Genomic DNA, 144,179 nt, shown 5'->3' on the forward strand with positions numbered 1-144,179 from the left:
AACAGGTGTGGTCCGCTGACAGTAGCTACGTCTCCCTTTCCTTAACGAAACCACAGTGGGTAACGGAATCCCTGGCACTTCCGTCCGTGTTGGAGGAAGTAATGGCAGTCATTGCGCACCATCAATACGGATCCTTGTGTGAGAAAAAAGTTAAAATATTCAGCAAAGAATGTTACAATAATGGCGCATATTTTCTCTCTTTCACTAGCGAGAAAAACGCAAACATTTTGGCTGAGGTGTGTGCTATATCAAAACTCTCTCAAAGCAGGCCTCCAGACCCATGGAGTGTGAAATTACCCATGATAGATGCGACTTGTCCCCTGACAAGGGGAACTGAGGGGAAGTGGGGTGGGAAGGGAAGATATGACCCCACCAGCTACTCGAAATACTCTTCAGTTAGCCACTGAACGGTAGACAGTACACACACACCCCTTTGCATACTTTGAAAAACTATTAAGGCTAATGGACCACATCTGTCCTGGTGCAGCTCCCAACACAACCCGGTCTGACACCTAGAAAAATAATGACCCCACTGTCAAAACACAAAATCGCAAACAGCTGTTCCCTCCTCATCTTAAGTCCCTTGCTCTCTCCTACCCCTCAGGACCCTCTCAGGTCGAGGGGAAGCCCCCTCCCTCTCCCCTCAACATACCCGCCTATGTTGGGACTCTCCCCCCTCCACCCCCTCTTCATAGCCTTACTTAGCCTCATTTAATAATTTAACTATTTATCTCTACACACTGGATTGACTCTATGGCAAACACACATACATATTCATCTACTCTTATCCACGATTCCCCCTCCTTCTCCCCTCCCGCCGGTCTCCTACCCTCTCAGGTATTGGGGCTCCCCCACTCCCTCCACAACATAACCTACATACTCCTCCTCCTCCCTACATGACCGCATACCAACCACATAGCTCCCAACCCCTACCCAACATGACACTCTCGCAAGTAACGCCCACATACTTATCCTCCCCTCCCCTCTTACCTACATGACCCACAACGTCCCATATTTTACCCTCTGTGACCCACAATGCCCCCCTTGACGCAACCCATCCCATTCTACGGACTCCCACACCACTTTTGACTATGACTGAGTTCAATCCCTGAGGTTCTCCTCAGGTTTGGGACGGTCGTAGTCACATATTTCACTACTTACCTTTCGTCTTCTTGACATAAAGCTCGCCTTTCGACAAACTAACACACTTCGTAGCAATCTAGTTCACACTGTTCCTCCTGCTTCTAATGCTGCTGGTGTCTACTCTATTTCCTGTTCGTCTTGTCCTCTCCAATACTTTGGCGAAACTGGCCGTACACTTAATGACAGACTTAAAGAACACAAGAGAAGTGTTAAGTCTGCAGACACTAATAATGCTCTCTTCTGTCATGTGAGGGATTCTAATCATCCTATTGATTGGTCTACCTCCAAAATAATCTTTCCTGTCTCTACTCTACACAGACGCAGTCTTGTTGAATCGGCTCTTAATACACAACGTTCCCAACATGAACTTGAGTCCTGGCTTTGTTGCTGTTGACTCTTCCCTTTCACAGTATATACTCAAATGCTCTAATCTTTCTAACAAACATGACCTAACATAAGCTTACCCTTCCATTTACCTTTCCTTCTCTTTCCTTTTCTTTTCTTTTTTCTGTTCATTGTTTTCTCTTACGTTCCCTTGCTATCCTCTTCTTATTCCTATTACTATCCCCCTTCTCATTCGATGGTTATAATAGGAGCTGCCTCGTATGGGCCAATGGACCTTCTGCAGTTCTTATTCCTACTACTATCCCCTCTACTACACCTTACCGTTCGTACCTTTTGCCTTGCTACTCACCTCTCTCTAGCCTCTTTATTGACTTCATCACCTCCCTCATCACAATCGATTTGAGAATTGTCCAGGATGGACCGAAACGTCGTCATCCCTTCACCTTCTAGTGTGTGTGGTCTGGTCAACATACTTCAGCCACGTTATTGTGACTCATCGCCTGCGTAAGCTAACTTTATACAGTTCAACACACTAAACTGTTGTTCTGTTTCATGTCATTCCTCACATCAAGTAGAGTTCGCATCTACCTCACTCCAATGTGCGCATCTTCTGTCTAACCAATCCTACTATATTATTCAACTTCACCTTCCAACGCAACTAATTTAAACTTCAGGTTTTGTGTTTACTCTCCAATATGCAGTAGTTAAAATTTCCCCATCCCCATCTTTTATTAAGTTAAGCTTTTACCAAGACCTTCACTCCCATACGATTTAAGCCATACTTTTAACAGTTCCTACACATCAATACATCTTCTGTTTCGGATCATAACTCACACCAGATGGACTTAGTTTTTTGCAGAGTGACTTAGTTTTTTTTCAGGGTACCTTAGTTTTCAGAATGACAAGTTTTTGTTGTTATTGTTTCTTCCATTCCGTAACTAGTTCATTGTTACATATTATCAATAGCATTACTGTTTGTAAACAAATTAATTTTTAGTTCAAATTACATATTTTAGTTACAAAGTATTTTATTTATCCATTCACTGATATTTAATTATGAGACTACATCACTATTTCTGCTTATCAACTCATTATTTCTTACCATCAATGTTCTTAAACAAATGAACGCTTTATGCAGTTACGTATTTACTAAGACAATCTTTTCTCAATGTTTCTTAACTAACATTTCACTTCTCTCTACTGAAAATAGTTAAGTAAATCATCTATGAATAATTTCTTAACTAAAATATCTCTCTGAATCATCTATGCACATCGAATGTTACTCTCATGTCATCTTTATTCTCAATTGACACGCTCAAAGACGTCAAAATGCTATTCATGTTATCAAAAGTTATTCTCATAGTCATTAGGAATACACACAAAGTCAACAAAAATACTATTCACTCCATCAAAACCAATTCTCAGAGTCATAAGATAATTTTAAAGACCAAGAAGCCTCTCACTGTGTTGTATTTACTTATGAAAGTTACTCTCTATCATCTTCGTGCATTTAATGTTTATCTCTAAGACAGCAATAACAAGTTTCAAGATCCTTTAATTAACATTTGTACTTTCTAAGTCATCTTTATGCTTCAAATGTTTCTCACATCTCATCTTCATGCATTTATTGAAGCCCTCCAAGACAATAATAATATTTTCTAATGTAATTTAATTTGTACACTAAATATTCTCTCACTGTAACAAACGTAGTTCATCATTCAATAAATGAAAGTCAATTATACATTTTTTCATATTTTAAACTTATCATTGTTTTATGTAGTAATAAAAATGACTAAGACAGGCCATTACCTAGTCACAATCCACTTAAAGTGTTATATAAAACTAAACACGTATAACTTTATGTAGTAATAAACTTATGCATGATGTATACATGAGTAGAAACTTTTTATCAACTCAATACAAGGATGCTAAATCCCGCCTGTTATCAGTGTTTTACTATGTTTCACACCTCTGTTCATAATCTATCTTTCACAAAACCATATATTTTTATGTGTATATTACCCACATAGCATTTTATGTACATCTTAGCTTATGACACCACACGCACATACTCAACCTTTACTTATTTTGTATTTCCTCATTCTTTTTCGGTAATTTAGAGGAAAGTATATTTTACAATATTTAGTATTTACACACTTTCTTTTTACATTTAACATCTAATCATATGCATATACAGTATATGTTTTCTTCAAGTCGTTTATGTTTATCCATCTGTGTTTCGTATTCATTTTCCTTCATTTTCAATGGATAATTGTTATATAGGGATGTTTATACATTTCAAGGGGTATTTGTTTAAGATAGGGTATTTAAGCATTGTCAAGGAATAATTGTTAAATATGCGTATTTATCATTTCAAGGGTTAATTGACCAAATGGGTGCTTATGCATTTCATGGGGAATTATTTAAGAAAGGTGTTATGCATTTTCAAGGGATATTTGTAAAATATGGGTATATGTGTATGTCCAGTGGTCTGACAGCTGAGTGGACAGAACTAGGGATTCGTAGTCCTAAGGTGCCGGGTTCGATCCCCGGTGGAGACGGAAACAATTTGGCAGAGTTTCTTTCACCCTGATGCCGTGTTCACCTAACAGTAAATAGGTACCTGGGAGTTAGACAGCTGCTACAGGCTACTTCCTGGGGATGTGTAACAAAAAGGAGGCCTGGTCAAGGACTGGGCCGCGGGGACGCTAAGCCCCGAAATCCTCTCAAGATAACCCCAAGGTAGATGTTAAATATTGAGTATTTAAGCTTTATCTAGGGATATTTTGTTAAATATTGGTATTTATTCACGTCAATGGTTAACTGCTCATATAGGCGTTAACAATTTTCAAGGGATATTGTTTAAAAGAGGTGTTTGTGCATTTCAACTGGTATTCTTCTTAAGATGAGGTGTTTAACCATTTCAAAGGAATTTGTTAATGATGGAGTATTTAACTATTATCAAGGGATCTTTGTTAAATATGGGTATTTATTAATTTCAAAGGAATACTTGCTCAAATGGATGTTTATGTATTTAAAGAGGTAATGTTTAGAAATAGTAATTATGCATTTCAAGGGGTATATGTTTCAGATTAGGCATTTGTTTACGATAGGGTAGTTAACTATTCAAAGGAATTGATACAGAGGTGCTTGGTTATTTCAAGGGTTAAATTACTGAAATGGGTATTTTTTTTTTTTTTATACATTTCAAGGATATTCATTTAAGATCGGATATTAAAACATTTCAAACGTCTTGTTACGTATTTAGGCGTTTGTTCAGTTCATGGAAAATTTGTTAGAGATGCAAGTTTATGCACTTTGTACATTTTTACATCAATTCTCTGATAAGATGAATTTATCATGTTTGATGTAATTGTTCTTATACAACGCCCATTAACCTATCCTCTTTCTGTCCGGTCGCGGGTACGGTTAGGGCTTCTGGGCCCGATTCATTATTTTTCTGAGTATCTATGATCAACCTGTTCTCACACTTGCTTATAGTCAATATTGGCTTATTTAATAAGTGCATATGTGACATACTAATTGATTGTAAATATTTTAGATTACCTTGAAAAGCTTCATAGAAAACACCAACCTCACCTAACCTTCTTAGTATGCTAAGATAAGCATCTTATTGCTTAACCTATGCCATTGATAGGTTAAGTAATAATTGTAAAAAAGAAGCAATAAGATGCTTAACATACTAAGAAGGTTAGGTGAGGTCGGTATTTTCTATGAAGCTTTTCAAGGTAAACTAAAATATTTACAATCAATTAGTATGTCACATATGCACTTATTATATAAGCCAATATTGACTGTAAGCAAGTGCGAGAACGGGTTGCTATGATGCAATGTTGCAGATCAACTGCAACACAATGTTAACTTTCCCAACACTTACAGTGTTGGCAACACTGTGGTTCCCAGCACATACAGTGATGGCAACACTGTGGTTCCCAGCACATACAGTGATGGCAACACTGTGGTTCCCAGCACATACAGTGATGGCAACACTGTGGTTCCCAGCACATACAGTGATGGCAACACTGTGGTTCCCAGCACATACAGTGATGGCAACACTGTGGTTCCCAGCACATACAGTGATGGCAACACTGTGGTTCCCAGCACATACAGTGATGGCAACACTGTGGTTCCCAGCACATACAGTGATGGCAACACTGTGGTTCCCAGCACATACAGTGATGGCAACACTGTGGTTCCCAGCACATACAGTGATGGCAACACTGTGGTTCCCAGCACATACAGTGATGGCAACACTGTGGTTCCCAGCACATACAGTGATGGCAACACTGTGGTTCCCAGCACATACAGTGATGGCAACACTGTGGTTCCCAGCACATACAGTGATGGCAACACTGTGGTTCCCAGCACATACAGTGATGGCAACACTGTGGTTCCCAGCACATACAGTGATGGCAACACTGTGGTTCCCAGCACATACAGTGATGGCAACACTGTGGTTCCCAGCACATACAGTGATGGCAACACTGTGGTTCCCAGCACATACAGTGATGGCAACACTGTGGTTCCCAGCACATACAGTGATGGCAACACTGTGGTTCCCAGCACATACAGTGATGGCAACACTGTGGTTCCCAGCACATACAGTGATGGCAACACTGTGGTTCCCAGCACATACAGTGATGGCAACACTGTGGTTCCCAGCACATACAGTGATGGCAACACTGTGGTTCCCAGCACATACAGTGATGGCAACACTGTGGTTCCCAGCACATACAGTGATGGCAACACTGTGGTTCCCAGCACATACAGTGATGGCAACACTGTGGTTCCCAGCACATACAGTGATGGCAACACTGTGGTTCCCAGCACATACAGTGATGACAACACTGTGGTTCCCAGCACATACAGTGATGGCAACACTGTGGTTCCCAGCACATACAGTGATGGCAACACTGTGGTTCCCAGCACATACAGTGATGGCAACACTGTGGTTCCCAGCACATACAGTGATGGCAACACTGTGGTTCCCAGCACATACAGTGATGGCAACACTGTGGTTCCCAGCACATACAGTGATGGCAACACTGTGGTTCCCAGCACATACAGTGATGGCAACACTGTGGTTCCCAGCACATACAGTGATGGCAACACTGTGGTTCCCAGCACATACAGTGATGGCAACACTGTGGTTCCCAGCACATACAGTGATGGCAACACTGTGGTTCCCAGCACATACAGTGATGGCAACACTGTGGTTCCCAGCACATACAGTGATGGCAACACTGTGGTTCCCAGCACATACAGTGATGGCAACACTGTGGTTCCCAGCACATACAGTGATGGCAACACTGTGGTTCCCAGCACATACAGTGATGACAACACTGTGGTTCCCAGCACATACAGTGATGGCAACACTGTGGTTCCCAGCACATACAGTGATGACAACACTGTGGTTCCCAGCACATACAGTGATGGCAACACTGTGGTTCCCAGCACATACAGTGATGGCAACACTGTGGTTCCCAGCACATACAGTGATGGCAACACTGTGGTTCCCAGCACATACAGTGATGGCAACACTGTGGTTCCCAGCACATACAGTGATGGCAACACTGTGGTTCCCAGCACATACAGTGATGGCAACACTGTGGTTCCCAGCACATACAGTGATGGCAACACTGTGGTTCCCAGCACATACAGTGATGGCAACACTGTGGTTCCCAGCACATACAGTGATGGCAACACTGTGGTTCCCAGCACATACAGTGATGGCAACACTGTGGTTCCCAGCACATACAGTGATGAGAACATTTATTCTGTATATAATAGGTTAATAATACACAATAGTTTGATTATATGTAATGTATACTTATACTCTTACAGTATACCTACATTGTTACAGTATACCAACACTGTTACAGTATACCAACACTGTTACAGTATACCAACACTGTTACAGTATACCAACACTGTTACAGTATACCTACACTGTTACAGTATACCAACACTGTTACAGTATACCAACACTGTTACAGTATACCAACACTGTTACAGTATACCAACACTGTTACAGTATACCAACACTGTTACAGTATACCAACACTGTTACAGTATACCAACACTGTTACAGTATACCTACACTGTTACAGTATACCAACACTGTTACAGTATACCAACACTGTTACAGTATACCAACACTGTTACAGTATACCAACACTGTTACAGTATACCAACACTGTTACAGTATACCAACACTGTTACAGTATACCAACACTGTTACAGTATACCAACACTGTTACAGTATACCAACACTGTTACAGTATACCAACACTGTTACAGTATACCAACACTGTTACAGTATACCTACACTGTTACAGTATACCTACACTGTTACAGTATACCTACACTTCTACAGTGTACCAACACTGTTACAGTATACCAACACTGTTACAGTATACCAACACTGTTACAGTATACCAACACTGTTACAGTATACCTACACTGTTACAGTATACCTACACTTCTACAGTATACCAACACTGGTGCAAACCATCAACACCAGGGAGGAGGACAGCAAGCCATCAACACCAGGAAGGAGGGCAGCAAGCCATCAACACCAGGGAGGAGGGCAGCAAGCCATCAACACCAGGGAGGTGGGCAGGAAGCCATCAACACCAGGAAGGAGGGCAGGAAGCCATCAACACCAGGAAGGAGGGCAGCAAGCCATCAACACCAGGGAGGAGGGCAGCAAGCCATCAACACCAGGGAGGTGGGCAGGAAGCCATCAACACCAGGAAGGAGGGCAGCAAGCCATCAACACCAGGAAGAAGGGCAGCAAGCCATCAACACCAGGGAGGTGGGCAGCAAGCCATCAACACCAGGGAGGTGGGCAGCAAGCCATCAACACCAGGGAGGAGGGCAGCAAGCCATCAACACCAGGGAGGTGGGCAGCAAGCCATCAACACCAGGGAGGAAGGCAGCAATCCATCAACACCAGGAAGGAGGGCAGTATGCCATCAACACCAGGGAGGAGGGCAGCAAGCCATCAACACCAGGAAGGAGGGCAGCAAGCCATCAACACCAGGGAGGAGGGCAGCAAGCCATCAACACCAGGAAGGAGGGCAGAAAGCCATCAACACCAGGAAGGAGGGCAGCAAGCCATCAACACCAGGGAGGTGGGCAGCAAGCCATCAACACCAGGGAGGAGGGCAGGAAGCCATCAACACCAGGGAGGAGGGCAGGAAGCCATCAACACCAGGGAGGAGGGCAGCAAGCCATCAACACCAGGGTGGAGGGGAGAAAGCCATCAACACCAGGGAGGAGGGCAGCAAGCCATCAACACCAGGGAGGAGGGCAGCAAGCCATCAACACCAGGGAGGAGGGCAGCAAGCCATCACCACCAGGGAGGAGGGCAGCAATCCATCAACACCAAGGAGGAGGGCAGCAAGCCATCAATACCAAGGAGGAGGGCAGCAAACCATCAACACCAGGAAGGAGGGCAGCAAGCCATCAACACCAGGAAGGAGGGCAGCAAGCCATCAACACCAGGGAGGAGGGCAGCAAGCCATCAACACCAGGAAGGAGGGCAGGAAGCCATCAACACCAGGGAGGAGGGCAGCAAACCATCAACACCAGGAAGGAGGGCAGCAAGCCATTAACACCAGGAAGGAGGGCAGAAAGCCATCAACACCAGGGAGGAGGACAGCAAGCCATCAACACCAGGGAGGAGGGCAGCAAGCCATCAACACCAGGGAGGAGGGCAGCAAGCCATCAACACCAGGGTGGAGGGGAGAAAGCCATCAACACCAGGGAGGAGGGCAGCAAGCCATCAACACCAGGGTGGAGGGGAGAAAGCCATCAACACCAGGGAGGAGGGCAGCAAACCATCAACACCAGGAAGGAGGGCAGCAAGCCATCAACATCAGGGAGGAGGGCAGCAAGCCATCAACACCAGGGAGGAGGGCAGCAAGCCATCAACACCAGTAAGGAGGGCAGCAAGCCATCAACACCAGGGAGGAGGGCAGCAAGCCATCAACACCAGGAAGGAGGGCAGCAAGCCATCAACACCAGGAAGGAGGGCAGAAAGCCATCAACACCAGGGAGGAGGGCAGCAAGCCATCAACACCAGGGAGGAGGGCAGCAAGCCATCAACACCAGGAAGGAGGGCAGCAAGCCATCAACACCAGGGAGGAGGGCAGCAAGCCATTAACACCAGGAAGGAGGGCAGCAAGCCATCAACACCAGGGAGGAGGGCAGCAAGCCATCAACACCAGGGAGGAGGGCAGCAAGCCGTCAACAGAAGGGAGGAGGGCAGCAAGCCGTCAACAGGACGAAGGAGGGCAGCAAGCCATCAACAGGACGGAGGAGGGCAGCAAGCCATCAACACCAGGGAGGAGTGCAGCAAGCCATCAACAGAAGGGAGGAGGGCAGCAAGCCGTCAACAGGACGAAGGAGGGCAGCAAGCCATCAATACCAGGGAGGAGAGCAGGAAGCCATCAACACCAGGGAGGAGGGCAGCAAGCCATTAACACCAGGGAGGAGGGCAGCAAGCCATCAACACCAGGAAGAAGGGTAGCAAGCCATCAACACCAGGAAGAAGGGCAGCAAGCCATCAACACCAGGGAGGAGGGCAGCAAGCCATCAACACCAGGAAAAAGGGCAGCAAGCCATCAACACCAGGAAGGAGGGCAGCAAGCCATCAACACCAGGAAGGAGGGCAGCAAGTTATCAACACCAGGAAGGAGAACAGCAAGCCATAAACACCAGGGAGGAGGGCAGCAATCCATCAACACCAGGGAGGAAAGCAACAAGCCATCAACACCAGGAAGGAGGGCAGCAAGCCATCAACACCAGGAAGGAGGGCAGCAAGCCATCAACACCAGGGAGGAAAGCAACAAGCCATCAACACCAGGAAGGAGGGCAGCAAGCCATTAACACCAGAAAGGAGGGCAGCAAGCCATCAACACCAGGAAGGAAAGCAACAAGCCATCAACACCAGGAAGGAGGGCAGCAAGCCATCAACACCAGGAAGGAGGGCAGCAAGCCATCAACACCAGGGAGGAGGGCAGCAAGCCGTCAACACCAGGAAGGAAAGCAACAAGCCATCAACACCAGGAAGGAGGGCAGCAAGCCATCAACACCAGGAAGGAGGGCAGCAAGCCATCAACACCAGGAAGGAGGGCAGCAAGCCATGAACACCAGGAAGGAGGGCAGCAAGCCATCAACACCAGGGAGGAAAGCAACAAGCCATCAACACCAGGAAGGAGGGCAGCAAGCCGTCAACACCTCCCCGAGGAAGGCGACAGGAGCAACAATTAAGCCAAGGAGCAGTAACAAGAATGGGCCCTGGAGGTGTGTGAGGGAGAGAGGCTGGAGGCCGCCAGAAGACTCCTCCTCCAACACCAGCATCCAATCCTTCACATCTTCCTTCATCTCCATCTTTCCCTCCTTGCTTCTTCTCTTCCTCCTGGCCTCCTCCATACGCCTGGCTCGGTCCCGCTGGCGGGCGTCCTCCAACACTACTTGGCTCCACCGTTGGATCAAGCCAGCCTGCGGATGGTGGTCACATACATCAAGGTAAAATCTGCTTGGACATGAGGTCATATACATGGAAGTCAGCCATATCAGAAGTCCTGTACACAGGCGCCAAGCCATGTACGACAAAAAAGCGTGGACTACGATCGCCCCCCCCCCTAATTAGGTGTTGGTCATAGTCGACTTTTTATTTTCATTTTAATTTGGCAGCAGTCGGTCGTAGTCAACGTTTTTATTTTCAGCAAATCTTGGCAAGGGTCCGTCTTAGTCTTCCCTAATTTTTCCGAGAAACTGGGCAGGTCCCACAGTCTTACTAGTTAATCTCCTGTATGCACTGACATGTCATCTTATATATTTTCACCCATATCAGGTTAGCCGTTTTTTTAGCAAACTCACATGTTTCAATTTTTTTTAAATAAACACAAGTTAAGGAAATAATTTATCATACAAACCCCTCAATTATACAGACACACATAGCACTTACACTCACAATTACACATTCCATCTCTCTCTCAACTCACATACAATACATGCACATATACACCCCTATTCAAAATTGTATTTTCCTAAGCTAAATCCAACTAAATTTATCCGAATTTATCCCAATAAAAGCTAAAATACAAAATTTTTTAAACGAATTTACCTATCCTACCCAAATTTAACCCAATTTATCCTTACAAAACCTAAACTTAACTAAATCTAGCTAAATTTAACTTACCCTATCCAAATTTATACTAACAGAAGCTAACCATAGATAAGTTTAACCTATCCTAAGCGAAATTCAACTAACTTTATCAAAATTTAACCTCTCATTCCATTTTAATAAGTTTTATCCCAACAGAACCTACAATGTTTAATTGAAAACCTATGATATCCTATCCTAACCTAAAGTAGAACATCTTATCTCAATTTTTCCAATAAAAACTAAAACTAACTATAAGTAAATTGATCCAACCCAAGCTATATTTATCGCAATTTATCCAAGCTCAATTTTACCCATCCCAATTGAATTTAGCCCATCATAATCTATATTAACTCATCCAACCTGTGATATCTTATCTATGCCTAACTTACTCTGTCCAACCTGATGGTAACCTAATCCATCTTAACAGAACCCTATCCTGCCCAGATTTATCCAATCCTAAACTATAATTTGGTAAACTTATCCACATTTAACCTAAACTAACCCATAAAACCTATCCTAACCTATAATAACCTACCCTAATCCATGATGTCACATCCGAACCTATGATACCGTATCGAAACCTAAGGTAATCAATGCTGTCATGTTCATAGCAAACGGCATCATCCGTTTGTATGCGCTGCGTTTCATACACCAGAGAGTATGTAAACAACAGAGCGAGCAGGACGCCCTCTCTTGTTAACTTAACAAGTCCATCATGCATGGTGATTGATTTCACAAGTCTATCATGTATGGTGATGGACTTCACAAGTCTATCATGCATGGTGATTGACTTCACAAGTCCATCATGCATGGTGATTGACTTCATAAGTCTATCATGCATGGTGATTGACTTCACAAGCCCATCATGCATGGTGATTGACTTCACAAGTCCATCATGCATGGTGATTGACTTCACAAGTTCATCATGCATGGTGATTGACGTCACAAGTCCATCATGCATGGTGATTGACTTCACAAGTCCATCATGCATGGTGATTGACTTCACAAGTCCATCATGCACGGTGATTGACTTCACAAGTCCATCATGCATGGTGATTGACTTCACAAGTCCATCATGCATGGTGATTGACTTCACAAGTCTATCATGCATGGTGATTAATTTCACAAGTCTATCATGTATGGTGATTGACTTCACAAGTCCATCATGCATGGTGATTGACTTCACAAGTCCATCATGCATGGTGATTGACTTCACAAGTCCATCATGCATGGTGATTGACTTCACAAGTCCATCATGCATGGTGATTGACTTCACAAGTCCATCATGCATGGTGATTGACTTCACAAGTCCATCATGCATGGTGATTGACTTCACAAGTCCATCATGCATGGTGATTGACTTCACAAGTCCATTATGCATGGTGATTGACTTCACAAGTCCATCATGCATGGTGATTGACTTCACAAGTCCATCATGCATGGTGATTGACTTCACAAGTCCATCATGCACGGTGATTGACTTCACAAGTCCATCATGCACGGTGATTGACTTCACAAGTCCATCATGCATGGTGATTGACTTCACAAGTCCATCATGCATGGTGATTGACTTCACAAGTCTATCATGCATGGTGATTAATTTCACAAGTCTATCATGTATGGTGATTGACTTCACAAGTCCATCATGCATGGTGATTGACTTCACAAGTCCATCATGCATGGTGATTGACTTCACAAGTCCATCATGCATGGTGATTGACTTCACAAGTCCATCATGCATGGTGATTGACTTCACAAGTCCATCATGCATGGTGATTGACTTCACAAGTCCATCATGCATGGTGATTGACTTCACAAGTCCATCATGCACGGTGATTGACTTCACAAGTCCATCATGCACGGTGATTGACTTCACAAGTCCATCATGCACGGTGATTGACTTCACAAGTCCATCATGCACGGTGATTGACTTCACAAGTCCATCATGCACGGTGATTGACTTCACAAGTCCATCATGCATGATGATTGACTTCACAAGTCCATCATGTATGGTGATTGACTTCACAAGTCCATCATGCATTGTGATTGACTTCACAAGTCCATCATGCTTGGTGATTGACTTCACAAGTCCATCATACATGGTGATTGACTTCACAAGTCCATCATGCACGGTGATTGACTTCACAAGTCCATCATGCACGGTGATTGACTTCACAAGTCCATCATGCATGGTGATTGACTTCACAAGTCCATCATGCATGGTGATTGACTTCATAAGTCTATCATGCATGGTGATTGACTTCACAAGTCCATCATGCATGGTGATTGACTTCACAAGTCCATCATGCATGGTGATTGACTTCACAAGTCCATCATGCATGGTGATTGACTTCATAAGTCTATCATGCATGGTGATTGACTTCACAAGTCCATCATGCATGGTGATTGACTTCACAAGTCCATCATGCATGGTGATTGACTTCACAAGTCCATCATGCATGGTGATTGACTTCACAAGTCTATCATGCATGGTGATTAATTTCACAAGTCTATCATGCATGGTGATTGACTTCACAAGTCCATCATGCATGGTGATTGACTTCACAAGTCCATCATGCACGGTGATTGACTTCACAAGTCCATCATGCATGGTGATTGACTTCACAAGTCCATCATGCATGGTGATTGACTTCACAAGTCTATCATGCATGGTGATTAATTTCACAAGTCTATCATGTATGGTGATTGACTTCACAAGTCCATCATGCATGGTGATTGACTTCACAAGTCCATCATGCATGGTGATTGACTTCACAAGTCCATCATGCATGGTGATTGACTTCACAAGTCTATCATGCATGGTGATTAATTTCACAAGTCTATCATGTATGGTGATTGACTTCACAAGTCCATCATGCATGGTGATTGACTTCACAAGTCCATCATGCATGGTGATTGACTTCACAAGTCCATCATGCATGGTGATTGACTTCACAAGTCTATCATGCATGGTGATTAATTTCACAAGTCTATCATGTATGGTGATTGACTTCACAAGTCCATCATGCATGGTGATTGACTTCACAAGTCCATCATGCATGGTGATTGACTTCACAAGTCCATCATGCACGGTGATTGACTTCACAAGTCCATCATGCACGGTGATTGACTTCACAAGTCCATCATGCACGGTGATTGACTTCACAAGTCCATCATGCATGGTGATTGACTGCACAAGTCCATCATGCATGGTGATTGACTTCACAAGTCCATCATGCATGGTGATTGACTTCACAAGTCCATCATGCATGGTGATTGACTTCACAAGTCCATCATACATGGTGATTGACTTCACAAGTCCATCATGCTTGGTGATTGACTTCACAAATCCATCATGCATGGTGATTGACTTCACAAGTCCATCATGCATGGTGATTGACTTCACAAGTCCATCATGCATGGTGATTGACTTCACAAGTCCATCATGCATGGTGATTGACTTCACAAGTCCATCATGCATGGTGATTGACTTCACAAGTCCATCATGCATGGTGATTGACTTCACAAGTCCATCATACATGGTGATTGACTTCACAAGTCCATCATGCTTGGTGATTGACTTCACAAGTCCATCATACATGGTGATTGACTTCACAAGTCCATCATACATGGTGATTGACTTCACAAGTCCATCATGCTTGGTGATTGACTTCACAAGTCCATCATGCTTGGTGATTGACTTCACAAATCCATCATGCATGGTGATTGACTTCACAAGTCCATCATGCATGGTGATTGACTTCACAAGTCCATCATGCATGGTGATTGACTTCACAAGTCCATCATGCATGGTGATTGACTTCACAAGTCCATCATGCATGGTTATCAATGCAAAGAAGGTGAAAAAAGATTTATTCCTCCGTTAAGGGATAAAGGAGCCAATAGATAAAATTGTTATTGGTTTAATAGACAAGGCTTAGAGGCAGAAAAGAGAAGTAAAAGAAAAAAATACAGAACAGATGAAAATCACAACATATAAGCAAGAGAGAGGAATGATTACACTGGAATTCTGTGAGCAGCAGAGAAGTCATACGATAATGGTATAGCATCCAAAGCCAATGTAACAGTTTATCTGTTAACAGTGGAGGTTATATACATCTGCTATTAAAAAGATTATGCCAAAAAACTGTCTTGTTAAATGTGGGATACGCAGTGAGTGAGAAGCACTCAGGTTTTAGCTGTGAGAGGGAACTCTGACCTGAGTTCTAACCAAAAAAAGATCACTCCCAAGGATTAGCGCTTGTATGATTAATTAGTCAAGATTGCCACATCCCCCTCTGAGTTTAATTCATTAATTTAGAGAAATCCCTGATACAATTCAATATTGTATTAATAATTAACCTAGTTCAAAGTACTTATGTAATTTAACATCATTTGAGAATAAAGATTCAGTCAATTTAAGTTGTCAAGTGAATATCAATTAGCTATGGTAGTGAACGGTGGCAATCAAGTGAGGCTAGCACAACAGGCTGGGTCAGCTTGCCTGGACCCAGGACAAATTAAGAGCTGTGTGGTCTTAGCGACAAGTGGAGGAGGTAGACTCTCCCAAGGAGGTCAGAACAGGGGCTGGGAGCTTGTAGATATTCTAAGGTAGAATCGCTATAAGAGTTTGGTACAGTTCTTTGTGTATAAATTTCAGATCATTGCCTCTAGGAAATCATTAAGCTAGGAAGTGCAGTAACATAGTAGTAGGCATCCATCAGTCTCAGGAGACTTTGGAGTTATGCTCTGGTTGTCGGTCTGAATGGCCTCTGCATGGTGCAAAGCCAGGATAGGTTGATATGGAGGAGAAGCTGTTACCTAACATATATGTGTGTAAATTAAACGATTTTAATCATTCTATGGTGTTTAGCCAAGGTTCAGTCCTTCATTATTTATTTATGATTTCTAAGATCTTGTATTATAAATTGTGTTTGATGAAAGTCTCATGTGGTTCCCGCCAAGCAACCATCATCTATTTAACAAATGGACTGCTCTAAAAGAGGAAGTTGTGGAAACTACCTCCATCCACACTTTTAAGGCCTAATTCGACAAATAATTTGAAAGTCAAAGTAGTTAAATTATAACGCAACTGGACTGGTAGGCGGGGCATGAAGAGCTAGACCTCACTTCCCCGCAATCACTGATAGGTAACTACTTGTGGGCACCTGAAGCTTAGACTGGAGGTAAACTATTCCTCCTCACAAGCTGTATTGGTGTGAATGGAAAGAAGATCTCTACAGTTTCATTAACAAAAGTTCTAAAATAGCTTCCAAAGTTCAGTAAAGGTTCGGGAGAACTTTGCACTATCATCTCCTCGATGATTGAACGTATAAGTTTCCTGGCTCTCATACCTCATCTTTCTTCCTTTATAAGCACTTGCAAATTAATATTTATTATTATATTTGTGAATGCTTTTGAGATCAAAATGATACCTACACACAAAATATTCTCACATATTAGTATCCCTCAACGCAGCCAGTGTTGATGCCTTAAGATCTGCTGCTAGCTAGCTAATTAAGGGAAAGATCTGAAGTTTTAGTCGCTGTTTTGATTTAGGTAACACCTCGAACAAACTAAATAAGAGACACTTCTTGTACAATTACCAATGTCTGTGCGTGTAACTAGACACGAAACACAACTATGGTTGCTACGAACATTACCATCTCTCCCTCGCTTGTCTCCTGCACCTTCCCTGACCACAGTTCCTCCCATACTCAACACACTCACCCCATGGAAGGCCAGGAGGCAGTGGTCGATGATGTGGGTGTTGGGCACGTCTGTAGGACCGAACCATACCCGACACACTCACCCCATGGAAGGTCAGGAAGCAGCGGTCAATGATAATGGTGTAGGGCACATCTCTGGGAGCTTACCATACCTGACACACTCACCCCATGGAAGGCCAGGAGGCAGTGGTTGATGATGTGGGTGTAGGGCGCGTCTTTGGGAGCGTACCATACCCGACACACTCACCCCATGGAAGGCCAGGAGGCAGCAGTCGATGATGTGGGTGTAGGGCGCATCTCTGGGAGCGTACCATACCCGACACACTCACCCCATGGAAGGCCAGGAGACAGCGGTCGATGATGTGGGTATAGGGCGCGTCTTTTGGGGCGTACCAGACCGCGTACCCGGGCTGGATGGGGCGTCTGGCCACGTAGAGCGGCGACCAGCCGTCGTCTCTCGTGTAGTTCTCGGCCACCAGCACTCTCAGCAGGAGGCCCTCGTAGACGTACACGATGCTGGCAGGAAAGGGAAGTTGATCACATGAAGGGAACGTTGATTGGAAGATGGGAAAGTTGAAGGGATAAATAACGATGATTGGAGAAAGGAGAGTTGATGTAAGGGAAGAATATTTGAGAAAGTCGGGAGAAACAGGTCACTTCCTTACTAATCATCAATTTCAGACACGAAAGAAACTTGAGAAACTGATTTTCACGACAAATTACAGCTCCCTTTGCTATCTAAAGTATAACAATTTGGGAAATTAAAACAACAAAAAACACATCATCCTAGGAAGTGACTACAACATTGACCTCGGTTACAAATAAACTGCAAACCAGCAATAAGGAACCTCATAAATGTACTTCACAATATAAACTGGGAATCTGAACTCAACAAAACACAGAATATAAATTCATTAACCGACATCTTTCTCTCCAAAACCCTAAGCCTCTACAACACACACTGTCCCCTCCTCACTAAGCAAGTAACTACCAAAGGATTTTTTTTTTTTTTTTTTTTTTTTTTTTTTTTTTTTTTTGAGATATATACAAGAGTTGTTACATTCTTGTACAGCCACTAGTACGCGTAGCGTTTCGGGCAAGTCCTTAACCCTATGGTTTATATTCCCCATATTAGGGGAATATAAACCTGGATATGCGTATGGAAATGTCAAGACACACAAGCCTAGAAACCCACTTCGGCCAATCATTAGCCAGATACCCACACCCACGTACAGACTAGCGAAGCGACTCAACGGCCTGCTGACTCCTTATGTCCCTTGCGCCTTCAGCCTGAAGTCTCCAAAGGAATTTGTTGACTTACTGCGGGGCACACGGGCCACAGGAATAAGAGCCTCGTTGGACGTAGAATCGCTGTTCACTAACGTACCAGTGGACGAGACAATTGGGATGATAGCCGACAGAGTGTATCGTGATCCAGCCTGTACTCCTCTTGACATACCAGAAAATATCCTAAGGAAACTACTCCAAGCTTGTACTAAAGAGGCACCCTTCTTGAGCCCGGATGGGCACATGTATAAGCAAGTAGATGGGGTCGCCATGGGTTCTCCCCAAAGTGTCCTGTTTGCAAACTTCTACATGGGTACCATCGAGCAAAAAGTCTTAGTCGACATGAACATGAAACCGGCCATATACTGCAGGTATGTTGACGACATTTTTACACAGGTAACTGATGTCAGACATCTGCAGGAGTTGAAGGAGGCATTTGAGCGGAGTTCCGTGCTGCGTTTCACTTACGAGATGGAAAAGGATGGGAAGCTGCCCTTTCTAGATGTAACAGTCATGGAAAAGAGCGGAGGTTTCCACACTGCAGTCTACACTAAGGAAACGAACATAGGAATGTGCCTAAATGCCAAAAGCGACTGCCCAGATAGGTACAAGAGGAGTGTTGTTAACGCATATGTCGACTGTGCTCTCAGCCACAGCTCAGAATGGAAGCAAGTCGACGAAGAACTTTGTAGGGTAAGGCAGGTCCTAGTCAACAACGGCTTCTCCAATGGTTTCGTCGAAGACATCATAAGAAGGAAAGTGAAACGCCATGCAACCTCTGAAGAGACAACCAACACAACACCTATACCCCCTATTAGACTATTTTACAGGAACTTCTTTTCCACAGCTCATAAAACGGAGGAAAGGGTCCTGAAAGATATTGTTAATAGAAACGTTATCCCTACAGACAAAAATCAGAGGATACAACTGACGATTTACTATAAAACCAGAAAAACGGCCAGCCTACTCATGAGAAACTCTCCAGACACAAAACAGAACGCTTTAAAAAAGAGACTAACGTCGTCTATGCCTTCAAATGCCCTCTTAAGGACTGTAAGCTCCAAAAAACCCAGTATATAGGCAAGACAACAACATCTCTTTCTAGGCGTTTAACGATGCATAAGCAACAGGGTTCCATTAAGGAACATATAATCTCTTCCCACAACCAAACCATCGCCAGAGAAATCCTAGTAAACAACACAGAAATCATCGATAGATACAGCGATAGCAGGCGGCTTGACGTTTGCGAGGCATTACACATCAAGAAGTCAACACCAGCAATCAACAGCCAATTATTGCACAACTATATTCTACCCACCTCAAGACTCCGCTCCAATATAGAAGCATCAAGAGATATGGACCAATAGGCTTTCTACAATCACTTCTATTCAATACACATTGTTTCATGTTCTGGCTTGTGTTGATGAAATTAATACCTTATTAAAATACCACCTCACCCCATCCACCTCACTCAAATGTAGATATAAACAAAATCGGAGATGTGTAAGTTCTATTCAGTTGTGTATGTGTTAACTAAAGTCTTTGAAAATGTAATAAGTTTTACGAAACGCGCTCAAGTGGCGCGTCAGCCTAGAAATAAAAATGAATTTTGGAGAATTGATTTTTGAATTACCACCAACAGTGAAAAGAAATGTACGAAAGATTGAGAAAATTCGTGTTAGAATTATTAATCTTACTTTTTCGGTCATATTTAATAACATATATATATATATATATATATATATATATATATATATATATATATATATATATATATATATATATATATATATATATATATATATATATATATATATATATATATTATTAAATATGACCGAAAAAGTAAGATTAATAATTCTAACACGAATTTTCTCAATCTTTCGTACATTACGCTTCACTGTTGGAGGTAAATCAAAAATCACTTCTCCAAAATTCATTTTTATTTCTAGTCTGACGCGACACGGGCGCGTTTCGTAAAACTTATTACATTTTCAAAGACTTCACAAATACACAACTGATTAGAACTAACGTATCTCTGCTATTATATCTACATTTGAGTGAGGTGGGAGGGATGATGTGGCATATAATGATGTGGCATTAGGGGATATTAATAGGGTATTAAAAGTATCAACACAAGACAGAACAGAAACAATGGGTATTGAATAGAAGTGTTTGTAGAAAGCCTATTGGTCCATATTTCTTGATGCTTCTATATTGGAGCGGAGTCTTGAGGTGGGTAGAATATAGTTGTGCAATAATTGGCTGTTGATTGCTGGTGTTGACTTCTTGATGTGTAGTGCCTTGCAAACGTCAAGCCGCCTGCTATCGCTGTATCTATCGATGATTTCTGTGTTGTTTACTAGGATTTCTCTGGCGATGGTTTGGTTATGGGAAGAGATTATATGTTCCTTAATGGAGCCCTGTTGCTTATGCATCGTTAAACGCCTAGAAAGAGATGTTGTTGTCTTGCCTATATACTGGGTTTTTTTGAGCTTACAGTCCCCAAGTGGGCATTTGAAGGCATAGACGACGTTAGTCTCTTTTAAAGCGTTCTGTTTTGTGTCTGGAGAGTTTCTCATGAGTAGGCTGGCCGTTTTTCTGGTTTTATAGTAAATCGTCAGTTGTATCCTCTGATTTTTGTCTGTAGGGAAAACGTTTCTATTAACAATATCTTTCAGGACCCTTTCCTCCGTTTTATGAGCTGTGGAAAAGAAGGAAAATTTCTGAGGAAACTACTCCAAGCTTGTACTAAAGAGGCACCCTTCTTGAGCCCGGATGGGCACATGTATAAGCAAGTAGATGGGGTCGCCATGGGTTCTCCCCTAGGTGTCCTGTTTGCAAACTTCTACATGGGTACCATCGAGCAAAAAGTCTTAGTCGACATGAACTTGAAACCGGCCATATACTGCAGGTATGTTGACGACATTTTTACACAGGTACCTGATGTCAGACATCTGCAGGAGCTGAAGGAGGCATTTGAGCAGAGTTCCGTGCTGCGTTTCACTTACGAGACGGAAAAGGATGGGAAGCTGCCTTTTCTAGATGTAACAGTCATGGAAAAGGGCGGAGGTTTCCACACTGCAGTCTACACTAAGGAAACAAACATAGGAATGTGCCTAAATGCCAACAGCGACTGCCCTGACAGGTACAAGAGGAGTGTTGTTAACGCATACGTCGACCGTGCTCTCAGCCACAGCTCAGAATGGAAGCAAGTCGACGAAGAACTCTGTAGGGTAAGGCAGGTTCTAGTCAATAACGGCTTCTCCAATGGTTTCATCGAAGACATCATAAGAAGGAAAGTGAAAAGCCATGCAACCTCTGAAGAGACAACTAACACAACACCTATACCCCCTATTAGACTATTTTACAGGAACTTCTTTTCCACAGCTCATAAAACGGAGGAAAGGGTCCTGAAAGATATTGTTAATAGAAACGTTTTCCCTACAGACAAAAATCAGAGGATACAACTGACGATTTACTATAAAACCAGAAAAACGGCCAGCCTACTCATGAGAAACTCTCCAGACACAAAACAGAACGCTTTAAAAGAGACTAACGTCGTCTATGCCTTCAAATGCCCACTTGGGGACTGTAAGCTCCAAAAAACCCAGTATATAGGCAAGACAACAACATCTCTTTCTAGGCGTTTAACGATGCATAAGCAACAGGGCTCCATTAAGGAACATATAATCTCTTCCCATAACCAAACCATCGCCAGAGAAATCCTAGTAAACAACACAGAAATCATCGATAGATACAGCGATAGCAGGCGGCTTGACGTTTGCGAGGCACTACACATCAAGAAGTCAACACCAGCAATCAACAGCCAATTATTGCACAACTATATTCTACCCACCTCAAGACTCCGCTCCAATATAGAAGCATCAAGAAATATGGACCAATAGGCTTTCTACAAACACTTCTATTCAATACCCATTGTTTCTGTTCTGTCTTGTGTTGATACTTTTAATACCCTATTAATATCCCCTAATGCCACATCATTATATGCCACATCATCCCTCCCACCTCACTCAAATGTAGATATAATAGCAGAGATACGTTAGTTCTAATCAGTTGTGTATTTGTGAAGTCTTTGAAAATGTAATAAGTTTTACGAAACGCGCCCGTGTCGCGTCAGACTAGAAATAAAAATGAATTTTGGAGAAGTGATTTTTGATTTACCTCCAACAGTGAAGCGTAATGTACGAAAGATTGAGAAAATTCGTGTTAGAATTATTAATCTTACTTTTTCGGTCATATTTAATAATATATGTCTACAGGAAAGACTGCTACCAAAATATACTAATATATATATATATATATATATGTTTCATTGAATATGACCGCATATTCTGTATTTATTATTTTCTAGTTTAGGGCTTCTATCCCTCTAACTATTTTCTTAGCATCAGGGCTTAATTGAAATAGGAGTTCTCCAAAACTCATTTTCGTACTTTTAAGGTGAAGAAAAGAAGTGATTTACTATAGAGTGTATTACACTTATTTGTATAATTTGCACGACGTTTCGAACCTCCATGGTTCATTCTCAAGTGAACAGATCTTACAATACTAGTTGATTTTATACCCGCATTAGGTCAGGTGATAATACAATGAAGGTGAAAACATGGGGGGATACATAAGGGATAAACATAGGGGCTGCAGAAGGCTTATTGGCCCATACGAGGCATCTCCTATCTAAACACAAAGATTAATCCAGTGTAATTGGCCTGTTATGTTGGACATTGTCTTCTGTGTTGGCATCGATATGTTCTTGTCTTGTCCTTACTCTCATGGTGGGTAGAGTTTCACCTGACCTAATGCGGGTATAAAATCAACTAGTATTGTAAGATCTGTTCACTTGAGAATGAACCATGGAGGTTCGAAACGTCGTGCAAATTATACAAATAAGTGTAATACACTCTATAGTAAATCACTTCTTTTCTTCACCTTAAAAGTACGAAAATGAGTTTTGGAGAACTCCTATTTCAATTAAGCCCTGATGCTAAGAAAATAGTTAGAGGGATAGAAGCCCTAAACCAGAAAATAATAAATACAGAATATGCGGTCATATTCAATGAAACATGTTTGAAAGAAAACCTGCTGCCAGTATACACCAATATATATATATATATATATATATATATATATATATATATATATATATATATATATATATATATATATATATGTATATATATATATATATATATATATATATATATATATATATATATATATATATATATATATATATATATGTATATGTATGTAAGTGTGTATGTATGTGTATGTGTGAGAATATGTAGGTATATATGTGTATATATGAACAACTCGATAAATAATAATAATAAAATAAAGAGCCTTAAACAGAACATGTGTGGAAGCATCGGAGTGTGTATATATGAATGCTACACAGTATTCATCTATGGACATCCATATATGGTGAAACACGTGTGAAGAACCTCTCACACATTCATGTGTGTGTGAACTGTGTCATGTTCCCCATATGTTCACTGTGTTCACCGTATTCTCTTACATGTTCTTTAAAATTAAATGTACCAAGACATTCTTTTCTTAACGTTCCTTAACTGAAATCATTCGCCAATCAATTAAAAATAGTCAGGATTAACCTCGTTCAACACTGTTCTTAACTAAAATAACCTTTTTTCTCTTAGCTAAAAATAGTCAAAGGAAACGTTCCAACACTGTTCATAACTAACTTTATCCATCGTCATTCAACTAAAAACTTTTAACTTCCTGGGGATTGTTCGGCATTTCCTAACTAAATAACACTTCTCTCTACTGAAAATAGACACATTCATCATGTTTTCTTGTCGTTTTTTAGCTAAAATATTCGCCAATTAACTAAAAATAGTCAAGCTTAACTTTTTTCAATACTTTCTTGACTAAAAATTATTTTTCCCCTCATCTGAAAATAGTTAAATGTAACTTCTTTCAGCACTTTCGTAACTAACAGTATATTTCATGGAGTAAGAAGAATAGTCATTGACACTTTTCGAGTCATCAATGACTCAATCAAAGACACTCTTCGAGACATCAAGGTCACACCCAGAGACATCAATAACACACGAAAAGACGTCAAAAATACTACTCATGTCCTCAAAAGTTATTCTCATAGTCATCAAAAGTTAATCTCACTCATCAATTTCATTCTGTTAGTCAATTTCGTGCATAAAAGCTATTCTCTAACTCACGTTCGTTCATCAATGTTGTTCTCTAACTCTCCTTCGTTCATCAAAGTTGTTATCTAGGACATCAATGTTGTTCTCAAAGACATCTTCAGGCAATAAATAACACTCCCAAATGTAACTAGTTCAGCTTTCCATATCAAACCTTCATTACTGTTACAGAACACAGTGAACATGTAAAAGAAGGTGATGAACTTGTGAAGAACATGCTGAGAACATTATGAGAACATGACAAAGAATGCAGAAAACATGTAAGAAAAGCTGATGAACACAGTGAACATGTGGGGGAAAATGAACTTGCAAAAAACATGAAAACATGACAAAGAACAGAGATTGTGAAGAATGAACTTGAAGAATATGCTACAAACATAGTGAATATGACAAAGAACATGGAGAATATAACAAAGAAAAAATATGGCAGAGAATGCAAAGAACACAGTGAACTTGTGGGGAACATGAATAATGAGTATAAAAAGTTGTACAGAGAATATGAGATGCACATGAAAACATGATAAAGAACACAGTAAACATGGAAGAGAGGTGACAAATATGAACTGAGCGTGCATAAAACATGAATACTGAGTATAAAAGTTGTACAGAGAACATGCGATGAACATTTGCAGAACATGGAATGAACACAGAAAACATGGAAGAGAATGCCAAGAACACAGTGAATATGGAGATAATATACAAGTACACTAGAACTATTGAAGGGTTGGATAAGTTGGGGAATGGACGAGATGAAGTGGGAGTTGGGGGGGTGAAGGGGGAGTAGGGGGGGGTGAGGGCGAGATGAAGGGGGAGTTGGGGGGGTGAGGGCGAGATGAAGGGGGAGTAGGGGGTGAGGGCGAGATGAAGGGGGAGTAGGGGGGGGGGGGTGAGGGCGAGATGAAGGGGGAGTTGGGGGGGGTGAGGGCGAGATGAAGGGGGAGTTGGGGGGGTGAGGGCGAGATGAAGGGGGAGTTGGGGGGGTGAGGGCGAGATGAAGGGGGAGTTGGGGGGGTGAGGGCGAGATGAAGGGGGAGTTGGGGGGGTGAGGGCGAGATGAAGGGGGAGTAGGGGGGGGGGGTGAGGGCGAGATGAAGGGGGAGTTGGGGGGTGAGGGCAAGATGAAGGGGGAGTTGGGGGGGTGAGGGCGAGATGAAGGGGGAGTTGGGGGGGGGGTGAGGGCGAGATGAAGGGGGAGTAGGGGATGAGGGCGAGATGAAGGGGGAGTAGGGGGTGAGGGCGAGATGAAGGGGGAGTAGGGGGGGTGAGTGTGAGATGAAGGGGGAGTTGGGGGGGTGAGGGCGAGATGAAGGGGGAGTTGGGGGGGTGAGTGTGAGATGAAGGGGGAGTTGGGGGGTGAGGGCAAGATGAAGGGGGAGTTGGGGGGGCGAGGGCGAGATGAAGGGGGAGTTGGGGGGGGGTGAGGGCGAGATGAAGGGGGAGTAGGGGATGAGGGCGAGATGAAGGGGGAGTTGGGGGGGTGAGGGCGAGATGAAGGGGGAGTTGGGGGGGTGAGGGCGAGATGAAGGGGGAGTTGGGGGGGTGAGGGCGAGATGAAGGGGGAGTTGGGGGGGTGAGGGCGAGATGAAGGGGGAGTTGGGGGGGTGAGGGCGAGATGAAGGGGGAGTAGGGGGGGTGAGGGCGAGATGAAGGGGGAGTTGGGGGGTGAGGGCAAGATGAAGGGGGAGTTGGGGGGGTGAGAGCGAGATGAAGGGGGAGTTGGGGGGGGGTGAGGGCGAGATGAAGGGGGAGTAGGGGATGAGGGCGAGATGAAGGGGGAGTAGGGGGTGAGGGCGAGATGAAGGGGGAGTAGGGGGGGTGAGTGTGAGATGAAGGGGGAGTTGGGGGGGTGAGGGCGAGATGAAGGGGGAGTTGGGGGGGTGAGTGTGAGATGAAGGGGGAGTTGGGGGGTGAGGGCAAGATGAAGGGAGAGTTGGGGGGGTGAGGGCGAGATGAAGGGGGAGTTGGGGGGGGTGAGGGCGAGATGAAGGGGGAGTAGGGGATGAGGGCGAGATGAAGGGAGAGTAGGGGGTGAGGGCGAGATGAAGGGGGAGTAGGGGGGGGTGAGTGTGAGATGAAGGGGGAGTTGGGGGGGTGAGGGCGAGATGAAGGGGGAGTTGGGGGGGTGAGTGTGAGATGAAGGGGGAGTTGGGGGGATGAGGGCGAGATGAAGGGGGAGTTGGGGGGGTGAGGGCGAGATGAAGGGGGAGTTGGGGGGGGGGGTGAGGGCGAGATGAAGGGGGAGTAGGGGGTGAGGGCGAGATGAAGGGGGGGTAGGGGGAGTGAGTGTGAGATGAAGGGGGAGTTGGGGGGGTGAGGGCGAGATGAAGGGGGAGTTGGGGGGGTGAGTGTGAGATGAAGGGGGAGTTGGGGGGATGAGGGCGAGATGAAGGGGGAGTTGGGGGGGTGAGGGCGAGATGAAGGGGGAGTTGGGGGAGTGAGTGTGAGATGAAGGGGGAGTAGGGGGAGTGAGTGTGAGATGAAGGGGGAGTAGGGGGTGAGGGCGAGATGAAGGGGGAGTAGGGGGAGTGAGTGTGAGATGAAGGGGGAGTAGGGGGTGAGGGCGAGATGAAGGGGGAGTACGGGGGAGTGAGTGTGAGATGAAGGGGGGAGAGGGCGAGATGAAGGGTGAGTACAGGGGGGAGTGAGTGTGAGATGAAGGGGGGAGAGGGCGAGATGAAGGGCGAAAGGGTGTTGGGGTGGTAAGGGGGGGAGGTAAGGGATGGGAAGGTAAGGGGGAGGTAAAGGGTGTGGGGAAGGTAAGGTGCGATCTGACTGTGTGATTTTTATTACCATGTGAACAAGCATATTGAAGGAGAGGATATGTACACTTTTGATAAAGGTGACAGACTGGAGAGCGTCTTGATCTGAAATAATTAGGTTTGACGAACTAAGGCGGCGGATGGGTATTGAAGCTCGGTTAATGTCGGGATTTATTTATTTTACAGAGTCTGAAATGTATTAAGTTTTTAAATCTCAGGGGATTTGGTCTGATCCCTGTAAACACAAACCGTAACTGTCTCTATTTTCAGTTTGTTAAAACTTGTAATAAAGTTGTTATATCTTGGCTTAGCGTTTTTATGACGCATTAGAACGTTGTTACAACGTGCTATATTGGTTGTTATAACTGGTTAGGAGGTGTTAAAATTTGTTCGAACGTTGTAGCAACGTCGTAGTTTCGGTGTGTGTTTGGTGGGATAGAAGTGAATTTACAGGAGCGAACTAAGGCAGGGAACAAGAACTAGAATTCGGTAACTCTATTTTTCTTTACTTGTCAGTTAGAAGCTTGTCTGCTTTAAATTTCGGGAAAATTGTTCAGGTATTAACGAAGATATATGAGAGGGGGTTAAGTTGGGGGACAAGAGCTGGAGCACAGCAGCTCCATTATTATATTTTACTACGTTTGAAATATGACTTTTTAAAATTTTATGGAAATTGTTCAGGTATTAACGAAGATACGAGAGAGGGGTTCAGGCGGGGACAGGAGCTAGAGTTCGGTAAATTGCTTTAATCTATTTTACTATGTATAAAATATAGTGGTCTTAAATTTCAGGGGGATTGAACTGTTAGTATTGAATCTACGACAGGGGACTAAGACGGGAACACATGAGTTAGAGGTCGGTAATTGTTTAGAGTTATTGTACTACGTTTAAAATATGACTGTTTAAAATTTTAGGGAAATTATTCAGGTATTAAAAAAGATACGAGAGGGGGTTAAGGTGGGGGACAGAAGCTATAGTTTGGTAAAGTTTGGATTTATTTTACTACATACGAAATAGAGGTGTGCTATATTTCAGGGGGATTGGACTGTTAGTATTGAATCTACATCAGGGAAGTAGAATGGGGACATGATGTAATGATCTGGTGCTCAGATCATGGATCTCCCTTCTCCCCTCCCCTTGCCCGTCATTCGTCTCCCCTCTCTTCCCTACCCCCTTTTATGGCCTAATTGTCAAGGGTCAAGAGGCTGACCTGAGGGGGGTCTTGCTAGCTGGCCCTCTCGGTGCCTAAGCCCCCCCACTCCATTCCCTCTCCATCCACCTCTCAATTCCCTCTGACCGGTTCCTTCCCCATACCAGGGGAGTCAAATGTCCCTACTTTTTTATCTTGGAGGAGACAGAGTTGAACATAATTTATCAGTTTTGTAAACATTGCTCGGAGGTACACTAGGCTCGGGTAGTCTACAATAGAGGCGCCTGTGTCCCCTTCGATAGCTGGAGAGAGCTGACTCAACCTTCAAAAATTTCATGTATCCTTCCACTGCTGATCATGGTAGGTGATTGGCGGTAGATAAGTGCCAAGTCCTTATTGGCCCTGGAGAGCCAGACCTCAGGCCTAGTTTTAAATGGTTGGTCATAGCCAAATAATGGGTGGAGCCCTGGGGGCTGTACTAGATGGTGGGAGGAGCAATCCTTTCCACCGGTAAGCTGGTGAAACAAAATTTCAGCAGTGTTCTGGGAGTGTATGGGGAATAGGGACTCGGGCCCACATCAAAGGGGCTGAGGGCAGCCATCGACATCTTGGCCATAGTGCGGTTTAAGGTATTGTGCACTTGAGTATTCATGTCCTCAGTAGATATCCACTTTGCCTCTTAAGGGAAATAGAGTAGGGTATATGTTCAGTTGATTTCAATATATGTGTTAAGTTTATTTAATTTAAATAAAGTATTAAATTGGTCTTTGATTGTTTAGTAATCTTGGTCCCTTATGTTATTAAAGTTTTGCAGTTATTAATTTCTGACACTGGAAAAACTTATGTCATAACCACTGAGGCACACCTCACTTCTTTCCTGCTTGACTGTGGGATTTTTTTTTTTTTTTTTTTTTTTTTTTTTTTTTTTTTATTATTTTCTACCACAGACGTGGCCACACATTTACAATGCTAACCAGCATATATACATTTTCTTCTGTCCTCCATGGACAGGGTTAGAGAAGTGTTAAACATACAGTTCAAGGGTTTATTGAACACTCAACCACAGAAGGTGATTCGGTGCTTTTAAAATGCTAAGCTAACCTACATACGTAAATACAAAGATACACAGATTTACGTACGCCCTACATAAAGTATTAGATGTGTCTTTTACATAGTGTCATTAATGTACATTCACAAAGGTGAAATGTAATTCTGATCAGCTTCCATATTTGCTTTATACCCATACATATACATACACACACACACACATACACATACATATATACACACATACATGCATTCACATACATTTGTCTCATTTACCCTGACAGGGTGAGGTAGCTGATAAAGAAACTAGTGTGCAATTAAGCACTTAATCACTGAAGGTGATGAAGGTGCTTTTACAAGCTCAGGTTATATAGTTACATCACATACATACATTGTATGATTGATACATTACATGGTCAATTTTGGATACAAGTCCAATATATCATCAAGTGTTCCAGTACTCATATAGTAACTACAGAGTTCAGCATACCTTAGCCCAGGAGGGCGAAAGTCAGTCAGTATGGGACATTCTACAATATAATGTTCAAGAGAGTGCATGTTTTCTCTTTCACAAAGTTGACACATTGTGTACTCGACATTTGGGTTTTGAGAAAGCTGCCAGATACGTCTATATCCCAGGCGTATTCTGGCCACTATAACATCACATTGCCGGGTTCTTGTTCTATTAGTCCCATATGTGAATGTCTCCTCACGATATCTATCATAATATTTAATGCTACAACTTTCAGGTCTTTGAGAATTTGTTAGGTCGGTGAGATTTTCATTAGATATTTGTTTAAGTATTCTCTTTGTCACTGCTAATGAAACACCCATATCAATTTCTACCACTGGTTTTCTGCAAGCTGACTTAGCAAGCATATCAACAGTGTCATGCCTTGAGATGCCAACATGTGATGGTATCCATAGGAATTTAATCTCAAATCTGTTTTCTTTGGCAGCTAAAACATTCATTCGAATATCACTGACTATTTTCTGGGTGTCACTACTATGTGCGTTCAATGCCAGGAGTGCACTCTGCGAGTCACAGTATATAAGTCCACTGCCTTTGTCTTTTAAAAATTCAGTGGCAAGGTATATGCCTGCAAGTTCGGTTTGAGTTGTACTTGCCCAGTCATTGACGCGCTTCATTGCTGTATGTACGAGAGAAGATTGTTCAAATATGTTACATGCACATCCGGTACATCGTCCACCTTCTTCTACAGAGCCGTCGGTATAGCACTGATAAACATCGTTACCCATACTCTGAGTACTTTCAGTGATGCTTTTCAGTGTTAACTGTTTTAATAATGTAGTGTGCACACTATCTTTCTTGGGCGCATTTACAAAATCAACTGATAGATCCCAGTTATCCCATGGAGTAATTGGCTGATTAATCATTAGTCGAGTTGGGTACATATTTAATATTTTGATGGAGTTGGCTACCTTGTAGAACCAATATACATAATCAGATTTCGTTCTTCTTCTATAGACCTCAGGTGAGTGTAGCATATTAGAAAGTTTAGCTTGAAACTTCATGTGTTGTCTAGATCTACTCAATGCCTTCACGCCGAAAACTGTGCTAATAGACAAGATTCTCTCACTTATGGTAGGTAATTTTAACTCTGCTCTCATGTTAACTATTCTCGTGGACTTTGGAGCCCCAAGGATGAGACGCATAGCTTCATTTTGCAAGGTTTCAAGAGATTTCAGCTCTTTGTCAGTATACAGTGTGAGATGTAGAGCATTGTAGTCAATCACAGAGCGTATAAATGATACATAAAACATTCTAGCAAGTCTCACGTTAAGCCCATGATTGACACCAACAAGGACCCGCAAGGGCTTTAATCTCTCCCAAAGTCTCCTCTTGAGAGAAGAAAGGTACCCAGGGTCGTTAATGGGGACACCAAGGTATCTGTAAGACTCGCAGTTCTCAAGTGCTCGCCCATCTATATGATAATTGGGTGGTGGAATACCACATGGAATGAGGGCACGAGTTTTCTGTACAGAGATAAGGAGGCCACATTCCTCAGCTCTAGTAGCAAAAGCGTCGAGCAGAACTTGCATTCTAGGCTCGGTGGCAGCCTGTAAACATATATCATCAGCATAACAAATGACAGTGTCTTCATTATTAGTTGGAAGATCTTTAATAAGTTTATGCATCAGAACGTTGAACAATAAGGGACTGAGGACCCCTCCTTGTGGAGTTCCCAGTTCAAAGTGTTTGCTCTCTGTGCTTTTAACACCATTAAACAAAACATATGCTGTTCGATTAGACAAATAGCCCTTTATCCATTTCAGTAATTTTCCTTGTATTCCCAGCTCGGCAAGCTGTTCCAGTATGATTCCTCTGTTTGCTGTATCAAAAGCTGCTGCTAGGTCGATGAAGACTGTTTGGGGGGAAGCTTCAATATGTGCGAAGTACTCAGCAAAACAGTGTTGTGTACTGAGCCCAGGCATAAATCCAAACAGTTGGGGTGACAGGTGCCCCTGTATACGATACATGAGTCGGTTAAGAACAATACGTTCAAGCACTTTACAAACACACGATGTTAAAGATATGGGTCTATAATTATCTGAGTGTGGTTTGGGGATAGGAACAATGACACTCTTTGTCCAAGCATCAGGTAATACTCCTTCACGTAAACTCATTCTGTACAACACTAATAGTGGATTACCTGGTACGTGTGAGACTAATCTCAGTAGACTGTAAGTAATACCATCCTCTCCAGGAGCAGTTGATTTTCCCATCTTTAGTGCATGATTTAATTCCCATTCAGTTACATCATTAAGGTCCGACACGTCGATAGCTGTACAGGCAAGATTGATGGTTCGTTGTCTGTTGGGGCGTGTGTCATCAAGTTTGTGCTGTATGTTAATTGGGAGTGAGGTGTAGCTTGATGTTATTGCCCATTGATCAAGGAGGATGTTTGCTTGTTCTAGTGGGCTGTGGTGCAGCGGTTTGGTTGGGCTGCTTCTAGAGATTTTCCGTATCTTTTCCCAAACTTCAACAAGTGTTGTTTGCTCATTTATACTTTGTAGGAACTCTTCCCAATGTTTATTACGTATGACGTTGCTCATGTCTCTCACCTCTCTATTTGCAACTAGAAATGCATGCAGGTCACCTTGTGCTTTGGTTCGTTTGTACGTATCTCCAAGTTGCTTTACTCGTTCATGTTCTTTAACAAATACGGGGTCAAGGACCCACTTGGGTGGTGGCAGGTGTTGCCCACTTCTGCTAGGCTTACGACCTGTTCCCCAACACACCCATGTGTCGTAGTAGGTAGTAATCGTATCAACGAGATCTCTGGAGAAGGCTTGTACATTCGTTATTGTGTAATCTTGATACCATTTTGATATACAATTAATAAAGTGGTCATGCAAGCCATATGGAATATTCATTTTCCGTCTCTGATGCCTATTAGGTACATCACACTGTACCTCATAGGAAGCAGAAACTGCATAGTGATCACTAACTAAGTGATTTACCAACGAACATTCCATCCTATCTTGCACAAGGTTTCTACCCATTACATAATCAAGTCTGCCTCCCAATAAATGAGTTTGGGTATCCGTAGTATACACGGTTAATCTGTTGTCATAAACATATTTGATAAATTTGCATCCATTATCGTTGTTAGTACTGTCTCCCAGCGTAATATGTCTAGCATTAAAATCTCCCATGTATATTGTCCCATGATTGTCTAGATCTGGGAACAATGTTACATTGAGTTTCTGGCTTCTGGCATATACGTTGAGGAATGAAAAGTGGCCTGCTGTAGTTTGTACATGAAAGTGATGGTACTGTGTGTGTACATTGTGTGACGTGCTCACAAGAATGTGCGGTAAATCACTTCTGACGTAAGTTAATAGGCCTGTGGCGTTACTGTTATTATAGGATGCATACCCTCTGATCTTTGGTGGGGTTTTGTTTATCATATTGGACGTGTAGGGCTCCTGTAAAGCAATTATATCTATGTTGTTACAGGTAACATATGCAATTAGGTCATTCAGTCTTTTGTTGATGCTACGAATGTTCCAACTGAGAAACCTAATGGTCCTCGTGTCAACAGCAGCCATCGTCTTGGTGTTGTTCCTCCCTGGGACTGGTGGTCCCATTGTTGTCCTCGTCCCACTTACACAATGCGTCAATAAGTGACTGTACTACGTAAAGAGCCACACCAACCTGGCGTTTGGTGTCGTCAGGAACATCTGGTGACATCATTAGATTCTTGATCACTGAGGAACTCGGGATGGTCCGCGAGTGAATGCTCTCTGTAAGTCGTATGGCATAATTACTGTCACGCAGAATATTATCCTTTTCATTCTCGTACTTGGCTTGAGCGCGTTCATTAAGGTCATGAATCATTTTAAAATATTCTGATGCAGGTCGAATTCCTTTTTCAGTTAATGTTTCTGTGTCACTATCACTGTTGTCATCCCTGAGTTGACTGACGACGTCGCTGCCACCGCCTCCGTTGTCGCCGCTGCTGTCGCCGCTGCCGCTGCTGCTGCCGCCGCCGCCGCCGCCGCCGCCGGCGCTGCTGCTGCTGCTGCTGCTGCTGCTGCTGCTGCCGCCGCCGCCGCCGCCGCCGCCGCCGCCGCCGCCGCTGCTGCTGCCGCCGCCGCCGCCACCACCACCACAGGAACCTTTACCAGCGCGGGCCACGGCTGTGACACAGCTGCATAGAGGCTGCTGTATCTCTTGTGAAGGAGCCTGACGTAGCGCCTGTATAATTTCAGTCAGTTCAGCTACCTGTGCTTGCAAGGTTGCCAACTGTTCTTTAACTGTTGTATCAGGCTGTTGTGTGTTGTCAGGGGCGTTGCTTGTACTGTCACCACTATGGGATGGGTCAACAGTACTAGAGCCGGCATCAGTAGGCACTTGTTGTGTCTCGGGCACTTGCCTCCTTGTGCCAAGGGAGGCTGGCCGTTTGGTACAGTCTGAGTGCCAGATGGTGACTCCCTCCATACCACATCTGAAACACTTCAGCGGCGGTTTAGACGGAGCCACAGATTCAGGATGTTGTCCTGCTTCTGTTGCAGTGTTCTGTTGCTCCTGTTCCTGCTTTCTTTGGTCTCTGGTCTTCTTATACTGACAGTCCTTCAGTGGATGAGGACCGGAACAGAGAGCACACTTGGGTGTGGGGCAGAAGCAGTACTTAGCTATGTGGCCACTGCCACAGCACTCGTAACACTCCACAGGGTTCGGCTCCCACACCCTGAACGTGCTGGGGGGCGCATACAACCCACCAAACCAATACTGGTCAGGTGGCGGATCAGGCTTTTTCCAGACTATGATTATTTGATCAGTAGGCTTACCATTCTTGGTCAATCTTCGTGCTCTGTGTACCCCGTCTAATTCATAGGCCCACTCTAGTGGATACCTGTGACTGTACCTGTAGACTAGGTATTCATCCATCTTCTTGTTCCGTGTTGGATTATCTAGAGGGGAGAGCTTTACATCACCTATTTTCCCTTGTAGAAGAGCCTCCACAACCTGCTGCTTCTCTCTTGAAACATACACATATGGAGAGTTGACATGTGGACGAAGCACGCCTGCAGAGCCAGGTGGGTACACCACGCTCAGTTTCTTACTCCACACAATCCTGTCAGCCACACTCGTGCCTTTAGGGAAGGTCAGACGTGTGTACTCGCTCCTTGGTGCTATCGGACGCCTTCCACCCTGTTGTTCACCAGGCTTCTGTTTCCCTTGTTTCCTTCTCTGGCTCTTACTTAGCACCTCCACAAACCCATCACTGGGTGGTGGGGTGACAGTGTCACTGGTCATGGTAGGGGAGAGCCCTGAGGGTCCAGCAGCTACCTCCTCCATACCTGCTTCTTCAGGCGGCATGAATTGTTGCTCTAACCTCGTCCGATACCTGGTTAATACCATTTATAACCATGTGCTGATGAATAACATGACAAATGGCAGGGCAAGCAGCAAGCCTTACCAGTCATCAGCACCAACAGTCATAAACCTGCTCTGAGGGGAAGAGCACTCTCAGTGGGTTGGAGAGTGCTCAGACGACTTGGATAAACACTTGGATATTCCACTTGGTTGGTTGGGACTCGCAGAGGGTAGCCCTCAGTGACTTGTTCTCCTATGTGTGGACAGAATGTCCCCTAAGACAGCCTAACCCTGCTACAAGGGTGAACAGATGCCCAAGTCAAGTGGCCCCCCAGATTTTACAGGTAACCGCATGGGCCACTGGACCGTTCCACTTGACCTGTTGAAATGGCGAAATGAGAAGAATAAGAGAAAGTGGGGAAGATAAGTCTTATAACTAGGAGTGTACAGGTGCTCTGTACAAAGCTGGCATCATTGTAGTGTTGGCGGGTGTCAACCTCCCGCCAGGGAAGGGATAGGGGGGACCGTTGGGTCAGCGCTCTAACCGCAATGGTCAGAGGTCCGTGGGGGACAGATTACGATCCCACAACTCTCCTTGCTGTTTGTTGCCTGACGCTGTAGATGCCCTGTGGTTCTTGCTAGAGTCTTACAGTGAGTCCCAGGTACACTGTACAGGTGATGCTGTGTTATTAGCACCAGCAATGCTGCATCAAACTAATGTTTGGTAGGCTTCCCCTAAGGGAGCGGAGGGGGCAGGCTGGCCTGCCTTCGACCTCAGGCGCCACTCACTAGTTCACTCTAGGGTTCCCTTGATACTAGTGACTTATGCAACAGTGTTGAAACACTTAGCAGCACAGTAGTATTGTGACGATACCGCCCTGGCTATCACAACACAAGGTTGGGGACGAGGGACTTGACCCAAAGAGGGAGAGGAGGCGCGCACATCCTCTCAGTCCAAGGCCTGGCCAGCGAATGTGACTGTGGGATAACAGCTGAATTACCAGAACATAATTTGTAGTCTCACATACAACCAAAGTGTACTTAAGCTCTGCCTTTCCTTTCCAAAGGTTTTTTATTTTTATTCTTATTTTTTCTTTGTCATCTTTGCCTGTGTTTTACTCTTAATTATTTGGTCTTAGTTAATCCCCTTGTTACTAAACCTCGGGCTTTTTATTACCGTTACTTAAAGTAACTTGGTATTTGTTTCTTGTAATCATTTATTGCACTTAATTAATAGTATAATTGTTTATATAAGCATCTACCTCAGTATCATAGTAAAATCATTCCACATGAATATACTCTCACCCTGTTTATTTTTACACTTAGATTTATATTAGAGTAAATTTCAAGATTTAATTAGATTTAAATGTCATCTCTTTTTCTTTTTTTTCTCTCTCGGAATTATATATTTGAGCTCACTTTGTTTTCTTGGGTTCATACCAATTATAGGATTTTAATTAACCATTACTAAGCTAATTATCTTCAAGATCATTTTACTTTATGATTATTATTTTTCTTATTATTTTTTTATTTTACATTTATATTGTCAGTCTCTACTGATTTTTTTGTTTTTTATTTTATGTAACTTCTGTGTCCTCCCTGGCTATCTATTGGATCTTTATTTTACTTCTAAATTGTTACTATTTTATTGTATTTGCTTCTATTCTTGTGTTTTGCTTTATCGTGTATCTTGTATCGTGATCCCTCTGCATCTCTATGCACACTGATATTGATCCTGATCAAAATCTTCTGTCTCATATCTACACCAACCAGCACATTGATCATCATTATTGCAAGTATTTCACAGCACACCAGGCTAAAGACAAACTCCAAAATAGCACCTGTCTATCAGTTTACAACCAAAACGTTAGATCACTTGGTAAACATTTTGACGATTTAAATGCATTACTAACAGCACTAGGTACTAACTTATCGTTCATTATTTAAACAGAAACTTGGCTAAATAAAGACTATACCCAACTCTACAACTTAGCTGGTTATAAAGCCATTCATAACTGTAGGCCTAATAAAAAAGGTGGTGGCACAGCTATATATTACCGTGATACATTTATCTGCAACAGTGTTATTAGTGACAGAGATGACTACTGTGAATATACTTTTGCTCAGTTTACAATTAAATCCCTTAAATCCTCTTTGACTATTGGAGCCATCTATAGATTTCCCAATACTAACATAGCTTCTTTCTCAGACAACCTAAGGAATCTTATTATAAACAACAATCTCAACAAAAACCACATCATTCTGGGAGGAGACTTTAATATTGACCTGGGTCAACAAAATTGCTCTCAAGTTGACTATTTCCTTAACAGCATGAACTCCTGTATGCTAATCCCCACAATCACCAAACCTACCCGAGTCACTCAAACATCAGCCACTACCTTGGACCACATATGGACAAACATAACAGCTCCCCTTGTATCTGGTATAATCTACGACAGAACAACTGACCACTATCCTACCTTTCTCATAGCAAACATGGACATAACACCACCAAAAAGCAAGAAACTTTCATTTAGGCTACACAGTGAATCAGCTTCAGGCAATCTTACAGATGCACTTCACAATATTAACTGGGATTCTGAATTCAATAATACCCATGATATAAATTCATTAGCTAACCTCTTCCTCTCCAAAACTCTAAGCCTCTACAACCTTCATTGTCCCCTTCTTACCAAGCAAGTAACTGACAAAAGATTAAACAATCCATGGCTCACGAGTGGCATTCTCAACTCAATCAACAAGAAACATGAATATGAAAAGAAACTTAGGATTGGCCTAGTTTCAAAGGAAGTAGCTAAAAGGTACTCATCAATGCTTACCAGTATCATAAGAAAGGCAAAACTTGCATATTATGTGAATAGATTCAATGAAGCAAAAGGCAACATGAAAAGCATTTGGAAAATAATCTCTAGTATCCTAGGAACTAAACAACACTCACATAACCAAATAAAGCTCTACAAGGATGGGGATATACCGTCAACTGATTTAGAAATGGCAAATGAATTTAATAGTTTCTTTTCATCGGTTGGTGCTAATCTTGCCAGTAAAATCCCACAAATTCAGACACATATTAACACATATCTCTCAGGCAGCTATCCAAACTCTTCTCCTTTCACCAATCAGCCCGGCAGATGTGTCCATCATACACTCTCTGAAAACCAAGGCAGGGAACACCAGTGAAATTCCGTCCATTGTATACAAGAGAGCCTCCCATGCCCTTGCCCCACCCATAGCCCTACTGTTCAACAAATCTATAGAGTGTCACACCTTCCCTGATATCCTTAAAAAAGCAAGAGTAACGCCAGTCCATAAAGGAGGGAATCCGGCGGACATAAACAATTATAGGCCAATATCAAATCTACCCATTCTATCAAAAATATTTGAAAAAATTATTTACAAACAGCTCTATTCCTACCTCGTAAAATTCGACATACTCAGCCCCTGCCAGTTTGGCTTCCGGTCCCAAAAGAGCACCAACGATGCAATCATTAGTCTCTTTGACGTATCTACTCAGACCTTGACAAAAATGAGTTTCCGATTGGACTCTTCATTGACCTAAGAAAAGCCTTTGATACTGTTAATCACAACTACCTCTTACTTAAACTCCAGCATTATGGAATCCGAGGCCTTGCCCTTGACTACATCCGATCCTATCTTAGTGACAGACACCAATATGTAACCATCAATGATACAACTACTTCCACTCTACCAATTACCGTTGGAGTGCCACAGGGCAGTATCTAAGGACCTCTTCTATTTCCTATATATATAAACGATCTGCCTAATGTCTCTAATATTCTCAAACCTATATTGTCTGCTGACGATACTACCCTTATCTATTCAGACCTCAACCCACATACACTAAATAATGTTGTGAATAATAAATTAAAAAAAGTCCACTTATGGATGTCAACGAACAAACTAACATTAAACATCGAAAAGACTTACTACATCTTATTTGGAAGCAAATCATCAAATCCAATTCAGCTACAGATAGACAACATTAACATCAGTAATAAAAATGATGGCAAGTTTCTTGGCCTATTCCTAGACTCAACTTCAGCACCCACATTCAACACATAACCAAGAAAGTCTCTAAGACAGTTGGTATACTCTCCAAAATCAGATATTATGTTCCTAACTCTGCTCTCCTATCACTATATTATGCACTTATCTACCCCTATCTTAATTATGGTATCTGTGCATGGGGGTCTACCACTGCAAACCACCTTAAGCCCATCATCACGCAGCAAAAATCTGCTATCAGAATAATAACTACTCTGCTTTCAGACAACACTCAGCTCCCTTGTTTAAATCTCTAAACTTGCTAAATATTAACTCCCTCCACACATTCTCCTGTGTCAACTACATTTACAAAACCCTGTTCTTAAATGCAAACCATGCTCGGAAACTCTTCCTGGACAGATGTAATAGGACCCATTATCACCACACCAGAAATAAATATCTCTTTGATATCCCCAGGGTCAAACTTAATCTGTGTAAACACTATGCAAATTAAGGGACCTAGTCTATGGAACTCACTCCCTAATGAATTGAAAAACTGTAAAACTTTTGCCTTATTTAAAAGCAAAACCAAAAAGTACCTAATTTCATCTTCTTAGTTTCCTACATTGAGCTTTAAATTTGCTCTGTACCTAGTGTTACCCAATCTCCTAATTTTTATGTATTTAACCCAAACAACCTTATCATTGTGTTCATTGCTGTCTTCTTTTATGTGCTAGCCATATGCTGTATTGTGCCTACCAATTTTTTTCAACTACCATTCAAGCCGTCATTGCAATCAATCTTAGCTACCTATGTGCTTTAATATACTGTACCTACAATTTTCTCTATTTTTTTTTCTTCTTGCCATGTAACTGTTATAATTTTTTTTATAAATTTTGCAAGTATTTACCTACTTAAAATTTTCTTAGATTAAGGACCTGACCGAAACGCTGCATGTACTAGTGGCTTTACAAGACTGTAATCATCATTTTATGTATCCTCACATTCCCAATGTACCTTCTTGTATATGCATAACTAAATAAATAAATAAATAAATTGCGGTATATATATGTGTGGTATTTGGAAACCCCCATGTTCTCCTCCACTTAATGGATATTACAGTTGCCCTTGGATTTAAATAAGCAAAGTAAATTATACAAACTAATTCCCAAGATTTATTACTGAAGTTCCTACGACCCGGGAGTTCCATGATTACTGATTCCTTGCCTTTCTGGGGGATCGGTGATAGACACAATCATTAATGAGTTATTAATTATTAGTTATAAATTAATAACCCCTATTCTTGCTGTGCCCTCCTCATTTAATATTCAGTTTATATTCGCGGCAGTTCAGTGAGGGGGGTCATACTGAACTGTTGCAGTGTTAAGCTGGGGTTTTGAGCGAAGAAGTAGGAGGGTAGGAAAGATTCATTAAACGTAAGATTCAGTCCCATTACAATGAGCTAGAGTTTGGTAATTGTTTTGATTTATTGTACTACGTCTGAAATATGACTGTTTAAAATTGGGCTATTGGTAACGAAACTATACTAATAAACGCGGTTTCTGACAAATTTTGGTCTTAATGGACTCCATCATAATTTTGGACTTCTACTGGACTCTGTTAAATTCCGGTCTTACAGCTGATCTCTGATAAATTTGTTTTTTTTTTTTACTAGACTCTGACTAATATTTGGTCTTACAGCTGAACTCTGTCTCGTTTCGGTCCACAACTGGACTCTGACAAATTTTGATCCTAAAACGGACTCTGAATATTTTTTGGGTTGAAAATGGTCTCTGTCATATTTCGGTCTTCAACTGGATTCTGATGAAAATTGGTCTGAAAATGATATCTGATGAAATTTGGTCTTCTACTGGTGTCTGTTAAATTTCGGCCTTTTTTCTGGACTCTTACTCATTTTGGTCTTTAACTGGACTCTGACAATATTTGAATTTCCTCCATAAGAACTCTTTAAGAGTGCAGGTGCAAGTAAAACTCTGAAATATTTTGGTCGTAAATGGACTCTGACTATTTTTTGGTCTCTGATGAAAATCGGTCTTAAAACTGACTCTGATTAATTTCGGTCTTCAACTGGTTTCTGACTAATTTTCGGTCTTTTACTGGACTCTGATGAAAATCGGTCTGAAAATGGTCTCTAATAAAATTCGGTCTCCAAATGGTCTCTCAATAATTTGGGTCTTTTACAGGTGAAATCGCAGTATATGACTATAAAAACTAAAACTTACTGCTAAGATGTCTATTTTCCTTAACAAAACTTCTATGACAATATTATCTGAAAATGGTCTTTGTGAATTATTTTGGTCTTAAACTCGTAAATAAACTTCTATGATCTTATGAACTATTTTCCTAAAACTGAACTCGGAAAAAGTTTGAATTTCTCCCATAAGAACTCTTTAAGAACGTATGAGTGAATTTTGGTCTGAATTTTCCCCATAAGAATCCTTTAAGAACATATGAGTGATTTTGCAAAAAAGCAATAATTGAACGTAGAGTATATTTTTAAAAAAGATGAGAGCGGACTTTGCCCCTGAATTTTTCTATAAGATTTTCTTAACAAACTTCTATGAACTCTAAAACTATTTTCAATTTCCCTCATAAGAACCCTTTAAGAACTCAAGTACGATTTTTGCCTTGAATTTTCCCCATAAGAAATCCTTAAGACCTCAGGTACGATTTAAAAAAAAATCGTCGCTGCGCCGCCATCCCTACTACTCGCAACACATATACAGAGTGTGAGTGAACACCGGAACACATATATACAATGTGAGTGAACATCGGAACCCATATACAAAGTGTGAGTGAACACTGGAACACATATACAAAGTGTGAGTGAACACTGGAACACATATATACAATGTGAGTGAACATCGGAACCCATATACAAAATGTGAGTGAACACCGGAACACATATACAAAGTGTGAGTGAACACCGGAACACATATACAGAGTGTGAGTGAACACTAGAACACACACATATAAAGTGTTAGTGAACACTGGAACACATATAAAGTGTGAGTGAACACTGGAACACATATACAAAGTGTGAGTGAACACTAGAACACACACATATAAAGTGTTAGTGAACACTGGAACACATATAAAGTGTGAGTGAACACTGGAACACATATACAAAGTGTGAGTGAACACTGGAACACATATACAAAGTGTGAGTGAACACTGGAACACATATACAAAGTGTGAGTGAACACTGGAACACATATACAAAGTGTGAGTGAACACCAGAACACATATACAAAGTGTGAGTGAACACCTGAACACATATACAGAGTGTGAGTGAACACTAGAACACACACATATAAAGTGTTAGTGAACACCGGAACACATATACAGAGTGTGAGTGAACACTAGAACACACACATATAAAGTGTTAGTGAACACCGGAAGACATATACAGAGTGTGAGTGAATGAAAGCATCGCGTGCTAACAAATATTGAAACATACTTTTCCTTGATGGCTTGTTGGAGTCCGTCGGCGTGGGAGGCGGCAACGTAGGTGCGGGCAGCCACGGCCCTGAACAAGGTAGAGTTGGACTGCTTGTAGAAGTTATAGAAGTAGAGGTAGATGTCGGGATGCATCGCCACCCTGTCAAGACAAAATGAACTCTTATTACGAGTTTGTGATCAAGAAAGTGAAATTTTGTCTACACAAAGTTTAAAATGTGGTGAGATCTTCATTTTCTTATCAAGAGATATGGTATTATTTGTCAACTAAATCAGGTATTATTCATTGATTATTTGTCGGAAAAACGGACTTCATTTACTTGCATTTATTATAATAGGCAGTTAATATTACTGCCGTTTTATTATAAGCAAATTCGATCATGGAACACGTGGCACAGTGGAAATTTCCTCTCATAGAAAACGAGATATCATTGCCACATGATGTTATTAAATTCACCAGCCAAATAATGGGAAACATCATTGATACATCAGTCTTTGGACTGTAAACATCGGAAAGGCATTTCCCTTGAATCAACTTAATTACTAGTACCAAACTAGAGTAAATGTAGGCCCTCTTTTCACCACTTCTTGACCTCTGGACAAAACAACCAAGGCATCAGTGGGAGGAGGATCACAGTGAGTCACCACTTAATTTAATAACAAGTCACGCTGGGGTAAATCAAGCTCCGATAATTCTCCCTTGGACAACTGTGTTATGGAAAGTAAAGTGCTCCCGATATCAACACAACTTCATCAACTATCAAGGGAGGTGTCTTTTCTGATTCCTATACTATCTAGCTTATTACTGGCCTTTAATGTTTCCATTTAGGAATGCCGGTTAGCACACGAAACTAAACACAAAACAAGGCAAATATTCCTTGGATTTATAATAAATCATTACAATATTTCCTCTGATATAGCTGTCATATTATGATTGCCGTTATTATTTGTGAGTGTCCTTTGACAGTTGTAATTGAAGAGGAAGCAGAATTAACACTAGTTACCTAGTACACCAATACAGGTGTTGATGACAGCCTCAACAACGAGGATTATTTGGTGTGATCATCCTTGTTGACAACTGGTGAGCTAGGCCCACTATGTAGAGGTAAGGCCTCCTGTTACGAACCCGGATCCAGCGTCCGAGCACGGAGCAGTAACGACCACGCCATCTGTGGGTCAGCTCCCGAAACCCCCGCCAAACGGACGACGACACCTGGTGAGGACAAGGTGTACCAGCCACAAGGGCCAGTTTCCAGTCCTGTGCAGCTCACAACACAGCCGCTCCTGACCTCTGGTGAGGTGGTACTCCGACGACAGCGCCATCTATGGACTGGATACGTCAGGTGTTTGTGCCCGAGCCCGTAAGTGAGGTGTTTTAGTGTCCCAGTTATTGATGACGTGTCTGCTTACAGAGCCGACCTGGGACTGCTGTGATGGAAGTGGAGTCAGTCTACCCGAGGCAGCCAGTCTCCATACCTTGAACTTTGCTGCAGCTGTAGTGACGTCGTCCCCCCGGAAGAACACTGTGGTGTGTTAGCCTGCCAGTGGAGTGGCAGTAAAAGGATTTACCCGGGACCGACTGTTGGAGACGATCATCCACTGGGGTACTGAAGACAGGAGAGTGATTTGTGGTGTCACACGAGGCTCCTGTCTAGGGCGTTCCCCTTTTATCGTTCGTGGAGTGGCCGTACCAGCCTTGTTGGCTCAGAACCTGCCAGCAGACCAACTGGACGTGTGGTTGACGGCCTCCACGGCGGTGCCCCCAGTGGACCTGTGTTTTGGCTGACCTGTGGCCAGGGTAGGCTCAACTTCTTTGGAGAATTCGTTGTGAGGCCACGAAGAAAGCACCAAGGACTCGGCACCGAGAGTTATGGCACCAGCGTCTTCAGCAGAAGACATCGATTGTGGATTAATCCCCTTGTAAAGTGTTAATACCCCTCCCCCTTGTGCACTCTTTTATTTTATATATTTAATCGGTGATGGTGTTAATTATAATATTAAGTTCTTAACTTTCTTTCCCTACTCCCTTTTAAGTTACTTGCGTCACGGATCTCATCCCTTGATAGCCACTACTGGCTTGGGAACGGATACATATATCTTCCTCTAACAACATCAGATTAAGAACCCCGATGCGTCCCGAGAGGGCCGTAACACCTCCCCACTTAGTTAAAAATATATGTAGTGTAATATTGTAGTGAATGTCTAGTAACCAATAATTTATATTGATGACTACATAAATAAACCATAAACCCCCCAGAATGTGTAAAGAAAGGGATTTGTGAGAATATAAAATCATACAGTCCAATTTAAACATCAAACAGTTTGCTATTGAAAAATATAAATTATTGTAAAATATAAATGACTATATACATTAATATAACTTAATAAATATATAATGGTCAAAAATATATAAATGGTCAAAAGATTGGACGATGCAGATTAATGCTGACAAATGTAAGGTTTTGATGCTAGGCAATGGTAATAGTTACAAGATACAAGCTAGATGGTTTTGAGATTGCGAAGTCGGTCTGCATCCTTCCAAATGGATTACCAAAACCGCCATTGTACTCAGAATGTATAATATTCAACACCACTACCTAGAGAGGCAACAACGACACTTTCCTGCCCCATGGGAGATCACTCCTTTTCAAATTACTGTCCACCTTTCCCACCCAAGAAGCTGATTAAAAAACAACTACTGTTGTTCTTTAATCAATGGAACAACCCCCATTGTACTTTGCTTCGTCCAGAAGCAAAGTACAATGCCTTAAGCCAAATTGATGCTTTAGTCAGAGAGCGCTTCCTTTTCCAAATTATTTACACTGATGGCTCCTTACCCCAGTCTATGGTGCAGCTGGGAAGTACGGTTGTTGTGACAGAGATGGTTCCTTCTCCCATGAGTGTGGAGCACGTATTAATAACTGGACCTCCACTCTTCAAACAGAATTGGTTGCCATAATCCTTGCACTCGAGCGCGTATATGAATCTAAAGTTGAGACGCTAATTGTAAGTGACTCTTTGTCATCCTTAAGTGCCCTCAGCTCCACAAGGCATAACTGTGATGTCCTTGTGTCTGAAGCTAGACACAGATATAATGAAATAATCAATGATGGAGTCAGAGTTTGTCTCCTGTGGATTCCTTCCCATATTGGTCTCCGAATGCACGATAGAACTGATGAGTTGGCCAAGACTTTTGTTCGTAAAGAGGGAATTGATTACCATCTTGGACTGCCTTTGAGCAGCCTGAGGGCAGTAATATTCCGGGAACATCAACAAAATCTCGTAGACGTGAGGCAAAGAGAAATTCACACCAATTGCTCCATCTATCATCATTCTATTATGCAGGAAGAACTGCACGTCTATGGTTCATCCAGTAATGTTAGCAGACTTCTAGATGCTATCACTGCTAGGCTTAGGCTCGGCTACAAGTACCTCCGGGAGTTTATAACATCTGTTGATATAGATATGACTAAATGTAAACTGTCAGCAGCACTATTCGCATACTTTGCCTCATTATGTAATGGAATGTGAAAAAATCGCGGAATTGAGAGATAACACCATCAATGGAGTCTAAGAAATGTGTAAATAATTCATTCATAATGATGTACTGTCAGAATTCTAAGCGAAGTATCCAAAATTTGCTTACTGTAAAGCTGCCGCCAAATTGAGTGGGTGTGGGGCAAGACTGGTAACTGTGTGACTCAACATAAATGTAAAGTGCCTAGTATAGTGACTGTTGTGGCCTTTTCTTCAATCACTTGTGATATAAAAAGATTATTGATATGTATATGTAGTTGTGTAAATGATTGTATATATATGTACATGTGTATATAGCATTAACAATTGTGTAACTAGTTTCGAAAGATTGTCACTTGCTTAGCTAAATGAACTATGGGGTTCAGTTCCTGAACCCGTTATGTGCCTCTGTAACCCTTTCAACCACCACCACCCACGGGATGGGTATAGGGTGCATAATAAGGAAAGCAATTAAATTATAAGTTAGTGTTAAGAGACATCAGTCAACAGTGTAAAGATTACTTGGATGATATTGTAATATATCACAATAACTGTTAAGACCATATAGAAGGTTAAGCTAAACTATTGAAATGCTTAAAGGAGTCTAATCTAACTGTAAATGTGCACAAATGTGTTATTTATGATATGAAGTTGGAAACGGGAAGGAGTTACCACTTAAGAATTAAATACATATTATAAATTGGCCTCTATTACCTAGCAAGAAAGAGATACAAAGATATCTGGGGATGTGTGCATGACATTATGATGTGTGCATAAAATAGGAAGTTTTGTACAAAATTTTGCAGTGATTGCAGCTTCTCTGACAAACTTGTTAGGTAAGAATGTAACGTTTAAATTGTCTCAGGAATGTCAGGATGCATTTACTAAACTGACAGGAATGATGTCATCAGGTCCAGTTATAGCTAGTCCTGACTACCCTAAACCCTTTAAACTGAATATATAGGTGCTTCAGACTGGGATACTGATGTAGGAATGTGATGGTAGTATTGATCATCCATTACATTGCTATTCTAAGAAATTTACTAAACAATTATTCAACAGTGGAGAAAGAGGCTTTATCATTATTATTGGCAGTAAAGAAATTTAACCTTTATGTATCAGCCAATACTGTTGACGTTTTCACAGACCACAATCCCTTAACGTTTATTTCTTATATGAAAAAGTCAAATCAGAGAATATTAAAATGGTCATTATTATTGCAAGATTATAAGGTAGTCATCAAAAATGTTCTAGGTAAATTTAACACATTAGCAGATGATCTTTCTTGATTTCAAACCTCTGGGTTGATTATGTTATACATTTGCACACAGTTGTATATATTGTTGTACATATGCTGCTTATTACTTTAATATACAACTTGGGTAAACTTATTATTGAAATCTTTTTTTAGTTGGTAAAAATATGATAACAAAAAAAGGTGAAATTGACTTTCAGAAAATTTCAATTTTTTCCCATTGTTTCAGAGGAATGTTACGAACCTTGTCTCCTGTATAAATATTTTGGTAGAAACAGCTAGGTTACATAACGATATAGCTAAAAGAGAGAAAGCTACATAAAAGTCGATATATGTTTCCTGGCGGTATCAGTCACAGCTGGCTGCTGTGTGGTCGTGTGTCACTGATAACACTCAGCCCATGAAATGAGTACCGAGAGTTAGAGGTTTATTTTGGAGTATATGTTTATTGTATGTAAATCTTTTGCAAAGGAAAAATAAATTTATTTATATAACTCCCAATTAGAGTACTGGTAAATGGAATATATTGAGAGTGGTCAGAAATGATGAGAGATCTTGTATCAAGAGGCTGGTGACGTGGGAAAACTAGGCAGACGCCGACGAGATTTGACGAAGAGAGGATGTGCTAACTGAGGGCCTTGATTTTAGAGGGTTACATTTTGCCAGATATGCCACAATTTTGTATTTAATCAAGCTGCATGAGATCCTAGAGTAGTCTGAGGTACTACTAAGTGGGATAAATAGCGAGAGTGTCCAGGTGTATTAATATATTTATATGTGTATGGTTAAAATAATGGTATGTGTGGTTGCTCAAGAAACTTACGATTATTGGGTCAGAGTATTGTATTTAGGTTTACTATATTGCTTGTGATCTTTGAGAAAGGTAAACCATATTGGTGATTGACGATTACTGTACATGTGTGAAGTTCATTAGGATATGAGGAGTTTTCTACTAAATATTTTACCAATTAGAGGAATTTACTTTTAGTAAATATATATTTATTTTTGTTACTCTATTCAAAGGTTTCTATGCTCCTGTTGGAATTTTCCTTGGTTTAACTAGATGGCTAACGTCAATCCTACATCCCTAGACGAACAAGTAAATTAAGTGTAACTATATGACAGGAATAATAGCCTAGGGGGACTGTCGGAAAATCCGACACCAATTACTAATATCAATGCAATTGCAGATAATATTGCTGCATTGTATACACAAGTTAACCCAAAGAAAATGTAGTTTGTAGTGGAATTTTCCATCTATAGAAAACAGGATATCATTGCCACATACTATTATAAATTCACCAGTTATTCTGCTGGGAATTATTCTTACATACATTAATCTTTGGACTTTTACCATCATAAAACATCTCGTTTGAATTAATTTAATTATCAGAATCAAAATAAAGTAAATGTTACCCTTCTATCAGTTACTGACATCTCTACAAAGTGAGGGAGGCGTCAGTGGTGAGGGAGTGGTCAGCCATTGTTGTTAGACCTGAGGCGCAGGGAGCAAATTCGGCTCCTGTTAATTTCTCTTGGACAAAGTGTTATGGAAACCAAAGGTTTTCCGTCATCAACACGCTGTCAACATAATCAAGGAAAGTGTTCTGCCAAAACCCGTTTATCGAATCATTTTTGGCCATTAATGTCGGTAGATAGGGCGAACCAGTTAGAATGTGAACAGTCTCTTAAAAAAAGGTAATTAAGCCTTGGTCTTTATGATTCATTATACAGTGTTTTCTCTGATATAGCTGTCATATATTAGGATTCTGGCTCTACAGCTGTGCCTTTGACAGGTTAAGAAGAGGAAGCAAACTTTGTGTATCAGTTACTGGGTGACGGAAGCTGCCTCACACGTGGAAATTTAGTATCTACATCCTAGTTATATCTGGTGGACTAAGCTTGCTGTGTAATAAGATAAGGAACCTCCTCAATGTATACTAATATATGTAGTTTAATACTGTAGTTTGATTGGCTGCATATATATAAATTCAATATAAACCCCCCTCTAATGTGTAGTGGATCTATTTGTGAGATTATTGCAGAAATACAGTCCACTTAACATCATACAAATTGCTATCGAAAAATATAAATTAACGTAAATAAAAATTCTATATAAATTCATATAAATTAAATAAATATAAATCTCACAGGTCGGTTCCCACATTATATGGTCCTTCGAATCGCATTATTTGGTCCTTTGAACTGAGATTATTGGTCATCTTCGAGTCGGATGACAGATTATTTGGTCATCTTAGTACCGGATGAACCAGTTAACCAGTGGATTCATTAAATATACTAGTGCAGTGTGATTTATACAAAGCCAGTCAAAGACGGCGGCGTTGCCTCGAGCTAGCCCACGACCCCCCTCAGTTCAGTCCAGCCTCATCAGCGGTTTCAGGGTCACCCCACAGATATTTGGTGGAGTGTTATTCCGTGAAGTGACAGCGCTTATATTGAAGCCAGCCAAATTAGTGGCTGTGTCCTCCCGAGATTGTTCACGGATTTCGTGGTGTTAATTTCGCGAGAGATTATCCACAAATTTTGTGGAGTTAATTTTGCGAGGTCACTAATAATATTTAATACTTCTTGATAATATTAGAAGTTTCATAGAGGCAATTAAGAGGCTATCATCAATAATTGTGTATATTATTTCTCCAAAAGAGAAAATTATTTAATATATATTGCACTAGTGTTCTCAATATAATATTTACCAATTGCCAACCCACAACAGGGTAGGATATTACCATTGACTAGTTGAACTATTTATTATTCATCCTAGACCCATTATTACCATAGTCTAGTTGTACTATATTGAACAACCTAGCACCATTAATGAATGGTGCAGACCCTATTTTGGGTGTAATTTTTAACACCTCGAGTTGAGTTGTATATATAATAATTTACTTATCATCATTACACCTTTGAGTGATTAATTAGTGTCTATACCATCCTAGGGTGATATAGAAGAGCTAACCTAAAGGTACTTCCAGTGACACTGGTTTATCACTCAAATCATTAGTGTGTATGATTGTATATATATAATGTGTATTAAATTTAAGTGCTAACCTCTAGTAGAGGTAGGATTACAGCCTAGTGAGTGCAGAATTTTACCCTAGGCTACCATCAGTACTTGTTCAGTATTATGGGCAGCCCAAGTACAAGCCCCACAAGGCTTATCAACTAGCCAATATAGATAATGCAGGGAGAATGAAAAGAACCCTTGCAGGTCTTAAAGGACACTTAACAAGACAGATCAAGAAATGTGAAGATTTGTCACAACAGTCTCCAGTTGATTATGCTGACCTGGAAAGCTAATAACAAGCAGCTGCAGGTAAATTTGAGCAAATCAAATGCCAAATATCTCTCCTTGTGGAGACAGACTACTACCATCGATTCATCGGTAGCCCTACTAAATATCAGGGCATAACCATGCCTGATTATATTTCTCCAGTAGCATTATACTAAGGAGATTACAGCTGACTATAGCAACAGAGGTTGATGTTAATATCATCATTTAAAGCTGAAGATGAGTTCATGATGCCTCAGTGGCAAATCAGTGAACAGTAGCCTAAACCAGCTACAAGTCACTGCGACCAATGTCACTGAACCCACTGCAGTCTCAGAACCATACTTTACTTTAATGATGAGCTATTCAATCTTCTGAATCAATTAACTAAATTTAACCCCAATAAATCTGACGACTGATTTGATACATTTATTATTTAATCAAGATGTATTCCATGGGCCTCAGTGTTTATATATCAGTGACCAGTTACCTGAACAAGCTTCAAGTTATATCTAAAGTCACTGATCTCACTGCAGTCCCTAAATCATACTAGACTGTAGTACTTGATCACATTCAGTCTTCTGGGTTAAATAATATGTATTTAGGCTTGAATTTTAGCCTTTCAGGAGTAAAGAAGGAAATGAAATCGCATTAGACTTCTAACCGCTACAACTCTAGTACGGGACATCCGTCCTGTATGAACAGACACACAAATGTGTGATTACTAACTACTAACAACAAATTAATCTAATAATTCGAAGGAGGAGTATCGGTGTTCGTCTGTTCTAAATAGGACTTCGACCCGTGAGCAGCCCCCGGGGAATTATGTCGGAAAATCCGACACCAATTACTAATATCAATGCAATTGCAGATAATATTGCTGCATTGTATACAGAAGTTAACCCATAGAAAATGTAGCTTGTAGTGGAATTTTTCGTCTATAGAAAACGGGATATCATTGCCTCATACTATTATAAATTCACCAGCTATTCTGCTGGGAATTATTCTTACATACATTAGTCTTTGGACTTTTACCATCATAAAACATCTCGTTTGAATTAATTTAATTATCAGAATCAAAATAAAGTAAATGTTACCCTTCTATCAGTTACTGACATCTCTACAAAGTGAGGGAGGCGTCAGTGGTGAGGGAGTGGTCAGCCATTGTTGTTAGATCTGAGGCGCAGGGAGCAAATTCGACTCCTGTTAATTTCTCTTGTGCTATGGAAGTGCTATGGAAACCAAAGGTCTTCCATCATCAACACGCTGTCAACCTAATCAAGGAAAATGTTTTGCCGAAACCCGTTTATCTAATCATTTTTGGCCATTAATGTCAGTAGATAGGGCGAACAGGTTTGAATGCGAACAGCCTCTTAAAAAAAGGTAATTAAGGTCTTGGTCTTTATGATTCATTATACAGTGTTTTCTCTGATACAGCTGTCATATATTAGGATTCTGGCTTTACAGCTAGTGCCTTTGACAGGTCAAGAAGAGGAAGCAAACTTTGTGTATCAGTTACTGGGTGACGGAAGCTGCCTCACACGAGGAAATATGGTGTCTACATCCTAGTTATATCTGGTGGACTACGCTTGCTGTGTAATAAGATAAGGAACCTCCTCAATGTATACTAATATATGTAGTTTAATACTGTAGTTTGATTGGCTGCATATATATAAATTCAATATAAACCCCCCCCCCTAATGTGTAGTGGATCGATTTGTGAGATTATTGCAGAAATACAGTCTACTTAACATCATACAAATTGCTATCGAAAAATATAAATTAACGTAAAGATAAATTCTATATAAATTCATATAAAATAAATAAATATAAATCTCACAGGTCGGTTCCCACAGGGACACAGCCAAACTTATGACTGGATATTAAGGGCCAGACCGTGACAGAGAGTAAAACATCAGCAACAAAATACAAAAGGCTGTAACACAGACACCGGTAATCGAACATAACATATGTCATAACTAATATATAAGACATGATGGAATCTCCAAAGCAGCAATAAGCGTGTTAGCTCAGATCTGGGCCAGCACCCACCTTGCATCTGTCTGTATGAGCTGCTCGAGGTTCTCTGGTCTGGGCGGGTACTTGAGCACAGTGAGGAAGGCAGTAAGGTTGCCCCGGTAAGCCGTGCCCACGATGAAGGCCAACACCAGCCACGCTCCCACCACAATCTGTGTGGAGCTCCTGCTGGGGAGGCGTCTAGTGAAATCCTGCCCCAGAAGCGTCCCCACCACGTCCTGCGTCACCAGCAAGGGTCCTGGGGGACTCCGTCCTTCTCCTTCCTTTGGGGTGATGGTCGCCTCCGAGCGAGCAACCTGAGAGTCAACAACAGTGAGTGAGAGACTGACGTGCAAACAACTTGGCGGGGCTCTTCCCACCAAACATTTTAATATTCATTGCGAGAGACATTGGTTCCTATTCATATATGACAGGATATGAATAGTCAATCAATCGTGAAGTTAAATTCTTCAGGTTTACTCCCACACACTAGGAGGAAACCGTCTAGCACCAAACATATGTAACATCATAACTATATTCTTCCATACTATAAACACTCAATTACTGCATAATTGTTAGTATACTGGTATTCCTCTGTTGGGTATGGGAAACCTGGTAGGCATACTGATGTGCCCCTAGTCACAGGTCAGACTACCTGTACGGTCATCCAACCAATACTGGCCTTAACCTGACTGACCAATTAACGTGTAAATCTTTCGCTAAACAACATAAGCACACTGCAACACCGGCAAACCTCTACATCACTGGAAATATTTATTATGCACGCTCACCTACATCACAACCACTCCAGAGCCATTATGTAGATGCTTGACAATAATTCACATATAGAGGAGTCTGAGGTAGTTGGCATTGCTATGTTCTCCTACACCACAAATAAAATGACTTTTTCAGGCAGGACTCTGAGCTTTACCAAATTCAACATGAACTATACCATAACATCCAACACGAACATTAGCACAACGTCTAACACAAACGTTAGCACAACATCCAAAGCTAACATTAGCACAACATCCAACACAGACATCAGCACATCACCCAACACGAATGTTAGAACAATGTTCAACACAAACATTGGCACAACGTCCAACATGAACGTTAGCATAACGTCCAACATGAACAATATCACAATGTCTAACATGGACGTTAGCTCAACGTCCAATACGAATATTAGCACAACGTTCAACAAGAACATTTGTACAACATTCAACACAAACATAAGTACAGCGTCCACCACAAACGTTAGCACAGCATCCAACACAAAGATTATCACAACATCCACCACGAACATTAACACAACATCCAACACGAGCATTTGTAGCATGTGCTACATGAACATTAGCTCAATGTCCAATATATACATTAGCACAACGTCTAATGTGATCACTGGCAACACGTCCAACAAGTTCACTATCACTAAGGAGGCATTATAATCAGATTTTCCCAAAAATTAATTAAATGAAAACTGGTTCGATTTCAATCAAACTTTTTTGACGAGTTGTACATGAAAAGAGTTTCATCTGGCCCAAGTCTCAGCATCGTAGCACAAATAGGAAGGGAGAAAAAAATATTGAAGTAGGTGTCAAAGTTATTCCAAAATGGTCAACAACGATTATCAAACACAAGTGTCAACTGAAATCATATTTATGACTTTCAGCTATCACAATAGCATATATTAAAAAAATATTATAATTAGTTTCATTAGAAAAAAAATTAAGTTAAAAAAAAATGTTTTTTTTTTGCTTTTGTTTTGTATTTTTTTTTTGTTTTTTTATTGGACGATTTACATGAAACTTATACACCAGACTGCACATAAGCCTATCTGTAAGGATGCCAATTTTGGAGAAAACTGGTTGATGTCAACCTCAGCCACAGATGGCAGCACCTTAGACTTTATTATTTTCATATTTATTTTCAAGTAACATAAATGTTCAAATAACTTTTTCAATTTTTATTCAATTTACATGAAACTTACACCTTGCATGTAAAGTCTATGTCTCTAAAATCGGTAGTTAGCTTTTTTCCCTAAGTTAATTTATTGATTTTATAATAGCAATAAACATAATATATTTGCATAATTTTTGGGGGGGAACTAAAAATTTCTATTAGGGAAAACTAAAAATGTTTTGGAAAATATCTAACTACCGATCCTTTATTATATGCTAATGTGTCAGAAAAGTGTCATAGAATAATTATATCTGAAAGGTGGTTTTTTTATTATTTACACTTGAAAATGTGTAAAATTCGTTGAAAAACAAAAAAACAAAAAAAATCTCCCTTTCTATTTACGCTACAGTACTGAAACTTGGAAGAATTGCAGCTCTTTTCATATACAACCAGTCAAAAACATTGGTTGACATTGAACAACTTTGAGTAAACAATCTAATGCCCTCTAAGCGCAACATGACCATTAGCACCACGTCCAACAATAACTTAAATTCAAGGTCCAACACAATCATTAGCACTATATATATCTATCATATGCTGTAGCAAAACTGATTGATTGATTGATTGATAAAGATTAAGCCACCCAAGAGGTGGCACGGGCATGAATAGCCCGTAAGTGGCGTAGCAAGACGTCCAACTCAAACACTAACACCACGTCCAACTCAAATATTAGTATCACGTTAGTATCAAAAAGAACATAGCATAAAAAAGAAGATTAGCAATATGTCCAACAATAACATTAGCACCACGTCCAACATTACCATTAGCACTATGCCTAATATTAACACCACGTCCAACATCATTAGCACCACTTCCAACATTAACATTAGCACCACGTCCAACATTAACATTAGCACCACGTCCAACATTACCATTAGCACTATGCCTAATATTAACACCACGTCCAACATCATTAGCACCACTTCCAACATTAACATTAGCACTACGTCCAACATTAACATTAGTACCACGTCCAACACAAACATTAGTACAACGTCCAACATGAACATTAATACCACATCAAAAATTAACATTAGCACAACGTTTAACATGAACAGTTAGTGCCATGTCCAACATGGACCCTAGCCCCAAGTCCAAAATGAACAATAACACCACGTCGAAAATAAACATTAACACTACGTCGAAAATTTGCATTATTGCCACGTCCAACATTAACATGAGATCTACGTCCAACATTACCATCAGCACCACGTCCTACAATAATATTAGTAACACGTCCAACATTACCATTTGTACCACGTCCAACACGAGCATTATAACAACGTCAACACGAGCATTATAACAACGTCAACACGAGCATCACGTCCAATACGAGCATTAGCACCACGTCCAACAGGAACAATAAGACCAGGTCCAACACGAGCATCACGTCCAACAGGAACAGTAAGACCAAGTCCAACACGAGCACCACGTCCAACAGGAACAATAAGACCAGGTCCAACACGAGCACCACGTCCAACAGGATCAATAAAACCAGGTCCAACACGAGCACCACGTCCAACAGGAACAATAAGACCAAGTCCAACACGAGCACCACGTCCAACAGGAACAGTAAGACCAAGTCCAACACGAGCACCACGTCCAACAGGAACAGTAAGACCAAGTCCAACACGAGCACCACGTCCAACAGGAACAGTAAGACCAAGTCCAACACGAGCACCACGTCCAACAGGAACAGTAACGTGGTCACACGTTGATGGTCAGGTGTGCCACTTGTGTGGCGCACCTGTGTGTGTTCCCTCTAAGAATGTCACCAAACACGCTCTGTGAGGCCTTGCATTTCTTGCCATAATGTCTGACATATTGCTAATTCTCAGTATCACTCCTGAGCCCAACTTGGCTCACAGTGTCAGTCCTGAGCCCAGCTTGGCTCACAGTGTCAGTCCTGAGCCCAGCTTGGCTCACAGTGTCACTCCTGAGCCCAGCTTGGCTCACAGTGTCACTCCTGAGCCCAGCTTGGCTCACAGTGTCAGTCCTGAGCCCAGCTTGGCTCACAGTGTCACTCCTGAACCCAGCTTGGCTCACAGTGTCACTCCTGAGCCCAGCTTGGCTCACAGTGTCAGTCCTGAGCCCAGCTTGGCTCACAGTGTCAGTCCTGAGCCCAGCTTGGCTCACAGTGTCACTCCTGAGCCCAGCTTGGCTCACAGTGTCAGTCCTGAGCCCAGCTTGGCTCACAGTGTCACTCCTGAGCCCAGCTTGGCTCACAGTGTCAGTCCTGAGCCCAGCTTTGAGCACAGTGTCAGTCCTGAGTCCAGCTTGGCTCACAGTGTCAGTCCTGAGCCCAGCTTGGCTCACAGTGTCAGTCCTGAGCCCAGTTTGGCTCACAGTGTCAGTCCTGAGCCCAGCTTGGCTCACAGTGTCAGTCCTGAGCCCAGCTTGGCTCACAGTGTCACTGCTGAGCCCAGCTTGGCTCACAGTGTCAGTCCTGAGCCCAGCTTGGAGCACAGTGTCACTCCTGAGCCCAGCTTGGCTCACAGTGTCACTCCTGAGCCCAGCTTGGCTCACAGTGTCAGTCCTGAGCCCAGCTTGGCTCACAGTGTCACTCCTGAGCCCAGCTTGGCTCACAGTGTCACTCCTGAGCCCAGCTTGGCTCACAGTGTCACTCCTGAGCCCAGCTTGGCTCACCGTGTCACTCCTGAGCCCAGCTTGGCTCACAGTGTCAGTCCTGAGCCCAGCTTGGCTCACAGTGTCAGTCCTGAGCCCAGCTTGGCTCACAGTGTCAGTCCTGAGCCCAGCTTGGCTCACAGTGTCACTCCTGAGCCCAGCTTGGCTCACAGTGTCAGTCCTGAGCCCAGCTTGGCTCACAGTGTCAGTCCTGAGCCCAGCTTCGCTCATAAGTATACTGTCTAGAGAACATTGTCTTTAAGCTGCAGAATTTCAGCTTGAGGCGCTGTGTAACGTTCCTCGAACAGTCTCCCGGAAGCTGCTCGTTTGGAAGTCATCCAATTGCAACTTCATCTTCAAACACTGATTTCTAAGGAAGATTGTTTTCCTTCTTGATTTAACTGCTGCAACACTGTTTTGTTCCCAAGTGTACAATGTCATCTGACCTACACAGAAACACTTGTTAGTCCTTCAAGGCGAGTTATTCCGTAACCTCTTTTGTCAATTGTCTTTAATCTTCTTTCTTTAGTTTCAATTTATTTTTATTTATTTATTCATTTATTTATTTATTTATTTATACAAGAGTGTTTACATTCTTGTACATCCACTAGTACGCATAGCATTTCGGGCAAGTCCTTAAGTCTATGTTCCTGGGAATACGACCCCGCGAAAAATCGTTTAACAACCAAGTATCTATTTTACTGTTGAGTTAAACAGAGGCTACTGTTAGGGATTTGCGCCGCCACAAGCTCGTTTCAGTGCAAATTACCATCAATACTCAGAATAGACTTAAAACAATGATCAAGCGAGAGGGGTTATTCAGTAAATTCAATTTTAATAATAAAAGGATAGATTGGGAGAAAATAAACAGGGAACTTACAAACATTCAAAGCTATAAAAATCCTACACAAGGAACAGAAAAACTGACTTATGAAGCATATGAAGCCTGTCTGAAACATGTTCCTTTGAGGAAAGCCAGAAAGAGGTCCAACGTAGAAAAAGAACGCAGACGACACTACAAAGGAAGAACAGAAAAAACGGAAATGCTTAAGCAGACACGACTTACCATACAAAGAAGGAATAATTTAAACAGTAAGATTGAAAAAATCGTGCAGAAATTGAAGAATTCATACCAGATTGATGAAAGGCAACTAGAACAGAAAGCAATTCAGGAAATAAAGAAAAAAACAAAATATTTCTTCACATATGCAAAATCAAAAGCAAAAACCACTGCCAGTATTGAACCTATTCGCATGAATGAAGATTCATACACTGAGGATTACAAAGAATTAGTGAAATCCTAAAAAAAAGCAGTATGAGGACATGTTTTGCACTCCAATAAACAGCTTGAAAGTGGAAAATCCTGACAGCGTCTTTATGCGTGATATCCAAACCCCCGTAATATAACTGATATCAACACGAGCGTGAAAGATTTTGAAAGAGAAATTGACAACGTGCCCATGCACTCAGCCCCAGGTCCAGACTCATGGAATTCAATATTTATAAGAAATGCAAAGTGCCATTAGCACAGGCACTCAGTATAGTGTGGAGGAAGAGCTTGGACACAGGGGAGATACCAGATGCGCTTAAATCAGCAAACATAGTCCCTCCACATAAGGGAGGGAGCAAAGCATTGGCAGAGAATTATTGACCAGTTGCACTAACGTCCAACATAATAAAAGTATTTGAGAGAATAATCAGGAGTGAGGTCACCAGTTTCATGAAGACCAATGACCTTCACAACCTAGGCCAACATGGATTTAGAGCGGGATGATCATGCCTCTCATAGCTACGTGACCACTATGGCAAAATCACTGAGGCATTAGAAGAAAAATTGAATGCAGATGTGGTATACACGGACGTCGCAAAGGCGTTCGATGAATGTCACCTTGGAATGATAGCACACAAAATAAGGTCAATGGGCATAACTGGTAAAGTAGGACGCTGGATACTCAGGTTTCTGTCGAACAGAACACAAAGAGTAACAGTCAACCATATAAAATCGAGTCCAAGCCCAGTTGAAAGCTCTGTACCTCAGGGTACAGTCCTTGCACCGCTGCTTTTCCTTATTCTGATATCAGATATAGACAAAATACAAGTCACAGCTTCGTATCATCCATTGCAGATGACACAAAAATCAGCGTGAAAATTATCTTTGTGTAAGACATTGAAAAACTACAAACAGATATTACAAATTTTGTAAAGAAAATAAAGTTTTCGACTTGGCAGCAGAAAATAACATGATGTTTAACAGTGATGAATTCCAGGTACTCAGGAACAATAAAAATGAGGATATTATCATAATACAGGATACAAAACACAATCAGATTTGCCCATAGTAAGAAAGCAGCATGTATGGGATTTGGGTATAATGATGTCTGACGACCTAACGTTTAGGGACCATAACCAAATATTGTGTCAGCCAGAAAAATGATAGGATGGATTACGAAACTTTCAAATCCAGGGATCCCATCACAATGGTTTTACTATTCAAAGGACTTGTGCTGTCCCGTCTTGAGTACTGCTCAGTACTCACTTCCTCTTTCAGAGCAGGAGAGATTGCTGATATAGAGGTACAGAGAACATATACGGCATACATAGACACAATAAAGCTCCTAAATTATTGGGATCGTCTCAACGCTCTCCAACTGTACTCACTAGAAAGGAAACGAGAGAGATATTATTTAAATAATATACACGTGGAAAATACTGGAGGGACAGGTCACAAATCTACACAGTAAAATAGCAACATACTGGAGTGAACGGTATTGAAGTAAATGCAGAATAGAACCAGTGAAGAGCAGGGGTGCCATAGGCACAATCAGAGAACACTGTATAAACATCAGAAGTCTGCGGTCCCAACGAATATAAGAAATATTGCTGGAACAAACGTGGACATCTTCAAGAGAAAACTAGATAGCGTTTTTTTTTCAATAACTGCCGGACAAACCGGGGTGTGGTGGATATGTGGGCTGCGGGCCACTCTAAGCAACAGCCAGTTGGACCAAGCTCTCACAAGTCAAGCCTGGCCTCGGGATGGACTTGGGGAGTAGAACACCCAGAACCCCACCAAGCAGGTATAACTAAAACAAATCATTATTCTCCTATAATACAGGAGTAACACAGTCAAGGTACTGCCCAGTCCTGAAAAATAGAAAACATTTCATAATTTACAAATGTTATTTTAGAAGCTGAGAGCAAGAACTATGGCCAAAATGAGGAGGGTCCTTTACCCACTAATTTTTCGGCTTATAATTGCACAAATACATTCTTTTGTGTGAACCAATATGAAGAGCCAGGACCAGCCTGAAGATAGTTTAATGTGGAGACCCTGCTGTAGGTACATACACATGATCATGACTCACAATACCCGGGGGCCAGGGGAACCAAGCCAGGTGCACACCCACCAGCAGGAGAATGGGCGGGACTAGGAAGGGACCAGGGAGACCAAGCCAGGTGCACACCCACCAGCAGGAGAATGGGCGGGACTAGGAAGGGACCAGGGAGACCAAGCCAGGCACACACCCACCAGCAGGAGAATGGGCGGGACTAGGAAGGGACCAGGGAGACCAAGCCAGGTGCACACTCACCAGCAGGAGAGTGGGCGGGACTAGGAAGAGAAGGCCGACCACAGCCGCCCACACCTGGCCGCTGAAGGGGTGGTAGAGGCTCTGCCAGCGAGGTGGCAGCAGGGGCTTGGCCATGGCGAAGGTCAGTGTGGCTTCCTCGATCATGAAGGTGGAGTCATGGTTTTGTGCGAGGAGGGACAACAGCGCCACCTTCGTCGACCTCAAGAAGGACACCCGCGTCCTTACGTCTTGCATGATCTGTGGATGATAGTGGTGGTGAGTGGTGGTGGTGGTGATGATGATGATGAGTGGTGGTGAGTGGTGGTGGTGGTGGTGATGATGATGAGTGGTGGTAGTGAGTGACGGATTGGTGGTGGTGGTGGTGATGATGAGTGGTGGTGGTGGTGGTGATGATGAGTGGTGGTGGTGACTGACGGAGTGGTGGAGGTGACTGACGGAGTGGTGGTGGTGACTGACGGAGTGGTGGTGGTGACTGACGGAGTGGTGGTGGTGGTGGTGAGTAACGGATTGGTGGTGGTGAGTGACGGAGTGGTGGTGATGATGAGTGGTGGTGGTGAGTGGTGGTGGTGACTGACGGAGTGGTGGTGGTGACTGACGGAGTGGTGGTGGTGACTGACGGAGTGGTGGTGGTGACTGACGGAGTGGTGGTGGTGAGTGACGGAGTGGTGGTGGTGAGTGACGGATTGGTGGTGGTGAGTGACGGAGTGGTGGTGGTGGTGGTGATGATGAGTGGTGGTGGTGGTGGTGACTGATGGAGTGGTGGTGGTGGTGGTGGTGACTGATGGAGTGGTGGTGGTGATGAGTGGTGGTGGTGGTGAGTGAGGGAGTGTTGGTGAGTGACGGAGTGGTGATGAGTGACGGAGTGGTGGTGGTGAGTGACGGAGTGGTGGTGGTGGTGAGTGACGGAGTTGTGGTGGTGGTGGTGAGTGAGGGAGTGGTGGTGAGTGACAGAGTGGTGGTGAGTGACAGAGTGGTGGTGGTGGTGGTGATGAGTGTTGGTGGTGGTGAGGGTGGTGGTGATGATGGTGAGTGAGGGAGTGTTGGTGAGTGAGACCCATACCCATCCTGTGGGCGGGTGTTGTAATCCACAAGTTAGGAGTGAATGTTAGCTAGAGAATCATTACTACAATACTTAACAAATGATGAATAGAAGTACATGTTAATTATTTCAGACTGTGGACACACATCGAGGTAAGGTCAGGGGATTAAGACAGCAGCTGCTTGCCCAAACGTATGTAGCAGCCAAGAAGACAAAGGGTGACCTCACGTTTCAAGGAACAAGGTGACCTACGGTTATATATCCTCCTTGGGAGGCAAGTGTGTGATGGTTGAAGCTATTGCTGGCTGAGGACAGTCTGTTGGGAGGAGTGGAACGGGCAAGTCCTCCTGATCTCCGTCTGTGGCAGCAATAAAGTGGAACTGACAAATATGTGGGGACTCGATGTGATCTCGTTGATCAAGTCAAGTCTACAGTATGTGAGTATTGAATGGAAGACTAACTGGGTGTGTTGAGTTGAAATGATGATTCAGTATTAGGGACTTAGGCGGAGGTTTCAAGCGCAGGTGGTGACTGGGGAGGTTTAGTGGGTTTATGGGTGTGGGAAGATGATTTAACCAGAGAGAGTAAGTTAATGTATTATTCATTGTCAAAGTATATTTCATGTAATTAAATTGGAAAACCCGACGGGCTTTTATCACCTTCCATATGTTGTCATTGAATTCCTACAAGTTCAAGTTCAAGTATGTTTATTGAGACAAGAAAGAAATACATCTCAAAGGGATAGAGTAGCTCAGGCTATTTCTGCCCCCTCTACCTGTACAAACCTAGTGGTACGTCTCAAGGGTCAGGTGTGCAGAAGTACACGGTGGTAGTAACGGTTGCTGAGGCAAGGAGTTATGTGTTGTGTAATCGCTGTGAACGGAATGAACCAGGGTTCAGTGATCACGACACGGTAGTGGACCACCATACCCATTGTGTGGGCGGTAGTGAACCCCCCATACGCATCCTGAGGGCAGTAGTGCACCACCATACCCATCTTGAGGGCAGTAGTGCACCACCATACCCATCCTGTGGGCAGTAGTGCACCACCATACCCATCCTGAGGGCAGTAGTGCACCACCATACCCATCCTGTGGGCAGTAGTGCACCACCATACCCATCCTGAGGGCAGTAGTGTACCACCATACCCATCCTGTGGGCAGTAGTGCACCACCATACCCATCCTGAGGGCAGTAGTGCACCACCATACCCATCCTGAGGGCAGTAGTGCACCACCATACCCATCCTGTGGGCAGTAGTGCACCACCATACCCATCCTGTGGGCATTAGTGAGCCGCACACCCATCTTGTGGACAGTAGTGCGGTAGTGGAGAAACTTTCCACCCAAATTATAGCATAAAATTTCCACCAAAATTATAGATTTTTGTGACGTCGCCTAAACAACAACAACGGGTTTGTAGAATATAGAAATGTATTTGTTTTGTTTTATAATAGGTTAGGTTAGGTTGGTTTGACGGGGCTTATGAATTGAATAAGAGAAAGATATGAGCAATGATACAATAAACCAAATATGAGTGGTTACAAGGCATCATGACACAGCCCGTGATGTCACATGCAGAGAACATTAGAGATTAAGGAATGTGCTAATGAGAGACCGGGTCCTTCCTTGGAACACCTTGTAACATTGTGTTTTAAAGCAACGTGTCCTATTGGTGGATCAAACTGCATTGGGGATGATGACGTCAGAAAGAAGGTAACTGCAGAAGGCCTATTTCAAAACATGCGAGGCCGTTTTTACTCAATGCACTTCATATATATGTATAGTGAATGAGTATTTAGATTTTTATATGCTACAAAAGAGTGTGGGAGGCATGTTTTTGAGCGAATGTGAGACGCGCATAGGACTAACAGCAATATATTTATAATGGATTACTTCTGAACTCTCTATTGAAGTCACCATGCCTGAAGGGTCTGTTTTCATACAAATGGCTGAATTACCTCTGAATTCGTCGGTAATTCAATTGTGACATTCGTCGGGGAGTCGGTAAGTGGTACTTACAGTCTGTGTGTGGTACTGGACTTACAGAGGCACAAAGTGGGTTAACATAACATCTAGGTAACTAGATGTATTGGGCTAACGTAACATCATAGTAGCATCTAGGGGTCTAAGCCGAGCAGTAGTAACATCTAGGGGGTCTGCTGATTATATTGGATGATCCATTAATGTGTCGCTCTTCTTGCATGATAGTATGATGATTGATGGAATTACTAGTGTACCTATCATTTTGCCTCATATCTACAAGATTTTGTTGAAGTTCTAGGTGAGCTATTGCTCTCAGACTGCTTATTGACACTCCAAGGTTATACTGAATTTCTCCTTTAAAGGCAGATTCTTTGGCTAACTCATCAGCTCTATCATTCATTCCGAGGCCATCATGAGATGGAGACCACATGAAATGGACTGATGTTACCATCATTATTAATTTTGTTGTATTTGTGTCTAGCTTCAGACACGAGCATGTTACAGTTATGTCTTAAAGAGTTGAGAGCTATTAATTAAGGATGATCAATAGTCACTTACAATTAATGTATCAACTTGTACACATGTGGAGTATACAGGAAAATAATCAGACAGGATGGTTGAATAGACATAATTGTGGAACAGAGGGATATTGAGATAGATAGTATGGTGTGACAAGCAGGCAGGTGGTTCGGACAGGCTGGTGGATCAGGGCTGCTGAACAGAAGGATTTGGGAAAAGTAAGTTTGTGAGACATGCAAGAATGCGAGATAGAACATACTGTGGGACAGACAGGATGCTGAAATATAATTACGAGCTATTCATGCCCGTGCCACCTCTTGGGTGGCTTAATCTTTATCAATCTGAAATATAAGTTTTATTGGACAGAAAGGAGAATGTGACAGGCATGATGGTGAGCCAGGCATAGAGTAAAAAAATATTTTATTATCAACGTTTTCAGAAAACCTCCACTAAATGTCTTCAGCATTAATTATCAAAAAGTTGTATCATGTCAGTTATATTCCAAAATAATAGATCAATAAAGTTTTGATAAGAAAAATCACACATAAAAGCGTTTGGAAGTAAAATTCAGGTTAAAGTAAAATGCCAGGCCTTACATCATTACTGTTAGTTGGAGGGATGGCCCTGAAGGTGAAGTTGAGAGCCCCAGCAATGGTCTCCAGGATGATGTAGTCCCGTCCCGTGGTGCGGGAGACCTTGCTGCCGTCCGCTGCCCTCTCCTCCACCACCATCCAGATGGGCTCGAAGGCTAGAGCAGTTACGTTAACCATCGCTCCGTAGAAACTGAAGAGAGAGTGATTGGAACTGAATAAGTCTGGTTGATTGCCTGATTACCTACCATTATTCGCACGATTTAGCACTATAATATGAGTACAGTATTAGAAAAGAGCCAAGTTTACAAGGCTTCCTGGTCCAGGCCAAGGCGTCCAAATTTACACTACTCACATGCAGCACTCGTCCATGCTACGCTTCAAGTAAGCCAGTGCTATAACATGTATATTGTGTAGCCGGCTAACTTGCTCTCTAACCAGGTGTTCCCAGCCAGGTGTTCCCAGCCAGGTGTTCCCAGCCAGGTGTTCCCAGCCAGGTGTTCCCAGCCAGGTGTTCCTAGCCGGGTGTTCCCAGCCAGGTGTTCCCAGCCAGGTGTTCCCAGCCGGGTGTTCCCAGCCAGGTGTTCCCAGCCAGGTGTTCCCAGCCGGGTGTTCCAAGCCAGGTGTTCCCAGCCGGGTGTTCCCAGCCGGGTGTTCCCAGCCGGGTGTTCCCAGCCAGGTGTTCCAAGCCAGGTGTTCCCAGCCAGGTGTTCCCAGCCAGGTGTTCCCAGCCAGGTGTTCCCAGCCAGGTGTTCCCAGCCGGGTGTTCCCAGCCGGGTGTTCCCAGCCAGGTGTTCCCAGCCAGGTGTTCCCAGCCAGGTGTTCCCAGCCAGGTGTTCCCAGCCAGGTGTTCCCAGCCAGGTGTTTCCAGCCAGGTGTTCCCAGCCAGGTGTTCCCAGCCAGGTGTTCCTAGCCGGGTGTTCCCAGCCAGGTGTTCCCAGCCAGGTGTTCCCAGCCAGGTGTTCCCAGCCAGGTGTTCCTAGCCGGGTGTTCCCAGCCAGGTGTTCCCAGCCAGGTGTTCCCAGCCAGGTGTTCCCAGCCAGGTGTTCCCAGCCAGGTGTTCCTAACCGGGTGTTCCCAGCCAGGTGTTCCCAGCCAGGTGTTCCCAGCCAGGTGTTCCTAACCGGGTGTTCCCAGCCAGGTGTTCCCAGCCAGGTGTTCCCAGCCAGGTGTTCCTAGCCGGGTGTTCCCAGCCAGGTGTTCCCAGCCAGGTGTTCCCAGCCAGGTGTTCCCAGCCAGGTGTTCCCAGCCAGGTGTTCCCAGCCAGGTGTTCCTAGCCAGGTGTTCCCAGCCAGGTGTTCCCAGCCAGGTGTTCCCAGCCAGGTGTTCCAAACCAAGTACTCACTTAGTTGTGCTTGCGGGAGTTGAGCTCTGGCTCTTTGGCCCCCGCCTCTCAACTGTCAATCAACTGGTGTACAGATGCCTGAGCCTACTGGGCTCTATCATACCTACATTTGAAGCTGTGTATGGAGTCAGCCTCCACCACATCACTGCCTAATGCATTCCATCTGTTAACTACTCTGACACTGAAATAATTCTTTCTAATGTCTCTGTGGCTTATTTGGGGACTAAGTCTTTACCTGAGTCCCCTTGTTCGTGTCCCACCCGCACTAAAGAGTTTGTCTTTGTCCACCCTGTCAATTCCACTGAGAATTTTGTAGGTGGTTATCATGTCTCCCCTTACTCTTCTGTTTTCCAGGGACGTGAGGTTCAGCTCCCTTAGCCTTTCCTCGTAGCTCATACCTCTCAGTTCCGGGACGAGCCTGGTGGCATACCGCTGAATCTTCTCTAACTTTGTCTTGTGTTTAACTAGGTATGGAGTCCAGGCTGGAGCTGCATAATACAGAATTGGTCTGACATAGGTGGTATACAGGATCCTGAACGATTCCTTACACAAGTTTCTAAAAGCAGTTCATATGTTGGCCAATCTAGCATATGCCACTGATGATATCCTTTTGATGTGGGCCTCTGGGGACAGGCTCGGTGTGATATCAACCCCCAGTTCTTTCTCTCTATTCGACTCATGCAGGATATCACCTCCCAGATGGTACCTTGTGTTCAGCCTCCTGCTCCCTTCGCCTAACCTTACACTATCTTGAGTTGAACTTTAGCAGCCATTTTCTAGACCATTTCTCCAGCCTGTCCAGGTCGTCCTGTAGTCTCTGTCTATCTTCAACTGTCTTGATTCTTCTCATAATTTTTACAGGTGAGTGTCCCACCTGCAGGAGACGCTTCTTCACCCACAGGGTTATTAACCCATGGAACCGCCTACCCACCGAAGCCGTAAATGCCAAAACTCTGTTACGTTTTAAAATCTACCTGGAAAAGATCTCATAGAGCTGCTACTACAGGACACAGCCCCTTCAGGAGCTGCTACTCCAGGAGACAGCCCCTTCAGGAGCTGCTACTCCAGGAGACTGTCCCTTCAGGAGCTGCTACTCCAGGAGACAGCCCCTTCAGGAGCTGCTACTCCAGGAGACAGCCCCTTCAGGAGCTGCTACTCCAGGAGACAGCCCCTTCAGGAGCTGCTACTCCAGGAGACAGCCGCTTCAGGAGCTGCTACTCCAGGAGACTGCCCCTTCAGGAGCTGGTACTCCAGGAGACTGCCCCTTCAAGAGCTGCTACTCCAGGAGACAGCCCCTTCAGGAGCTGCTACTCCAGGAGACAGCCCCTTCAGGAGCTGCTACTCCAGGAGACAGCCCCTTCAGGAGCTGCTACTCCAGGAGACAGCCCCTTCAGGAGCTGCTACTCCAGGAGACAAACTAACTCCCCGAGCAATTTAGAAAATAAGAAAAAAAATCTGTTTAGTAGTTTAATTTCTATCGATCTAGGACTCTTCTTCTTTATTGAGGGAGTTACAGAATAAATCCCACAATATCTGTCCACACCTGTCTACAGATCTACACCTGTTTACACATCTACACCTGTCTACATATCTATATTGATTCCTACTATTTCGCAACATCTTCACAAACTGCAATATTATTCTCACTTTTTGAACTTCTGTGGAAACAGGTGGTGTTGAGACAGGAGCACCAGTCCCCTAGCAGGTGTCCAGGTGGCTACGTGGACCACCTGCGGCCCCAGCTGGCTGTATGGCAGGTGTGTGTAGGTGTCCCATCTGCCGGAGGAAGAGGAAGTGTCAGAGACCCCTGCTAGCTGTATGGCAGGTGTGTGTAGGTGTCCCACATGCTGGCTGTATGACAGGTGTGTGTAAGTGTCCCACATGCTGACTCTATGGCAGGTGTGTGTGATCCACCTGCTGCCTGTATTGCAGGTGTGTGTTAGTGTCCCACCTGCTGGCTGTATGGTTGGTGTGTGTAAGTATCCCACCTGCTGACGGCATGGCAGGTGTGTGTAAGTATCCAAACTGCTGGCTGTATGGCAGGTGTGTGTGTCCCACCTGCTCGCTATATGGCAGGTGTGTGTTTCCCACCTGCTGGCTGTATGGCAGGTGTGTGTGTCCCACCTGCTGGCTGTATGGCAGGTGTGTGTGTCCCACCTGCTGGCTGTATGGCAGGTGTGTGTGTCCCACCTGCTGGCTGTATGGCAGGTGTGTGTAAGTGTCCCACCTGCTGGCTGTATGGCAGGTGTGTGTAAGTGTCCCACCTGCTGGCTGTATGGCAGGTGTGTGTAGGTGTTCCACCTGCTGGCTGTATGGCAGGTGTGTGTAAGTGTCCCACCTGCTGGCTGTATGGCAGGTGTGTATGTCCCACCTGCTGGCTGTATGGCAGGTGTGTGTGTAGGTGTCTCACCTGCTGGCGGTATAGCAGGTGTGTGTGTCCCACCTGCTGGCTGTATGGCAGGTGTGCATGTCCCAACTGCTGGCTGTATGGCAGGTGTGTGTGTCCCACCTGCTGGCTGTATGGCAGGTGTGTGTGTCCCACCTACTGGCTGTATGGCAGGTGTGTGTAAGTGTCCCACCTGCTGGCTGTATGGCAGGTGTGTGCGTAGGTGTCTCATCTGCTGGCGGTATAGCAGGTGTGTGTGTCCCACCTGCTGGCTGTATGGCAGGTGTGTGTGTCCCACCTGCTGGCTGTATGGCAGGTGTGTGTAAGTGTCCCACCTGCTGGCTGTATGGCAGGTGTGTATGTCCCACCTGCTGGCTGTATGGCAGGTGTGTGTGTCCCACCTGCTGGCTGTATGGCAGGTGTGTGTGTCCCACCTGCTGGCTGTATGGTAGGTGTGTGTAGGTGTCCCACCTGCTGGCTGTATGGCAGGTGTGTGTGTGTCCCACCTGCTGGCTGTATGGCAGGTGTGTGTGTCCCACCTGCTGGCTGTATGGCAGGTGTGTGTGTCCCACCTGCTGGCTGTATGGCAGGTGTGTGTGTCCCACCTGCTGGCTGTATGGTAGGTGTGTGTAGGTGTCCCACCTGCTGGCTGTATGGCAGGTGTGTGTGTGTTCCTCCTGCTGGCTGTATGGCAGGTGTGTATGTCCCAACTGCTGGCTGTATGGCAGGTGTGTGTGTCCCACCTGCTGGCTGTATGGCAGGTGTGTGTGTGTTCCACCTGCTGGCTGTATGGCAGGTGTGTGCGTCCCAACTGCTGGCTGTATGGCAGGTGTGTGTGTCCCAACTGCTGGCTGTATGGCAGGTGTGTGTAAGTGACCCAACTGCTGGCTGTATGGCAGGTGTGTGTAAGTGTCCCACCTGCTGGCTGTATGGCAGGTGTGTGTGAGTGACCCCACCTGCTGGCTGTATGGCAGGTGTGTGTGAGTGACCCCACCTGCTGGCTGTATGGCAGGTGTGTGTGTGTTCCACCTGCTGGCTGTATGGCAGGTGTGTGTGTCCCAACTGCTGGCTGTATGGCAGGTGTGTATGTCCCAACTGCTGGCTGTATGGCAGGTGTGTGTGTCCCACATGTTGGCTGTATGGCAGGTGTGTGTGTTCTACCTGCTGGCTGTATGGCAGGTGTGTGTAAGTGTCCCACCTGCTGGCTGTATGGCAGGTGTGTGCAAGTGTCCCACCTGCTGACTGTATGGCAGGTGTGTGTGTCCCACCTGCTGACTGTATGGCAGGTGTGTGTGGGTGTTCCACCTGCTGGACAGTGACCATCAGTGTGGACAGTGACTGTCAGTGTGGACAGTGACTGTCAGTGTGGACAGTGACTGTCAGTGTGGACAGTGACTGTCAGTGTGGACAGTGACTGTCAGTGTGGACAGTGACCGTCAGTGTGGACAGTGACCATCAGTGTGGACAGTGACTGTCAGTGTGGACAGTGACTGTCAGTGTGGACAGTGACTGTCAGTGTGGACAGTGACTGTCAGTGTGGACAGTGTCCGTCAGTATGGACGTGACCATCAGTGTGGACAGTGACCATCAGTGTGGACAGTGACCGTCAGTGTGGTCAGTGACCATCAGTGAGGACAGTGACCGTCAGTGTGGACAGTGACTGTCAGTATGGACAGTGACCGTCAGTGTGAACATTGTCCATAAGTGAGGACAGTGACCTCCATTGTGGACAGTGACCGTCAGTGTGGACAGTGTCCATCATTGTGGACAGTGACAATCATTGTGGACAGTGCCCATTAGTGTGGACAGTGATCGTCAGTGTGGACAGTGACTGTCAGTGTGGACAGTGACTGTCAGTGTGGACAGTGACTGTCAGTGTGGACAGTGACTGTCAGTGTGGACAGTGTCCAACTGTCCACACTGACAGTCACGTCACTGACGTCAGTATGGACAGTGACCGTCAGTGTGGACAGTGACCATCAGTGTGGACAGTGACCATCAGTGTGGACAGTGACTGTCAGTGTGGACAGTGACTGTCAGTGTGGACAGTGACTGTCAGTGTGGACAGTGACTGTCAGTGTGGACAGTGTCCGTCAGTATGGACGTGACGATCAGTGTGGACAGTGACCATCAGTGTGGACAGTGACCGTCAGTGTGGTCAGTGACCATCAGTGAGGACAGTGACCGTCAGTGTGGACAGTGACTGTCAGTATGGACAGTGACCGTCAGTGTGAACATTGTCCATAAGTGAGGACAGTGACCTCCATTGTGGACAGTGACCGTCAGTGTGGACAGTGTCCATCATTGTGGACAGTGACAATAATTGTGGACAGTGCCCATTAGTGTGGACAGTGATCGTCAGTGTGGACAGTGACTGTCAGTGTGGACAGTGCCCATTAGTGTGGACAGTGACCGTCAGTGTGGACAGTGACCGTCAGTGTGGACAGTGCCCGTTAGTGTGGACAGTGACCGTCAGTGTGGACTGTGACTGTCAGTGTGGACAGTGACCGTCAGTGTGGACAGTGACCGTCAGTGTGGACAGTGACTGTCAGTGTGGACAGTGACCGTCAGTGTGGACAGTGCCTATTAGTGTGGACAGTGACCGTCAGTGTGGAGAGTGACCGTCAGTATGGACAGTGACCGTCAGTGTGGACAGTGCCCATTAGTGTGGACAGTGACCGTCAGTGTGGACAGTGACCGTCAGTGTAGACAGTGACCGTCAGTGGGGAGAGTGACCGTCAGTGTAGACAGTGACCGTCAATGTGGACAGTGACCGTCAGTGTGGACAATGACCGTCAGTGTGGACAGTGACCGTCAGTGAGGAGAGTGACCATCAGTGTGGAGAGTGACCGTCAGTGTGGACAGTGACCGTCAGTGTGGACAGCGACTGTCAGTGTGGACAGTGCCCATTAGTGTGGACAGTGACTGTCAGTGAAGACAGTGACCGTCAGTGTGGACAGTGCCTATTAGTGTGGACAGTGACCGTCAGTGTGGACAGTGACCATCAGTGTGGAGAGTGACCGTCAGTGTGGACAGTGACCGTCAGTGTGGACAGTGACCGTCAGTGTGGACAGTGCCCATTAGTGTGGACAGTGACTGTCAGTGAAGACAGTGACCGTCAGTGTGGACAGTGCCTATTAGTGTGGACAGTGACCGTCAGTGTAGACGGTAACCATCAGTGTGGACAGTGCCCATCAGTGTGGACAGTGACCGTCAGTGTGGTCAGTGACCATCAGTGAGGACAGTGACCGTCAGTGTGGACAGTGACTGTCAGTATGGACAGTGACCGTCAGTGTGAACATTGTCCATAAGTGAGGACAGTGACCTCCATTGTGGACAGTGACCGTCAGTGTGGACAGTGTCCATCATTGTGGACAGTGACAATCATTGTGGACAGTGCCCATTAGTGTGGACAGTGATCGTCAGTGTGGACAGTGACTGTCAGTGTGGACAGTGACTGTCAGTGTGGACAGTGACTGTCAGTGTGGACAGTGACCGTCAGTGTGGACAGTGACCATCAGTGTGGACAGTGACCGTCTGTGTGGACAGTGACTGTCAGTGTGGACATTGACTGTCAGTGTGGACAGTGACTGTCAGTGTGGACAGTGACCGTCAGTGTGGACAGTGACCATCAGTGTGGACAGTGACTGTCAGTGTGGACAGTGACTGTCAGTGTCGACAGTGACTGTCAGTGTTGACAGTGACTGTCAGTGTGGACAGTGTCCGTCAGTATGGACGTGACCATCAGTGTGGACAGTGACCATCAGTGTGGACAGTGACCGTCAGTGTGGTCAGTGACCATCAGTGAGGACAGTGACCGTCAGTGTGGACAGTGACTGTCAGTATGGACAGTGACCGTCAGTGTGAACATTGTCCATAAGTGAGGACAGTGACCTCCATTGTGGACAGTGACCGTCAGTGTGGACAGTGTCCATCATTGTGGACAGTGACAATCATTGTGGACAGTGCCCATTAGTGTGGACAGTGATCGTCAGTGTGGACAGTGACTGTCAGTGTGGACAGTGCCCATTAGTGTGGACAGTGACCGTCAGTGTGGACAGTGACCGTCAGTGTGGACAGTGCCCGTTAGTGTGGATAGTGATGGTCAGTGTGGACTGTGACTGTCAGTGTGGACAGTGACCGTCAGTGTGGACAGTGACCGTCAGTGTGGACAGTGACTGTCAGTGTGGACAGTGACCGTCAGTGTGGACAGTGCCTATTAGTGTGGACAGTGACCGTCAGTGTGGAGAGTGACCGTCAGTATGGACAGTGACCGTCAGTGTGGACAGTGCCCATTAGTGTGGACAGTGACCGTCAGTGGGGAGAGTGACCGTCAGTGTAGACAGTGACCGTCAGTGTAGACAGTGACCGTCAGTGGGGAGAGTGACCGTCAGTGTAGACAGTGACCGTCAGTGTGGACAGTGACCGTCAGTGTGGACAATGACCGTCAGTGTGGACAGTGACCGTCAGTGAGGACAGTGACCATCAGTGTGGAGAGTGACCGTCAGTGTGGACAGTGACCGTCAGTGTGGACAGCGACTGTCAGTGTGGACAGTGCCCATTAGTGTGGACAGTGACTGTCAGTGAAGACAGTGACCGTCAGTGTGGACAGTGCCTATTAGTGTGGACAGTGACCGTCAGTGTTGACAGTGACCATCAGTGTGGAGAGTGACCGTCAGTGTGGACAGTGACCGTCAGTGTGGACAGTGACCGTCAGTGTGGACAGTGCCCATTAGTGTGGACAGTGACTGTCAGTGAAGACAGTGACCGTCAGTGTGGACAGTGCCTATTAGTGTGGACAGTGACCGTCAGTGTAGACGGTAACCATCAGTGTGAACAGTGCCCATCAGTGTGGACAGTGACCGTCAGTGTGGTCAGTGACCATCAGTGAGGACAGTGACCGTCAATGTGGACAGTGACTGTCAGTATGGACAGTGACCGTCAGTGTGAACATTGTCCATAAGTGAGGACAGTGACCTCCATTGTGGACAGTGACCGTCAGTGTGGACAGTGTCCATCATTGTGGACAGTGACAATCATTGTGGACAGTGCCCATTAGTGTGGACAGTGATCGTCAGTGTGGTCAGTGACTGTCAGTGTGGACAGTGCCCATTAGTGTGGACAGTGACCGTCAGTGTGGACAGTGACCGTCAGTGTGGACAGTGCCCATTAGTGTGGACAGTGACCGTCAGTGTGGACTGTGACTGTCAGTGTGGACAGTGACCGTCAGTGTGGACAGTGACCGTCAGTGTGGACAGTGCCTATTAGTGTGGACAGTGACCGTCAGTGTGGAGAGTGACTGTCAGTATGGACAGTGACCGTCAGTGTGGACAGTGCCCATTAGTGTGGACAGTGACCGTCAGTGTGGACAGTGACCGTCAGTGTAGACAGTGACCGTCAGTGGGGAGAGTGACCGTCAGTGTAGACAGTGACCGTCAGTGTGGACAGTGACCGTCAGTGTGGACAATGACTGTCAGTGTGAACAGTGACCGTCAGTGAGGACAGTGACCATCAGTGTGGAGAGTGACCCTCAGTGTGGACAGTGACCGTCAGTGTGGACAGCGACTGTCAGTGTGGACAGTGCCCATTAGTGTGGACAGTGACTGTCAGTGAAGACAGTTACCGTCAGTGTGGACAGTGCCTATTAGTGTGGACAGTGACCGTCAGTGTGGACAGTGACCATCAGTGTGGAGAGTGACCGTCAGTGTGGACAGTGACCGTCAGAGTGGACAGTGACCGTCAGTGTGGACAGTGCCCATTAGTGTGGACAGGGACTGTCAGTGAAGACAGTGACCGTCAGTGTGGACAGTGCCTATTAGTGTGGACAGTGACCGTCAGTGTAGACGGTAACCATCAGTGTGGACAGTGCCCATCAGTGTGGACAGTGACCGTCAGTGTGGTCAGTGACCATCAGTGAGGACAGTGACCGTCAGTGTGGACAGTGACTGTCAGTATGGACAGTGACCGTCAGTGGGAACATTGTCCATAAGTGAGGACAGTGACCTCCATTGTGGACAGTGACCGTCAGTGTGGACAGTGTCCATCATTGTGGACAGTGACAATCATTGTGGACAGTGCCCATTAGTGTGGACAGTGATCGTCAGTGTGGACAGTGACTGTCAGTGTGGACAGTGCCCATTAGTGTGGACAGTGACCGTCAGTGTGGACAGTGACCGTCAGTGTGGACAGTGCCCATTAGTGTGGACAGTGACCGTCAGTGTGGACTGTGACTGTCAGTGTGGACAGTGACCGTCAGTGTGGACAGTGACTGTCAGTGTGGACAGTGACCGTCAGTGTGGACAGTGCCTATTAGTGTGAACAGTGACCGTCAGTGTGGAGAGTGACCGTCAGTATGGACAGTGACCGTCAGTGTGGACAGTGCCCATTAGTGTGGACAGTGACCGTCAGTGTGGACAGTGACCGTCAGTGTAGACAGTGACCGTCAGTGGGAGAGTGACCGTCAGTGTAGACAGTGACCGTCAGTGTGGACAGTGACCGTCAGTGTGGACAATGACCGTCAGTGTGGACAGTGACCGTCAGTGAGGACAGTGACCATCAGTGTGGAGAGTGACCGTCAGTGTGGACAGTGACCGTCAGTGTGGACAGCGACTGTCAGTGTGGACAGTGCCCATTAGTGTGGACAGTGACTGTCAGTGAAGACAGTGACCGTCAGTGTGGACAGTGCCTATTAGTGTGGACAGTGACCGTCAGTGTGGACAGTGACCATCAGTGTGGAGAGTGACCGTCAGTGTGGAGAATGACCGTCAGTGTGGACAATGACCGTCAGTGTGGACAGTGCCCATTAGTGTGGACAGTGACTGTCAGTGAAGACAGTGACCGTCAGTGTGGACAGTGCCTATTAGTGTGGACAGTGACCGTCAGTGTAGACGGTAACCATCAGTGTGGACAGTGCCCATTAGTGTGGACAGTGATCGTCAGTGTAGTCAGTGCCCATTAGTGTGCAGAGTGACCGTCAGTGAGGACAGTGACTGTCAGTGTGGACAGTGCCTATTAGTGTGGACAGTGACCGTCAGTGTGGACGGTAACCATCAGTGTTGACAGTGACCGTCAATGTGGACAGTGCCCATTAGTGTGGAAAGTGACCGTCAGTGAGGACAGTGACTGTCAGTGTGGACAGTGGCCGTCAGTGTTGACAGTGACCGTCAGTGTTGACAGTGACCGTCAGTGTGGACAGTGACTGTCAGTGTGGACAGTGCCTATTAGTGTGGACAATGACCGTCAGTGTTGACAGTGACCGTCAGTGAGGACAGTGACCGTCAGTGTTGACAGTGACCGTCAGTGTTGACAGTGACCGTCAGTGTTGACAGTGACCGTCAGTGTGGACAGTGACTGTCAGTGTGGACAGTGACTGTCAGTGTGGACAGTGTCCGTCAGTGTGGACAGTGACTGTCAGTGTGGACAGTGACTGTCAGTGTGGACAGTGACTGTCAGTGTGGAACTTGACCGTCAGTGTTGACAGTGACCGTCAGTGTGGACAGTGACTGTCAGTGTGGACAATGACCGTCAGTGTTGACAGTGACCGTCAGTGAGGACAGTGACTGTCAGTGTGGACAGTGACTGTCAGTGTGGACAGTGCCTATTAGTGTGGACAATGACCGTCAGTGTTGACAGTGACCGTCAGTGAGGACAGTGACCGTCAGTGTTTACAGTGACCGTCAGTGTTGACAGTGACCGTCAGTGTGGACAGTGACTGTCAGTGTGGACAGTGCCTATTAGTGTGGACAATGACCGTCAGTGTGGACAGTGACCGTTAGTGTTGACAGTGACCGTCAGTGAGGACAGTGACCGTCAGTGTTGACAGTGACCGTCAGTGTGGACAGTGACTGTCAGTGTGGACAGTGCCTATTAGTGTGGACAATGACCGTCAGTGTTGACAGTGACCGTCAGTGAGGACAGTGACCGTCAGTGTTGACAGTGACCGTCAGTGTGAACAGTGACCGTCAGAGTGGACAGTGCCCATTAGTGTGGAAAGTGACCGTCAGTGTGGAGAGTGACCGTCAGTGTGGACAGTGCCCGTCAATGTGGACAGTGACCTTCAGTGTAGACAGTGACCTTCAGTGTAGACAGTGACCGTCAGTGTGGACAGTGTCCATCATTGTGGAGTGACCGTCAGTGTGGACAGTGTCCATAAGTGAGGACAGTGACCGTCAATGTGGACAGTGACCGTTAGTATGTACAGTGACCGTCAGTGTGGACATTGTCCGTAAGTGAGGACAGTGACCGTCAGTGTGGACAGTGACCGTCAGTGTGGACAGTGTCCATCATTGTGGAGAGTGACCGTCAGTGTAGACAGTGACCGTCAGTGTGGACAGTGACCGTCAGTGTGGACAATGACCGTCAGTGTGGACAGTGACCGTCAGTGGGGAGAGTGACCGTCAGTGTGGACAGTGTCCATCATTGTGGAGAGTGACCGTCAGTGTAGACAGTGACCGTCAGTGTGGACAGTGACCGTCAGTGAGGACAGTGACCGTCAGTGTGGACAGTGACCGTTAGTGGGGAGAGTGACCGTCAGTGTAGACAGTGACCGTCAGTGTGGACAGTGACCGTCAGTGTGGACAGTGACTGTCAGTGTGGACAGTGACTGTCAGTGAGGACAGTGACCGTCAGTGTGGAGAGCGACTGTCAGTGTGGACAGTGACCGTCAGTGTGGACAGTGACTGTCAGTGAGGACAGTGACCGTCAGTGTGGACAGTGACTGTCAGTGAGGACAGTGACCGTCAGTGTGGACAGTGCCTATTTGTGTGGACAGTGACCGTCAGTGTGGACAGTGCCTATTAGTGTGGACAGTGACCGTCAGTGTTGACAGTGACCGTCAGTGTGGACAGTGCCCATTAGTGTGGAAAGTGACCGTCAGTGAGGACAGTGACCGTTAGTGAGGACAGTGACCGTCAGTTTGGACAGTGACCGTCAGTGAGGACAGTGAGCGTCAGTGTTGACAGTGACCGTCAGTGAGGACAGTGACTGTCAGTGTGGACAGTGCCTATTAGTGTGGACAATGACCGTCAGTGTTGACAGTGACCGTCAGTGAGGACAGTGACCGTCAGTGTTGACAGTGACCGTCAGTGTTGACAGTGACCGTCAGTGTGGACAGTGACTGTCAGTGTGGACAGTGCCTATTAGTGTGGACAATGACCGTCAGTGTGGACAGTGACCGTCAGTGTTGACAGTGACCGTCAGTGAGGACAGTGACCGTCAGTGTTGACAGTGACCGTCAGTGTGGACAGTGACTGTCAGTGTGGACAGTGCCTATTAGTGTGGACAATGACCGTCAGTGAGGACAGTGACCGTCAGTGTTGACAGTGACCGTCAGTGTGAACAGTGACCGTCAGAGTGGACAGTGCCCATTAGTGTGGAAAGTGACCGTCAGTGTGGAGAGTGACCGTCAGTGTGGACAGTGCCCGTCAATGTGGACAGTGACCTTCAGTGTAGACAGTGACCTTCAGTGTAGACAGTGACCGTCAGTGTGGACAGTGTCCATCATTGTGGAGTGACCGTCAGTGTGGACAGTGTCCATAAGTGAGGACAGTGACCGTCAATGTGGACAGTGACCGTTAGTATGTACAGTGACCGTCAGTGTGGACATTGTCCGTAAGTGAGGACAGTGACCGTCAGTGTGGACAGTGACCGTCAGTGTGGACAGTGTCCATCATTGTGGAGAGTGACCGTCAGTGTAGACAGTGACCGTCAGTGTGGACAGTGACCGTCAGTGTGGACAATGACCGTCAGTGTGGACAGTGACCGTCAGGGGGGAGAGTGACCGTCAGTGTGGACAGTGTCCATCATTGTGGAGAGTGACCGTCAGTGTAGACAGTGACGGTCAGTGTGGACAGTGACCGTCAGTGAGGACAGTGACCGTCAGTGTGGACAGTGACCGTCAGTGGGGAGAGTGACCGTCAGTGTAGACAGTGACCGTCAGTGTGGACAGTGACTGTCAGTGTGGACAGTGACTGTCAGTGAGGACAGTGACCGTCAGTGTGGACAGCGACTGTCAGTGTGGACAGTGACCGTCAGTGTGGACAGTGACTGTCAGTGAGGACAGTGACCGTCAGTGTGGACAGTGACTGTCAGTGAGGACAGTGACCGTCAGTGTGGACAGTGCCTATTAGTGTGGACAGTGACCGTCAGTGTGGACAGTGACCGTCAGTGTTGACAGTGACCGTCAGTGTTGACAGTGACCGTCAGTGTGGACAGTGCCCATTAGTGTGGAAAGTGACCGTCAGTGAGGACAGTGAGCGTCAGTGTGGACAGTGACCGTCAGTGAGGACAGTGACCGTCAGTTTGGACAGTGACCGTCAGTGAGGACAGTGAGCGTCAGTGTTGACAGTGACCGTCAGTGAGGACAGTGCCCGTCACTGTGCACAGTGACCTTCAGTGTAGACAGTGACCGTCAGTGTGGACAGTAACCGTCAGTGTTAACTGTGACTGTCAGTGTGGACAGTGACCGTCAGTGAGGACCGTGAGCGTCAGTGTGGACAGTGACCGTCAATGTGAACAGTGACCGTCAGTGTGGACAGTGACCGTCAGTGTGGACAGTAACCGTCAGTGTTAACTGTGACTGTCAGTGTGGACAGTGACCGTCAGTGAGGACCCTTAGCGTCAGTGTGGACAGTGACCGTCAATGTGAACAGTGACCGTCAGTGTGGACTGTGACTATCAGTGTAGACAGTGACCGTCAATGTGAACAGTGACCGTCAGTGTGGACAGTGTCCATAAGTGAGAACAGTGACCAACATTGTGGACAGTGACCGTCAGAGTGGACATTGTCCATCATTGTGGATAGTGACCATTAGTGAGTAGAGTGTCCGTCAGTGTGGACAGTGTCCGTCAGTGTGGACAGTGACCGTCATTGTAGACAGTGTACGTCAGTGAGGACAGTAATCGTCAGTGTGGAGAGTGACCGTCAGTGTTGACAGTGACCGTCAGTGTGGAGAGTGACCGTCAGTGTGGACAGTTACTATCAATGTGGACAGTGACCGTCAGTGTGGACAGTTACTAGCAGTGTGGACAGTGTCCATCAGTGTGGGAAGTGACCATCAGTGTGGACAGTGACCGTCAGTGTGGACAGTGAATGTCAGTGTGGACAGTGACCCTCAGTGTGGACAGTGACCGTCAATGTGGACAGTGTCCACCATTGTGGACAGTGACTGTCAGTGTGGACAGAGACCATCATTGTGGACAGTGACTGTCAGAGTGGACAGTGACCGTCAGTGTGGACTGTGACCATCAGTGTGGACAGTGACCGTCAGTGTGGACAGTGACCGTCAGTGTGGACAGTGACCATCATTGTGCACAGTTTCCATCAGTGAGGACTGTGACCTCCATTGTGGACAGTGACGTCAGTATGGACAGTGTCCATCATTGTTGGACAGTGACCATCATTGAGGACAGTAACCGTCAGTGTGGACAGTGTCCATCATTGTTGGACAGTGACCATCATTGAGGACAGTAACCGTCAGTGTGGACAGTGACTATCAGTGTGGACAGTGACCGTCAGTGTGGACAGTGACAGTCAGTGTGGACAGTGACCGTCAGTGTGGACAGTGTCCATCAGTGTAGAGAGTGACCGTCATTGTGGAGAGAGACTGTCAGTGTGGACGATGACCGTCAGTGTGGACAGTGACCGTCAGGTTGGACAGTGACTGTCAGTGTGGACAGTGACCGTCAGTGTGGACAGTGACTGTCAGTGTGGAAAATGACGGTCAGTGAGGACAGTGTCCGTCAGTCTGGACAGTGACCATCAGTGTGGAGAGTGACTGTCAGTGTGGACAGTGCCCATTAGTCTGGAGAGTGACTGTCAGTGAGGACAGTGACCATCAGTGTGGACAATGACTGTCAGTATGGACAGTTACTGTGAGTGTAGACTGTGTCAGTCAGTGTGGACAGTGACCGTCAGTGTGGACAGTAACCGTTAGTGTTGACAGTGACCGTCAGTGTGGGAAATGATCGTCAGTGTGGACTGTGACCGTCAGTGTGGACAGTGACTGTCATTTTGGACAGCGTCCATCACTGTCCATGCTGACGGTCACTGTCCACACTGACGGACACTGTCAGTAATAGGGATGACACCCCAACGGTGATTGAGATTTTTTTTTTTAAATCACTCATTTGGACTTGAAGAGTTCTTATGGGGGAAAATTCAGTCCAAACATCACTCATTCGTTTATTCAGGATTCTTATGGGAGAAATTAAAAAATATTTCAGAGCTCAGCTTTATACAAATATTTTTGTTTCATTCAAAAACGTTTATATAAGCATATAAGTTTATTTAGGAGTTTAAACTAAAATTTTTCAAAAAGACTGTTTTCAGAGAATATTGTCAATGAAGTTTTGTTAAGGAAAAAGAGACATTTTGTCAGTAACTTTTAGGTTTTTATATCCGTTTTCTTCGGTGTCACACTCGTTTAAGACCGAAATTATTCAGAGACCGGCTGAAGACCGAAATTATTCATAAACCAGTTGAAGACCAAAAATTAGTCAGAGACCAGTTAAAGACCGAATTTCCTCAAATTCCATTTTCAGACCAATTTTCATCAGAGTCCGTTTTAAAACCGAAATATGACGGAGTCCATTTAAGACCGATATTACGGCCCTCTTGGGTCGCAACTGGGTTCTTTCTCTGATGTTGTTAGAGTTAGGGTATCCGGCCCCAAGTTAGTAGTGGCTCTCAAGGGGTGTGTTCCGTAACGCAAGTAAATTAAAGGGGAAGGGAGACAGAGGCACTAAACTTAAATATATAATTACCATCACCAATAAATAAATATATAAATTATCACACGGGGGGGGGGGGGGGGGGGGGGTATAAACACTATAATATACAATATGGTCTTCCTCTGAAGACGCGGAGTGTTCCACGGTGCTCAACGATGCTTAGCCCTTGGTCCTCTTCTTGTGGCCTCACGTTGAATCCTTCGATTCTCTCGAGTCTACCCTGGCCACAGTCCAGCCAAATCACAGTTCCACTGGGGGCACCGTCGTGGAGGCCTTCAACCACAAATCTAGCCTGTAGCTGGCAGGTTCCAATCAGTTCCGCTGGCTAGGCCACCGTCGTGGAGGCCTTCAACCACAAATCCAGCCTGTAGCTGGCAGGTTCCAATCAGTTCCGCTGGTTAGGCCACTCCATGACCGATACTAGGGTTGCGAGCCCTAGGCAGGAGCCTCGTGTGATTTCACAGATCACTCTCCTCACCACAACACCCCAGTGGCTAGTCTTCTCCACCAGTCAGCCCCGGGTACGACAATCCCTGGTTCTGCCACCTCACAGGCAGGCTAACACAACAGTGTTCATCCGGGGGGTGACTCACAGCTTCAGCAGCAAATGCGTGGAGGTTCTACGGCTGCCTTGGGTAGACTGATCCACCATCCGATTCAGCAATCCCAGGTCGACTCTGTAATCAGATACGTCATCAGTACTAGTTACACTCTAGGGCACCTCACTCACAGGCTTAGACACAAACGTCCACCTATCCACTCCATAGATGGCGTTGCTGTCTAAGCGCCACCTCACCAGAGGTCAGCAACGGCTACGTTACAAGCTGATTAAGACGGGAAACCAGCCCCTGTGGCCGGTATATCCCGCCCTCGTTAAATGGCGTCGTCCATTTGGAGGGGGTTTCGGGAGCCGACTCACAGATGGCGTGGACGTCACTGCTCCGTGCTACAACGCTGGGTTCGGGTCCGTAACAACCGATATAATTTTAGAGACCATTTTTAGACCAAAATATTGTCAGAGACCAGTTTGAGCCCAAAAATCCAGTCCAGTTAAAGACCAAAATTAATCAGAGTCCGCTTTGAGATCAAAATTCGTCAGAACAGTTTATGACCGATATTAGTCAGTCTCGTTCATTCATTTTAAAAAACTTCATCAGATATTAACTCTTGGACCCAGCTCTATACGTTTATAAGTACATTTTTGTTACTAATAACCCATTTTAGTCCAATTTAAAATAGTCATATTTCAGATAGAGTAAATCAAATCAAAGCAGTAGGCAAGTTCTAGCTCCTGTCCCCTGTCTTACTTTACCCATATAACTTCTTTACTAAGTCCAATCCCCCTGAAATTTAAGACCACTTATTTCAAACATAGTAAAATTGGTCCAAACTATTACCGAACTCTAGCTTTTGTCCCCGCCTTAACCCCCTCTCGTATCTTCATTAATACCTGAACAATTTCCCTGAAATTTAAACCCGCTGTATTTCAGACATAATAAATTACAACAATTTAGTTTCCATGTTCTAACACCTGTCCCCCACCTTAGTTCCCACTCTTATCTTCGTTAGTATCTAATCAATTCCCCTGAGATTTAAAACAGTTATTTTAGATGTAGTAAATAAGACCAACGCAATTACCGAGTTTCAGCTCTTTTCCTCCACCCTAGTAAGTTAATTATTACCAGTCCAAATCCCATGAGATTTATATTCCTACTACATTTCAGAAGAACAAATATACATTTCAGACCCCTGTAAAATAAACCAAAGCAATTACCAAATTCCAACTCTTGCCCTCCACCTCAATTTATCAAACTTAATAATTCCAAAACATCAAACCCACTCCTGCCTTTCACCTTTATCAGAAGCAAACATATCCTGTCCTGCAATATGCTTGTTTACTCAACTATTTAAATAATCACTAACAACGCTAATAATCACACGGTCATATCACACCTTACCTTCCCCCCCCCCCCTTTTATCTCCCCCAACTCTCTATTACCCTTATTCCCCCCACCCTTAAACCCCCTATCCCCCCCGTGCCTAACCGTTCACTTATCTCCCTCTTACCCCTCCTCCCTATATCTCTTCCCTACATACCTTACTCCTTCCATACCTCCCTTTCTCATCCACTCCCCCGCCCCCACTCACTCTCATCCACTCACTCTCTCTTATTTCCATCACCCCTTATCTGCCCCCTCCCTTACTTCCCCACACCCTTATCTCTCTCTCACTTACCCCCTACTCCCCCTATATCTCACCCATTCCCCAACTTCCCCCCTTCCTCCATCTCATCTAAACCTTCCTCACGCCCTAGAATTTAAACGTACAGCTATTATCCAATAATCTTACTGTATTTGAGTATTTTCTCCGTGTACAACTTTTATACTCATTACTCATGTTCTCAGCAAGTTCTTCACAAGTTCCTTTATCGTATTCTCTGTGTTCTTTGTCAAATTCTCCATATTCTCAGAATGTCTGAAGTATAACTATTTTAAATTGGGCTAAAATTGGGATAAAAGTAACGAAAATGCACTTATAAACGTATAGAGTTGGGGTCCAAGAGCTAATATCTGATGAACTTTTTAAAAATACCTGCTCATTAATTATATTCATAAGAACTCTTAAGAACTCAACGAGGATTAAACTCTGACAAAATTTAGTCCTAATTCCTGTGACGCGGCTGAAAACAAATGAGACTAAAAATATTTGACCTTGAATGAAACTGACTAATTTTTTACATTGAACGAGACTCTGACTAATTTTGATCTTTAACTGGACTGACGAATTTTGGTCTCAAAGTGGACTCTGTGAAATTTCTGGTCTTAAAATGGACTCTGATTAATTTTGGTCTTTAACTGGAGTCTGAATATTTTTTGGCTCAAACTGGTCTCTGACTAATTTTGGGGTTAAACTGGTCTCTGACTAATTTTGGTCTCAAACTGGACTCTGACAATATTTCGGTCAAAAAATGGTCTCAGAAATTATTTCAGCCTTAAATGAACTCTGTCATATTTCGGTCTTGAAACGGACTCTGATGAAAATCGGTCTGAAAATAGTCTCTGAAGAAATTCGATCTTTAACTGGTCTTTGACTAATTTTCGGTCTTCAACTGAACTATGAATAATTTCGGTCTTCAGCCGGTCTCTGAATAATTTCGGTCTTAAACTAGTGTGACACAGCAATATAAGGATATAAAAACTAAAAGTTACTGATAAAATGCCTATTTTCCTTAACAAAACTTCAATGACAATATTCTCTGAAAATGGTCATTTTTAAAAATCCTAGTCTCAAACTTTTAAATCAATTTCTACTCTTATATGAATTCTGAAATATTTTTATTAAACTGAACTCAGAAATATTTTTGAATTTCTCCTATAAGAATCCTTTAAGAACGAATGAGTGATTTTTAGTCTGAATTTTTCCTATAAGAAACCTTTAAGAACTTACTGACAAATGGCCCAAAAATTTTCCCCATAAAAAACCTTTAAGAACGAATGAATGATTTTTGGTCTGATTTTCCCCCATAAGAAACCTTTAAGAACTTAGTGGGCCCTTTTATACTGGGACAAAGGACTCCTGGGGTCCTGGGACTCCTGGGGTCAGGAACATTACCTGTGACCAGACGCTGGGACTCCTGGGGTCAGGAACATTACCTGTGACCAGACCCTGGGACTCCTGGGGTCAGGAACATTACCTGTGACCAGACGCTGGGACTCCTGGGGTCAGGAACATGGTGTTCATCATGGAGAAGGTCCAGTACTGGCGCAGGAGACGCATGACCTCGTGGAGAGGCGCCCTCGTCACCACCAACAGTCTGGTCGACCACACCAGCAGGCGGCCTCTGTCAGACGACTGGGCGAAGGCGACCAGGAAGGCCGGGTCGTCGCTCGCCACCACGACCACCACGCACCTCGCCAACACCCGCAGCTGTGGGAGTTGTGGTACCATCACCCCGGGACACTTAACCAATATCCGCAGCTGTGGGAGTTATGGTAACATCACCCCGGGACACTTAACCAATATCCGCAGCTGTGGGAGTTATGGTACCATCACCCCGGGACACTTAACCAATATCCGCAGCTGTGGGAGTTATGGTACCATCACCCCGGGACACTTAACCAATATCCGCAGCTGTGGGAGTTATGGTAACATCACCCCGGGACACTTAACCAATATCCGCAGCTGTGGGAGTTATGGTACCATCACCCTGGGACACTTAACCAATATCCGCAGCTGTGGGAGTTATGGTACCATCACCCCGGGACACTTAACCAATATCCGCAGCTGTGGGAGTTATGGTAACATCACCCCGGGACACTTAACCAATATCCGCAGCTGTGGGAGTTATGGTACCGTCACCCCGAGACACTTAACTAATATCCGCAGCTGTGGGAGTTATGGTACCATCACCCCGGGACACTTAACCAATATCCGCAGCTGTGGGAGTTATGGTACCATCACCCCGGGACACTTAACCAATATCCGCAGCTGAGGAAGTTATGGTACCATCACCCCAGGACTCTTAACTAATATCCGCAGCTGTGGGAGTTATGGTACCATCACCCTGGGACACTTAACCAATATCCGCAGCTGTGGGAGTTATGGTACCATCACCCCGGGACACTTAACCAATATCCGCAGCTGTGGGAGTTATGGTACCATCACCCCGGGACACTTAACTAATATCCGCAGCTGTGGGAGTTATGGTACCATCACCCCGGGACACTTAACTAATATCCGCAGCTGTGGGAGTTATGGTACCATCACCCCGGGACACTTAACTAATATCTGCAGCTGTGGGAGTTATGGTACCATCACCCCGGGACACTTAACTAATATCCGCAGCTGTGGGAGTTATGGTACCATCACCCCGGGACACTTAACCAATATCCGCAGCTGTGGGAGTTATGGTACCATCACCCCGGGACACTTAACTAATATCCGCAGCTGTGGGAGTTATGGTACCATCACCCCGGGACACTTAACTAATATCCGCAGCTGTGGGAGTTATGGTACCATCACCCCGGGACACTTTACTATCCGACACTTGACTGATTTTTTTCAGAGACCAGTTTAAGACCGATTATTCGTCAGAGTCCATTTTAAGACAGAAATTTTTCAGAGTTTTAATCCTTACTGCGTTCTTGAGCAGGTATTTCTAAAAAGTGACTTGAGCAGATATTTCTAAAAAGTTCACCATAAGGTAGCATTATACTTTTACAAGGTTAGTTTCACTACCAGTAGCCCAATGTAAAACAGTTATACTTCGAACATAGTAAGAAAATAAAATAGTGTTACCAAGCTCCAGCTCTCGTCCCCACCTTAGCTTATTACTACAACTTCGTTATTAATATATTAATTTCCCTTACATTTATACCAGCTATATTTCATACTCAGTAAATCAAATCGAGTCAGTAACTAAGTTCTAGCTCTCGTCCTCCGCCATAGTGTACTTCCGAAATTTAAACCTGCTGTGCTACGGACATAGTAAAATAGATAAAAGTAATTACTAAACTCTTGTCCTCCCCCTTACATTACTTTTACAACTCCGGTATTAAGCAATCAAGTTCCCTGAAATTTAAAACTACTGAACTTCAGTCGTAGTAAAATACAACAATTTAGGTGAAGGGACGACGACTTTTCAGTCCGTCCTGGACCATTCTCGAGTCGATCGACTTGAGAATGGTCCAGGACGGACCGAAACGTCGTCGTCCCTTCACCTTCTAGTGTGTGGTCTGGTCCACATAATTTATCCACGTTATTGTGATTCATCGCATGCATACAACAATTTAGTTATTGAGCTCCAGCTTCTGTCCATCAAATCAAATCAAATGTTTATTCAGGTAAAGTACATACATACAAGGTGAGATACAAAGATTGATGGATTTATAGATAGAGCTAGTACATACAAAGACTAAAGTCAATATTACGCAGAGCGCTTTGGGCAGGAAAAACACTTAGACTAAAACGTAATACTAATTAAGATTAAAGTATAAATTGTGTTGAAAAAAAAAATAAAAAGGGGGGGGGGTCCTTGCAAAAAATAGCAAATATACAATTTGGTCAACAAACAGCATTGTTTAAAATAGTAAGACATGGGTTGACATTTGGGGGTGAGGTAGGCTACATGGAGGTAATTAGGTAGGACTTAGTTTTATCTTAAACTGGTTGGGAGAGGTACAGTGTTTTACATGATTGGGAAGGTCATTCTACATTCTGGGTCCCTTGATTTGTAGAGCATTTCTAGTTTAATTAAGTCATACTCTTGGAATATTAAATAGGTATTTGTTTCTGGTGTGGTGCCCATGGGTTCTGTTACAACTTTGTAGGAAGATTTTAAGGTCAGGATTGACATTACAGTTCAGCATTTTATATTTATATAATACACTTGAGAGGATGTGCAGTGACTTAATATCTAACATATTCAGAGATTTGAGTAAGGGTACCAAACAATGTCTGGGGCCAGAGTTAGATATTGTTCTAATAACAGCTTTGTGTTGAGTAATTAGAGGACGTAGATGATTTTGGGTAGCAGAACCCCAAGCACAAATACCATAGGTAAGATAAGGATAGATGAGAGAGTAATAGAGCATCACCAGGGCAGGGCGAGGTACATAATATCTGATCTTAGAAAGAATGTCAACAGTTTTTTTTTTTTATATATTTAGAATGTGTCCCTGGAAATTCAGCTTGTTGTCTAAAAGAACACCAAGGAATTTGCCATCTACTTTGTTACAAATTTGGATATTGTTTATCCTGAGATTAATTTGAATTGAGGATTTATTGCCAAAGGTTTTGTCAATGTTGAGGTTGAGTTTGTTAGCAGTTAGTCAGAGATGGACTTTATTTAGTTCAGTATTCACTGTGACATTTAGAACAAGAGGGTCAAGACTGGAGAAAATGAAGGCTATGTCGTCAGCAAATAGAATTGGTTTGAGGTGTTGGGAGGCATTTGGAAGGTCGTTAATGCAGATGAGAAAGAGGAGAGGGCCAAGTATGCTGCCCTGAGGAACACCAATGTTGATGGGTAGGGTGGGAGAAACTGAATTATTCACAGAATCATACTGGAGCCTGTCAGTAACAGGGAGTGACCTCTGACTCCATAATGATGTAATTTAAGAAGAAGGTTTTGGTGGTTGACAGTGTCAAAAGCCTTACGCAGGTCTACAAATAACCCAACAGGGAACTTATTTTTATCAAGAGCTGCACGTATCAAGTTAATCATACTAATAAGTGCATCGTTAGTTCGTTTTTAGGGCTGAAGCCATATTGACAAGAGCTAAGTATATTGTGTTTGGCTTGATAAGAGTAAAGCTGCTTGTAGATTAGTTTTTATCACCTTAGTTCCCTCTCACAACTCTGCTATTATCCGATCAATTTCCTTGAGATTTAAAACGTAGTTATTTCAGATGTAGTAAATAAGTTAAACACAGTTACCGAACTCCAGCTCTTGTCCCCCGTCTTAGTTTATTCGTACAACTCCGTTAGTATCAGTCCAAATCCTATAAAATTTAAACCAGCTGTATTTAAGATGTAGTAAAATACAACAATTTAGTTACCAAGCTCCAGCTCTTTCTCCCCATCTTAGTTCATTCATGCAGCACCGCTATTATCAGATCAATTTCTTTAGGATTTAAATTTGTTATATTTGAGACTCAGTAAATAAGATCAAGGCAGTTACAAGCTTCTGCTCCCATCCCCTGCCTTTGTTCGCTCTCTTATAAATTTGGTATATTCAGTACAACCCCCCACCACCCACAAAATTTTAAACCTCTGTGTTTCAAACTCAGTAAATAAGATCAAGATTGATATCAAGTGCCAACTCCTGTTTTCTGCTTTAGTTCAAAATTCATCAGACTTAGTATTTCAGATCAACACCCACTCCAGTCTATCACCTCATCCAAGTACACATAATCTCACCTTCATTACTCTTGTTTAATTACTTGTGTAAATAATCACTCACCTGCTAATAATCACACGGTCATAACACACTTTATCTTCCCTCTATGCCCCGCTCCATTATCCCCCCCTCTTACCATCAGTTCCCCCTCATAGTCATTGTTGGACGCCCTAGAGTGGTGGGCGCCATCTTCCTCTTGCATGCCTACTCAGCACCTCTCTTAACGAGGAGCCCGTTGTATGCTAGTCCGAGGTGGAACGAGGACCTCACTCCATAATGGTTAGGTTAGGTTAGTTAAAGTGATCAGCGTCAACCCTCGCTCCACACACATGCACCATTGCTGTTACATGGCCCAGTAAGTTATATATATTCTGTATTATAAAGAAGAAAAAGCCACAGATGTTTGGTACTCCATTACTTCCCGCTACCAAGAACGCTACAACCGTAACCAAGCAACCAAAGTTAATACTGTTGGCAGCTTAGTGGGATCAGCCAACGAACTCCAATTCCTGGCCCTGGTACATATACAGCACACCAGCTACAGTACATCACAGCAGCTGAAGCACAGCAGCCAGGCAACAGAACAACTCGCAGTGTGTAACCTCACTAGTGACATCAGTGACACAGACATTGTTGTTAGTAACATCATTGACATCAGTGACAATACAGTGTATATCCTGTACCACACCGTAGCCCTGGGTGTCACGTGCATCCATGCCTGACTCACCCAGCGTGCCCGTGCCTGACTCACCCAGCGTGCCCGTGCCTGACTCACCCAGCGTGCCTGTTACAGACTCGTCGCCCTTGTCAAGGGGTAGAGTGGCAGTTCCAGCACCATCTAAGAGTCCGCACCCGAACTCTCCGGGAATAGCACATAATGTGGGCAATGCCATCTGGTGGTGGTTATCTAGTACTTGCAAATGGCAAAAGATTCCTGCCTGGGTCAGCCAGAGGGGTCGTTGTGAGTGACTTCTGGTGAGGTGACGCATCAAGACCAGCGCCACCTAGTGTGTGCTACAGTTACAACTACAATGTCAGTTACAGCTACAATGTCAACTCCCCAGTGGGTTAGTGGTATTTCCTAGATCACCAGTATCGGCTAGGTCATTGATGACGTTTTTCTGTCCACAGAGGTGACGTCTGTGGGCAGCAGTACGGGAGAGGGCAGTTCATCTTGGGCAGTCCACAGTCTCCCTACATGGTCCTGGAAACGACCAAGTAAGCCGCCGCCGATGAAGCAGTGTGGTAGCTACTAGTGGTTTAGTGTTGAAAAAGATCGGTGTACGTTTGGGACTGGGTTAGGGGAGAGACTGATGACAGGGAGATGCCTGTTGAGTAGTGCTGCTAGCTGGTCGCTAGAGGCTGCTGCCAGGGGATCGCTAGCTCTGTATTGGTTTGTGACCCCACTCAGCGTGTGGCTGTGGTACTCTGCCAGCGAGTAGCTGGAGAGCAGTCCTGGGGGGTACTGGCACCTCATGACCCTGTCAGTGGGCTGGTCCATGTATAGGTGAACTCGCCGGTGTTCTTCCCAGTAAGGTTGGATACGTTACTGGACAGTGAAGAAATACTGGGGATTGATGAACTCTGCACTTGAGCACGTTTGATATCCTGAGCGAAAGGATTGTACATAGGTGTAGAAATAGCCTATCTGTTCTTTATATATTATTTATGGCGACGGTGTACATATATATATACTTAATGGTGGTGGAAAGATATTTAATACATTGACGAAAGGAACAGTGGTTTGTTCATCCCCTCCTTTTTTATGCACTACATAGCCACTTTCTTGAAAGCGTACTACCGACTTGGGGTCGGATACTATCATTTTGGTTCTACCATCAAAAAACCCGGTTGCGACCCATAGTGGCCATAACAGTGCCCGTGCCTGACACACCCAGCGTGCCCGTGCCTGACTCACCCAGCCCCAGCGTGCCCGTGCCTGACTCACCCAGCGTGCCCGTGCCTGATTCACCCAGCGTGCCTGTGTCTGACTCACCCAGCATGCCCGTGCCTGGCTCACCCAGCGTGCCCGTGTCTGATTCACCCAGCGTGCCTGTGTCTGACTCACCCAGCATGCCCGTGCCTGGCTCACCCAGCGTGCCCGTGTCTGACTCACCCAGCATGCCCGTGCCTGACTCACCCAGCACACCCGTGCCTGACTTGTCCAGCGCGCCCGTGCCTGACTCACCCAGCACACCCGTGCCTGACTCACCCAGCACACCTGTGCCAGACTTGTCCAGCGCGCCCGTGTCTGACTCACCCAGCACACCCGTGCCTGACTCACCCAGCACACCCGTGCCTGGCTCACCCAGCGTGCCCGTGCCTGGCTCACCCGGCGTGCCCGTGCCTGACTCACCCAGCGCGCCCGTGCCTGACTCACCCAATGCGCCCATGCCTGACTCATCCAGCGCGCCTGTGCCTGGCTCACCCAGAGTGCCCGTGCCTGGCTCACCCAGCGCGCCTGTGCCTGGCTCACCCAGCGCGCCTGTGCCTGGCTCACCCAGCGCGCCTGTGCCTGGCTCACCCAGCGCGCCCATGCTTGCCCAGCAAACACACAGCATATTGAAAACTTTCATCTAACTCATCCCATAGGTGTAGAAATGACTTGCATTGAGAATGGTGCAAGAGAGCATTTGAGAAACTTTTAATCCAAAAATCTATGAACACATAGTTTTTATAATTAATGGTTTTTCTAGAACTATTTTGTTTCTAATGTATTACAAATAGTTTCTACATGTTTAAATATAAAATTTATGGTGTTTTTTGTAAAATCCAATAATAAATTGTGAATGATATTTAATGGATGAATGAAACCTTCAAAATACATTTAGTTATTCTATGATCAGAAAAAAGTAGTTTTCCAAATTTTCTAAAAATCGCTCTTTTTAACACAATTTGAATTTTTATGCATTCCACTAAACACTAATATCATGTTTAAATATAAAATTTATCTATTATTCCCTAAAATAATTTATATAAATTGTAAATGTTGCTTGATAGTGGTGTGAAAGAATCTGAAAACGTTTTGTTGTCTTATATATTGGCGTGTTCTTATTAACTATGTCTCAAGTGCACAGTTTATCAAAGAAGGAGATTAAAATTTGTCAACCCTTAAAATCTTATGTGTTATCTTGCAGGTGCAAACTGGGGAAATCTTTAAGAACAGTATCTATATGACAAATGGTGTTTTCCCTAACTCAAACAATGTAGGGTTTATTATTTTACACATATTTCTAATGACTCTTAGATGTTTACATTCTCTGAAGTATAGTTGTCAAGGCTATGTCCATCACTCTTACCACAGATTCTTAAACTCCTCTGCATGTTCAACTATGATTGTTTCCATTCTGAACCTCCATGGACATTTGCATCCAAAATGAAACCAATGTGGTTTCCTTCAGCGCCTTCAGCAGCCAGCACATTTGCTCATTCATTTTCACAGATTCCAACATGGTTGGGGATTCACAGAAATTTGGCTATTCATATTGTTATCTATTATGGATGCATTTCCATATTATAAGACAAATACATTATTATTATTATTAACAATAACAATTCATTGAATTGAAATTGAAATTATTGTTATTTATGATAAATTCGTTTTCTGTGATATAACATGGGTATGCTGTTTTTTCTTTAAACCTCATACTGAACTAAATCAGGAGAGTATATATAGTTTATTGAGAAGCGCCACCACTGACCGCCAATTAAGTGCTCACATCAATTATAACTCAGTAAGAGGAGGGGTAAGAGAAGGGGATGAGGAGGAGGGGGAAGAGGGGAGAGGAAAGAGAAGGGGATGAGGAGGCGGAAGGGGTTAGAGAAGGGGGGGTTAAGGAGGGGGAGGGGTAAGAGAAGGGGGGATGAGGAGGGGGGTGTAGTCAGGACCATAATGGTCGTCGCGGTGGGTGACCGTGTCTGAACACTTGTGAGAGCTTTCAAATTATGAAACAAAATGTTGAATATATAAAAAAATGTCTTAAATATGCAGCAAGGAAATAAGACATGTCAATGCATTAATATTATTACGGGTTTAAAAACTAAAAAATTGATGGAAATATTTCTGAATTTAGATGCTATAATGTTGAGGAATAGTTTGAGATTTCAAACACCGCCACGACCTCCCCCAGAGGCCGCAGTCTGCCTGTAGGCCTTGTCCTGTGAACACCTGGTCGCTGCTCCTACACGCCACTACACCAGGCTACTACACCACACCACTGTACCAGGCTACTGCACCATGTCACTACACCACACCACTATACCAGGCTACTACACCACGCAACTATACCAGGCTACTACACCACACCATGCCACTACACCACACCATGCCACTACACCAGGCTACTCCACCCTGCCACTATACCACGCCACTACACCATGCCACTACACCAGGCTACTACACCACACCACTACACCAGGCTGCTACACCATGCCACTACCCCAGGCTACTACACAATGCCAATACACCATGCCACTACACCACACCACTGCACCACGCCACTACACCACGCCACTATACCAGGCTACTACACCAGGCTACTACACCACACCACTACACCACACCACTACACCACACCACTACACCACGCCACTACACCTGACTACTACACCAGGCTACTATACCACACCACTACACCTGACTACACCACGCCACTACACTAGGCTACTAAACTACACTACTACACCACACCACTATACCATACTACTACACCAGGCTACTACACCACACCACTACACTAGGCTACTAAACCATGCTACTACATCACACCACTACACAATACTACTACACAATACTACTACACCATGCCACTATACCAGGCCACTACACCAGGCTACTACACCATGCCACTACACCAGGCCTCTACACCAGGCTACTACAACACACCACTACACAATGCCACTACACCATGCCACTTCACCAGGCTACTACACTACGCTACTACAAATGATAAATTAATAAAAATGATGAACCCACCTTTATTATGATGCTTTATTTTACCAAATGTAGAAATATATTTTTATATTTTTACTTTTCCTATTTTATTTATATTTGAGCATTTTAACTTGAAACACTTTATAAAAGGTGTCACAAAGTTTCAAATTAGGTACAAAAGGTGTCACAAAGTTTCAAATTAGGGTACAAAAGGGGTCACAAATTTTCAAATTTGGGTACAAAAGGTTTCACAAAGTTTCAAATTAGGGTTAGGTACGTAGGTTTTGGTTAAAAGTTTTGGAAACCTATTTAATTCCACACAAAATAACATATCTAATTCGTGAAAAACAAACGTTTTCAATTCTTTCAAAAACTTTCCAGGAACGTTGTGGAAACTTGAAATTGTTCGCTGGCTGGCTCACCCAGCGTGCCCGTGCCTGACTCACCCAGCGTGCCCGTGCCTGACTCACCCAGCGTGCCCGTGTCTGGCTCACCCAGCGTGCCCGTGCCTGGCTCACCCAGCGTGCCCGTGCCTGACATACCAAGCTTTCTCGTGCCTGACTCACCAAGCGTGCCCGTGCCTAGCACATCCAGCGTGCCCATGCCTGGCTCACCCAGCGTGCCCGTGTCTGGCTCACCCAGCGTGCCTGTGCCTGGGTCACCCAGCGCACCCGTGCCTGGCTCACCCAGCGCGCCGTGCCTACCTCACCCAGGGCGCCCGTGCCTGGCTCACCCAGCGTGCCCGTGCCTGGCTCACCCAGCGTGCCCGTGCCTGGCTCACCCAGCGTGCCCGTACCTGGCTCACCCAGCGTGCCCGTGCCTGGCTCACCCTGCATGCCTGTGCCTGCCTCACCCAGGGCGCCCGTGCCTGGCTCACCCAGCGTGCCCGTGCCTGCCTCACCCAGGGCGCCCTTGCCTGGCTCACCCAGCATGCCTGTGCCTGACTCACCCAGCATGCCCATGCCTGGCTCACCCAGCGCGCCCGTGCCTGACATACCAAGCTTTCTCGTGCCTGACTCACCCAGCGCGCCCGTGTCTGGCTCACCCAGCGTGCCCATGCCTGGCTCACCCAGCACACCCATGCCTGGCTCACCCAGCGCACCCATGCCTGGCTCACCCAGCGCGCCCGTGCCTGGCTCACCCAGCGTGCCCGTGCCTGGCTCACCCAGCGCGCCCGTGCCTGGCTCACCCAGCGTGCCCGTGCCTGGCTCACCCAGCGTGCCCGTGCCTAGCACACCCAGCGTTCCCGTGCCTGACTCACCAAGCGTGCCCGTGCCTAGCACACCCAGCATGCCCGTGCCTGGCTCACCCAGCGCGCCTGTGCCTGGCTTACCCAGCGCGCCTGTGCCTGGCTTACCCAGCGTGCCTGTGCCTGGCTTACCCAGCGCGCCTGTGCCTGGCTTACCCAGCGTGCCTGTGCCTGGCTTACCCAGCGCGCCTGTGCCTGGCTTACCCAGCGCGCCTGTGCCTGGCTTATCCAGCGTGCCTGTGCCTAGCACACCCAGTGTGCCCGTGCCTGACTCACCAAGCATTCTCGTGCCTGGCTCACCCAGCGTTCCCGTGCCTGACTCACCAAGCGTGCTGTACCTAGCACACCCAGCGTGCCCGTGCTTGACTCACCAAGCGTGCCCGTGCCTGACTCACCAAGCGTGCCCATGCCTGATTCACCAAGCGTGCCCATGCCTGACTCATCCAGCGTGCCTGTGCCTGACTCACCCAGCGTGCCTGACTCACCCAGTGTGCCTGACTCACCCAGTGTACCTGACTCACCCAGCATGCCTGACTCAACCAGCATGCCTGACTAACCCTGCGTGCTCGTGCCTGGCTCACCCAAGCAGGGTGAAACGAGACATATCAGGAATTGATTTTGAGAAACTATTGGGCACTGCCGTGCCAGCTCGACCCCCGTGGACCAAACCGAGAAAAACTGATGTTTTTTAAATGGTTGAGTTAGGGCACGAGTCACCCGGTGTGGCCTGACTAGATGGTGGGGTGGGATGGTGGCCTTTACCCCCTGACCCCGTCCCCCTCATTATCCCCACCCCCTTCTGCTCCCCTACCCCTCCCCGGGAGAGCCCATAGCCGGAACTGAAAAATTCCTTATGTGGCCCAGAGTGTTCCATGAGGTGTAAGACATCAATAGGAGAGCCCCTACTTATGAATAGTTCAGAGGGTGAATGTTCAATGGATTAAAACAAAAAAAAAAACACACAAATGAAATAAATATAGACGTTTTTGGGGTATTTTAATGAGGCGAGTATGTACTCACCTAATTGTGCTTGTGGGGGTTGAGCTCTGGCTCTTTGGTCCTGCCTCTCAACCGTCAATCAACAGGTGTTCAGGTTCCTGAGCCTATTGGGCTCTATCATATCTACACTTGAAACTGTGTATGGAGTCAGCCTCCATCACATCACTTCCTAATGCATTCCATTTGTCAACCACTCTGACACTAAAAAAGTTCTTTCTAATATCTCTGTGGCTCATTTGGGCACTCAGTTTCCACCTGTGTCCCCTAGTGCGTATACCCCTTGTGTTAAATAACCTGTCTTTATCTACCCTGTCGATTCCCTTGAGAGTCTTGAATGTGGTGATCATGTCCCCCCCTAACTCTTCTGTCTTCCAGTGAAGTGAGATTTAATTCCCGTAGTCTCTCCTCATAGCTCATACCTCTGAGCTCGGGTACTAGTCTGGTGGCAAACCTTTGAACCTTTTCCAGTTTAGTCTTATCCTTGACTAGATATGGACTCCATGCTGGGGCTGCATACTCCAGGATTGGCCTGACATATGTGGTATACAAAGTTCTGAATGATTCCTTACACAAGTTTCTGAATGCCGTTCTTATGTTGGCCAGCCATGAATATGCCGCTGATGTTATCCTCTTCATATGGGCTGCAGGAGACAGGTCTGGCGTGATATCGACTCCCAAGTCTTTTTCTCTCTCTGACTCCTGAAGAATTTCAACTCCCAGATGATACCATGTATCTGGCCTCCTGCTCCCTACACCTATCTTCATTACATTACATTTGCCTGGGTTAAACTCTAACAACCATTTGTTCGACCATTCCTTCAGCTTGTCTAGATCTTCTTGAAGCCTCAAACTGTCCTCCTCTGTCTTAATCCTTCTCATAATTTTGGCATCGTCAGCAAACATTGAGAGAAATGAGTCTATTCCCCCGGGAGATCATTTACATGTATCAGAAACAAGATAGGACTGGGTACAGAGCCCTGTGGGACTCCACTGGTGACTTCACGCAAATCTGAGGTCTCACCCCTCACCTTAACTCTCTGCTTCCTATTGCTTAGGTACTCCCTTATCCACTGGAGCACCTTACCAGCTACTCCTGCCTGTCTCTCCAGCTAATGTACCAGCCTCTTATGCGGTACTGTGTCAAAGGCTTTCCGACAATCCAAGAAAAGGCAGTCCGCCCAGCCTTCTCTTTCTTGCTTTATCTTTATCACCTGGTCGTAGAATTCTATTAAGCCAGTCAGGACCCATGTTGGCGATTTGTCATGAAGTCCCTTCTCTCCAGATGTGTTACCAGGTTTTTTCTCACGATCTTCTCCATCACCTTGCATGGTATACAAGTCAAGGACACTGGCCCGTAGTTCAGTGCCTCTTGTCTGTCACCCTTTTTGTATATTGGGACCACATTCGCCGTCTTCCATATCTCTGGTAGGTCTCCCATGACCTACTATACACTAGAGTGGCAAGCAAAGTGCCTCTACTCACTCTTTCAGTACCCATGGCGAGATCCCGTATGGACCAACAGCCTTTCTAGTATCCAGATCCAGCAGGTGTCTCTTGACCTCTTCTTGTAATTTCGAACCCTTTCAAGGCCGTCTGGTTTACTTCCCCCTCTCCTAGCACAATGACCTCACCTTGTTCTATTGTGAAGACCTCCTGGAACCTCTTGTTGAGTTCTTCACACACCTCTTTGTCATTCTCTATATACCTGTCCTCGCCTGCTCTAAGTTTCAATGCCTGTTCTTTCACTGTTGTTTTCCTTCTGATGTGACTGTGGAGTAGCTTTGGTTCGGTCTTGGCTTTGTTTGCTATATTATTTTCATAACTTTTCTCTGCTTCTCTTCTCACCCTGACATACTCATTCCTGGTTCTCTGGTATCTCTCTTTGCTTTCTGATGTTCTGTTATTCCGGAAGTTTCTCCATGCCCTTTTGTTCAGTTTCTTTGCTTCCATACATGCCCTATTATACCATGGATTCTTCTTTTGCTTCTCGGATTTTTCCCTTTGGGCCGGGATGAACCTGTTTACTGCCTCCTGACACTTTTGGGTGACATAGTCCATCATATCTTGTACAGACTTAGCTCTGAGGTCTGTGTCCCAAGGTATTTCCCTTAGGAAACTTCTCATCTCCTCATAATTCCCCTTTCGGTATGCCAGCCTTTTGTTTCCTAGTTCTTTTTGGGGGGAAATAATTCCTAGCTCTACCAGGTACTCAAAGTTCAATACACTGTGATCACTCATGCCCAAGGGTGCTTCCATCTTAACTTCCCTTATATCCCACTCATTTAGGGTAAATATCAAATCAAGCATGGCTGGTTCATCATCTCTCATTCTTGTTGGTTCCTTGATGTGCTGGCTTAGAAAGTTTTTTGTTGCCACGTCCAGTAGCTTAGCTCTCCATGTGTCTGGTCCTCCATGTGGGTCTCTGTTCTCCCAATCCATCTTCCCATGGTTGAAGTCTCCCATCATTAGTAGTCCATATCCATTCTTGCTAGCAGCAGTAGCTGCTCTCTCTATTATGTTAATGGTGGCCATGTTGTTTCTATCATATTCCTGTCTGGGTCTTCTGTCATTTGGTGGTGGATTATATATGACTACGACTATAATTTTTTGTCCTCCAGTTGTTATGGTACCTGTTATGTAGTCACTGAAACCCTCACAACCCTGAATAACCATCTCTTCAAAATCCCAGCCTTTTCTTACCAGCAGAGCTACACCACCACCACCTCTTCCTTCTCTCTCTTTCCTCATAACATAATAATTCTGTGGGAACACTGCATTTGTTATGGTTTTCGTTAGCTTTGTTTATGTGAGAGCTATTATGTCTGGGTTTTCCTCTAGTACCCATTCTCCAAGTGCCTTTGCTTTATTTGTAATTCCATCTATGCTAGTGTACATTGCCTTGAGGCTCACTTTCTTCTGCCCCTTCTCAAATCGCCTCCTTGGTGAGTGTTCTGCTGGTTGGGAAAGCTGTTCCATGGGTGTAAGTATTTGTGATGTGGATAACAGGGTCTCAGAGGATACTGGGATGAGGGGTGGGGGGGGGGGCAAGTGAAGGGGGAGGAACAGGGAGGGTATGGGGTGAAGGGGGAGGGAGGACAGGAAGAAAAAGGGGGGAAGGGGGAACATGGCAGGAGGAGGGGAGGGGGAACATGGCAGGAGGAGGGGAGGGGTAGAAGGGTGGGGATGGTGTGTGGGGGGAGGGAGATTTGGCTGAGCATTTGAGTGGGGGCAGGGAGGGTTTGGGGTAGGGGGATTTTCTATGCAGAGGAGGGTGGTGGGGTTGCCCTCCCCTCTGGTGTTACTGGGTAGCTGGTTGTGGGTTCCCCCCTTTCCTCTGAGGATGTTGTGTTGGGAGCTGTGATTTCCTGGTTTTCCCCTCTCCCCCTGTGCTTCTTCCTTGCTTCTGCCACCATGGCTCTCTCCTCCCACATCATGTCCCTCTGGAGGAATACTTTTTTTTATTTCTCTCACATATTGCAGTTGGCTTTTCCTTGTTAGAATATTCTCCTTTTTGTTCTCGTTTGCAAACACTATCTTTAACACACGGTTTCGGTCTTTGTTGTACCAGCCTAGCCTGAAAACCTTCTCAAGGCTTTGCTCAGCCCCTATGCTATGTGTGTGTTTAGGTAAATAAAATATATCTGTTTCTAATTCCTGCTGACAGGTGTATCTGAAATAAAGGGTTTCTAACCCTCCACCCCTACATTTGGTAAGGTTTCAATAATCAGGTAAAAATATAATCAGGTGAAAAAATAAATCGGAATAAGACTCGAGTTATATTTGTGCTACACACAGAAATCACACTAACGTGATGTATCAAATGAACAAATCCACAAGGGCCAGATTTCTCAGTCGAATAAGGCAGTGTCTGGGATGCTGCCTGATGCAGGTTCGAATCCTCATCATGGCCCTTGTGGATTTGTTCATTTATATTTGTGCTAGTTGCCCCAGATATATGTCTCATTTTCTCTAGATTCTGTTCCAGAGAAAACATCCAGTCAGTGATAGCCTGAGGCCAAATCCGATGCCATTGGTGAATTGGTTCTATAGGAGAAAAATTCACATTGCATCGCAGGGTGTCACATGACCTGACATCATCAATAGGGGCCCCCTACTTATTAATACCCCCAGTGGGGTTGAGCATATGGGGGGGGGGGTTAAGGGTCCTCACAAAGAACAAGTTGGATATTTCTGTGTAGTAAGCCTTTCCTTGAATTTGCAAGATACTGTAGGGTTCTTGGTCATGGTGGGCAACCCAAGGTACCAGGGCAGCATGTAGAGATTGGATATTTTGAGTTTCAAACAGGTCTAAATACTTTCAAAGACTCCTGTGTGTTTTGATGGGGGAATGAGTGTTCAATCAATAATTCTCAGGAATATATTGTAAATGAGGAGCCTCAGTTTACGTTCTAGCATAAGAATGAGTTCTTTTGTGTATGTGCCAGAGAACTGAGCTTGTAGTATGCTTTACATTTAAAAAAATTAGTGCAAGAAACACATTTATGTGTGTGTGTGTGAGAGAGAGTCAGGTCGAAACTGTTTATCTGAGTTACCCCTCAGTTTTGCGGCGTTTTCTGTTGCCAAAGTAAAGATTCCATTTTCTGTGGAATTCAGTTAATACTGGTGGCAAAAAAAACATTCTTGCATTTTAACGGTTCTAAGCCGTTTATAAATACATTTGTAGAGCCTCTAAATTAGTTTTTATTATTGAAAATAGCATCGAATGAATGTTTATCTTTTGTAATGCACAACAAAAATATTGTCATTAGCTCCTATATTTTATAGAATACAAAAAAAAAAATGTTAGTAGTGCGACCTCAGACATTTTGTGTTGGGGTGGACACCGGAGACACATCGATAACACTAGCATATATTTTTTTATAGCTGTATAGTTTTGATTTCATCTAAATGACTATATTTATCTGGAATCTGTGCATATTCAGTAGTACATTATATATTTAAAACACCACAATAGATGTAGTGTTTTGTTGTGTGGTGGCCCCATTAACTCTGCTATAGCATGCATTTTGTTTGCTATCATGCCTAAAAATATTTAAAGTCGAATCCATCAGTCACCTTTGATGCCAGTAGGGTATATCAAGCATGAAGGGTTAAAAAAAAAAAATGTTAGACCTCCATTTTTTAAAAGTGAGATGAATTCATACAAACTAAGGTAAGCACAGCAATGTGTTGCTACCCTATTCAAGGATATCCTATGTGAAGGATAACACAGTGTAGCTAGAAACTAGCTATAAGTTCATCTAATATTCCAACTTCGCTGGATGGTTAGTCATACATAGAATCAGGGTAGAAAAATATCTACGCAATATAAAAACAACTCTGACTAAACAACTAGCATTATGTTTTAAGTTCATCTCATATTCCCATCGCACTGGGGTTTTGGAAAATATGGCTGGGGGGGGGGGGGGGAAAAATCATCAGGGATAGACTTGCACCCCAATTTCAATTTTCTTTTTTTTACTATGTACCCCATACCCATCCCGTGGGCGGTGGTGTAAAGGGTTACAGAGGCACATAATTGGTTCAGAAACTGAATCCCTCCCTAGGTCATTTAGCTAAGCAAATAACAATCTTTTGACACTAGTTACACAATTAATAATGTTATACATACTCGTACACATATACATACATACATACATTATTAAATATGACCGAAAAAGTAAGATTAATAATTCTAACACGAATTTTCTCAATCTTTCGTACATTACGCTTCACTGTTGGAGGTAAATCAAAAATCAATTCTCCAAAATTCATTTTTATTTCTAGTCTGACGCGACACGGGCGCGTTTCGTAAAACTTATTACATTTTCAAAGACTTTAGTTCACAAATACACAACTGAATAGAACTTACGTATCTCCGATTTTATATCTACATTTGAGTGAGGTGGAAGGGGTGATGTGGCATTAACACAAGACAGAACAAAATGTGGTATTAATAGGGTATTAATTTCATCAACACAAGACAGAACAAGAGTATTAATAGGGTATTAATTTCATCAACACAAGACAGAACACGAAACAATGGATATTGAATAGAAGTGTTTGTAGAAAGCCTATTGGTCCATATTTCTTGATGCTTCTATATTGGAGCGGAGTCTTGAGGTGGGTAGAATATAGTTGTGCAATAATTGGCTGTTGATTGCTGGTGTTGACTTCTTGATGTGTAGTGCCTCGCAAACGTCAAGCCGCCTGCTATCGCTGTATCTATCGATGATTTCTGTGTTGTTTACTAGGATTTCTCTGGCGATGGTTTGGTTGTGGGAAGAGATTATATGTTCCTTAATGGAGCCCTGTTGCTTATGCATCGTTAAACGCCTAGAAAGAGATGTTGTTGTCTTGCCTATATACTGGGTTTTTTGGAGCTTACAGTCCCCAAGTGGGCATTTGAAGGCATAGACGACGTTAGTCTCTTTTAAAGCGTTCTGTTTTGTGTCTGGAGAGTTTCTCATGAGTAGGCTGGCCGTTTTTCTGGTTTTATAGTAAATCGTCAGTTGTATCCTCTGATTTTTGTCTGTAGGGATAACGTTTCTATTAACAATATCTTTCAGGACCCTTTCCTCCGTTTTATGAGCTGTGGAAAAGAAGTTCCTGTAAAATAGTCTAATAGGGGGTATAGGTGTTGTGTTAGTTGTCTCTTCAGAGGTTGCATGGCTTTTCACTTTCCTTCTTATGATGTCTTAGACGAAACCATTGAAGAAGCCGTTATTGACTAGGACCTGCCTTACCCTACAGAGTTCTTCGTCGACTTGCTTCCATTCTGAGCTGTGGCTGAGAGCACGGTCGACATATGCGTTAACAACACTCCTCTTGTACCTGTCTGGGCAGTCGCTGTTGGCATTTAGGCACATTCCTATGTTTGTTTCCTTAGTGTAGACTGCAGTGTGGAAACCTCCGCCCTTTTCCATGACTGTTACATCTAGAAAGGGCAGCTTCCCATCCTTTTCCATCTCGTAAGTGAAACGCAGCACGGAACTCTGCTCAAATGCCTCCTTCAGCTCCTGCAGATGTCTAACATCAGGTACCTGTGTAAAAATGTCGTCAACATACCTGCAGTATATGGCCGGTTTCAAGTTCATGTCGACTAAGACTTTTTGCTCGATGGTACCCATGTAGAAGTTTGCAAACAGGACACCTAGGGGAGAACCCATGGCGACCCCATCTACTTGCTTATACATGTGCCCATCCGGGCTCAAGAAGGGTGCCTCTTTAGTACAAGCAATTCCATGGCAATTTCATGACCAAGAGATGGCTTCCTGAACCTTGCAGGAATTAACCTCACTGAGGACCAAGTCACTCTCCTAAATCTGGGCATAAACTGTCATGTTATGTCCAGACCGAGTGAGATGGCCCGGAAAGTAGAGTTGGAAATTCTGTTGGACGACATATTCGACCTCGAGACACAAAAGAAGGTCACTACCAAAGATACCTTACAAGCAGAACTTATTGCAGAAGGAGGAAAGAATCGAGGCAACTACAGAAGCACCATACTGTCCCCCGAGCTTAAAGCGGCAGCTAAAAGCCTTCGTGAGAACAAGGAGATAGTTGTCAGGAGAGGTGACAAGTCGCCAATATATGTCATTCTTAAAAAAGACGAATATCTGGCGAAAATGAACATCATACTCTCTGACCAAACTAAGTTCCAAAGGGTAACGAAGGACACTACAGCCGAATTAAAAGCAAAGGTCAACAAACTGATCGAAACTGTGAACGCCAAGAAATCCGGACTCCACCTGCCAAAGATCATTGGGGAATATAAACCTGGATATGCGTATGGAAATGTCAAGACGCACAAGCCTGGAAACCCACTTCGGCCAATCATTAGCCAGATACCCACACCCACGTACAGACTGGCGAAGCGACTCAACGGCCTGCTGACTCCTTATGTTCCTTGCGCCTTCAGCCTGAAGTCTCCAAAGGAATTTGTTGACTTACTGCGGGGCACACGGGCCACAGGGATAAGAGCCTCGTTGGACGTAGAATCGCTGTTTACCAACGTACCTGTGGACGAGACAATCGGAATGATAGCCGACAGAGTGTATCGTGATCCAGCCTGTACTCCTCTTGACATACCAGAAAATATTCTGAGGAAACAACTCCAAGCTTGTACTAAAGAGGCACCCTTCTTGAGCCCGGATGGGCACATGTATAAGCAAGTAGATGGGGTCGCCATGGGTTCTCCCCTAGGTGTCCTGTTTGCAAACTTCTACATGGGTACCATCGAGCAAAAAGTCTTAGTCGACATGAACTTGAAACCGGCCATATACTGCAGGTATGTTGACGACATTTTTACACAGGTACCTGATGTCAGACATCTGCAGGAGCTGAAGGAGGCATTTGAGCAGAGTTCCGTGCTGCGTTTCACTTACGAGATGGAAAAGGATGGGAAGCTGCCCTTTCTAGATGTAACAGTCATGGAAAAGGGTGGAGGTTTCCACACTGCAGTCTACACTAAGGAAACAAACATAGGAATGTGCCTAAATGCCAACAGCGACTGCCCAGACAGGTACAAGAGGAGTGTTGTTAACGCATATGTCGACCGTGCTCTCAGCCACAGCTCAGAATGGAAGCAAGTCGACGAAGAACTCTGTAGGGTAAGGCAGGTCCTAGTCAATAACGGCTTCTCCAATGGTTTCGTCTAAGACATCATAAGAAGGAAAGTGAAAAGCCATGCAACCTCTGAAGAGACAACTAACACAACACCTATACCCCCTATTAGACTATTTTACAGGAACTTCTTTTCCACAGCTCATAAAACGGAGGAAAGGGTCCTGAAAGATATTGTTAATAGAAACGTTATCCCTACAGACAAAAATCAGAGGATACAACTGACGATTTACTATAAAACCAGAAAAACGGCCAGCCTACTCATGAGAAACTCTCCAGACACAAAACAGAATGCTTTAAAAGAGACTAACGTCGTCTATGCCTTCAAATGCCCACTTGGGGACTGTAAGCTCCAAAAAACCCAGTATATAGGCAAGACAACAACATCTCTTTCTAGGCGTTTAACGATGCATAAGCAACAGGGCTCCATTAAGGAACATATAATCTCTTCCCACAACCAAACCATCGCCAGAGAAATCCTAGTAAACAACACAGAAATCATCGATAGATACAGCGATAGCAGGCGGCTTGACGTTTGCGAGGCACTACACATCAAGAAGTCAACACCAGCAATCAACAGCCAATTATTGCACAACTATATTCTACCCACCTCAAGACTCCGCTCCAATATAGAAGCATCAAGAAATATGGACCAATAGGCTTTCTACAAACACTTCTATTCAATATTCATTGTTTCGTGTTCTGTCTTGTGTTGATGAAATTAATACCCTATTAATACTCTTGTTCTGTCTTGTGTTGATGAAATTAATACCCTATTAATACCACATTTTGTTCTGTCTTGTGTTAATGCCACATCACCCCTTCCACCTCACTCAAATGTAGATATAAAATCGGAGATGCGTAAGTTCTATTCAGTTGTGTATTTGTGAACTAAAGTCTTTGAAAATGTAACAAGTTTTACGAAACGCGCTCGTGTCGCGTCAAACTAGAAATAAAAATGAATTTTGGAGAATTGATTTTTGATTTACCTCCAACAGTGAAGCGAAATGTAGGAAAGATTGAGAAAATTCGTGTTAGAATTATTAATCTTACTTTTTCGGTCATATTTAATAATATATATATATATATATATATATATATATATATATATATATATATATATATATATATATATATATATATACATATATATATATATATACATATGTATATATATACACATACATATAGTTTCACCTACACAAATACACACATAAATAATTTTTGTATCACAAGTGATTCAACAAGAGGCTCACAACAGTCAATATACAAGGCACTCTACATCTATGATGAGTCACATACTAGACTTGCTCCACACCCCACCCAATTGGGGTGGCAGCTTTACAGTCATGCGCGTGCATTACCTAGAGTAACCAAATATTTTGGTTACTCTGCTAAGATTCCTGGCAGTGCATCATTATGAATATATTCTCAACACACTGGGGTTTTGTAAAATATGGCTTGGGAAAAATCATCAGGGATAAACTCGCGCCCCCAGAACTCTGAACAATCGCCTCTCACATTCCCGCCCCAGTCACTCGCTCGTGAATAGACATATTTTTTTTTCGCAAAACTGTTTTTATTTAAAATAATTCGTCAGATAGAAACACTCTTTGTATTGGCTTTATATTTGCTTTAATATAAGGCATCTCTATGGAAATGAAATGCCATCATGCATTATGTTAGTTTTATAATAAATATTGCATAAATACTTACAAGATTTCATAAAAAAAAATTATTTAAATATGCCAGGTTAGGAAGGCTTTGGCGAATATATTACAACAAACTTTTTAATAAATATTAACAAAGACAGGTTGAGAGGGATTTTCTCCTCAGGATATATATTATTCTTTAAGACATTCATGCACTATGAGCTTTGGTATACCAAGGTTTTCAAAACTTTGGCTACTAATTTTTTAAAGGTTTTCCATCGCATAGAGGGAGTAAATCTTGCTTTTTCTCTCTCCATCCCGTCCCACATTTTCCTTATTCACTATGGATGCAGAGCTACAATCATCATGCAAGCCCTCGTTCAGTTCCTAAACGTCCAAGCTATTGGACATAGCAAGTTTACTAAATGAGGCTGTATCTTAGTTGCCCCTCTAATTATACAGATTTTAATCTTTAAACATTTGAGTGTTAAGGCCAACTCTCATGCAGGCTCGCGCGCAGTTCCCGACGTTCAAGCTTTTTGGCTGTAGTAAATTTCTCTAAATAAGGCCGTATCTCGCCCTGACGAACTGTTTGTTTCAATTGTAACCCATCCAGCCGCAGTCTGCTGGATAGAGGGGGGCAGTGAGCCTGATAAAATAAAATAAAAACATCAATTGTTAGACTAGCTCTTTACACACGCCAGTTGTTTAATTTAGAAACTGCTACTAATGCGATGATGTACGATTACCTCCAGGAGTTTGCAACATCTGCCAATTTTTACCAAATATAAAACTCTGTCAGCATAAACTATTCGCATAATTTGCGTCATTATGTAAAGTTATGTGAAAAAAATCACAGAATTCAGATATAACACCATCAATGGACCCCCCAAAAAATGCGCAAGTACTTCATTCATAATAGCGCATTGCCATGAATCTATCATCATGCTATCATGTAAGAGGAGCCACACATCTATGGATCGTCCAATAAAATCAGCAGACTTCTAGATGTTACTACTGCTCGGCTTAGACTCGGTTACAAGTATCTCTGGGAATTCTCATCATCTGATGCTGTAGACCCGAACAAATGTAAACTGTGTCAACAAAATTATTCGCACACCCCCGTCAGTATGTAAGGGGAGTGCGAAAAGATATGTGAATTCACAGACAATTCTATAACAAATGTTCCAAAGATGTGTAAATATTTAATTCAAAATGAACTGCAACTAGAAATTTTGGCCAAATATCCCCAGTTTGGTAGCTATAGGTAGTAAGTGGTTGTAACCTATCCACCGCTGCCCACTGGATGGGGGCGGTGTGCAGGACAAACATATAACTTATGTCACTAGCTCACCACATATGTCAGTTGCTTAATTTGGAAACTGTACTTTTGGTCGATCTCGAACCCATTGAGGATGAGACGACGTATATTGAGTTTTGCAAGTAGCTCATCACGATTGTAACTTGCTTAGGTAAATAAATTATGGGACTCAGTCTCTGAGGCCATTATGTGCCTCTGTAACCCTTTCCACTGTCGTCCACAAGATGCGTGAGTATGGGATGTGTAGTGAATGAACTAAACTAACATGAATCTTAGCAAAGTAACTAAAAAAAAAAAAAAAAATTGGCGCGCTGTAGGGAAAGCACGCACGCGACTGTACAACCACTGTACAACCGCTGCCCCAGTTGGGTGGGTGTGGAGCGAGACTATCAACTGCATAACGTACCATATATGTAAAAATGCTTTTCATAGTGACTGTTGGGAGCCTCTCGTTGAATCACTTGCGACATAAAAGATAATTGATCTGAATATGTGTTTGTGTGCACGGGTGCATATATGCTCACATGTGTGTGTGTGTATGTGTGACAGTAACAATTGTGCACCAAGCTTCAAGAGATTGTCACTTTCCCAGCTAAACAATCTATGAGATTCAATTCTTGAACCAATTGTGGGCCTCTCCAACTCTTTCCCCACCGCCCCACGGAATGGGCATGAGGGAGCATAACAAGGGAATTAAATAATTCTGCCAAGAAATAGTGACTAGCCAATTTCACCCAATTAAAAAGGCAATTTCCACCAATTTATCTGAGTTAGCCGTTTCATAGCACAGCCAAAGCCCAATTTAACCAAGTTTCAGCTATCCCATACAAATTTAATGTGCATTTTCAATATCCAATATCTAGTCGCCCCATGTCACGTCCTATTCGCATGTCCATTTCACAGTAATAGCGCAGTGTCCATCCAGCTGTTTCCAAATATCCAGATGTGTTTATATATCACCAATCCTATGAAACCAGTCCTATCCTAAAGCAGCCAAGGCCACATTTAACCAAATGTATCCCAATTTATGACAATTTCCACCTAATTTACGGCAATTTATCCTAATTTATTCTAATTTAATCCAATTTCCACTAAATTTACCCGAGTTTACCATTTCAAGTACATTAAGGCTGTTGTTACATTGATCAGAGCGGACTCAATCACAATTTGTTCAATGAAACACTTCCTTTTAACAATACTTTTCGCCCCCGTAAAGTCGATAGAATGATCACATAAACTGGAATGTAAATACAAGGCACTGGAGTGCTGGGCTGTACGAATAGCATATGAATGTTGTTTTAAACGTGAAGAAAGAGATTTACCAGTCTGGCCGATGTAAACATGTGCACACTCGCCTCAAGGGATGTAGTACACACAACCTGCTACAGATGAGGGCGAGTTCTTAATTAACATGGACTTAACAGTATTATTATTTTTGAACACTGGGTTAATATTAGAGTTTTTCGGGGTTGGGGTAAGCTTTACTAGACCATTAAAATATGGTAATACCAACGAGCATTTTATTTCTGGCTTAGACTTGGGAGCTTGTTTTGTAGAACGTCCTTTTTGCCTGACCAAACGCAAAATCCAAGACCGATTTTGGGTATTTTAACTTCTTCCCAATTTCAAATATTGTTTGAAATTTTGCAGCCCGAATTTGTTGATGAAGAAATAACAAAAATAAATAACAATAATGGATTAGTTACACCTTCTGAGTCTCCTTGGGCTTCACCATGCATACTGGTTCCCAAACCATATGGCAAGGTAAGACTGTACACAGATTACCGACAGGTAAATCTGGTCACCATTAAAGATTCTTACCCCTTACCTCGCATCGACGACATCTTAGATGCTAAAGGTAATGCTACCTTCTTGTCTCAAATAGACCTCCTAAAGAGCCAAATAAGCCTTACTGAGTGGGCTAAGAACATCTTTGTTTTTAACCACTCCTTTTGGCCTATTTAGATACGAACCTTACCTTTTGGAGGTCTGCAATGCCCCAGCTACCTACCAAAAATCTGTCAACCTCGTCATCCAAGATCTTGACGACACCTATGCCTACCTGGATGATATCGTTGTGGTGACCAACTCATGGGAAGAACGTCTACACCAGCTACAACAACTATTCTACAAGTTTCTCCAGGCTGGTCTCACCATTAATTAATATGGGCAAGTCCACGTTTCCTAAAGGTAAAGTGAAATATCTTGGTCATGTTATAGAAAGTGGAAGCTTAGCCCCTTTAAACATACATTTTCAAGCCATTCTACATATCCACAGCCTACTTCTCGTAAGCAACTTATGAGATTTCTTTGACTAGTCTTATATTACCGTAAGTTCTACAGAAATTTTAGCATAGTTGCCACACCTTTAATCAACCTTAACAGCCCTAAAAAGAAATATAGTTGGACTAACTCACAATCCATTGCCTTTGAACAATTAAAAACTGCTGTGTATTAAGCCCATTCTCACCTCGCCAGATATAAAACAACTCTTCATCCTTAATGTTGATGCACGCAGCACCGGCATTGGGGGTGTCCTGATGCAACATCGAGAGGGAGAAGTCCTACCTGAGAGCAACAAGCTTAAGCTTCATCAACTAAACTACAGCACTATAGAGAAGGAGCTACTCGCCATCGTCCTCTTCTTGCAACAATATGAACCTTATCTTCAAGGAGACAAACCCATCACTAAATATTCGGACCACAATCCTCTTCATATTCTACAACAAGCCCAATTCTCCAACCAGCGTCTACGTCGTTGGGCCTTGAACCTACAACATTACAAATTCCAGATCTTCTGCAGCAAAGGATCGGGCAACATAGTTGCATATGCACTATCCCGTGTTCAGTAATTGGAACCTCCCACTTCCAACATCGACATCTCAGACAATAGGAAAAGGCTTCGAGGAGGAGCTGTCTCAAATCGCATGCATAACAGTGGAACTGCCTTTTCCACTTACCTTCCATGTCTCCATACTGGAAGTCCGCCTCTATGACAACTAATATGAGTCATGCGAGCTGCCACATACTCCACAACTCTGTACCACTGTAGTGCCTGGTCCGGCTCGTCAGCAGGCAGGGCACCTCCACTAACCAGCAGTTTGCCTCCGCAAACAAGCATTTGCGACCCAGCACTTGTTACAACTTGTGTTGACACCGGAAGTGACGTCATCACCACCTGGCTATATAAAGGGCACCGCCACCCTGGGAGGTCAGTCTTTCCTGGTGCTCTTGGGGCATCATAGCATCCCTCACCTGTCGTCTGCTACCAGCCTACGTCGTGTGGTGGTATGGTGGATGTCCTCAGCTCACCAGTACTTTCTTTTTCATGGTATTCACTGTATTTATAGCACATTTTATTCTTGTTAAAGATTTAATTTATATTATTTCATTTTTGAAGGGTATGATCGCCAAGTGTTCTCAGGTGCCATTTTTGTTCATTAATATTACATTAAACTGTTTTAATTATTTATCTAATTGTTTTCTTTTGTTTCTACCTGTGACTTACACACTGCAAGGGCCACACCAACATCCTTTTATTTGTGTGAGAGCCACACTACCCTGGCCCAGTATTGCTGCACTATTGTGTTACATCACAATCAGCATTTTGTAGAGTTCAAGGAATATTTGTTAGAGATGTGAATTTGAGCACTTTATACATTTTAAGTTCATCAAGTTGCTCATAAGTTATATTTAGTGTGTTTATATATATATATATATATATATATATATATATATATATATATATATATATATATATATATATATATATATATATATATATATATATATATATATGTTCTTATTCATTGCCCTTTAGCATAACCTCTTTTGATCTTAGTGTATATATTGTGTTGGATATCATTTGCTCTTATTCTTTGTCTTTCATCTAACCTTTCAGGTATAGTTTAATTGTATATTGTGTTGGCCATATTTGTTGAATATATTATCCTTAACCTAACCTTACAGGTATAGTTTTGGTTTAAGTGAATTCTTAAATTTTCTCCTCTTTGTATATTTTTACCCAAATCCACCTTCCCACTTAACCTTCCTTCCTTCTTTTACTTTATTTCTCTGTTCCTCCTTCCCTCTCTCTCCTTCTCTCTCTCTTCCTCCTTCCCTCTCTCTCCTTCCCACTCTATTCCTCCCTCTATCTCCCTCCCTTTCTCTCTCTCCCACTCTCTCTGTCCCTCCCTCCCTCCCTCCCTCTCCGTCTCCCTCTCCTCTCTTAACTCTTGTTTTGTATTCATTTTCTCAATCTCAAGTCTTAGGAGATCTGACGCTTTAATATTGTACTTCCATTATTATTATTACTAAGATGAATTACTTAATATTAAAAAAAGTAAAAGAACGAGGGAAGGGGTAACTGGGAAGGTGGGTTTGGGTAAAAATCCACTCATGTGTGTGGGTGAGTGTGGTGAGGGTGTCCTGGCCTTACCTCACGTGTGTGGGTGAGTGTGGTGAGGCTGTCCTGGCCTTACCTCACGTGTGTGGGAGAGTGTGGTGAGGGTGTCCTGGCCTTACCTCACGTGTGTGGGAGAGTGTGGTGAGGGTGTCCTGGCCTTACCTCACGTGTGTGGGAGAGTGTGGTGAGGGTGTCCTGGCCTTACCTCACGTGTGTGGGAGAGTGTGGTGAGGGTGTCCTGGCCTTACCTCACGTGTGTGGGAGAGTGTGGTGAGGGTGTCCTGGCCTTACCTCACGTGTGTGGGTGAGTGTGGTGAGGCTGTCCTGGCCTTACCTCACGTGTGTGGGAGAGTGTGGTGAGGGTGTCCTGGCCTTACCTCACGTGTGTGGGAGAGTGTGGTGAGGGTGTCCTGGCCTTACCTCACGTGTGTGGGAGAGTGTGGTGAGGGTGTCCTGGCCTTACCTCACGTGTGTGGGAGAGTGTGGTGAGGGTGTCCTGGCCTTACCTCACGTGTGTGGGTGAGTGTGGTGAGGGTGTCCTGGCCTTACCTCACGAGTGTGGGTGAGTGTGGTGAGGGTGTCCTGGCCTTACCTCACGAGTGTGGGAGAGTGTGGTGAGGATGTCCTGGCCTTACCTCACGTGTGTGGGAGCGTGTGGTGAGGGTGTCCTGGCCTTACCTCACGTGTGTGGGAGAGTGTGGTGAGGGTGTCCTGGCCTTACCTCACGTGTGTGGGAGAGTGTGGTGAGGGTGTCCTGGCCTTACCTCACGTGTGTGGGAGAGTGTGGTGAGGGTGTCCTGGCCTTACCTCACGTGTGTGGGAGAGTGTGGTGAGGGTGTCCTGGCCTTACCTCACGTGTGTGGGAGAGTGTGGTGAGGGTGTCCTGGCCTTACCTCACGTGTGTGGGAGAGTGTGGTGAGGGTGTCCTGGCCTTACCTCACGTGTGTGGGAGAGTGTGGTGAGGGTGTCCTGGCCTTACCTCACGTGTGTGGGAGAGTGTGGTGAGGGTGTCCTGGCCTTACCTCACGTGTGTGGGTGAGTGTGGTGAGGGTGTCCTGGCCTTACCTCACGTGTGTGGGTGAGTGTGGTGAGGGTGTCCTGGCCTTACCTCACGAGTGTGGGAGAGTGTGGTGAGGATGTCCTGGCCTTACCTCACGTGTGTGGGAGCGTGTGGTGAGGGTGTCCTGGCCTTACCTCACGTGTGTGGGAGAGTGTGGTGAGGGTGTCCTGGCCTTACCTCACGTGTGTGGGAGAGTGTGGTGAGGATGTCCTGGCCTTACCTCACGTGTGTGGGAGAGTGTGGTGAGGGTGTCCTGGCCTTACCTCATGTGTGTGGGAGAGTGTGGTGAGGGTGTCCTGGCCTTACCTCACGTGTGTGGGAGAGTGTGGTGAGGGTGTCCTGGCCTTACCTCACGTGTGTGGGAGAGTGTGGTGAGGGTGTCCTGGCCTTACCTCACGTGTGTGGGAGAGTGTGGTGAGGGTGTCCTGGCCTTACCTCACGTGTGTGGGAGAGTGTGGTGAGGGTGTCCTGGCCTTACCTTACGTGTGTGGGAGAGTGTGGTGAGGGTGTCCTGGCCTTACCTCACGTGTGTGGGTGAGTGTGGTGAGGGTGTCCTGGCCTTACCTCACGTGTGTGGGTGAGTGTGGTGAGGGTGTCCTGGCCTTACCTCACGTGTGTAGGTGAGTGTGGTGAGGGTGTCCTGGCCTTACCTCACGTGTGTGGGAGAGTGTGGGAGAGTGTCCTGGCCTTACCTCACGTGTGTGGGAGAGTGTGGTGAGGGTGTCCTGGCCTTACCTCACGTGTGTGGGAGAGTGTGGTGAGGGTGTCCTGGCCTTACCTCACGTGTGTGGGAGAGTGTGGTGAGGGTGTCCTGGCCTTACCTCACGTGTGTGGGAGAGTGTGGTGAGGGTGTCCTGGCCTTACCTCACGTGTGTGGGAGAGTGTGGTGAGGGTGTCCTGGCCTTACCTCACGTGTGTGGGAGAGTGTGGTGAGGGTGTCCTGGCCTTACCTCACGTGTGTGGGAGAGTGTGGTGAGGGTGTCCTGGCCTTACCTCACGTGTGTGGGAGAGTGTGGTGAGGGTGTCCTGGCCTTACCTCACGTGTGTGGGAGAGTGTGGTGAGGGTGTCCTGGCCTTACCTCACGTGTGTGGGAGAGTGTGGTGAGGGTGTCCTGGCCTTACCTCACGGGAGTGGGAGAGTGTTGACTGGGTGCTGGTCTTACCTCACGAGCGTGGGAGAGAGCCTTGGTGAGTGAGGTGAGGTCGTCCTGGGCGTGGAAGGTCACCACCATCACGCCCACACCCGCCGCCACCGTCACCCACTCCGCCTGTTGGTCACCATACATCACTTATTATTATTACTAGCGGTATCCGACCACGCGTTACTGTGGCTCAGCAACCTTCCCCTGTCTCCCATTCCTCCCCATAATTAACCCCCCTCCCCTTCCCCTCGTCCTCCCGACCATTCTCCCCTCCCCCGTCCCCTCGTCTTTCCCACCATCCCGTCCCCTTGTCCTCTCCACCATTCTCCATTCCCCTGTCCCCTCATCCCCAACTCCCCCATCCCCTTATCCTCCTCATCATTACCCCCTCCCCTGTCCCCTCGTTCTCACTACTATCCCCCACTCCCATCTCCTCAATCTCCCCACTCCCTCGTCCAATGCATTCCAAAATGATCTGATGTTCCCATCAGAAAATAGGGAACATCAAAAGATCTGATGTTCCCATCACTGAAATATAAGCAAAACAGTTAAAAAAGCGAAATAAAAAACAATGAAAAAATAAAAAAAAAAGCTTTACTCACGAAATGAGCGGTATGGTAAACAACACAGCTCAATTCCAAGGCAATGTCACACAAAATAATTAAATCAAAATGAATGCAATCGGAAACATTGAAATGGAATTGTAATATAATTTGTATAGCGCGTGTTGCTCTTACGTGCAACAGAAGGTGCTGTTTCTTAAAAAAAAAAGAATGTTTTCCCTGTCACAGGAATGGCATCTATACATATACTTACGAAATGAATGGAATGGTAAACAAAACAACTCAATTCAAATGTAATCTCACACAAAATAATGAAATCAAAATGAAAATAAATCGAAATCCATGAAAATTCAATTTATCAATGCAATCGGAAACATTGAAATGGAATTGTGACATATTTAGTATAGCGAGTGTTGCTATTACTTGCATCATACAGCCCTGTTTTTCAAAAAAAACATGTTTTTACCTGTAACAGGTGAGGTATGTATATAGAAGGTATATAAAAACACGTGCATATTTGAGTGCAACGTTGAGTCAAAATTTCAAAACAATCGGTAAAGAGGTTTTGGAGATAACCCTCACATGAAAAAGCACATGAAAAACACTGTTTTTTCAAAAAGCATGTTTTTACCTGTCACAGACGTGAGATCTATATAGTAGGTATATAAAAACACGCTCGTATTCGAAGGGAACTATGAGTCAAAATTTCAAAGCAATCGGTGAAGAACATTCGAAGATTAGCGATTTTGAACAAATGAACATTTACGTTATGTAAAAATTTCAAAACCTTCGCTGAAGGGGTTTCGGATATTTCCCTCATGTGAAAAAACACATGAAAAACACAGTGTTTTAAAAAAGCAGGTTTTTATCTGTCACAGCTAGACGTGACACCTATATAGTAGGTATATAAAAACACACTCCTATGCAAATGGAACGCTGTGTCAAAATTTCAAAGCAATTGGTGAAAAACTTTTGGAGATTAGAGATTTTGAACAGACAAACATATACATTTTTATTTATATAGATAGATAGCATGTGTTGTGTTTACATTCAACAGATGGCACCGTTTAAATAAAACATGTTTTTACCTGTCACAGACGTGATATAACAAAATGAACAGCATGGTAAACAACACAGCTCAATTTCAACACAATGTCACACAAAATATTTAAATCAAGATGAAAATAAATCGAAATCTATGAAAATTCAATTTATCAATGCAATTGGAAACATTGAAATGGAATCGTAACATATTTGTTATAGCGTGTGTTGTGTTTACGTGCAACAGATGGCGCTGTTTAAAAAAAAACATATTTTTACCTGTCACAGGTGTGGCATGTATATTGTAGATATATAAAAACATGTGCGTATTTGAGTGCAACGTTGAGTCAAAATTTCAAAGCAATCGCCAAAGAGGTTTCGGAGATATCCCTCAAAACAGCATGTTTTTACCTGTCACAGACGTGACATCTATATTGTAGGTATATAAAACATACTTGTATGCGAATGGAACAGTGTCAAAATTTCAAAGCAATCGGTGAAGAACATTCAAAGATTAGCGATTTTGAACAAACAAATATTTACGTTGTGTCAAAATTTCAAAACAATCACTAAAAAGGTTTCGGAGATTTCCCTCACGTGAAAAACCACATAAAAAATATGGTTTTTCAAAAAAACACGTTTTTACCTGTCACAGCCATGACATGTATATAGTAGTTATATAAAAACATGCTCGTATGCGAAAGGAACGCTGTGTCAAAATTTCAGAGCAATTGGTGAAGAACTTTTGGAGATTGGCGATTTTGAACAGACGAACATTTGCATTTTTATTTATATAGATAGATAGCGTGTGTTGCGTTTACATTCAATAGATGGCGCAGTTTAAAAAAAAAAACATGTTATGAGCTGATTAAGACGGGAATCCAGCACCTGTGGCCGGTATATCCCGTCCTCACTAGATGGCGTCGTCCATTTGGAGTGGGTTTCGGGAGCGGACTCACAGATGGCGTTGTCGTCACTACTCCATGCTCCGACGCTGGACTCGGGTCCGTAACAATCACACTGTGAGCCCCAGTGATACATCATACTGTGACCCCCAGTGATACATCACACTGTGACCCCCAGTGATACATCATACTGTGACCCCAGTGATACATCACACTGTGACCCCCAGTGATACATCATACTGTGACCCAGTGATACATCACACTGTGACCCAGTGATACATCATACTGTGACCCAGTGATACATCACACTGTGACCCCCAGTGATACATCACACTGTGACCCAGTGATACATCATACTGTGACCCAGTGATACATCACACTGTGACCCCCCAGTCATACATCACACTGTGACCCCCAGTGATATATCATACTGTGACCCCCAGTGATACATCATACAGTAACCCAGTGATACATCATACTGTGACCCAGTGATACATCATACTGTGACCCAGTGATACATCACACTGTGACCCCCAGTGATACATCATACTGTGACCCAGTGATACATCATACTGTGACCCAGTGATACATCATACTGTGACCCCCAGTGATACATCATACTGTGACCCAGTGATACATCACTCTGTGACCCCCAGTGATACATCATACTGTGACCCCCAGTGATACATCATACTGTGACCCAATGATACATCATACAGTGACCCAGTGATACATCATACGGTGACCCAGCGATACATCACACTGTGACCCCCAGTGATACATCACACTATGATCCAGTGATACATCATACTGTAACCTAGTGATACATCACACTGTGACCCCCAGTGGTACATTATACTGTGACCCCCAGTGATACATCACACTGTGACCCCCAGTGATACATCATGCTGTGACCTCCAGTGATACATCATACTGTGACCCCCAGTGATACATCATACTGTGACCCAGTGATACATCATACCGTGACCCAGTGATACATCATACTGACCCAGTGATACATCACACTGTGACCCAGTGATACGTCACACTGTGACCCAGTGATACATCATACTGTGACCCAGTGATACATTACACTGTGACCCCCAGTGATACATCATACTGTGACCCCCAGTGATACATCATACTGTGACCCAGTGATACATCATACTGTGACCCAGTGATACATCATACTGTGACCCAGTGATACATCATGCCTGGTTGATATCTGGATGATGGGGTTCTGGGAGTTTTTCTACTCCCCAAGCCCGGCCCGAGGCCAGGCTCGACTTGTGAGAGTCTGGTCCACCAGGCTGTTGCTTGGAGCGGCCCGCAGGGCCACGTACCCACCTTAGCCCGGCTGATCCGGAACTTCTCTTAGAAAACCCTCCAGTTTTCTCTTGAAGATATCCACGGTTGTTCCGGCAAATATTTCTTATGGTCACTGGGAGGACGTTGAACAACCGCGGACCTTTGATGTTTATACAGTACTCTCTGATTTTGCCTATGTCACCTCTGCTCTTCACTGGTTCAATCTTGAATTTCTTCCATATCGTTCACTCCAGTACGTTGTTATTTTACTGTGTAGATTTGGGACCTGACCCTCCAGTATTTTCCATGTGTATATCATTTGGTATCTCTCTCGTCTCCTTTCTAGAGAGTACATTTGGAGAGCTTTGAGACGATCCCAATAATTTAGGTGTTTTATCTCGTCTATGCGTGCCGTATATGTTCTCTGTATTCCCTCTATTTCAGCAATCTCTCCTGCTCTGAAGGGGGAAATGAGTACTGAGCAGTACTCGAGATGGGACAACACAAGTGACTTGAAGAATACAACCATTGTGATGGGATCCCTGGATTTGAAAGTTCTCGTAATCCATCCGATCATTTTTCTGGCTGACGCGATATTTGCTTGGTTATGCTCTCTAAACGTTAGATCGTCGGACATCATTATTCCCAAATCCTTGACATGCTGTTTTTCTACTATGGGAAGATTCGATTGTGTTTTGTACCCTGTATTATGTTTCAGATCCTCATTTTTGCCGTACCTGAGTACCTGAAATTTATCACTGTTAAACATCATGTTATTTTCTGCTGCCCAATCGAAAACTTTGTTGACATCTGCTTGTAGTTTTTCAATGTCTTCAGCAAAGGTAATTTTCATGCTGATTTTTGTGTCATCTGCAAAGAACGACACAGCTTCGTGTCGTCCTTTGCAGATGACACAAAAATCAGCATGAAAATTACCTCTGCTGAAGACATTGAAAAACTACAAGCAGATGTCAACAAAGTTTTCGATTGGGCAGCAGAAAATAACATGATGTTTAACAGTGATAAATTTCAGGTACTCAGGTACGGCAAAAATGAGGATCTGAAACATAATACAGGGTACAAAATTTTGTATTTTTGTCTATATCAGATATGAGAATAAGGAACAGTAGCGGTGCAAGGACTGTACCTTGAAGTACAGAGCTTTTAACATCGCTTGAACTCGATTTTATCTGATTGACTGTTACTCTTTGTGTTCTGTTCGACAGGAAATTGAGTATCCAGCGTCCTACTTTTCCAGTTATTCCCATTGACCTCATTTTGTGAGCGATCACCCCATGGTCACATTTGTCGAACGCCTTTGCAAAGTCTGTGCATACAACATCTGCATTTTGCTTTTCTTCTAGGCCTTCTGTGATTTTGTCATAGTGGTTGAGTAACTATAGTAACTATAACAGGATCTTCCCGCTCTAAATCCATGTTGTCCTGGATTGTGCAATTCATTGTTTTCCTAAAACTAGAAATTTGATTCCTAATCACTCTTTCAAACACTTTTATTATGTGTGACGTTAGTGTAACTGGCCTGTAATTTTTTGCCAAGGCTTTACTCCCCCCCCCCTTGTGCAACGGAGCTTTATCTGCAGAATTAAGTGCTGCTGGTATCTCCCCTGTATCCAGGCTCTTTCTCCATATTACGCTGAGTGCTCTCGCTACTGGTACTTTACATTTCTTTATGAATATTGAATTCCATGAGTCAGGCCCAGGAGCTGAGTGCATAGGCATATTGTCAATTTCTCTTTCAAAGTCTTCCAAGTTTGTGGTAATATCCGTTATGTTATCTGCAGCTTGAATGCCATTCATAAAGAAGCTGTCTGGGTCATCAACTTTCATGTTGTTTATTGGTGTGCTAAACATAGCCTCATACTGGCTTCTTAGAATTTCACTAATCTCTTTGTTGTCCTCTGTGTACGTACCTTCATTTGTAATTAACGGTCCAATACTGGTCGAGGTTTTGGATTTTGATTTTGCGTATGTGAAAAAATATTTCGGATTTTTCCTTATGTCTTGTATAGCTTTCTGTTCCAATTCCATTTCCTCAGACTCATATGATCGCTTCAACGTTTGTTCTATTTCTTCGATCTCCCTGCTTAGGCTTGTTTTCCTTGCTTGTGATAGTTGTGTCTGCCGAAGCATTTCCGTTATTTTTTTCCTTCTCCTGTACAGTCGTCTCCGTTCTCTTTCTAGAGTGGTCCTCTTTCTGCCCCTCCTCACAGGTACGTGCTTCAAGCAGACCTTGTAAGCTTCAGCTGTCAGTTGAGCTATTACCTGTGTGGGAGTTTTGTCGCTTAAGACCGTCTCCCATTGAATGGTTGCAAAGTCTACATTTAATTTTTCCCAGTCAATCCTCTTATTGTTGAAATTGAATTGACTGAATATTCCTTCTCGCTTGTTGGGTCTCTTAGACCTACTACCGTTATTTATGCTGGTTCGCACTTTAATGAGCTTATGGTCTGAGTATGAAGTATCTGAGATTGTAATGTCTCTGATTAGTTCATCATTTTTTGTGAATAACAAGTCTAGTGTGTTTTCGTTCCTAGTTGGTTCTGTAATTTGTTGATTGAGCGAGAATTTGTCACAGAATCTCAAAAGTTCTCTGACCTGTGGTTGGTTATTTCCCGGGTCATTCCCTGCTATGATATTTTTGTTTGCCATTCTCCATCTTAGACTCGGTAAATTGAAATCTCCAAGGAAGATAATATCTGGAGCTGGGTTTGCTAGGTTGTCAAGTATGTTCTCTATTTTGTGCATCTGCTCTGTGAATTCCTCAACCGTTGTATCTCAACCCGTCCTCTTAAAAATAACGTCACTTTTGGCTCGTATGCGCACTATGGCCAAATTTGGACGCAATTTGAAATGAAATCGACTCACAAAAGTGACGTACTGTTCCGTTTTCTGTTTGAGTCGTCCGGCCCTCCTCGGACACCTTAGAAGAGGAACTTTCATTTAACGTTTTTCATAACATTTTGAAACTTTATGGGAATTTCCTGCCCACCTAACCTATCAGAGGACCCTTACCTTACTGTTGTTGAAAAAAAAAATCTCAAATTTATTTTCAATATTTTTTAACTCTCAAATTACGTCCATATTCGGCCATACGGGCAAACGGCAAAGGCGACGTTCTTTTTAAGAGGACAGGTTGCCAATATCTGGCGGTTTATATATTAGAATAATAATTAGGTTTAGCTTCTCTACCTTAATTCCAAGTACCTCTTCCACCTCATTAGTTGAGTTTAGTAGTTCTGTGCATACCAGGTCTTCTTTAATATACAGACCTACTCCTCCATTTGATCTAGTTTTTCTATCACGTCTATATAAATTATAATTTGGAATCCAGATTTCACCATCTATGTAATATTTTTTACGAGTTTCCGTGAATGCCCCAAATATTGAGTTTGACTCTAATAGGAGGCCATTTATGAACTTAACTTTATTTCTTGACTTTGGCTTTAAACCTTGAATGTTTGCAAATATGAATGATTGTCCATATTGTGTGTCACTTCTGGAAGGTTTTGGTAGTTCTCCCTCCTCTCTACCCTGACCCAGGGTGTGTTGTTGTGGCAATGGTTTGTCCAGTTTTGGAAGTGATACTAGGGAGTGTGGTAGTCTCTGTGTTGTTGGGGGGTGTAGTATGTGTGAGCTTGATGACGAACCTAGTCCAGTTTTGGGCATTTTCCCTTCTCCATCCGTACTCCTGCCACGTTTCTGCCTGTCTGTTTCTCCCTCTGTTTGTACCTGCCTCTAAAAAAATTTCAGGGCTATTATATTGGACCTCCTTTCTTATATAGCGCTGTGTACCTCTGACGTGGAAATCAGGGCAATGAAGATCGTAGCATTTCCTCTCATTAACTGAGAGTTTGCATAGCTTAGGGTGAAAATATCTACACTCTGTATCACAACATCTGCCTTTCCCTAACCAGTTTCGGCATTTCCGTGGGTGCATGAATGAGCATTCCGTGCCTCTGGGCCCATATCTACACTGTCCTTTTGCATAATACCTGCAAATATTTTCATCTGTGATTATATTATTCTTGTTTGTACCCGTGCACGACTTGGCTACCCAAGTCCTCTGTGTTTTTTGTTCCAACTTTCTCGTTTCTGCATTCATTCTCGGTATTGCCCTTATCTTTCTCCTTGTTGCTTTCGTCTTTCTCATTTGTGTTCTCATTCGTCTCATTTTTTCTCTCCTTATTCATATCACCAGTGTGCTCTACAATATTGCCTTCATTTTTGTGTACCTCGACACTATACCCTTCTACATTTCTACTTTGATTCTCTAAATTCTCAGTCCCTGGGTTGTGCTCAGAGTTCGTTGCTGTCTTTATATACTCTGCATATATTTCTGGTAGCTTTTGTGTGAATTGTAGCCTGTGTACTTCAGGAATGTTATTCATTAGTTTGGTGATGTTTTCCCACAACTGTCTGTCTCTTTGACAGATCCAGTAGTTACCTTCCCGGTTGTCATATTGTGTATGTAATCCTGTACAACTCAGGTGAAATCTTATGTTACAAATGTTACATACAATGCCTACAACACTCTTCCGAAGTGACTTAAAGCAGCCTCCACACACCTCCATGTTGGGTTTGTGATGTTATAATATTATATGCATATATTTATAATATTATATGTATGTATATATATTATGTATACAGTATATTTATAATATTACATATGTTTATTTGTTCAAGTTTATGTGGGGGGTACTTATCGCCTTGTGGAGAAAATATGGTCCTCTTGGGATCGTCTAGTTGATCGTTGTTTGTCCCAGGTCGGGGGCAGGATGCCACCGGTTGCCAGTTACTTGATTTATACACTGATTATTTGCCTGTAATATCCTAAAGGAATTTCTGCTTTCTTCTGGCCTGCAATGTTATTCACTTACTCTATTACTAGTTCCTAGATCTACTTTCCCGTATTGCAGTATATATTGCCAGTATATTATCACTGAGGGAGTATACTGTTACTGAGGGACGTCCCCTACACTGTGTAGGCCTCGTGGCTGTAGTGTAAACAGCCTAGTGTGATGCCTCCTCCACAACTTTACATTTATACCTTTTTCTATGTACAATTCTCTAATACTATCCACTAATTTATATGTTGTGTTACATACTGTGACCCCCAGTGATACATCATACTGTGACCCCAGTGATACATCATACTGTGACTCCCAGTGATACATCACACTGTGACCCCCAGTGATACATCACACTGTGACCCCCAGTGATACATCATACTGTGACCCCCAGTGATACATCATACTGTGACCCCCAGTGATACATCACTGTGACCCCAGTGATACATCACACTGTGACCCCCAGTGATACATCACACTGTGACCCCCAGTGATACATCACACTGTGACCCCCAGTGATACATCACACTGTGACTCCCAGTGATACATCACAGTGACCCCAGTGATACATCACAGTGACCCCATTGATACATCACACTGTGACCCCCAGTGATACATCACACTGTGACCCCCAGTGATACATCACACTGTGACCCCCAGTGATACATCATACTGTGACCCCCAGTGATACATCACACTGTGACCCCAGTGATACATCACAGTGACCCCAGTGATACATCACACTGTGACCCCCAGTGATACATCATACTGTGACCCAGTGATACATCACACTGTGACCCCCCAGTGATACATCATACTGTGACTCCCAGTGATACATCACACTGTGACCCCAGTGATACATCATCGGGGGTCATTGGTTGAGTCAGACTCAGGTAGTCACAGTGAGAGAGGGTGTGTAGCTGGAGCTCCAATTGTCCTGATACTTAAAAAGGAAGTTGTAGTGAGTGAACTTTTGCTAGTGAGGGAGCTGTGTGGAGCTCTCAGGGCAGAGGTGGACTCACTGCGGGAGGAGCAAAGACAGATAAAGGAGCTAAGACAGACGAAATACCGTCAATAAGAAACGAAAGAGGAACGCAGCAGTAGAAAGTCGTCGAACTATATTGTCGTAAAGGACAGGGGTCTTAAGAAGATATAGACAAGGCCACTTACAGATATCATAAGGACTTCCAACCCATTCGCCGTGCAAGAGGACGAATGCTACGTGGTACTTCCCTCGAAAGTCAAGACCTAAGCAAATTTTGGTTGTTGGAGGAGATTCACAGGTGAGGTATCGGGATACAACTTTTTGTGCTAGAGATAGGGGGAACAGGTTAAGGGTTTGCAATCCGGGAGCAGGGATTGGTGATATTGTTAACAACATGAATGATATTATGGCTGGTAATGCGAATAAACCCTTTATTTGTATCAGTGCAGGTGGAAATGGTGTAGGACGAGTTAGGAGTGAGGCACTGACACAGAGATTTAAGACAACCATAGAATTAGTTAGGAGCAAGGGAGGAATCCCGATCATATGTGGCATTCCTCCAGGAAAGGGAATTGGAAATGTATGGTTGTCGAGGGCATCTGATGTCAATTACCGGCAGGATAAATATTGTAAATCAAATGCAATATCATTTATAGATAACTGGGAACTCTTCTATGGAAGAAATGACATGTATGCTCGGGATGGGGTGCATCTATCCAGGGCTGGGGTGGTTGCTGTTGCCAACTCGTTGGAACCTGTGGAGGTATTAAAGGAAGTATTAAAAATTCGTGTTTGCAGGAGAAACAACTTGACAAAATGATCAAGGAAGGAGTGGAGCCTCAAAATAACAATACACTTACGGAATATTACATGAACAGTAAGAAACTAAAATAAGATAAAATAAGAAACAAAAATAAACGATTTAAATGCTCTTGTTTACATAAAAACAATCGATATTATTGCACTTACCGAAACGTGGATGAATGAAGAAAATAGAGAACTATTAGCTGAATATCAAATAAATGGATTTAAACTATTTCACACAGATAGATATATTCGACAAGGAGGGGGAGTAGCCATATATGTTAGGGAAAATTTGAAATGTAGTCTCAAAGAGGGAATCAAAACTGAGCTACACTCAGCAACTATTTGGCTAGAATTAAATGAAAAAGCACAAAATCTTATAATAGGAGTTATATATAGGCCACCAAATTTACACCGAATGGAAGCAAAGCATCTATGGGATGAAATATCTAGAGCATCTAGATCTAACAGTATTTGTGTCATGGGTGACTTTAATTTTAGTCGAATAAACTGGATTACCAGAACAGGGAAAAACGAAGCAGAAGATTTTCTAGAATTAATTGAAGATTGCTTTCTTAATCAACACATTAAATAACCAACACGGGGAAAATAATATTTTAGATTTAGTGTTAACTAACAGGAAATACAAATTAATGACATCGAAATAGGGAGTGAGCTAGGGAACAGTGATCACAAAGAAATCAGATTTAGCATAAAATGGAATAGATCTGTAGGAGAAAATTCTGTTAAAGTTCCATCAGTACTCACCTGGTAGTGTGGTGTATGATGGTGAACCATCAGTACTCCCCAGGTAGTGTGGTGTATGATGGTGAACCACCAGTACTCACCTGGTAGAGTGGTGTATGATGGTGAACCATCAGTACTCACCAGGTAGTGTGGTGTATGATGGTGAACCATCAGTACTCACCAGGTAGAGTGTGGTGTATGATGGTGAACCATCAGTACTCACCAGGTAGAGTGTGGTGTATGATGGTGAACCATCAGTACTCACCAGGTAGAGTGTGGTGTATGATGGTGAACCATCAGTACTCACCAGGTAGAGTGTGGTGTATGATGGTGAACCATCAGTACTCACCAGGTAGTGTGGTGTATGATGGTGAACCATCAGTACTCACCAGGTAGAGTGTGGTGTATGATGGTGAACCATTAGTACTCACCAGGTAGTGTGGTGTATGATGGTGAACCATCAGTACTCACCAGGTAGAGTGTGGTGTATGATGGTGAACCATTAGTACTCACCAGGTAGTGTGGTGTATGATGGTGAACCATCAGTACTCACCTGGTAGTGTGGTGTATGATGGTGAACCACCAGTACTCACCTGGTAGAGTGTGGTGTATGATGGTGAACCATCAGTACTCACCAGGTAGAGTGTGGTGTATGATGGTGAACCATCAGTACTCACCAGGTAGTGTGGTGTATGATGGTGAACCACCAGTACTCACCTGGTAGAGTGGTGTATGATGGTGAACCATCAGTACTCACCAGGTAGTGTGGTGTATGATGGTGAACCATCAGTACTCACCAGGTAGAGTGTGGTGTATGATGGTGAACCATCAGTACTCACCAGGTAGTGTGGTGTATGATGGTGAACCACCAGTACTCACCTGGTAGAGTGGTGTATGATGGTGAACCATCAGTACTCACCAGGTAGTGTGGTGTATGATGGTGAACCATCAGTACTCACCTGGTAGAGTGTGGTGTATGATGGTGAACCACCAGTACTCACCAGGTAGAGTGTGGTGTATGATGGGGTCACCTGGTGCGAGGAGGGTGACGGGCCATGGGGCAGGTAGACTGGTGGTACTCTGTCTAGACGTTTTCAGAGGTGTTGTTGTTGCTCTTGTGGCTGCAGTACTTGAATATATAGACGTGGTATGATAGAATAGGTGATGATGGAGCAGGCCGAATCTCTCTTCCTAGAGAGATTACCGTGACATGGTGAACAATCAGTAGTCACCTGGTAGTGTGTGGAGTATGATGGTGAACCATTAGTACTCACCTGGTGTATGATGGTGAACCATCAGTACTCACCAGGTAGTGTGGTTTATGATGGTGACCTATTAGTACTGACCTGGTAGAGTGTGATGTATGATGGTAAACCATCAGTAACGAGGATGATGGAGCAGTGATGGAGGGAGGCGTTCTCCAACACCGCCCCCACCACCAGCGGCACCATCTTTTCAACATTTGTCCACCTGCGGCAGACACCAGCGCTAACACCTGCTCCAGCGCCAACACCAGCACCAATGCCATTGCCAACACCAGCAATCACTAACATTAGTGTCATCACTCTTAACAGCATTACCTGAGAGAGAGACTTAACATAATCAGGTTTAACAAGTAGTTAATTAAACAACGTGTTACAGTGTCCATCTAGTATTCTCCTCTTCCGCTTGTAAGTCATACTCCACGCCTTATAAATACACAAAAGAAGTGTCCTAATTTCGTTTTATAACTCTTTAGAGGCAGCAAGATGCAACAACAACAAGAAATTTATGTTTACGTTTCACTTGTGAAGAGGCTTGAAGGCGGCCCCACCATTAAAATGGCAGTGTGCCTCGGGAGGTATTAGGCTTTTCCTACTCGAGGAGACCCCCAGAGCCTTGTGGGTACAGAGCCTGGTGGTGTGACTGGTTGGCGGCGGTGACGGGGTCCGAAGTTCCTGCAGTGGTTCCGAGAGTCAACTACAATAACAAAGGACGATTGACAGCGAGAATGCAGTTGACAAAGAGGATACAAAATTGCATAAAGTTCTGCTGTGATGATGCTAGCCTCCGGAGGCAGGCGACACATATAGGTGCAGTCAGGAAACACAACAGAGTAGCCTACACTGTCGGGGAGATTTAGACTCATCTGTGAAGATGGAGAATTAGCGAGAGTGTGCAGAAAAGTGAGCAAGGAAAAGGCGTTTCAGAACTGTAGGAGGGGTAAAAGCCTAAGTCATGAGGTTAAAGATCCTACAAAACATTAGAAGAGGAAGCCTCCCCATGGGGGTAAGGTTGGAATGACATGAGGAGAAACAATTGTAACACGAGCCGAGAGAGAACCTTGCAAGGGAGACAACCGTACAGAAAGTGGAAGGTGGTGAAAGGGAACAGGGCCCACAGGAAGAATAATAGTCAAAGTACCACATAAGCAAGAGTGAGGGTGTTGTTGGAACCGTGCAAAGTAGCGAAGACAGTAGCGATGACGGCGATCGCTACTGAAGGGAGTAGGGACAGGACACCAGTTTCAATATTCAGGCACAGAGTAGGCATCAAACGAAAGGCACAAGAGCTGAAGCGTAACCCAGTATGGTGAAGGGCATCAAGAGTTCGAAGAGTTGAGGAAGAGGCAAACGAGTAAACAGGACAGCCATAATGGAATTTAGACAGCACGAGAGAAGAATGTAAAGAGAGGAGGAGCGTGCGCCTATCAGCTCCCCAGGAAATATGGGACAAGACCATAAGTAAGTTAAGGACTTAGAGCATTCAACTCGGAAATAAGAGAAATGAGATGACCAAGACAAGCGAGTGTCAAAGAATAATCTTTAAGTTTAGCAGAATCCTTATACAAAAGAGGATGACCATAAAGCGACAGAGAGGGTCGAAGAACGACCTGCTTCCAAGTAAAGGTCATAGCACTAGTCTCAGTTGTAGAGAACTTGAAGCCATGATTGGTGGCCCAAGACGACAAGGCATCAATCGCAAGTTGAAGCCGCCATTGGAGGAAAGGCGAGTCATCACCCTGACAGCAGAGGGTAAGATCGTTAATAAAGAGATGAGAAAACGCCAAAGAGAAGAAAGGAAAAAAGACCACTGAGGGCATCCAGGAAAATAGTAATGCTCAAAACGCTACCTTAGGGTAAACCTTTGTATTGTCAAAAGGAGGCAGAGAGAGTGGTACCAAGCCTCACGCTAAAGGCATGACTAGAGAGGAAGCTTTATAAGAAGAGGGAGATTACCACGAAGGCCAAAAGAACGTATTTGAGACAGAATATGGTATCTCCAGGTGGTGTCATATGCCTTTCCTGGTAAAAAAGGACAGCAACCACAGAGGTCTTTGCAGCATAGGCAGTACGAATATAGACCTCCAAGTTCACCAAGACATCAGTCGTGCTGCGGCACTTGCGAAAGCCAAATTGAGAAGAGAAGAGATGATGATAGCGTTCCAAGAACCACATCAGACGGACATTGACCATACGTTCAAAGAGTTTGCAGATACAACTCGTTAGAGCAATGGGGCAGAAGTCTGTAGGGGATAACCCTTGAAAACCAGGTTTCTGAATAGGAAGAACAACTGCCTAAAGTCTGACAACGACTCCCAGACAAGGTTATAAACATTCCGTAAATACTGAAACAATCATAGTGGGAGATGGCGAAGCATCTCATCTGAGCCTGCCGCCTAGGACCGCAAACGACCGGGGCAGACTGGAGTTCTGAGAGAAAGAATCGTTATACGGAAGCTAAAGATGAGTGCAAAAATCTAAGGGACAAGATTCATGAAGTATCTTATGAGTAAGGAAAGAAGGAGGAAGATAAAAACCGGAGGTAACAGTCGAAAAGTTAAAACCCAGTTCGGTCACGACCAACACCGGATCTGCTACAATAGAACCATGGAGGTAAAAGACTAGCGAGACATCTGGAACAAACTTACCTGTTATCTTGTGGATTTTCTTCCAGATCAGGGGCAGAGGAATGTCATTTGTAATGGTGGAAACAAAAGATCTCCAACTCTCATGCTTAGCCATATGGATGGCCCAACGGGCCACTGCGCATGCCTTCTGAAACAAAATAAAAGAATCGGGCGTCCATCGACGATGAGCTTTCTTCCAGACTAAACGCTTACAGCAGACAGCCCAAGCACAGTCTGGATTCCACCAGAGAATGTGCCTCCCAGGTGGTAGAGCGAGAAACAGAGCAGATGGCAGCATCAAAAACTCTGTTGTGAAATAACAGGAGGGCTTGAGGGAGAGGCAGATCAGAGAGGTCGAAAAGGGTAGTGCGTAAGTTGAAGAATTTGCAGTCGGCTTTGGTAATATGCCACCTAGGGAAGGAGAGAGGAGGTTGAAAAGAGAAGAAGGCAATAAGGATGGAGAAATGGTCACTGTTATGGAGGTCATCAAGAACCCACTAAGTGAAATCCAAATAAAAAGAAGATTATCAGAGAGAAAGATCAAGACAGGAGAGAGTGCGAGTGCGGGAGTCAACATGAGTGGGTTCACCAGAATGCAGAAGAGACAGAGGAGAAGAAGAGAGGACACATGGTTCAAGAAGGCAGCCCTGGGCATTTGTCAACATCACCCCAGAGGGTATACTGACAGTTAAAATCACCCAAGAGGAGCCCAGGAAAGGAGTCTAACAGCTGTTTAAGATTAGGAAGAGAAAGTGGGACATTTGGGAGGGAGATAAATGGAACAGACTGTATACCATTTACTCACAAAGATACGGGCCACAGAACACTGATTGTGTGACTGAAAACGTAGGGGGACGAAGAAAAAACATGATGGATCAAGAGAGCAGTAATGTTATGGGCCCCAGTAAGAGCTGGAGGGGAAGAGAGAAAGGAGTAACCAAGGGAGTGACCAGAATGAGCGCCAAGCATCGGCTCCTGGAGACAAACACAAGGCCGGGAAAACTGTGCGATCAGAAGTTGGAGTTCATGGAAATTGGCATAAAAACCATGAACATTCCATTGAAGAACAGACATAGACAAAAGAGAGAGAGCAGAAACAGAGATAACAAGGGAGAAACAAAAGCAAAGAAGAACACAGTAGACTAAGGAAGATCAGGACCAGGATCAGTAAAATCGGGATGATGGGGTAAAGGTAAGCAATGATAATGGAGTCAAGGGAGTGGGAGAACTGACAAGAGGCGAACTGACAGAGTCCGGAGCGCTAGGAGGCAGTGGAGAGGAAAATCGGCAAAGGAAATCGGGGCCAGGTAGGACAGAAACAGGAGAGGGCACAGGATCAAGCATGGCATCCAAGAGAGGATCTAGGACCAAGGGAAACTCCATAGCAGGACAGGCAACTCAGCCACTGAAATAGGAGGGGAAGCAGAGAGAGTCGGAGTCGGAAAGTGAGAATATATATTGTATCTTTTTACCATTTTTACCTGCCGAGGGGGAGGAAGGAGAGGAGCCAGGCTTTACGCTTCTGACGTAGAGAAACAGGTGTACCATCAGCAATATACTGGGCTACCATCTCGACAGTTTCAACAAGAGAAGGAGAATGGGAACGATCAACAGGAAGAACGCTGGGAGGAGGACGAACAATGGACCGAAGAGACAGGCGGTGAGCAGGGCCACGAGACAAAGAGGAGGGCTGAGAAGGAGTGGGGCGAGAAGGGAAAAAGGGCACAGAAGACAAGGAAGAACGGGAAAGAATCCCCAGATGGAGAAGTAAGAGGAAAACCCTCTGGCCTAGAACGCAAAGGAACAGACTAGGTGGTGGTGGTGGAGATGTTGAGGTTCAAGGCCTTGAAACGGTTGTGAAACTGAGAAAGCAAGAGAGGGGTGAGGATAATTGGAATGCAACACACGAGCATAAGATATGCCAGAGAAAGAGTGAAGACGGTAAACCTGGCGCCAAGCCTCAGGGAAAAAGACAATGATCACGATGCTTCAAACAGAGAATGGCTTCCTCAAGTTTGTAGTGCACACATGCACGGGAGCAGGCAGGGTGAGGGAAGGGGGTCACCACAATTGATGAAGAGAGCTTGGAAAGAATAGAGCTCTCCGTCTAAGAATGACCCAAGGTTACACATAAGGGGCAGAGAGAGAGAGACCTCACTTGTGCACTTGAAGGGACCATGCCCATATCTCCAGCACCTGCTGCAGAGGCGAGGAGAGGGGATGTACTCCTGAACGGAGCATCTGGCACCATCAAGAATGATGGAAGACGGAAGGAACCTAATGTCAAACGTGACTTTCACAACGTGAAGAGCCTGACGACGATCACGAGGTGGTCGAGTGAAGGTATCCACCTAGATGATAGAATGGCCTTGGGACTCAAGGATACATTTATTATCCTCACAGTCTTTCAGGTCCCTGTCACCAGTCGCACCATGGTACGGGTGGAGAACTGTATTAATGCTGGCATTTAACCAGGCATTTTTGGAGATGCGAACTGGGGTCTCCCCAATGCAGGACAAAGAATCCAAGAGGCCCACCGCCTCCTGAGAAGGAGCTGTAACTTCACGGGTACCAGTACGGGGCAAACGTACCCACCGAATCAACAAGGTGTTTATAGAGGAATAAATAATCAGGACGAGTAGGGTCAACATGACTAAGATCAAAACATTTAGCTCATGTAGAAGGACCAAACAAAGCCTGGAAAGAGGGACATTGGGAAGGAATGAAGCGCGTGGGAGGTGCGGAGGCGCCGAGCATCCCCAGTAAGAGAGGGGGTAAAAGGTGCTGCGGTGACAACGAGAGATGGAGCCACGCCAAGTGATAAGGTCACTACTGGGGCCGTAGGGCTTAACCCTGCCACAGAGTGCACCTGTCAGTGTTGCAGTGTTCATGTTCAGGGCACCTGTCAGTATGGCACCTGTCAGTGTAGCAGTGTTCATGTTCAGGGCACCTGTCAGCGAGGCACCTGTCTGTGTGGTAGTGTTCATGCCGAGGACACCTGTCTGTGTGGTAGTGTTCATGTTGAGGACACCTGTCTGTGTGGTAGTGTTCACACTGAGGGCACCTGTCAGTGTGGCAGTGTTCACACTGAGGGCACCTGTCAGTGTGGCAGTGTTCACACTGAGGGCACCTGTCAGTGTGGCAGTGTTCACACTGAGGGCACCTGTCAGCGAGGCAGTGTTCACACTGAGGGCACCTGTCAGTGTGGCAGTGTTCACACTGAGGGCACCTGTCAGTGTGGCAGTGTTCACACTGAGGGCACCTGTCAGCGTGGCAGTGTTCACACTGAGGGCACCTGTCAGTGTGGCAGTGTTCACACTGAGGGCACCTGTCAGCGTGGCAGTGTTCACACTGAGGGCACCTGTCAGTGTGGCAGTGTTCACACTAAGGGCACCTGTCAGCGAGGCAGTGTTCACACTGAGGGCACCTGTCAGCGAGGCAGTGTTCACACTGAGGGCACCTGTCAGTGTGGCAGTGTTCACACTGAGGGCACCTGTCAGCGAGGCAGTGTTCACACTGAGGGCACCTGTCAGTGTGGAAGTGTTCACACTGAGGGCACCTGTCAGCGAGGCAGTGTTCACACTGAGGGCACCTGTCAGCGTGGCAGTGTTCACACTGAGGGCACCTGTCAGCGAGGCAGTGTTCACACTGAGGGCACCTGTCAGTGTGGCAGTGTTCACACTGAGGGCACCTGTCAGCGAGGCAGTGTTCACACTGAGGGCACCTGTCAGCGTGGCAGTGTTCACACTGAGGGCACCTGTCAGTGTGGCAGTGTTCACACTGAGGGCACCTGTCAGCGAGGCAGTGTTCACACTGAGGGCACCTGTCAGTGTGGCAGTGTTCACACTGAGGGCACCTGTCAGTGTGGCAGTGTTCACACTGAGGGCACCTGTCAATGTGGCAGTGTTCACACTGAGGGCACCTGTCAATGTGGCAGTGTTCACACTGAGGGCACCTGTCAGCGAGGCAGTGTTCACACTGAGGGCACCTGTCAGTGTGGCAGTGTTCACACTGAGGGCACCTGTCAGCGTGGCAGTGTTCACACTGAGGGCACCTGTCAGCGTTGCAGTGTTCACACTGAGGGCACCTGTCAGCGTGGCAGTGTTCACACTGAGGGCACCTGTCAATGTGGCAGTGTTCACACTGAGGGCACCTGTCAGTGTGGCAGTGTTCACACTGAGGGCACCTGTCAGCGAGGCAGTGTTCACACTGAGGGCACCTGTCAGCGTGGCAGTGTTCACACTGAGGGCACCTGTCAGCGTTGCAGTGTTCACACTGAGGGCACCTGTCAGTGTGGCAGTGTTCACACTGAGGGCACCTGTCAGTGTGGCAGTGTTCACACTGAGGGCACCTGTCAGTGTGGCAGTGTTCACACTGAGGGCACCTGTCAGTGTGGCAGTGTTCACACTGAGGGCACCTGTCAGTGTGGCAGTGTTCACACTGAGGGCACCTGTCAGTGTGGCAGTGTTCACACTGAGGGCACCTGTCAGTGTGGCAGTGTTCACACTGAGGGCACCTGTCAGCGTGGCAGTGTTCACACTGAGGGCACCTGTCAGCGTTGCAGTGTTCACACTGAGGGCACCTGTCAGCGTGGCAGTGTTCACACTGAGGGCACCTGTCAGTGTGGCAGTGTTCACACTGAGGGCACCTGTCAGTGTGGCAGTGTTCACACTGAGGGCACCTGTCAGCGAGGCAGTGTTCACACTGAGGGCACCTGTCAGCGTGGCAGTGTTCACACTGAGGGCACCTGTCAGCGTGGCAGTGTTCACACTGAGGGCACCTGTCAGCGTTGCAGTGTTCACACTGAGGGCACCTGTCAGTGTGGCAGTGTTCACACTGAGGGCACCTGTCAATGTGGCAGTGTTCACACTGAGGGCACCTGTCAGCGTTGCAGTGTTCACACTGAGGGCACCTGTCAGCGTGGCAGTGTTCACACTGAGGGCACCTGTCAGCGTGGCAGTGTTCACACTGAGGGCACCTGTCAGTGTGGCAGTGTTCACACTGAGGGCACCTGTCAGCGTGGCAGTGTTCACACTGAGGGCACCTGTCAGCGAGGCAGTGTTCACACTGAGGGCACCTGTCAGCGAGGCAGTGTTCACACTGAGGGCACCTGTCAGCGAGGCAGTGTTCACACTGAGGGCACCTGTCAGCGTGGCAGTGTTCACACTGAGGGCACCTGTCAGCGTGGCAGTGTTCACACTGAGGGCACCTGTCAGCGTGGCAGTGTTCACACTGAGGGCACCTGTCAGCGTGGCAGTGTTCACACTGAGGGCACCTGTCAGCGTGGCAGTGTTCACACTGAGGGCACCTGTCAGCGTGGCAGTGTTCACACTGAGGGCACCTGTCAGCGTGGCAGTGTTCACACTGAGGGCACCTGTCAGTGTGGCAGTGTTCACACTGAGGGCACCTGTCAGCGTGGCAGTGTTCACACTGAGGGCACCTGTCAGCGTGGCAGTGTTCACACTGAGGGCACCTGTCAGTGTGGCAGTGTTCACACTGAGGGCACCTGTCAGCGAGGCAGTGTTCACACTGAGGGCACCTGTCAGTGTGGCAGTGTTCACACTGAGGGCACCTGTCAGCGTGGCAGTGTTCACACTGAGGGCACCTGTCAGCGTGGCAGTGTTCACACTGAGGGCACCTGTCAGCGTGGCAGTGTTCACACTGAGGGCACCTGTCAGTGTGGCAGTGTTCACACTGAGGGCACCTGTCAGTGTGGCAGTGTTCACACTGAGGGCACCTGTCAGCGTGGCAGTGTTCACACTGAGGGCACCTGTCAGTGTGGCAGTGTTCACACTGAGGGCACCTGTCAGTGTGGCCTCAGGAAACAACACTGGAAATACAGTCATATGATCTTCCAAGTTACAACAGCTCTAAATCCAGCACAAACACATAATTAATTGAAAAAATAAATGTCACTTGGAGGTGTATAGCATAGTGACTCCTTGTGTCCGTGCTCGACCACTCACCCCCACAACACCCTCAGTACCCAAATGAGCCACAGGGACGTAAGAAAAAACCTTTTCAGTGTCAGAGTAGTTAGAAACCTACTAGGAATCCAGTAGGCTCAGGCATCTGTACACTAGTTGATTGACGGTTGAGAGGCGGGACCAAAGAGCCGGAGCTCAATACCCATAAGCACAACCTTTAACATATTTTAACATGTCTCGTCTTAAGAAGCCGTGGACCACAGACAGTGGCTTCACGAGACGGGCGCCAGGCTTCCCGTCCCACGACCACAGACAGTGGCTTCACGAGACGGGCGCCAGGCTTCCCGTCCCACGACCACAGACAGTGGCTCCACGAGACGGGCGCCAGGCATCCCGTCCCACGACCACAGACAGTGGCTTCACGAGACGGGCGCCAGGCATCCCGTCCCACGACCACAGACAGTGGCTTCACGAGACGGGCGCCAGGCTTCCCGTCCCACGACCACAGACAGTGGCTTCACGAGACGGGCGCCAGGCTTCCCGTCCCACGACCACAGACAGTGGCTTCACGAGACGGGCGCCAGGCATCCCGTCCCACGACCACAGACAGTGGCTTCACGAGACGGGCGCCAGGCTTCCCGTCCCACGACCACAGACAGTGGCTCCACGAGACGGGCGCCAGGCTTCCCGTCCCACGACCACAGACAGTGGCTCCACGAGACGGGCGCCAGGCTTCCCGTCCCACGACCACAGACAGTGGCTCCACGAGACGGGCGCCAGGCTTCCCGTCCCACGACCACAGACAGTGACTTCACGAGACTGGCACCAGGCTTCCCGTCCCACGACCACAGACAGTGGCTCCACGAGACGGGCGCCAGGCTTCCCGTCCCACGACCACAGACAGTGGCTCCACGAGACGGGCGCCAGGCTTCCCGTCCCACGACTACAGACAGTGGCTTCACGTGACGGGCGCCAGGCTTCCCGTCCCACGACCACAGACAGTGGCTCCACGAGACGGGCGCCAGGCTTCCCGTCCCACGACCACAGACAGTGGCTCCACGAGACGGGCGCCAGGCTTCCCGTCCCACGAGACGGGCGCCAGGCTTCCCGTCCCACGAGACGGGCGCCAGTCTACCTGTCCCCACGAGGCTGGTTGAAGTACCTTATCACGTCACTCACCATCTCTTCTCAGCCTTTACTTGCATCATCTCTCACCAAGACTTACCAAATAAGGTATCTCGTATCAAGACTTTCCTGGAGAGAGATGGAGCGAATGTGTTTCCCGTCCCAAGGCTGGACACAAACTGAACCTTCCAGGCAAGAAAGCTGCTGACATGTGTGACGTCACGCCTGACCGGCAGCTGCCATTGGCTACCACATAACATTGAGGTGTGACGTGACGCCTGACCGGCAGCTGCCATTGGCTAGCGCATAAAATTGTGGTGTGACGTCACGCCTGACCGGCAGCTGCCATTGGCTACCGCTCAACATTGAGGTGTGACGTCATATCTCAAAGGTTCTCCAGTAGCTTCTTGAGACCGCTTAAATACCAGAGACCAGTAGAGCCACCACCAGGACAACCTCACCAGGACAACCCCACCAGGACAACCCCTCCAGCACAACCAACCAGGACAACCCCACCAGGACAACCCCTCCAGCACAACCCCACCAGGACAACCCCACCAGGACAACCCCTCCAGCACAACCCCACCAGGACAACCCCACCAGGACAACCCCTCCAGCACAACCAACCAGGACAACCCCACCAGGACAACCTCACCAGGACAACCCCACCAGGACAACCCCTCCAGCACAACCCCACCAGGACAACCCCACCGGGACAACCCCACCAGGACAACCCCACCGGGACAACCCCACCAGGACAACCCCACTGGGATAACCCCACCGGGACAACCCCACCGGGACAACCCCACCGGGACAACCCCACCGGGACAACCCCACCGGGACAACCCCACCGGGACAACCCCACCGGGACAACCCTACCGGGACAACCCTACCGGGACAACCCTACCGGGACAACCCTACCGGGACAACCCCACCGGGACAACCCCACCGGGACAACCCCACCGGGACAACCCTACCGGGACAACCCCACCGGGACAACCCCACCAGGACAACCCCACCAGGACAACCCTCCCAGGACAACCCCACCGGGACAACCCTACCGGGACAACCCCACCAGGACAACCCCACCAGGACAACCCTACCGGGACAACCCCACCAGGACAACCCTACCGGGACAACCCCACCAGGACAACCCCACCAGGACAACCCCACCAGGACAACCCACCTGGGCAACCCCACCAGGACAACCTCACCAGGACAACCCCACCAGGACAACCCCACCAGGACACCCCACCAGGACAACCCCACCAGGACAAACCCACCAGGACAAACTCACTATGACAACCCCACCAGGACAAACCTACCAGGGCAAACTTACCACGACAACCCCACCAGGACACCCCACCAGGACAACCTACCAGGACACCTCACCAGGACAACCCCACCAGGACACCCCACCAGGACAACCCCACCAGGACAACCCCACCAGGACACCCCACCAGGACAACCTACGAGGACAACCCCTCCAAGACAACCCCACCAGGACACCCCACCAGGACAACCCCACCAGGACAACCCCCACCAGGACAACCCCACTAATATATCCCCACCAGGACAACCCCACTAATATATCCCCACCAGGACAACCCCACTAATATATCCCCACCAGGACAACCTCACCAGGACCAACGTACCAGGACAATGTAACACGGGGGGGGGGGGGGGGTTATCGTCTCTGATCTTCTCATAAATCACCCTTACCCCCCCCCCCCCGCCCGTATTCTATTTTCTTCTCCTCTACCAAGGGACCCCAGAGTTACTTCTAGCCGAATCCCACGTCACTTGATCTTAAGCCGCTTGACCGGCTAAGATTCTACAGCCTCACGACGTGATACTATAGACTCCTCGCAACCTCAAGAATCCCCTTCTGCTGCCACCACCAGACCATTAACACGAAGCGTTAATTAATCGGGGTCTGGACCGATTAATCACCCATCAACACCTTGGGGCTTGATCCCCAATTACTTGGAAGAGGAGGGAAGAAGCTACGTTAAGTGTGGGAAATTATAGCATATAATGGGATAACTGAACTCTTACGCTTTGTTGGGCTTGCGGCCCAACTAAACTCAGACTCGTGGAGGACACGTGCCAAGGACAATGAGAGCATGAAATGGAAATATTGAGATGCAAATAACAATCTGTTTATTTATTCAAAATCTAAACAATCTAAATAAAAACACTCCCTAGAGGCATGATGTGAACTAATTTCCTATACAAAATTATAGCAAGCTCTACCTTTTACTGCGACCAGCTAGATGTAGTGCTGATCATGGGGAGAGGTGGCGATGGATCACCTCTCTCAGTTGTTGACCGGTCCATACTGAACCTCCCTCACTCTGCCTTCCTCACAGCTGGTCAGCGCTAGGGGGTATTCCTACGCCAGGCTCACTAAGTTTACTAGCAGGGTTTAAGGTGAACAACTAATCTCTGCTGGCCTGAACAGCCCAGATGGTTGAACTCTTTTAAACTGAAGGTAATTGCACAGGCATCTTAGGGAAAGGCTATTTCCCATTACAAAATGGCTATTTGACCTTTGAGAATTACTAAATGTGGAAGGCTTTGGTGACCCTTGACCGCGGGGTCGTCAAAGTTGCTCCGCGTCCGAGGCTAGTCCCGGCTAGTGACGTCACTGAATGTGACTTACTCAATATTCCGACAATTGAGAATACTCTTGATACTTTAAACAGGAATACTATTGAATACAATTTGAATGAAGACTTGAATTTCTCTAAATTACTGAATTCTGTAAAATAATTCATTATACGTTGCTTAAGACAAAGGCACCGGCCATTTTGTGACCTAAACCGCTAATCCCAGGAGAGATGCCTCGTACTCCCAGAGTCAGGTCACTACCACTTGCCTCTAACTTTTGTACAAGGGCGTATCCCACTGCCTCCCATACAATTCTTGTTTTAAAACAGCTTCAGTTGTTACAACAACCCCACCAGGACAAACTACTTTTAGTCTCCGTGGTGTAGTGGTAAGACACTCGCCTGGCGTTCCGCGAGCGCATTGTCATGGGTTCGTATCCTGGCCGGGGAGGATTTACTGGGCGCAAATCCTTAACTGTAGCCTCTGTTTAACTCAACAGTAAAATGTGTACTTGGTTGTAACAACGATTCTTCGCGGCGGGGATCGTATTCCAGGGACCATAGGATTAAGGACTTGCCCGAAACGCTACGCGTACTAGTGGCTCTACAAGAATGTAACAACTCTTGTATACATCTCAAAAAATATAAATAAAAAACCTAGGACAACCCCACCAGGACAAACTACAAGGACAAACCTTTCAGAACAAACCCACCAGGACAACCCTACATGAACAAACTGACCAGGACAACTCCACCAGAACTACCCCACCCAGACAAACAAACCAGGACAAACTTACCAGGACAAACCTACCAGGACAAACCCACCAGGACAAACCTACCAGGACAACCCTATGAGGACAAACTTACCAGGACAAACTACTAGGACAAACCTTCCAGATCAAACCTACCAGAACTACCCTACCAGGACAAACCGACTAGGACAACACCACCAGGACAATCCTACCAGGAAAACCAACCAGGACAACCCTATGAGGACAAACTTACCAGGACAAACCAACCAGGACAACTCCACCAGAACAAACCAACCAGGACAACTCCACCAGAACAAACCAACCAGGACAAACATACCAGGACAAATCTACTAGGACAAACCTTTCAGAACAAACCTACCAGGAAAACACCAGTGTCGGAAAACCTGAAACCATTTACTAATATTCAATACAATACGCAGATAATATTGCTGCTGGGTTGTATAAATACAATAAGCAGATAATATTGCTGCTGGGTTGTATAAATACAATACGCAGATAATATTGCTGCTGGGTTGTATAAATACAATAAGCAGATAATATTGCTGCTGGGTTGTATAAATACAATAAGCAGATAATATTGCTGCTGGGTTGTATAAATAAATTCACTCATAGAACACGGCTGTAGAATTTTCCGTCAATAGAATATAGGATATTATTGCTAAATGTCGCTATTAATTTCACCAGATAATTCTCTTGGGAACATTCTTAATACAACAGTCTTTGGACTGTAAACATCATAAAACCAACCCACTTGAATCAACTTAATTATTAGTACCAAAATAGAGTAAATGTGACTTTTCTACCACTTCTTGTCATCAGGAGAAGAGAGCCAGGGCGTCAGTCGAGGACGTGGTCATCCAGTGTTAATTTTAGTCAACAAAGTCGCTGGAGCAGATCAGCTCCTATAAACTCCCTTGGACGAAGTGTTATGGAGAGTAAATTAGTGCTTCCATTATCAACACGCAGTCATCATCAAAACAAGGCAGGTGTCCAAATCCGAAATTTTATCTGATCATTCCTGGCCAGTAATGTTAGGCAGATAGGATTATTTTCCGGTTAGAACACGAGACAGCGACCAACCCATGGTGAGCAGTATTCTCATCTCTTTATGTAAATTACCAATATTTCCTCTGATATAGCTGTCATATATATAGGATTACTGCTATTACTGCAAGTGCCTTGACAGGAACAATAGAAGAGGAAGCAGAACACTAACTTGGTACACCAGTACATGATGTTGATGCCAGCCTCAACCACCAGGATTATTTGGTGTGATCATCCTTGTTCATAACTGGTGGCCCAGGCCTACTTACAAAAAGATAAGGCCTCCCAATTTTAATTACTAATATATGTATTTTAATGCTGTAGTGTATGTCTGATAATCAATAATTTTGATTGACTACATAGAAAACAATAAACCCCCCATTATGTGTAAGGAAAGCGATTTGAGAATTTTTTTTAGAAATACAGTCCACTCCATCATTTTTACGAACCCGACCACATCGTCGGAGTATGGAGTAGCGACGTCAGCGCCATCTGTGAGTCTGCTCCCTCACCCCCACAGTATCGGACGTAATGTGGACACTGCCATCTGGTGGTGGCTAATACCTGCTAAACGCTCTAGATTCCTGCCTTGGTCAGCTAAAGGAGTCGCTGTGGATGACCTCTGGTGAGGTGGCGACTAGAAATTAGAGCCATCTGTTGTGATATGATCTGTATGTCAATGCCAGAGTCAGTAAGTGGTATTTCACCAGTCCCGGCCAGTTTACTGATGACGTGTCTGTATCCACAGAGGCGACGTAGGGCTGCAGTGGGACGAAGACAAGCAGTCTACCCTGGGCAGCCTAATCTCTCTCTCTCTACTTAATTCTGCTTGACGACTAAGTGAGCCCCCACCGAAGAGTAACCGTGTGGTATCTGCTTTCTGCCAGTGGAGTGGCAGTGAAAGGAGTCGGCGTAACCCAGGACTGGCGAAGGGAGAGACGACTGGCAGTAAGGTGTCATGGAGGAGTGTAACTAGCTCGTCGCTAGAGGCTCCTGCCAGGGGTGAGATATCTTTGTGTTTGTCTATGTAGTGGCCCCTGTCAGCGCGTGGCTGAAGTTCTCTGCCAGCACCAGGCTGGAGAGTGATTGTGGGCAGTCACAGGAGGCACCTAGTGTTTACTGTCGGTAGGCTGGCCCATGGCAAGGGTAGACTCGTTGGTATTTCGCAGTACTGGTTGAGGACGGTGCTGTGTGTTGAGGAAACATGGAAGTTGACACAGGCTGCATCGTGTTAGCATCGAGGAGTGCTCAGTGTCCTATGTGAGAGCTACACATGTAAATATCCAAGTGTAGTAATATTAGTTCATTTTATATTTAAGGTGATGGGAAAGTGATAATAAGTTAAGTGAATATCTTGATAAAGGATGAAGTGCTGTGTTCATTTCAGCTCTCCCCCCATTTTATTACTTCCATTACCAAGCCTAGTCCTTGAAAGCCACTACCGACTTGGGGTCGGATATTAGTACTTTGGTTCCACCATCAAAGAACCCGGTTGCTACCCATAGTGGCCGTAATAATCATACAATTTGGTATCGAAATATATCATTTAACTGTAAGATATAACTTCTATATAAATGTATATAAATTAAGGTAAAATATAAATTCATATAAATTAACGTAAAATATAAATTCTATATAAATTCATATAAATTTAAACAAATATAAATCTCACAGGTCAATTCCTCACAACTAGGACAAACCTACCTGGGACAACCCCACCATAACAAACCTACTATAACAAACCTTCCAAGACAAACCTCCCAGAACAATCCCACCATTACAAACCTACCAGGACAAACCTATGAGGACAAACTTCTCATGACAAACCTATCAGACCAAACCCACCAGGACAAACCTACCAGGACAAACCTACCAGGACAAACCTATGAGGACAAACTTCTCATGACAAACCTATCAGACCAAACCCACCAGGACAAACCTACCAGGACAAACCTACCAGGACAAACCCACCAGGACAAACCCACCAGGACAAACCTACCAGGACAAACCCACCAGGACAAACCCACCAGGACAAACCCACCAGGACAAACCTACCAGGACAAACCCACCAGGACAAACCCACCAGGACAAACCCACCAGGACAAACCTACCAGGACAAACCTATGAGGACAAACTTCTCATGACAAACCTATCAGACCAAACCCACCAGGACAAACCCACCAGGACAAACCCACCAGGACAAACCCACCAGGACAAACCTACCAGGACAAACCCA

At 44.9% G+C, this 144,179-nt stretch overlaps 3 protein-coding genes across 3 annotated transcripts; 2 read left to right on the top strand and 1 right to left on the bottom strand.

Annotated features, from left to right (window-relative positions):
* The first annotated feature begins 12,468 nt into the window (after positions 1–12,468).
* LOC138351664 (mucin-19-like) lies at positions 12,469–15,576 on the top strand. Its single transcript, XM_069303677.1, has one exon. It carries the CDS (start codon positions 12,469–12,471, stop codon positions 15,574–15,576), a length of 3,108 nt encoding a protein of 1,035 aa, XP_069159778.1.
* A 161-nt stretch (positions 15,577–15,737) lies between these two features.
* LOC123772729 (uncharacterized) lies at positions 15,738–65,786 on the bottom strand. The gene is made up of 7 exons (XM_069303678.1): positions 65,613–65,786; positions 61,475–61,711; positions 53,331–53,611; positions 43,220–43,360; positions 35,615–35,743; positions 17,748–17,934; positions 15,738–15,782 (listed from the first exon to the last, which is right to left on the bottom strand). The coding sequence occupies exons 1-7, from the start codon at positions 65,784–65,786 to the stop codon at positions 15,738–15,740; spliced, it is 1,194 nt and encodes a 397-aa protein (XP_069159779.1).
* A 66,018-nt stretch (positions 65,787–131,804) lies between these two features.
* Positions 131,805–136,359, top strand: LOC138351666 (major surface-labeled trophozoite antigen 417-like). Its single transcript, XM_069303679.1, has 3 exons — positions 131,805–131,855; positions 132,041–132,229; positions 133,360–136,359. The coding sequence occupies exons 1-3, from the start codon at positions 131,805–131,807 to the stop codon at positions 136,357–136,359; spliced, it is 3,240 nt and encodes a 1,079-aa protein (XP_069159780.1).
* The last annotated feature ends 7,820 nt before the right edge of the window (positions 136,360–144,179 follow it).

The sequence above is a fragment of the Procambarus clarkii genome, chromosome 50 (genome assembly GCF_040958095.1).
Source record: "Procambarus clarkii isolate CNS0578487 chromosome 50, FALCON_Pclarkii_2.0, whole genome shotgun sequence".
In the NCBI taxonomy this organism is placed as follows: Eukaryota; Metazoa; Arthropoda; class Malacostraca; order Decapoda; family Cambaridae; genus Procambarus; species Procambarus clarkii.

Bases quoted from the DNA above. Each gene is read 5' to 3' on its own strand.
- LOC123772729 (XM_069303678.1), bottom strand. From the start codon at position 65,786: ATGGTTAACGTAACTGCTCTAGCCTTCGAGCCCATCTGGATGGTGGTG. The intron at 61,712-65,612 runs GTAAGGCCTGGC...TATCATCCACAG, and splicing joins CTCCAACTAACAGTAATGAT to ATCATGCAAGACGTAAGGAC. The intron at 15,783-17,747 runs GTGAGTGTGTCG...CACTGTTAACAG, and splicing joins GTCTCCTGGCCTTCCATGGG to ATAAACTGTTACATTGGCTT.
- LOC138351664 (XM_069303677.1), top strand. From the start codon at position 12,469: ATGGTGATTGACTTCACAAGTCCATCATGCATGGTGATTGACTTCATA.
- LOC138351666 (XM_069303679.1), top strand. From the start codon at position 131,805: ATGGCATCCAAGAGAGGATCTAGGACCAAGGGAAACTCCATAGCAGGA. The intron at 131,856-132,040 runs GCAACTCAGCCA...CCATCTCGACAG, and splicing joins GAAACTCCATAGCAGGACAG to TTTCAACAAGAGAAGGAGAA. The intron at 132,230-133,359 runs GTAAGAGGAAAA...GTTCATGTTCAG, and splicing joins AAGAATCCCCAGATGGAGAA to GGCACCTGTCAGTATGGCAC.